The 105,494-nt window shown below is 43.8% G+C and overlaps 2 protein-coding genes and 1 non-coding gene across 3 annotated transcripts in view; 1 reads left to right on the forward strand and 2 right to left on the reverse strand.

Annotated features, from left to right (window-relative positions):
* DNAH10 (dynein axonemal heavy chain 10) overlaps positions 1-14,544 on the reverse strand; it is a 163,573-nt gene extending 149,029 nt beyond the window's left edge. The window contains 2 exon segments of the mRNA XM_020970246.2: positions 9,170-9,262; positions 13,633-14,544. Coding sequence (XP_020825905.1) covers positions 9,170-9,262; positions 13,633-13,846 — 307 coding nt within the window. The 5' untranslated portion in view covers positions 13,847-14,544.
* A 2,998-nt stretch (positions 14,545-17,542) lies between these two features.
* Positions 17,543-100,371, reverse strand: ATP6V0A2 (ATPase H+ transporting V0 subunit a2). Its single transcript, XM_078151835.1, has 41 exons — positions 100,132-100,371; positions 98,045-98,152; positions 97,692-97,768; positions 95,777-95,969; positions 91,097-91,197; positions 85,893-86,089; positions 85,496-85,622; positions 83,451-83,592; positions 82,374-82,439; positions 81,261-81,395; positions 80,462-80,539; positions 78,312-78,392; positions 76,869-76,980; positions 73,320-73,426; positions 69,064-69,220; positions 68,519-68,665; positions 67,794-67,882; positions 66,315-66,412; positions 61,959-62,012; positions 61,115-61,306; positions 60,802-60,958; positions 60,611-60,759; positions 56,194-56,272; positions 55,087-55,184; positions 49,757-49,894; positions 47,825-47,913; positions 46,634-46,760; positions 42,896-42,978; positions 40,423-40,516; positions 38,486-38,698; positions 37,007-37,157; positions 36,646-36,785; positions 32,393-32,574; positions 31,795-31,885; positions 30,181-30,299; positions 29,228-29,441; positions 27,311-27,430; positions 24,238-24,354; positions 23,127-23,244; positions 22,685-22,856; positions 17,543-21,504 (listed from the first exon to the last, which is right to left on the reverse strand). The coding sequence occupies exons 1-41, from the start codon at positions 100,226-100,228 to the stop codon at positions 21,402-21,404; spliced, it is 5,112 nt and encodes a 1,703-aa protein (XP_078007961.1). The 5' UTR covers positions 100,229-100,371; the 3' UTR covers positions 17,543-21,401.
* Positions 62,246-62,319, forward strand: TRNAI-AAU (transfer RNA isoleucine (anticodon AAU)). The gene has a single exon. It is a non-coding gene; the product is annotated as a tRNA-Ile (tRNA).
* Positions 100,372-105,494: the final 5,123 nt, after the last annotated feature.

A 105,494-nucleotide genomic window follows, 5' to 3' on the forward strand; every position in this document is an offset into this window, starting at 1 on the left:
TCCAATTACATGTAAAGATAGTTTTAAACATCCTTTTTTTATAAGATTTTTGAGCTCCAAATGTTCCTTACGCCCTCCCCTCCCTTCCCCATCCCCAATCTGATATAGGCTATACATGTACTATCATGTTAAACATATTTCCACATTAGTTATGGTATGAAAGAAGAATCAGAACAAAAAGAAAAAACCATGAGAAAGAAAAAAAAACAACAACAAACTGAAAATAGTATGTTTCAATCTGCATTCAGACTCCATAGATCTTTCTTTGGATGTGGATAGCATTTTCCATCATGAGACTTTTGGAGATGTCTTAGATCTTTGCATTGCTGAGAAGAGCTAAGTCAATCAAAGTTAGTCATTGCACAACGTGGCTATTACTGTATACAACGTTCTCCTGGTTCTGCTTACTTCACTCAGCATCAATTCATGTAAGTCTTTCCAGGTTTTTCTGAAATCTGCCTGCTCATCATTTCTTATAGCCCAATAGTAGCCCATTACATTCACATACCACAACTTATTCAGCCATTCCCCAGTTGATGGGCATCCCCTCAATTTCCAGTTCTTTGCCACCACCAAAAGAGCTGCTATAAATATTTTTGTACATGTGGGTCCTTTTCCCATTTGTATGATCTCTTTGGGATACAGTCCTAGAAGTGCTATTGCTGGGTCAAAGGGTATGCACATTTTTATAGCCCTTTGGGCATAGTTCCAAATTGCTCTCCAAAATGGTTGGATCATTTCACAACTCCACCAACAATGCATTAGTGTTCCAATTTTCCCATACCTTCTCCAACATTTATCATTTTTCTTATCTGTCATATTAGCCAATCTGATAGGTGTGATGTGGTAACTCAGAGTTGTTTTGATTTGCATTTCTCTAATCAGTAGTGATTTAGAGCATTTTTTCATATGACTCTAGACACCTTTGATTTCTTCATCTGAAAACTGCCTGTTCATATCCTTTGACCATTTATCAACTCGAGGATGACTTATATTCTTATACATTTGACTCAGTTCTCTCTATATTTTAGAAATGAGGCCCTTATTAGAAACACTGGTTGTAATAATTGTTTCCCAGCTTTCTGCTTCCATTCTAATTTTGGTTGCATTGGCTTTGTTTGTGCAAAACCTTTTTAATTTAATGTAATCAGAATTATCCATTTTGCATTTCATAAAATTCTCTATCTCTTATTTGGTCATAAAGTCTTCTCTTCTCCCCAGATCTGCCAGATAAACTATTTCTTGTTCTCTTAATATGCTTATAGTCTCACACTTTATGTCCAAATCATGTACCCATTTTCACCTTATCTTGGTATACAGTGTAAGATGTTAGTCTATGCCTAGTTTCTGCCATACTCTTTTCCAGTTTTCCCAGCAGTTTTTGTCAAATAGTGAGTTCTTATCCCAGAAGCTGGGATCTTTGGGTATATCAAACAGTAGATTACGATAGTCATTGACTATCATGTCTTGTGTACCTAACCTATTCCAGATCTGCCATTCTATTTCTTAGCCAGTATACCAAATAGTTTTGATGATTGTTGCTTTATAATATAGTTTTAGGTCTAGTATGGCTAAGCCACCTTCCTTTGCATTTTTTTTGCATTAATTCCCTTGATATTCTTGACTTTTTGTTCTTCCAGATGAATTTTGTTATTATTTTTTCTAGCTCTATAAGATAATGTTTCGGTAGTTGTATTGGTATGGCACTTAATAAGTAAATTAATTTAGGTAGAATTGTCATTTTTATTATATTAGCTCAGCCTATCCATGAGCAGTTGATATTTTTACAATTATTTAGATCTGACTTTATTTGTGTGGAAAGTGTTTCATAATTGGGTCCATATAGTTCCTGGGTCTGTCTTGGCAGGTAAACTCCCAAATATTTTATATTGTCTGCAGTTATTTTAAATAGGATTTCTCTTTCTATCTGATGGTGGGAAGCTCTTTAAGTCTTGCAAAGTACTTTATATACATTTGGACCTCACAAGGGAGACTGAGTGGTACTGTGAACACAATACTGGCTTTGTAATCATTGGACTTGGGTTCAACTCTCCCTTTCTACCTGTGTGGCCATGGAGGTATTCTGTTAACTTCACTTAAGCTCTCTAGGCCAAATATTCCTCATCTATAAAAAGAGGGGGTTGGACTAAGATGATCTTTAAAATCCCTTGTAACTCGAAATCTATGATCATAGCTATGCTTCTATGATCCTGTGAAGTAGGCACTATAGATATCACTGTACCCATTTTAAAGACAAGAAAACTGAGGCAGGGAGGATTTTCTTACAAAGAAATGAATCCTTTTTATATTATAAATCAAGAGTTCAGTTACTTCAGTTGTGTCTGACTCTTCGTGACCCAATTTGGGATTTTCTTAGCAAAGATACTGGAATAGTTTGCCATTTTCTTCTCCAGCTCATTTGACATGAGGAAACTGAGGCAAGCAGGTTGAAGTGACTTGCCCAGGGTCACCCAGCTAGTACGTGTCTGAGGCTGGATGTGAACTCAGGTCTTCCTGATTCCAAATCCAGTGCTCTATCCACTGCACCACCCAGCTGCCCCTCAGGTCATCCTCAGAACAATCTGCTTCCAATGTCTGGTTGGTTTCCTTATAGTAGGATAATCAGGCGATGGGAAACAGGCTTCCCTTCTAAAGGCTTTTCCCTCTGGCTCTATCCTCAGTGCCCTTTTCTTTACTCCGTGCTCCCTTCCTCCACAACCCATCTCCTTTCCTCCCGTGGCTTCAGCTGTCATGGGACCGGCCCCTTTCTGTTCTGGACATGATTTTCTTCCCATTTATCCAGCTTCGCGACCTTGGAGTCGCCCTTGACTCTTTCCTCTGTCTCACTTCCCAGATTAGTCGCCAAAGCTCATCCGGACGGTGTTGTTATTCATTATACAATACTTCAGCAATGAGACAAAAGTTTCCTTTCATTTCTCATCTTCTCAGTCACCTATCAGGCACAGAATTAATCCACTGGCCTTCTTTGCTGTATTCATTGTCTAAAAGTCACGTTAATTTTCACTCCTAAAATTTCCTTTTACTGTTTCTTTGGACTCCTGACTGACTGTGATGTGGTTTTTTCTAATAATGCTCATACAGCACTTTAAGATTTGCAAAGTACTTTATACATATTATCTCATTTGAGCCTCACGATAATCCTGGGAGGTTATCTCCATTTTACAGGTGAAGAAACTGAGGCAGACGGAAGTTAAATGACTTGCCCAGGGTCACACACAACTAAGTGTCTGAGTCAAATCTGAACTCCTATCTTCCTGACTCTTAAGTCCAGTGCTCTATCCACCTGTTTTTAAAGAACTTAAACATTTTGGGGTGACTTACAAGTTCCAAAGTTGGACATTCTCTAGCTAATGTGCCCTGTCTCCTCGAATTAACCCTATATCCTAATCTGTTTACCTATTATGGGTCCCCTTCCCCCAAGAGAATTCAGGCTCCCTGAGAGTGAGTGCTATTCTTTCCGTTTTGTCTTAGTATCCCCAGTGCCTTCCTTGTACATCCCTTTGCACGCAGTAAGCACAATCCAACCCGCCATGTTGGATTGGATTGGATTGGATTGGATTGGACTTCAGGGAAGCTATTCTTCTAGCTCCATACTCCCGCCACTTAGTTTGGGGGAGGCAAGCTTAGCAACTCCTCCAAAAGCTGAGGATTTGCTGAAGGATGTTTTAAATTAGTTGGGGGAGGGGGGGCGCTTCCTATTCTAGGGAGCAGGATAAAGTGATAGCCATTCTTTTCTCGTGCATCTCTTCATCTGAGGGACGTGATAAAAGATCCCTGGCATCTTTTGAGCTAGGAATGTGGATGCTGACAACAGCAGCCAGTTTTCTCCTCTGAATGCAGCTCAGAAAAGTACACGTTTTTACTCATATCTCTGGGTCCTGTCATCACAGCCCGTGAGGTGCAGGTCACACCTCACTTTGGAAACAAAAATGTTTCTTTAAAAACATAAAGGTGAGAAAAATCATGGCTTTAAGCCCTCTTCTTTTCATGATGGGCATATAATCCATAACTTCTGCCTCTGAAATGGTCACTAGAATCCTAGACTGCCCGGGGCCATCTAAGGCCACTAGGCTCAGCTGGTTAGGTACCAGAATCTAATGAGGCTGAGGATGCTCTTCCCTTCCCTCTCCAGAGCAGTTAAATGGGTTGGGATGAGACAAATGAAGGAACAAGAGCTGCAAAGCTAATCTAACCCAGTAGGGCTACATCCAAGACAATTCTAATCCCAACTAGCCACCCCCAGTATGGAGGAACTGGACAAAAGAACAGACATGGACAACTCCAAATGCACCACACCCATTTGACCACTCCACCACCATTTCTAGAGAAACAGCTCAGCCCCATCACCTACCCTTTCTCGATTCTCCTCTTGTATCCTCTCTTCCTGACTATGGCTAATTCCTCCCTTCCTCTGCCCCTGACATGCTGCTATTTACAAACTGCTTAGGCCTCTCTGAGCTCAGTTTCCTCAGTTGTAAAATGAGGCTAGCCCTACTTGCACTACCTACATCATGTCCTCTGTGCACTTTAAATATGAGGTGATGATTATGGATTGCATCCTTTCCTGCTTCCTCAGTGACTCTTTAGTTTTTAGTTTAGTTTAGTTTAGACTCAATGAGCTTTAGTTTTTACCTTCCCATCTGACTGCACACATTCCAAGGACTCTCCAATCCCCCCCACAAAAAAACTCTTCCCTTGACCATCCCCAACCTGTCTGGCTACTTTCCCATCTCTCCCACCATTCGCTGCCAAACTTTTGGGAAGAGATGTCTACACCTGGTGCCTCTACTTCATCTTTCTTCAACATACCCTCTCAACAGCTTGTAACCTGGCAGGATCTATGGAAATTCTCTCTCAAAGGTCATCAGCATCCTTCTAATGACCTAATTTAATGACTGTTGCAGTCCTCAATCTCCTGGACCGGTTGAAGTGGAAAGAGGCTTTGGAATTCACTCCTTCAAAACCTACCCCCGACATATATTGGACTTTGACTTGAATGATCCTCGTCAGTCTTTCTGGGCTTCAGCTGACTGAGAAGATGCAGGCTCTGGATCTGTGACCCTGTGATACTATGGCCTCTCCCCACCCCACCCCAGCTGCTGCAGGCTTCCCTGTGTATGTGCTGCTTTGGCTCCAGTAGAATGCAAGCTTCTCAAGGACAGGGAATTTTACTTCAAATCTCCACTGCCTAGCACAATGCCTAGGGAGCCTGGGATAAATGCTTGCTGAACCGAAGCAAGCTCATGACTGAAGCCATCCCTGAAGACACTACATGCACCCAAACCCCAAGTCTTCTCTTCTCTGAATGATTCCCCAACCTTCATCTAAATCTAGCTCTCCAACCCTGAGCTCTCTCTCAGGATCCATGAATACAGCTTCAATTGCCAATCAAACATCCCCATCTAGATGCTCCACCAGCATTAATAATTCAATATGTCTAAAAATGAGTTTTACTATATAGTATTTCCCCCAAGAATCTACTCCTCCTCCTGGCTTCATATCAACAGAACTACCATTAATTGTCTGGCTGGAGCCCTGGTGTTATATATGACTATTCACAGAATCACCAAACTGGAAGGGGTCCTGGAGGTCATTTGGTCAACCCCTACCTAATAAAGAATGCCTTCTCCTCTATCTCTGGCAGGTGATCACAGAGATGCTCCAGTAAGGACTTAACACCTTCCAAGGCAGCCCATTATACTTTGGGAGGATTCTCCTTGTTAGAGAAGTCCTCCTTCCACAGAGCCAAAATCTGCTTCCTTGTCTCTTCTGCCTACCTTGCTCCTAATTCTGCAATATGGGACCAAAGTAGTCATCATCTCATCATTTCCCATTCTGGGCCTCAGTGTCCTCATCTGTTGAATGAGCAAACGGGAGATGACCGATAGGCTTCCTTCTAGCTTGAAGAGTCTATGCTGTACAATAAAGGATCCTCTGATCACATTCCCCAAGAGGTGGTGTGTTGAAACCCATGATCTGGGTACGGATCATGGTCCTGCATGACTTCAGAAAAATCACTCCATCTCTCTGGGCCTGAATTTCCTCCTCTATAAAATGAGAATGATGTCTCCGTTCCCCTTGAAACCCTCTAAGTCTCACTGCTTAACTGCATGCCTACGTGAACACAGAACCTTCACAGAATCTGAAAGGTGGAAGGAACATTCCATCTAAACCAACCCAAAGCGAAAAAAGAATCCCTTCCATAACATCTCTCTGTGCCTCAGTTTGCCCTTCTGGCCCTGAGGGCCTTGAAGGTCTCTCCCAGCTCTAGATCTATGACCTTCTGAAGACCTTATGCCACTTGGGATCTCTCCCCTTGTTGGTCAAGGTGTCTACCCAATATCAAGACCAAATGTGACTCTTTACAACTTCCACCTGGCTCTTCTCTTGGGGCCAAACAGATGGCTGTCTTCCCCACGACAATCCGTCACGTATTTGAGTATAAGTACTATGTCTCTTCTAACACTCCGGCGTCTTCTTTTCTCCAGCCCCAGAGCAACATAGACAAATAGCAGGATACAGACCTAAGCCCTGCTTTCTAGGCCCCTTCTCCTTCACCTCCCATGTTCATCTGGTTACCAAGTCCTACTCATTCTACTTTGGCAGTGCTTCTCATACTGAGGCCCTCTTCACCACCCACCTACATTACTGGGATAGACTCAGAACAGTCCTTTTTGCCCCTGCTCGGTACCTCTTCCAGCCCGTCCTTCCTACTGCTACCAGACTAGTCTCATTCCGTGGCACAGATCTATCCATGTCCCTTTTCTTCTCAAAATCCTTCAGCGGCTCTCTCGTGCCTGCGGGGCAAAGGTCACCCAATTTCAGAGCGAGGCAGAACCTCAGGCACCATCTGATATAACCTATATGTGAAGAAGACAGATCCTTCTAAAACGTCCGTGATGAGTGGCTGTCAGACCCCCACTGATGGCTCTTCCATTCCACCTTGGGGACAGCTCTTTGAACCTCCCACTTAGTGCTGTGTTCTGAAGATGAACAGATTCTGTATTCCTCCTTCAAAAACGCAAGCAGTCCTTGAAAAGCCTATCATGTACCTGAACCCCAAATCTTCTATTCTTTGAATTGCACAACCCAGGTTCCTTCAATTAATCTTCATGTAATATGATCTCCAATCCCCTCAGCAGCCTGATTGTCTGCATCTGAACACATTCCAGCTCGGCAATACCCTGCCTAAAATGGGGGCTCCAGACATGCTCTGACCAGGGCAGAAGATGACATAAGGATCACTCCCCTTGTCCTGGACACTATGCCTTAATCTAACCAAACTGAACTGCTCTCTGTCCCCAGAACCCACCTTCCCTGCGTTTCCCCACCTCTGTTCTTCTACTCAACCTGCCCCATATTTATGGAAGGCTTTCCCCTCCTACCCTCTACCTGGGGAGCTCTTGTTTATGCTCTAAAGCCCAATTCAAATATCCCCTCCTCCTGGAAGCCTTCCCTGATTTCCTTCAGTCAATAACAACCTTTCCTCCCCTCTCCTCATAATACACTTTGGTGACAGTCTAACACATTTTGTTTAAAATTACAGTTATCTGTCCATGTGTCATATCATCCTAACAGACTGAAATACCCTTAAGGACAGTCCGCACATTTTATCTAACTTCCATACCTCCCACAGAGCCTAGTACAGTGCTTTGCACACCGTAGGAGCTTAATAATGTTCACTGGCTGAGTTTTGCTCCAATCATTCTTTGTTACAAGGACAGATTCTACACTGGGAAATGATTCTCGTGTTTTCGAAAAGGCACAAATAAGAACTGAGAGGCAGCGTGGTATAGTTGATAGAGAACTGGCCTCTTGAGTCAGGAAGATCTGAGTTCAAGTCTGCCTTCTGACCCATCCTGGCCAAGTGACCTAATCTCCAGTGCCCCAGGTAGATCCCTACCACTCCGTGCAGTTAAGAAGCTGTCAACAAGCATTGGAAGAGGGAGTCTCCTCACCTGGAAGTTCCCTAGATCAATGGAATCCCACATCTGGCACTGCCCATATCAGTGAGTTACTGTTGTTGTTTGTCCTTCATTCTAGAAGAGGACCATGACATCAGGGAGGTGATGCCATGCCATGAAAGAGAACGGGATGTAAGTGTGGGAGGGCTGGGCAGAGTCACCAGCCTCACTCTCTCCTCCAGAGCCATCTGGGTCCAGTGGCCAGACATGGATCAGGACGACTGGAGACGGCCTCTGCAATGAGTTATTAATGGTAGCATGGAGGTAGAGTCAGCTGGGCAGAAAGGGGTCAAGTGGGTGCTCTTCCAGGAGAAAGCTCATATGAATGCAAGTGTCATTATCATTACTGAATTAAAACCCCTCCTAGGAAATTCTCTAGAAGAAAAGACGCCTCCAGGTGACTTAACAATGATCTGATGTCTCAGTACCCAAGGCAACTGTCCAAGATTATATGTTGTATCAAATTGCCTACCACTTTAGGGAGAGGGGAGGGGAAGGAGAGAGGGAGAAAAATGTGGAACTCTGTAATTCTATAAAATTCTGTAAAATTCTGTAATTCTGTAAAATTCTGTAAAAATGAATGCTAAAAATTGGCTTTACATGTAATTGGGGGGAAAATACTATTAAAAAAAGATGGAATCTTTAAAAAAAAAAAGCTTTATATTATAGAGAAAATGCTGACCAGAATAGGTAGAGTTTACTCTTTTAGGATTTCTCTATCTCCCCTTTCCTAAGGTTTGCAGAACCCTTCACGTGTGTTATCTCATTTAATCTTCACAACCATCCTAGGAGATGGGTGCTACTATTATCCCCATTTTACAGATGAGGTGACTGAGACTCAGAGAGGTTAAATAATTTACCTAGGGTCATGTAACTAGTAAGTGTCTGGGGCAGGATTTGAACTCAGGTCTTCTGGACTACAAATCTAGCACTACATCCCAACCTCTAGATAAAATTTCCCCTTTCCTGTGTTAGAATGCCCTTATATCACATTCCTTTTTCAATACATCCAGCATTTCCATGGCAGGGTGATTTAACTAGGAAAAAAGAGAAAGGCAAGGTCACTTGGTACAAAAATGCTTAGGTTTAGAATGTTTATAAATCAGAACCGAACAGGGATTCCCAGAGAACGGTCCGCACATTCAGATGCTGCTATTTATTTACTTATTCCTAGAGCACTGCACCTGTACTTCTGTCCGCTGATGTTATTCTGGAAGTCTGGCTGCCTAACTCTTCCTCCTCTTCTTCATCTTCCAATGATGAATTTTCTGGAATATCTTCGTAGTCCAAATGAAAAGAGAAGAGATATTTTAAAACAATGTCACATGGCATGGAATGCCTAAAACTGTTCCTTTCCTTAGAGCAGGCGTTTTTTCTTACCCCTCTCATGTTATGGCCCCTTTGTGGCAGTCTACTGGGGCCTAGGGACAACTGCTCAGACATATAATCAATCAGCAAGAATTTATGAAGCACTCACTGCGCACGAGGAACTGTGCTAACTACTGAGGGTGCAAAGAGACTTCACAACAGGCCTTGCTCACAGGGAGAGACAACACAAAAACAACTACGTACAAACAAGATCTAGACAGGTAAATTAGCGACTGAGGCAAAGGCAAACAGGGTTAAGTGACTTGCCTAGGGTCACATAGCTAGTAAGTGTCTGAGGCTGGATTTGAACTCAGGTTTCCTGACTTTAAGCCAGGCTCTCTGTCCACTGTACCACCTAGCGGCCCACTGACTCTTGGGACTCTTAATCCTAGGGTTGTGGGTTCATGCCCTATGTTGGGCAATGTGTAAATTAACGACAATCTCCAAGGGAAGGTTCTAGAATTAAGGGGGACCAGGAAACACTTCTTGCAGAGGGTGGGATTTGAGCTGAGCCTTGAAGGAAGCCAGGAAGGAGAGGTAAGAAGGGTGAGCATTCCAGCATGTAAAAGTGTTTGAAGTCTGGAGACGTGGAGTGTTTTGTGCAAGGAAAGGTGAGGAGGCCAGTGTTACTAGATCACAGAGTACATGGAAGGGAGTAAGGTATAAGACGAGTGGAAAGAGGAGTGGAAAGGACTAGGTTCTAAAGAGCTTTAAAAGCCAAATCAAGGATTTTATGTTTGATGCTGGAGGTAGTACCAGGGAGCCACTAGAGTTTATCAGGCCAGGGAGGGGGATGGTTAGACCTTCACCTTGGGAAGAGTAACGTTGGTTGATGGTAAATGGAACACAATGGGGACAGATCTGAGACAGGAAGACCAACCAGGAGGCTACTGCAATAGTCCAAACATGAGGTAATAAGGGACCTGTACTAGAGTGGTGGCAGTGTCAGAGGAGAGATGTTATGAAGGCGGAATGCACAGGACTTGGCAATAAATTGGATATGAGGGTGAGAGACAGGCATAGCGTGTGGCACCTAGATGTCAAGCCTGAGGGACTAGGAGGATGGCGTTACCCTGGATAGCGACAGAGAAGTTGAGAAAAGAGGTTTGGGAGGCAAGATAATGGGGTCAGTTTGGGACATGTTGATTTAAGATGTCTCTAGGACATCCAGTTTGAGACGCTAAATAGACAGTTGGAGGCATAAAGTCGGGAGACCGGTTAGGACGAGGTTAAATAGATGTGAGAATCATCTGCATACAGATGACAAATGAATCCACAGGAGCTGATGAGATCACCAAGTGAAAAACTCTTGAGGGAGAAGAGAAAAGAGGCCTGGGGCCACTCCCAGTTAGCAGCCATGATCTGGAAGAAGATCCAGCAAAGGACACTGAGGATAGGAAACGAACCAGGAGAGACTGGTGTCTCAAGAGTATCGGGGAGAAGGAGACTGACAGTCTCGAAAGCTGTGGAGAGGTCAAGAAGAATGAGAATTGAAACCAGTAGACTTGATGATTAAGAGAACTTTGGTAACTGCGGAGAGAGTAATTTCCATTGAATGATGAGGTTAGCAGCCAGATTGCAGAAAGTTAAGAAAAGAGTGAGAAGAAAGGAAGTGGAAGACAGCTTTCTCAAGAAGTTTATCCAAGAAGAAGAGGAGAGATATGGGATGATAACTAGTGGAGTGGTTAAGGAACATTAAGTGATTTTTTTAAGAATGGAGAAGACTCGGGCATGTTTGTAGGCAGCAGGGAAGCAGGAGAACACTGAAGATTAGTGAGAGTGGGGATGATGGAGGGAGCTACCTGCTGAAGAAGATGGGATGGAATCACTTGAGCATGTGGAGGTGATTACCCTGGGAAGAAGAATGATCCCCTCTTCATGTGAGACAGGAACAAAGGAGGAAATAGTGGGTGGAAGGCATGCAAGTGATGTGAATGCTGAGAGAGAAGGGAGCTCTTGGTGAATGGCCTCAGCTTTCTCAGTGATATATGAGAAAAGGTTCTCAGCTGAGAGCACAGGATAGGGGAGGAGCCATGGGCAGTTTGAGAAAGGGACAGGGATTATTCTTAGAATAATGGACATAAGATAGAATATGTAGGATGACAAAGGAAACCAATCATACTGAAACACAGTTACAAGAATTTTTTAAAACCAAGTTGTTCCGCGCAGCTAGATAGCGCAGTGGATAGAGCACCAGCCCTGAAGTCAGGAGGACCTGAGTTCAAATCCAGCCTCAGACCAAACACTTGATGCATACTAGCTGTGTGACCCTGGCAAGTCACTTAACGCCAATTGCCTAAGATAAATAAAAATCCTTATTTTAAAAAAAAAGTTGTTCACAGACCCCAGGTTAAGAAGCTGTGCCTTCCTGTCATAGGATTATGGTTATAATATTTCCTGTCCCCATCTCTCTCTTCTTCTCTTTGTCTCTCTCTCTCTCTTTCGGTGGTTTCCTTCAAGATTCAGCTCAAGCATTACTTTCTACCTGAGGCCTTTCCTGATACCCCCCAGTTGCTAGTGTCTTCCCTCCTCAAACTCCCTTGTATTCATTCTGAGTATATTATTTGTTGTTGTTTACTCATGTCTGACTCTTCATGAGTTCAGCTTGGGGTTTTCTTGGCAAAGATACTGGAGTGATCTGGCCATTTCCTTCTTCAGCTCCTTCTACAGATGAGGAAACTCAGGCATACAAGGTTAAGTGACTTGCTCAGGGTCACACAGATAGTTAAGTGTCTGAGGCCAGTTTTAAACTCAGGGAGATGAGTCTTCCTGACTCCAGGATCCACAGTCCATCCACTGTGCCACCTTGCTGCTCCCATTATATAAGTATATGCATAATATATTCAGGGCAGCAAAGTGGCACAGACAGTACCCGTGCTTTCTCACACTAAGTAGATTTTATACATGTAAATCCTGCACAGGGAACCTACTATCCAGGGTGCTGAGGGTGTCTTCCTCCAGATGACAGAGCATGGATAATAATAACAATAACTGCCAACCATTTAATGATTTTTATGCTTTTAGGTTTGCAAAGGTACACTTTTTTTTATTTTTGCTAGGCAATGGGGTTAAGTGACTTGCCCAGGGTCACACAGCTGGTGTCAAGTGTCTGAGGTGGGATTTGAACTCAGGTCCTCCTGACTCCAGGGCCAGTGCTCTATCCACTGCCCCACCTAGCTGCCCCTACATACTATCTATTTTGATGAGTAAAGGAATGACACAATGTTGGACCTCGAGGATACAACACAAGCTCCTGGCCCCAATCTACCTTTCCTGCCTTATTACCCATTTCACCCCTTCCTGCATTCTACAAGGGCTCTGTTGCTGATCTTCACGCATGACAAGCCATCTCCCACACTTGCATGAGCTATCTCAGCACACCCTCTTTTCATCTATTTTAGAATCCCTAGTTTGTGTCAAGATCCAGCTCAAATACCACCTTCCACGTGAAGCCTTTCAACCTTCCCCAGGGGGGCTGCTCTCCCCACTCCCACCTCCACCCAAGTCATATAGCATCTATTTTGCCTGTAGAGACACAGACTTTTTTACTGTTACCTTTGTAAACCCTATACCTAGCACAGTGTGAGGCACACAATAAGCATTTAATGAATATTTGTTGATTAAGTGACTGACACCATTGGTGCCACAAGAGACAAAGGTGATAGAGGAAACACCCGGGGCCCACAAAGTACAGTATGGACTAGTAAGCAGACGGTGTACGGTCACGCGAGACACAGATAGAAAAGGGGCCCGGGAGGCCTAAACGTAGAGACAGGGTTCATACTCAGAAGGGCATAAAGCACAAGGGCACACACTGCTGAGGGCCAATTTCCTCTGGGATAAAATCCAAGGTCCTCAGCGCGGCATTTAGAGCCCCCAGCGATCTGGCTCCTACCTACATTTACACCACTCCCCTGCACACATACACTCCCTATTCTAAGTGTCCTCCAGTCCCCTAACATCCCCAGCTTCCTGCAAAGCACGCCCAGGCCCAGGCAGCCTTTTCTGATACGCTTAGAACTCTCTTCTTCTTAAAATTACTTTGTATCACTCGGCAGACACTTTGTATTTTCTTTTCTGGACACACGCTGTATCTCCTTACAAGAATATAAGGTTCTTGAGGGGAGGAACTGGGACTGCTCGTTTTGTTTCCCTGTAGCCTCGGCTCTCAGTGCCTGGGAGTGCCCATTGACTTTCACGCGTAAGATGGCCGTGCAGAGGGAGGGCTGCGGGAAGGGGGGGGCAGGGAGCAGGGGGCAGGCGAGGGTCCGGCCCTCACCTATCTCCACCTCCACCTCCTCGGGCACCAAGAGGCGGTAGAAGAAGACCGCCGCGGCGCCCTCCTCCTCCGTGCTCTGGTTCAAGAAGTGCAGAATCCCTTCCTCGGCCTCGCCGTCGTTCCGGTTCATCAGCTCGAGGAAATACTCCGGTTCGGTGATTTGAAAGGCGAGGTACACCCGGTCCCGCATCCATTCCACCCGCAGGTCGTCCATGTCGCCACCAGGCTCACCTCCACACCTTCCCAAGGACTCTCGGCCAGAGCGCCGACTGTGGCCGCGGCGTCCCTAGCAACCGCCCCCTCCGCCCCGGCAACCGCGCCGGCAGACGCTGAGGCGGCCGGACCTACTTCTCCAAGCGGGTCTCTGTCCAGAGAGCAAGGAGATCCACGATGCCTCAGCATTAAAGGAACAGTCCCTCCTCTCGGAAGGGGCTGTTGAGGAAGGCGTCATTGCCTGGTCATGTTTTGAGGCCTCTCAAAAGTTGCCCGAGTCCAGGTTTGCCATTCCGGACCATGAGGGACAGCTTGTACTACCCGTATGTTCCTCCAGGCTGCAGTGATGTTCTGGCATCTCCTTACATCCGTGCTTAAAGGCACCGTACCCGGTCAGGAAGGCAGTAAGTAGTTCAGCGTTTGCTATGTGCCATGCATTGTGCTAAGCGCTGGGACGCAAGAACGGGCCGAGAACAGTTCCTGCTCTCAAAGAGCTCACAGTCTGATGGAGGAGACAACAAACGAAAAAAATATGTACAGCCCAGCTATACAGACAGGAAAACTAGGAAATCGTGAACAGAGGGAGGGCACCAGAATTAAGAGGGACTGGGGAAGACTTCCCGTAGGAGGCGGGATTTTAGCTGGGACTTCCTTCTGGGAAGCCAAGGAGGTCAGTAGGCAGAACTGAGGAGAGAAAACACTCCAGGCATGGGGGGACAGCCAGTGCAAATGCCTGGAGTGGAGAGAGTGGAACAGCCAGGAGGACTGTGTCGTGGCTAGGGTACATGGAGGGGAGAAAGGTCTAAGATTGGAAAGGTGGGGGTGGGGGTTATGAAGGCCTTTGAACACTAGAAATTTTTGTATTTGATCCGTGGAGGTGAGGAGCCACTGAAGTTTATGGAGTAGGAGGATTTCCTGCACTCTAGGAAGATCATCTAAGTGGTTGAATGAAGGATGGATCCGGGATGGGGGGGGGAGACTTGAGGCAGGCAGACCACCCCACCCCCTAACAGCTATTACAGCATCCAGGTGTGAGGGATGAGGGCCTGCACCAGAGGAATGGCACAGTCAGAGGAGAGGAGGCGAATCTGAGAGGTGTTATAATGGTAAAAGCACCTAGGCAGCAAGCCTGGGGGACAGTAATAAGGGAAGTTAGGAAGAGGGGAGAGTTTAGGGGAAAAGACAACTCGTTCATTCATGAACATGTTAAGTTTAGGATGTCTAATAGGTAGTTGGAAACGTGATGAGAATCATTAGCAGAAAGATGATGATTAAATCTCCAGAGTTCATGAGATCACCAAGTGAAATAGTCTAGAGGGGGGAAAAGAGCCAGGACTGAGTCCTGTGGGACACCTACGGTTAGAGGGCATGTCCTGGATGCGGATCCAGCAAAGGACACTGAGTTAGAGAGGAGGACAACCACCAGAGCGGTGTCCCAGAAAACTAGAGGAAAGAGTATCCAGAAGGTGATCAGCAGTGTCTGAAGCAGCACAGAGGTGGAGGAGAACAGGGATTGAGAAAAGGTTGCTGGATTTGGCAATGAAGAGATCACTGCTAACTCAGAAGTCAGATCAGAGGTTAAGAGTGAGAGGAGAGAAAGTGGAGATCCCTATTGTAGCTGGCTTTCTCTAGGAGCCTAGCCACAAAGGGCGCATAATAGGTGCTTAATAATGTTCCCTGGCATACACACAGTCCTGTAAGATTTGAGGGTGGGGCCCTGGAGGTCCTGAGTCCAACCCTCTCGTTTAACAGAGAAGGACACACATGCCAGGGGGGATGGGGGGTGGAGCGACTTACCCAAAAGGTCACACAGGTAGCTGGGAATCAGAATTCAAACCTGCCTCTTCTGGCTACAAACGCATCATTCTTTCTACAATACCTGACAACCACCCTCTACCCGACACTACAAAGAGAATTAAATGTCCAGATCTGGGAATGTGAGTGCATCAGGACGATGTTGAACTAAGCCATCCTGGAAAGAGACAAAGGTTTTAATATATTCTCCAAAGTGAACGATTCTCTCTCAAACTGCCAAATCCAATGTCCTTTTTTCAGTCGTCATCCTTTGATACTGTTGATCACCTTCCTCCTCTTTTCCTTGGTATTCTAGGTTTCAGTGACATTGGCTCTCTCCCGGTTTTCCTCCTACTTCTCTGACCATTCCTCAGTCTTCCTTTAACGTTCCTTTCCTTCCAGTTTGGTCCTGCCTGATAACTGTGTCTCTATCCAAGGCCCTCTTCTCTTCTCCCTCTATACAGGCTTGATGACCTCATCAGCTCCTGGATTCAGCGATCACCAACATGCAGATCATTCTCAGATCTATCTATCCAGCCCTAACCTCTCTCCTGACCTCCAGTCTCATATTTCACATCTGTTCAGAGGGCGACCATCCTTCCACTCACCCAAGCTTCCAACTTAGGCATCGTGCTCGACTCTCCTCCCCCCACCTCAATATCCAGTTGCCGAGTCCTGTCGATTCTGCCTTTGCAGCACCTCTCAACATTTCCTTCTCTTCTGCTGCTCCCACCACCATGGCAGAAGGTAGAACCCGCATCCCCTCCTATCCGGGCTACTGCAATGGCCTACTGGTTGGTCCCCCTGCCTCAATCCTCTCCCTCTGATAGTCCACACACCAGGTATCTCCGTTCGTCCCAGGCCTGCCCGTTATTCTCTATTCAATAAATAGCAGTGTCCCCATTGCCTCCCAGATCAAATGCAACATCTACCTTTTAAAAGGCCTTCATCACTTGATCCTTTCCTGTCTTTCTAGTCGTCTTACACGTTACTCCCCTGTCCCCCTTATTCTTCCCCCCACGAGACCTCTTGCATCTGACTCTATGCCTTCTTACTGTCTTTCCTCCCCCCCAAAATACTTGGCACTTACTTCATGTTTTGTATATAGAGAGCACATACATGTTGTCTCCCCTGTAGAATATAAGCTCTTTGAGGGCAGGAATGTTTTCACTGTCTTTGTAGTCTCATTACCTAGCAGTGCCGGGGCACATAGTAGGGGTTTATTGAATTTTTGAATGACGCACGAACTATGCTTCTGTAATAGCAAATTACCGTTCCCCCAAACTCACTTTAATAACCAGCGAGGGGCTACATCAGCTATGGAAGGAGTAGCAGGCTTCTCAGTGGGCTACCTCTCTGAACCCCAAATTGCCTCCTGGGTTCCTCCTCATCCTATCAAACCCAACTCAACAGCCCTCCCCATGATTCCCTGCAGGAAGCAATCTTCCCTCCTTGGATGCACCAAGTAACCCCAATGTGAACCTAGCAAGTAGGGCTTAATGTAATGTAATGTAATGAAAGGACTGAGTTCTTATCCCAGTCAAAAACTGAATTCCTGAGACCGTACCTTTGTCATTCTTGGTATCTCAGGCCTCCCTCAACCCCAAAGCCTGCTCAGAACGTCACACACAAGAGTAACTCACCGTTGTTACTGCAGCTTTCAAACCACACACATACACGCACACATACACACACACATATACATACATACATACATACATACATACATACATATATACACACTTCCAGAGAAACAAGAAATCCAGAGGGGGCTGCTCAGGGGCCCTCCTGCCTTCTCACATATTCTCTCTAGTAAATGTTTAGTTACTTTTTTCCTTTTGGGAAGGGGGCCAAGATTTTTGGCTTTCCAAACATGTCAGGATACAACAAAGCAATACACCCACATTTTTAAAAAATATTTATTTTTGTTGAATAAAATCATGTTCAACATCCAGATACTGACAGGAAGATGCAACTTGTCAATTACTGCACATTTTAAGGAAGACGCCGGCTGAATTCTCCACTGTCTCTTCCCTTCACACAACTTTGTTTCTCCAGTCATTAAGCTGTCTCCAATAAAACTCTAGCCTTTCCTTTGGAGTTTACTGTCAAAATACTATTGTCCTCTTTTAATGCTTTAAAGATTTCTGGGCACGGCGTAACCTCCAATGGCTGACCCCAGTATGTGTCTACTGAATTCCTTTATTTTGGTCTCAGCACTGAAAGTGTGCCTCATTCCTAGCATGAAGCTCAATGCAATATCAAGGCATGCAAACTAGAAAATTTCCTTATTTTAAAATAAACTAGAATCTGAGAAATGAGTATTTATTTAATGCATACTTCAGTTTTAGATCCAAAATTAGTCAGGCATGATGAATAATTACATAGTTAAACTTCCTATTATAATACATGAGAGGCAGCATGGTGTAGTGGGTAGAAAGCTGGCCTTAAAGCCAGGAAGACCTGGATTCAAGTCCTACCTCCAATACATACTGGCTCTGAGCAAGTCACTTGACCAGTCAATGTTTCAGGCACCTTGCTAAGACTGTAAGGTACAAATAAGGTGCCAACCTGTATTGGTAGAGGAAGTTTCCTCACCTGGAAGCTCTCTATACCAATGAAATGACAGGTCCAGTCCTTTTCCTGTCGAAGACATACATACATGTGTGTGGACACATATGTATACATGTGCATGCATGTATTTATACATACTTATGTATACACACATATGCTGATTTTATAATGCCTTATTTTAGCCTTTGCAGCTCACTGAATTTAAAAGGAGACACTGGAGTAATATTCCAAACGCTCCTAGAAATTAAGACCAAACACCATTCATTAAAACTTGAAGCAATCATAAATACAAAATGGAGGTCCAACAACTTAGTCTATCACACCCACCTCTAACCCTCTGAATGAACCACCCAATTTTGCCAGGGCCGGGTTCTAAGTCTGGTTTTCTGGCTGATGGCAGTAAATTTCTATTTTCTGATTATCTTCTCTGAAGAAGAAATGCCTTGGCATTTTAAGGTTTTCGTTCATCAAAAATTGAAATTTTTGTCTACATCTGAGATATCAAACTGCAAAGCCATCCAGTGCTGTACAAACCAGATTAAAATGTAAATGAAAAATGATCAACAAAATAAAAATACAATACCACACAGATAAACGTTAATTTGTGATTTTCTAAGTCTGTATGCATCTGGCAGGGATCCATTTCTATTTGAGTTTGACACTACGGGTCTACACAATACCAGACATCCATATTTAGAATCACCTAGCTGGCTCATCGTTTTTCACATTTCTCATAACGCAGACAAAGTTTACATTTTAAAATGTATACAAGACTATCAACTAGCTTAAATAACAAAGAAAGCTACCTCTCTGGCCACATGGCAAGAACCTGTCAAGTCATAAAACTGAATTCCTGGAATCTTCAAGACCCTGAAACAATTACATTTGCCAAAGTGGAGATCTAAAACATGCACTGTTCATATAATTAAATTCTGCACACCTTGATATTCTCTTTGATTCTAATTTGACAAGTATCTTTCCCTTCCTATTCTAGAGAGCTGTTTAAGAGACCATGAGGTGCAGGTAGAAAGTCACTGCAATGAGGCAGTGAATGGATTCCAGCAGACACTGCAATTTACTTATCACTCTGAACCCAGCAGAGGCATTTTTCATTCAGCCACTGCAATCCCACCAACACTGAGTGGGACTGGTTTCACTGTGATTTCCTAGGGATGAATTAGGACTGATAATTTTAGAAATTCAATATTAAAGGATCAGAAACGGCAACTTTCTAGGGGGAACTCAGCCATAACAAAATCTGGAATTTCAACTGTATTACCATTCTGCATTTGTTGTTTTAGCACGTCAGGCAAGACATGAAAAAGAAATCCTAATTTAAATAGGATAATTTTCCATCAAATGGCAGCACAGAATTATTTCTTCCAGTTTTAAAGGGTCAAAGTCAGGGTAATGACTGCACCTCCCAGGGTCCACCTCTCAGCCCACTACTGTGGAATGCTCTTTGCTGACAACCTTTTGGGTACAGTGTTACCATAATCTTATTTAGCACATAAGACTGTTCAAGCTGGATCACAAATCTGGAGCTTCAAGTGGCATCAATAAAAATGTGCCAACTTCACTGTTAACTACAATTGTAGAGACAGTCTGGCACTTGGATAATCTCAAGGCTCTGCTGTTTCATCCACACATGTATTTCCTCTGCTGAAACAGATCGCAACCAAGTTGCAGTGGCCAAAAGCATTCATGGCGGGGGCAGAAATGGGGGAAGGGTGCCAGGCCAGCCCCTGTACTCAGAGGGGCTGGTCTGCAAGTGACAAGCTTGGTGCCTGGGACCTGGGCTTTGGAATCTGGACTCCACTTAACACCGCCTTCAAAAAGCCTAGGGCCATCTACATGCCACAAGGAGGCACTGCAGTAGGACTTTAGGAATTTAGTACAAAAACCAAAACTTCCTAAACTTTAAGAAAGTGTATACATTCCAGATGGCTACTTTTAAAGGTTATGATCCAGAACATTAAAACAGCATGACGATGAATGTAATTTAAACAAAAACTCCATATGGAAGAGGATCACAATTTTCAATGGATAGGGGAGAAATGTTCATTCAAAGCTAAAAAGACGAATGGATGAATTAGCTGGTTTTACATTAAGGATCACCAATCAACAGCTTCATACGGGTTAGTTCTAAATAAATACAAACAGAATGACTGAAAATCAATTTAAAATACTAAATCTATGTGGGAATTAGACCTTTATTCAGAATTAATCTGAAAGGAAAAAATATAATTAGGATGCTTCCATGGCACAAATGTATATCTACCAGTGGTAAAATATTTTAATATACATTTTGTTATAAAAATATACAAAAGACTACTTTGTACCTTTCCTTCGCTCAAGATAAACTTTGGTTGAGTAACATCAGACAAAAGCTGGTCATTACAGTCCAATCATATCCACAATAGCTTCTAATTCCACACTTGGCAAGAAGGCTCAGCCCCACAACACAACTTTCACAGCGTGCAGTCACCATCAAGAGTTTACGCAAGAAGAAAAGGACAAAATTCTTTACCAGTTTTTCAGCAATGGAACAAACTATTTGTTGGATGCAACTTTATCCCATTTTTCCTCAATTAAAACACTGAAGAATAAATAGGGAAAAGCTTGGTTTCTCAGTAATATCACCGCTATTGTAAGATCAAACATTTTGTCATATTTAAAACTGGCAAAAACTGAACACTACCAGTGCTAATCATTTTGGAATTGCTCATTAATTATAGTTGGATTTTTTTTTAAATGGCTTAATTTCAGCTGTTCCAAAATTATATAAACTAGTTACCTTTAGTGAGGGAGTGCTGGATATTTGTCAGATGAACAGAAATAAAGACTATTATGACAACTTCAATCATAAGAAGTAAACCTCCCTCCACCTCTGCCTAAAAAGCAACAATTATTTTTTTAGAATAAACATTAACATAAAACATAACAAATGACTTACATTTGATCATCATGAAAACAGTCAAAAGAAATTTAAATCTCTAAGACTGATAAGCTTTACAAAACATCCTACACGAGGCCACAATCTAAATGACAGAATTATTTGGCTGTATTATACAAGGCAATGGGGAGGGGGGAAAACAACATGTTTCTATTATAAATTCTACTTCAGTGAAATTTAATAACATGATAATTCACCATCATGCTGACAGCACATGGTTACAGCAGATGAATTATGCCATGTCATCTTTATTACACTGTGACGAGAGTAGTTTAAATGAAAAAGGAGCAAATTTGGTGCCTGCACCAATGTAGAACTTGTTCTGAAATTCCACCCTGCAGAGAAAAAGAAACGACACATTAATTCAAGAAGACAACCTCTAATCAGGTGGCAGGCAAGGAAGTATGTAGCAAAGCCACAACTTTTAAAACACGACACATCAGAATATAAAGGAATATAAAGGAAAATAACCCTTAAAGCATCAGAATTCAGAATGATTCTAGGGGTGGTGAGGAGCCAGTCACACTCTCATTAACACAGGACTGGTGGTACCCAAAGACATTGCTCCAGCCTGCTCAGTGCTTCAGCTAGGGAGAAGAGAGTTTCACTGGCCAGGCGCTTTGGGGAGAGAATATTTGGAAAACAATAGCAATGTGTAAAAAAAAAACTATAAAATGTTTTTTAAAACATAATAGCTGCTATGTGGAAAGATTTCATTCTACATATGTGTGTATGTGTACGTATATGTGTGTATTTACATATTTATGTGTCTGTATGTGTGTATACAAATTACTACCAGTCTGCCTAATACAGAATAGAAACTACTAGCGTTTTAGTAAAAGAGCATAGTAGTGTTTACATATTTATAATACCTACCACACTGCTGAGTGCTAATTGGACATTGGGTTTAAATACCCCCTAAATGTACACAGTGTCATTTAATACTCTCAAAAAAGCCCTGTACACATGACTTTACGGCAAATCTACCTGCTAGCCATGGTCATCTCATCTAGCACCTAACCTATGTGCTTAGAGGCCCTTAAAAATGCTTGCTGAAGGGGCAGCTAGGTGGCACAGTGGGTAGAGCACCGGCCCTGGATTCGGGAGGGCTGAGTTCAAATCCGGCCTCAGACACTTAACACTTACTAGCTGTGTGACCCTGGGCAAGTCACTTAACCCCGCTGCCTAACCAAAAAAAAAAATGCTTGCTGAATGAAGGGCTAAAAGCTGAAGCAGGGGCGAAAGCATTCCAACAATGTTTACATTTATACTACATCATTTTTCAAAAGAGAATAACTAGTTTTCCTTTTAGTTTAATTCCAAGTTGTGAACCTCGAGTTTAACCATAAAAACCAACTTAAGTCATCTGACTTAGGTTTGAATAAAATATATATTATGAAAAAAAAACACTAAAAGGTGACTAGCATCACTATTATTTTCTGATTCTTTGATCAGATACACCTAAAAATTCTAATGAAAAAAAAAAAAACAACCAAACCTAATAGAAAAACTCACCAATGCAGCCGTATAGCATGAAGAAATGCAGAAAGGCCTTCCATGACCAAGAGAATGAAGACTGTTAAGACAGCAAAGAATGCTACCAACGGAATCAGCAGCAACACTCCGTAAGTTTTGTCCACCCGGAGTCCTACACGCATTATCATTGCCCACAGGACCTCCGATAACTCTAAAAAAAAGAAATGATTTTTCACAATTAACTCGGGTTTTGATCACTGAGATGGCTTGTAGACTTGAGTTTCCTGGAAAGAATCAGTCAGCCATGGAGATAAATGTACCAATAAGAAGTTCCCAAGCAATAAAAAATGTATTCAGCCTCCTTCACCTTCTGACTGGGACAGATCTTCTTTGAAGAGCAGTTGTTTCTGAAGATCCAGTAAAAGTTAAACACAACAGGGGAAATGCCAGTCAAAGGATAAGATGCCTGCGGAAGACTTACGTGCATGAGCCAAACTGAGCGCCCAGAGCCTCAGGTATGATGCAGTGTTAGAGATGCAGCCCAGACAATATTCAATCGCATGGATTGCTTGAGCCATGAAGAGCTCTCCAAAATTAAACTAGAAGAGACGATGCATATAGAGACATGAGGTTAATTCATCAAAGTCCACCAAAGTACTACTCACTCATTTCACATGCCAAGAATTTTTGCCGGTGCTTCTTAATATGGGGTTCCTGAACTTTTTTTCTTAATATTTTGATAACTGTATTTCTTTGTCATCCTATATATTTTATTTGATGCATTTTAAAACATTATTCTGAGAAGGCTTCTCCAAGCTGCCAAAGGTATATATAATACAAACAGGCTAAAAAACCCCTAGATTTATGCTATTTTCAAAATTAAATTGAAAATATTTAACTTTTCCCCCCCAATAAATAGTAAAAGAGAGTCCTTACTCAATAAATTAGCAAATTTAAAAATAAATTTCAGGGTAATTGTTAAAGGAATTCTTTGAAATGACTTTACCAATTACTAAATAACATCATATTTCTGAGAAAATCCGAGGCCAATACATCTTCTGAAAACAGTGTTCATGGCTTAATCAAGGAGCCCCTTTAATACTAAAACCAGCAACATTCAAGAACATGTACAGATCCCAACCCCTCTAGACCCCAATAGGTGATCTGCATTAGGTACTAGACTTGAAAAGACCCATCACGTACTGGCCCAGCCGCTCACACTGAGCCTCCTCTCTTTCTCTAGATGACAGGCAGAAGAGCCCGTGGCCCAAGCCATGATTAAAGCTTTTCTAGGTGTACAGGACCCAGTGAGATGGGTTTGAGAGTACAGAGGATCCTCATCCCCTCCGAAAAAAAAATGCATAGCACTTAACTAGAGGTTCATTATAATAAACAGGAAAGAAACTTTTTAAAAATAATAAAAATTCTAAAATTCTTAGGACACTGATTTGACTACCATAACATTATTAAGAGAGTATTAAAGAATACACTTTCTTCTATAGAGTACCAAACAGTTACTTTTGTCAACATCATCATTGTTAATCTTACACAGTTATAAAAGCAAATTATGCACACTAGCTAAAAAAGATTACCTCCTCTTCTTCTTTACGTCCGTCACCTTCCAAGTGGCTAATTCCCTCCTCCACATTTTGAGACCCCAGCAAACAAACATCTTCCTCACTGTCTTTACGAACCAGTGTGTAACCACTCTAACAAAAAAAAAGAAAAAAGTCCAGTTTAAGTATCATTATAATCCTAAGAACAAGGGAAAAGTTACGTTCCCTTTGAAGGATCAATTTGGCACTTGGTAGATTAAAAAGAGTCATTAAAAATTATGAAAAGAAAACGGAGAGACAAGAATAAAAATAAACATCACAAAATCTCAGAATCAGAAGGCAACAATACAGCAAAGGAGACTGAGATAGTGACCAGACAGATACAACAAACCCAAGGCCAATCTCCTGAAAACCTGGGGAGGAAAGCATTTCCAAGAGGAGGGAGGATTAAGAGTCTTAACACCCCAGAAATGTCAACAAGGATAAGGATTTTAAAAAAGGGTAATGGATTTGTCAATATCCTTTTGGTGTAGAAAGAAATATAAAAATGCTGATACAGTGAAAGAGAACACCCTTTAAATCAGTTAGTACTGATTAATTTAGTTTTAGTCTGATTGCAGGATCCAACTTGCTTCTTTTGGAAAAGTTAGCCTTGATGGCTAAGCCAAACTCAAAGAGATATTCTCTTCAGTCTAGGTTACCTACAGATTTAGGGACTAGATAGATGGATAAGACTTTATCATTTAGGAGCAGATAATTTAGAGTAAGACCTGTATCTTTCTAGGAATAAAATAATCCTAGCATTATAAGGCTCTTTTCAGAGGCTCAGTTTCCCTTTTCAGCAGCTGGACCAAGGTGGGTTGACTAAAGGGTAAGTTCCTCTTTCCAGTCTCAGTAGATAAACTCCCTGTCTTCCTGAGCTAGAGGATAAGTCTAAATTAAGTAGGGTAATCTTCTAATGTTGAGTTTCCCTTTCGACAGCTGGAAGGGAGAGGAGGCAGGTGCAGTGTGTGATTGCTACTACAAATCACAAGTTCCTCTTTCTTCCCCTTAAAGAAAGATTTCTGCTAACAAAATGTTTCAGGTGCAGGGCAGAGATTCCTAAGGCAATCCCACTTTTGCAGACACAGGATGAATTTGGGTTAAGGAAGCCTGGGAGAAGCAAACTAATCAGATGGACCTGCCTTGTCTAACTGAATTATGTTCAAAACAAGTTTCCTAAAGTTGCTGTAATTTTTTTTATTTCTCTTCTCCGTTATAAAAATAAGTGCTGTAAATCACTCCTTTGTCACTAATTAGTGACGGATGAGCTGACCTGACTTAACTGTAACATGGCAACCATTACCATTAAATCATTACTTATTCAGAAACTGTACTTCAGATTTGTTTTCTGCTTCAGATAAAATCTTAACAACAGAGAAAACATAGGATGGGAATTTAAGGCAAACACTGTAGGGTCAAAATGTGAGAAAAAGTGGTAAAGATTTCAGTTGACTGAACCTTTTGTGCAGTGAACATTCCACCATGACCCCACCCTTGAAAACCATAACAACAACAGGGAACAAATCCCAGCAGTTAGTTGTGAAGGGCAAAAAGAATTGAACAGTGACAGTAACACTATACTTGTATTTCTTTCAGCACCAAGTAATAACATAAGCACATAGTCATAGAATCAGGCTAGTCTCTCTAGTAGGAGAAGGAGAAAGGTGAAAATGATGGGATGCCACCTCCCTAATCTCCAAGTTATCTGGAATTAATTATACCCTGAAAGAACAGAAAAGCTTCAAAGGGAAAAAACGAAGATGCAAGTACTAAGGGAGAAGAAGGTGAGCCAGGGAAGGAGGACCACTGCATCCTCAGGGTGGGGCTGGACCCTGAAGGGCTGCTCAATCCAAAATCACAAAACCATGTGACTAGGTTAGTTACAAAATGTATGTCTCACTATCTCCACTGATTAGTACCCTCAAGGATTTTAGCCACAACAGGAGAAGAGATATGAGACAACAGCTAGGGATTTCTGCAGATGGGACATGTTTGTAGGCAGGAGGGAAGCAGCCAGTAGACATGGAGAAAGTGGAGATATGGGACAGAGTGGGCTGACAGAGGTAGCAAATCTGCTAGAGCAGACGGATGATCCCCTGTGCATGTGTGAGGCTTTGCCTTAGCAAGAAGGGTCACCTCTTCCTGTGAGACAAGGGTGAAGGAGGAGAGAGTGGCAGAAGGCATGTGGGTGATGGGACAAAAGGTGGATAGTGTGGAATGGCCTAGGCAAGCTTGTCAGCTGAGAGGGCTGGGGGAAGGGGGACCATGGGAAGTCTGAGGAGTGATGGAATGATCTGGAGTCATTACATGGTGAGTGGGACAGTGAATCAATCAGAGGCAACACTGGCAATCCTGCTAACTACTACTCACTTCTGGTAGTGCAATTAACTGCCATGGGGACAAATGACCCTGCTAGAACTCATCCAGAAAGCATCTGTCAGGACTGTGAAATCTTTGGCCAGAAACTGAAAACCTCCGGGGCACAAGAGGCATTTCCTCGCTGCTATACACTGATCCCAGCCCTGCTACTTATTACCTTTATAAAAGTGCACAAACCTCCATTCCCTCATCTGGACCAGCTGGTTGCTAAGACTGTCCGACTCCAAAGCTAAAACACGTAGGACCTCCTAATTTCAAAGATCAATGTAGCTCTGTTGGGTCTTTCCTGACTCGGCTGAGGTTCTTGGCCCTGCTGACCAGCCCACCCCTCCTGCATGCTGTCTCCTCTGGCTTCAGAAGCACGATGCTCCCTGGTTCTCCTCTTAACCTCCAACCATCCCAATCCCTTCAAAGTGATGCTACCCAGGACTCTGCTTTTACCTCATTCTCTTGTTTCATCTTTTTCCTTGGACGCCACGACCACGCTAATCTTCCACTACCGCCTCTATGCAGATGACTTCCAAGTCTATCTCACAGGTACAGCACTAAGTGCCTTCTGAGCTCAACCCATATCCCCAAGCTCCTTCAGAACATCCCCACTTGGATAATTCATCAAAACCCTAAGCAATAAAACTGACTGGAAGCCAGCAGGCACCATATGCAGTGATAAAATCTAACAGCCACATACCTTGTGTATTCCAAATAATCGACGTCCATTGTGTACCCAAAGCAGATAAAGAGGTTTTCCCAAGAATAGTACAGGAACAGAAACTGCTGCCACAACTAATAAAAACCTCTGGACGTGACTCTATCAAGGCAAGAGGTAAAGTGAAGGAAAAAAAAAATCAAAGCAAGGCTAGAACGGGCTAAAAAAATTAATGTTTTGCAAAACTGTGAGTAAAATAGCCACTTTCCTCCTTTAATCTGTTCACTTAAAATAGTAACTTATAGTGCATTCACTTATTCAACTAGAACATTCAAGAAGAGCAATATATTGCAAAATATATTCAAATGAGCTAGCTTTTTCTTTTCCAAAATTCATAATATTTATTATTTAGATACAACCACCTGGTCTAATGAACTAACTCTCTTCCTGCTTTGTTATAGAGACTTGGACTTAAGAATGATTGTACATCTCAAGCTTCTTCCTCTTTAATACAGAATCAGACCAGTCCAAGGAAAATGTAACCAAGATGAAATACCATGCTGCAATGGGCTTGGGAAAAATGTAATTCTAATTAAAATCAGACCGTGAAACAGTAATTTCTGGCAACAGGTAGGGTAAAGAGGAAGAATTACATCATCAATAAAAATTTTTTTTAAAATAACTTCTTAAGAATGTACAGAAAAGGTTTAGTGTGAAAATCTGTGTGGTACAGGAAACACTTATGTATCATTGACTCAGACCTTAAAAAAAATATAATCATTACATTTAGAAGATGTCAAATAATAATATATTAATTGAATTTTACATCTATACAGTTAAGAAAATGAAAAACTTTTCAAGGCTAAAAGAAAACCATAAGGACAAGAAGCTGGATTCTCAGATGCTAAAACAATATTACTCCACTACTTCAAGGATCTGTGATTTCATCAGGTTAGGTAATGCCCTCCCCTGATGCAGAAAGCAAATCATTAGCAGATGGTCTTCATGAATTGCTGTGATCAAGAAATGTGTCCCAAAAAATAAAATTTTAAATAAAAAAATTTAAAAATTATAAAAAATTTTTAAAAAATTTTTTTTAAACTATAGAAAAAAAAAAGAAATGTGTCCCTCTGGGTAACTGGGTACTGAGTCTCTCCACATTAGCCAACCTGGGTTTGTCTACAGATCATAAACACACAATTTGTCAGGCTCAGGCTTGAAGCCTTCCCATCCCAAAGGCAGCTAAGCTAGCAAAGCTTATGCTCTGCTGGCAAAGCCTTAGAGAATCCAGGGCCACTCCAATGCAGGTTAAGAGGCATTAGAGTATGATACAGATAAAATACTGGAAAAAAAACTCAAGAAAAAATATTCGTGCTTATTAACTTCAATGATCAGTTCCCTTTTTAAAAACTCAAAGAATTAAAGCTAGTGATTCTGCTCAACAGTATCTTACGGTGACTGGTATTTTTAAAGCTCTCCAATGATTCTCATTGTCTGGGTTCCACCAGTGCACAGTATTTCTTAAATGTCACACTGCAGCATTACAACCCCCACATGCCTGTCTTCTCAGGCCTCACGCAGCATTCTGTTCCTCTCTTATGCTCTTACCACATTCTATTCTGAATTAAATCTATATACCTGTGCGTGTAGCTTATCTACTGCTGCACTGTACCGTTTTCCCCCTTCTCCACCTAGACAATAAACTCTATGAAGAGAAGGGCCATGTCTTAATTATCTATGTCTGTCTCTGTTGGTACCCAAAATGGCACTTCATACAAAAAGAGGTTTTATCTTTCTCTGGAACCACATCTGAGTGCGAAACCTCTGCTGGTTCCACTTTCAACGTGTGCAGTTTGTTAGTTCAGTCTGTGGTTATACATAAAACACTGGTGCGACTGTCTGAGGAGGAGAAAAGCAATTTCTGTGACGGCCAAAAGTACTCAAAGAATGGTTTCCCACCTGTCCTTGATAAAGTCCACTTGCTGCCCCACCAGATGGGAATAAAAACATGTTGATAAATTCAATTAAAATGCTGGGTGCGAGCTTAGAATTTGCTGCTGAATAAGTGAGCCACTTGTAGACAATCATGAATATCAGGTATCCAAAGATGCAGAGCATGAACAGGAGTTCCGGGAGGCAGACCAAGTAAATATTGAACTTCTTCTTGAAATGCCTAAAAAAAAGGAGCCTCCAATTACCAATAAGAACAACTAAAGACGAGATAGAATTACAAGACAACAGAGAGAAAATCAAGTCCGTGTCTTTTAAATTCTTTGTAGCTGGAGAGGAAAAAAAAAACTCAACACATTCGGTTAATGTCACATGTCTCAGACAGTGATGCCAATGCTCTAAGTACAACCACAAACTGAACTAACAAGCTATTCGTGCTGAGAGCGGAACCAGTGGAGGTCTCACTATCAGATACGATTCAAGAGGAAGATAAATCCTCGCATGTTAAGTAAGAATAATGGACCAGGGGATATAGAGCAGAGATAGCAAACTCCCAGTCAGCAAGCTGCCAGCCAACCAGATCAAAATACAATTGGGAAATACTTAACAAAATAAGTAAAAATTCAATACCACACAGACAACATCGTTTTATAAGTCAACATGCCACCCATCAGGCTCCATTTCTATTTGAATTTGATACCCATGATAAAGAGCTATTTCATCAAGTTACCTTGCTTGGCATGTGAATTTCTTGAAAACCAACAAAACTATTTTTAAAATTACTTCCTTTAAAAAGAACAAGCAAACTATAAGACAATCATCTTATCTTTGAAGTCATTCCTAAGGAAAGCACAGAATGCTTACAATACACCTGGCCGCCTTTTGTCCAATACACCCCTTGAGAAGCAAAGACAAGTCACAGACAACAACTTCCAAATGCATCTTTTACATTTTATACTTACAAGTGATTAAAGATTCCAAGAACAACTCCAAAAGTCATGTGGGTAACTCCGAAAATCACAGACATTTTCATTTTGAAAGAGTTTAAAAAACTGAGACGATTTGTAGCCAAGTTCCAAATCTGAAACCAAGATAAAAACAAACACTCAATTCTTTTCCCTGCCAAGAGCAGACAAATGAAACCAAAGTGGGGGAAACAAAAAAACCCCACATAACTTTGTAGCTGAAAAGTTCAGGGTTTACACCTTAATTCCTTCACTCTTTTCCTTGAAAAAGGTTACAGATTTGGGGGGCAGCTAGGTGGCACAGTGGATAGAGCACTGGCCCTGGATTCAGGAGGACCTGAGCTCAAATCCGGCCTCAGACCCTTAACACTTACTAGCTGTGTGACCATGGACAAGTCACTTAACCCCATTGCCCAGCAAAAAAAAAAAAAAGAAAGAAAAAGGTTACAGATCATTAATCACGCTGGCTCCTAAAATGCTATGATGAGGAGCATGCTAATATCTTAATAGGAGAATGAAGGAAAAAGTATTTTCAAGCTTCATCATTATAGTCACAATTTTTGCTAAAACACTGTATTATATATATATATATATTATTATTATATATATATATATATATATATAAAATATATATATATTATTATATATATATATATATTTTATATATATATATATATATATATATATATATATATATTATATATATATACAGAATGTTGAAGAGGTAAGGCTGAGTAAACCCATTATCATATGAGTGATGAGCTTAGAAACTGAGACTGGGTATTTTCTCCCTCAGTTAGTCTACGTGCACCCATATCCTTCCTAACTATTTTGATTTGTTTCCCTCCTTTTAAAGTGTAAACTCATTCCTCAGCTGCTAAAAGTCTTAAATCCCTAGGAAAAGACTGAATGACAATAGAATGAGCCTTTATACACAGTCGGTACTGAATAAATGCTTAACTAAATGAGTCTAATTTCTACTAGGAAGCCATGCCATTAAAAGATTCAGTTCTCCATAAGGAAAAAAACAAAACTTTGAGGCATTTTATACCTACCCATTAAATAACATTTTCAAAGTTCTCCTACCTAAAATGACTACCTAAATAAGCATTATGTTCATCTCTAATGTCTCTTCCAGCTCTGAAATTCTAGGATTTCTTTCAAGGTCGGGGATAGAAGGTAATTCACATCTACAGAAGAACAAATGGTTAAAAAAAACAACAACATATATTTTGCTGTTGCCAATCTGAAAGTATGTTGTTTTCTGACCATTAAGTGAGAAAAAAACCTGACCTCATAGAGCTGGTTTTCTCTTCTAAACCATCCCCTAGGCTCAAAAATTTCATATGCTACAGTATTCCATGGCACTTAAATGGAAAGCTTAGTGATTCACAGCTTCATCCATAAATCCGCTTGACTCACTAGTATAAGGAGCGCCAAATCTTAGTAAAATGAGGCAGACAGAACAGTTTTCTTTCCCCAAAAAATAATTATTTTCCCCACCTTATAAGAAATTCTTAAAATTTAACAGAAAATAGTATTAACATTGCAAGTTGGTGGCCATTCCATGGGATAATACAATACAAAAAAGAGGGGGGGAAAGGCACTAACCGGATCTATGCCAAAAGGATAAGCACCTTGGAACACACCAGGAGTATCTGGATCCAACTGAAGAAACCCACTGGCCTTGATATCATTGTCACTGCAGCAAAACAAACACAGCAATAAAGCTTAAAACAAAAAAACAAAACCAAAATAAACCCAGAGGCAGAGGGCCTCATCACCTTCCTTCCCGTAAGGAAGACAGCTGTCTTCAGGCCTCAGAAGCAAGCTGGAATGGGAAGATGCAGATAAATTTAGGCAAAGGAAATCTGACTTTGGAAATGGGGGGGGGTCAACAGAGACGAAGGGGGGAAGGGTGGAGAAAAGGAAGAGGGGGCTCCCTGAGCAGGCTCGGGGACGGTATTTCACATTGCACAGGTCCCTGTAAGGAGGGTCCAAGTTGTCTAGGTCTGATGCGCTACCTTCTATGAACCACACATCAGGTGGGGAATACAAGTCTGCCAACAGCTTGCATTCTGAAATGTCTGAATTAGGCTGCAGCCCCAGGGAAAGGAACAAGGATGTTTTGAGGGAGGTAACTGAAATAGGCAGCCTGCAGGTTTCTCAAAATTTAACAGCCATTTGATAATAAAACCAAGGCACTTACTCCCAGAGAACCGAAGTATTGGTGTCATCTTGTGTAGATCTAAACATCGCTGACACGTTCCATCCGGAGCCAAACAGGTTAACTGATTTTGAAAAACAATCATTATAGATGAGGCCTGTGTATACTGAGAACAATCCCATCAGCAAAATGACATAGCGACCATCAAAGAACATCTTCATGATCTGTGAACAGGTAAAACTTAGCTGTAAATTGTATAAAGGCAAAATTATTATTATTGTGATTCTTATGAATCCTACTTTTCTCATCTTTTTGAACTTGAATAGCACTCAGATAGAAGTGGTGCCACTATTAATCTTTTCTATTGAATGCTGTTCAGACAATTGCCCAGTGGATAAAAACCCTGCTTTTTCTCCTTGAATTCATGGAAGCTGATTGTCTATGGGCCCAGCGAAAGCACACTCAGTACAACTCCAGATGCCTGTTCCCACGTGCTTTTTATTTGCTTTTTTAGGTTCCTAAACTTTGAGAGCTTTTCAATAAACGAAACCTGGTGATTATGAGTCTGTTTGATGAAATAGCCAAAATGTTGCTTTCAAATTTTTATGGATCACTGTTCTAAGTAATTGTGCTGATAGTTTTTTCTGCAGGATATTTTGAGATCTATCTCTGCAGTATGAAGATCTGTCATCTGTTTGTTTAGGCAAGACAATGATCCAGGAACCAACTGCAAAAATGTTATAGCCTAGAGTAATGTGTTCTACAATTTCTACTGTTTTCTTGCATAATCTCAAGTTATTTGAGATTCAAATTCCTCATGAGGACAGCTAAGTAGTGCAGCAGATAGAGCAGCAGGCCTACAGTCAGGCAGATCTGAGTTCAAATCTTGCCTCAAATACTTCAGTGATCTTAGGCCAGTCATTTAACCTTGTTTGCCTCAGCTTCCTTATCTGTAAAACGAGCCGGAAAAGGAAACGGCAAACCACTCCAGTATCTTTGCCAAGAAAACCCCAAATGGGTCACAAAGGGTCAGACATGACTGAAATGACTGAACAACAACAAAAATTCCTCATGCGTTTCGGAAATGTCACTTATGCAAGAAAAACAAATATTCTACAAGTAGTCGAATTTCTAAGCTCTCTTGGAAATATAAGTTTATCTTCATGAGATAGTGCAAAGAACACCAGGCCTGCTGTCAGAAAGTCCAGCTAGGAGTCTGGGTTTCACACTTCCTAGTCTCAAGTCCTTGGTCAAATCTTCTAATCTATGATTCAATTTAGAAGAATACCTGCACTATAAAATAAGATAATGAATAAAAGTCACTTTAGAAACTTAAAGTACCATATAAATGTCAATTATTATTATGACTTTTTATCAGTTAAACAGGTTGCTGATGTTTCATAATCCCTATTGTGCTAATAAATGTAAGCTACTGTAATTAAGCAAGCAGTATCCAAGCAATGAAAATCTATTCCAATTACCTCTGTCCACCAAGACAGTAAGTGCTGGGATTTTTAACTGCTGTCAGCAATGCCATACCATGGCATGGAGGGGAACCTGAGGTTTTCAAAGGCTATGCCTATAAAGCATGAGCTCTGCCGGGTTCTACCAATCTAGAAGGCACTGGGGAACCTGGCAACAGAACTCTGTCCAAGAATGTTGGCCAATCATGATGGAAAATGCTATCCATGTCCAAAGAACGAACTATGGAGTTTGAATGCAGATCAAAGCATACTATTTGCTATTTTTTTTCTTCTGTTGCGTTTTGTTTCCTCTTTCTGGTGGTTCCTCCTATTGGTTCTAATTCTTACTTACAACATCACTAATGTGAAAATGTGCTTAATAGGAATGTATATGTATAGCCTATATCAGATTGTGTGCCATCTTGGGGAGGGAGGTGGGGAAAAATTTAAAACTCAAAAGCTTATGGAAGTGACTGTTGATAATTCGAAATAAATTAATTTTTTAAAAAAAGAAGGTTGGACAACAAGTCATGAATTCTGGGACCATCTCATGAAATGATCTACCAAGGTGTCCAAGAGTTGCAATCTCCATGAAGAGAATACTTACACTGATGAAAATATAGAGAATCTGAAGCACCCAAGTCAGAAGCACTACCAGACTTTAGAAGAGGGTAAGCAACCTATGCTCCAGGATCTAGAGAACAGCCAAGAGTCTACCACAAGGTTCAGCCTGTGATCCTGATGGCAGGGATCAGATGTGGCTTCTAACTCAGGCATAAGTTACACCCTAAGAAAAGACCCAAACTTTGGAACCAGGGAGAAAGATGTAATAGCGTTGAGTCCTAAGAAGATGGATCTAACTCAGAGAGCACTAAAGTCAAAGCTACAAACTCTCGTGGGCCCCGGCAGCAGCACATACCAGCCAGCCTCTGTAGCTCTGGGGGTGACACAAGTGACTTGATCTGAATAACAGAGAACATTTAAAGTCTGCAAAGCCCTCATCTGAACCTTCCAACAAGACTGTGATGTCAAGTGCTGCTGTTATCTCCATTTTACAGAGGAGGAAAATGAGGCTAAGAGATGTCACGTGACTTGTCCTCCACTACAGAGCTACTAAGTATGTGAGGCAGGACAAAAACCTAGGGAGGTCTACCAGCCTCCAGGTGCAGCCATGATGTTGACTCACTGTCTCAATGCCCCACATTCAGTCAGTAAGTGACCGCAGAGAGCAAAGCACTTTTAGGCATCTAGGTAATTGTGAGCAAGAAAGCAGTCTGGCAGCAACGAGGCAGAGACCATCATCTCATACCACATACCAAGATAAATTTAAAATGGGCACTTGAGGGGCAGCTAAAGGGCATGGTCGATAGAGCACCGGCTCTGGATTCAGGAAGACCTGAGATAAAATCTGGCCTCAGACACTTGACATGTACTAGCTGTGTGACCTTGGGCAAGTCACTTCACCCCACTGCCTTGCAAAAAAAAAATAAAAATAAAATGGGCACTTGATTTAGCCCTAATGAGTTGTACCATCAGCAAATTAGGGGAGCATAAATTACCTGTCAGATCTACAGAGAGGGGAAGAGTTTATGACCAAGTAAGTGATAGAGATATTCACAGACAGTAAAATGGATAATTTTGATTATGTAAAACTTAAAAGTTTTTATACAAGTAAAAGTAACATAGTTTAAAATTAGAAGAAAAGCAGAAAACTGGGGGAAATCTTTGTAGTAAGTATCTCTGCTAAAGATCTCATTATTAAAACATACAGGGTACTGAGTCAAATTTACAAGAATAAGAGACTTTCTCCAAAAGTTAATGTTTAAAGGAAATGAACAGGCAGTTTTCAAAGAAAGAAATCCAAGCTACCAAAAGCCACATGAAAAAATGCTCTAAGTCATTAAAAATTAGAGAAATACAAATTAAAATAATTGTGAGGTACACCCTACACCCACTACACTGAGAAAAGACGACAAAAAAACAAAACAACAGGCTAGAGGGCATGTGGGAGAACAGGTACATTAACGCTCTGTTAGTGGAGATGTGGACTAACTCAATCATTCTAGAAAGCAATTTGGAACTAAAAGTTATTAAACTGCACAAACTCTTTGACCAAGTGATACCACTAGCAGGTCTATACCCCAAAGAGATCAAAGAAAGAGGAAAAGATACAAAGACACAATAGATACAAAAATATTCATAGCGGTTCTTTTTGTCGTAGCAAAGAATTGGAAAATGAGAGAATGCCCATCTATTGGGGAGTGATTGAACAAGTTATGGTATATGAATGTGATGGAATACTATAAGAAATGCTGAAGAGGATGATTTCAGAGAAACCTGGGACTTGTATGAACTCATGCAAAATGAAGTGATCAGAGCCAGGAGAACAATTCACACAGTTTAAAGCAACATTGCAAAGTCAATCGACTTGGAAAAACTCGGTAACTTTGACCAACACAATGACTCACCCCAACTGCAAAGGACTCTTAATAAACCATGCTGCCCACCTCCCGAAAGCAAGCTGACAGACTCAAGAACGCAGAGTGAAGCAGACTTTCTTTTCTCTTGCTATCTCTTCCTCTTGCCCTGTTCCCTTCCTCTTCCTCTCTCTCTGATATGGCTAATGTGGAAATTTGTTTTGCATGACTATACATGTTTGTAATGGGTCCTGGGGTTTGCCTTCTCAATGGGTGGGGGAGAGGAAGAGAGAGAATTTGGAACTAAAAATAAAATAAAACTGAATAAAAAAAAAAGATCTGTCCCTCTGTATTTGTAACAAGCAGAATGCAATGACCCCTGTGTGTATCCCGATGGTCTTTCTTTTCTCTTTACCTCATCTTGCGAATGCTTCAGTCTGGGATGGTTTTCATTCAACACCAACAGAAGGGCAAACAAGAACATGAGAAAGCCGTGCCCAAAGTCTCCAAACATCACAGCAAATAAAAAGGGAAATGTGATGATGGTGTAGAGCGCTACAAAAGAAAGGAAACACATTTGTTTGATAACACCTGTTGCTGCTAGGGTCAAATTAACTAAGATTCTCCTTCTAATGTTACATGATGACTTCAACATTCTCCAAAACACTTAGAGAACTATGTAAGGCTGAAGTCTAAAAGATTGCCAAAAGGCAATTTAATTTTTAACACATTATGCTCTCATGTTGGAGAACAGCAATTCTACACGGATAACCGACCTGGATTTACTTCTCTGTAGCTCCCCACTCCATAGGCATCTACAATGTTCTGGAACCCCTCCGTGAATTTGTTGGTCCGTATTAGAGTTGGGGGTGTTTCAGTTGTTGGGATGGTGTTCATAAATGAAGGGATTGTCACTCCACTTTCTCTCTTTTCACAAAAAGAGAAAAGATAATTTTTAAAAAATGATTCTCTAAGAATGATGTGACATTTTCATAGACTCACAAACACAAAACATAAACACAATTCTTTTTCCTGGTTAAAAGCAATGGCAAAAGCCACAGCAGGATGCCATTATAAGAAAAAGCTTCTCCTAGCACAGAATTTGGATATCCTGAAGGTCAAAACCTAACAAGCAACTAAAATAAAACAGGTGAGCTGGATGTCAGCCCTGCACCTGAACAACTGCCATAAAACACAGAAAGTATAGAACAGTCCAAACCCTGGTTTTATCCTAGAAGTCTTAGAAATGTTACCATGAAATTGTTACTTCACTCTGAGTCAGTTTTTCCATCAGCAAACTGGGGACATGACGGCTCATGCTCCCTACTTCAGAGAGTCACCACAGAGTGAGTACTCTGTAAACCTCAGCGCATCCTGCAAATGTGGGCTATTAGGACTAATTATCTCAAGAGCCAATGTAAAAGTTTGCAAGGATCATTCTGTGTCTTTCAATCCTGGCCATTTTATCTTTGTGCCATAAGAGTTGTGCAAAATGACATGGCAGCTAAATGACATCTTTTCTATCAAGATTTCCTTTTCTTTCTCATCTTCTGTCCTGGGGTAAGTCACTTACTCCCTCCGGACCTGTTTCCTCATCAATTCAATGAGAGTTGGACTAGATCTCTGCTGAGCTCTTTCCAGGGCCGTGCGGATCAATCCACTGATCCTGAAACACCCTAGGCTCCTGGGGTTAAGGGTGCCTAGAGGGAAGGACTTGGGAGTTGGTAGGGGATCTAACATGTACAGCTAGATGGGACCTCAGATACCATCCAGTCCACTCCCACCATTTCGTAGATAAGGAAAGGGAGACTCACAGAAGGGCACAGATCCTCTAACTACAAATCCAGAATTCCTTTCTTCTAGAGCACACCACCTTCACCTGACACTTCCTCTGAGCCTCAGCAGTCTCACCTAAAATATGGGGATGATATGTATATAGTATCTACCCCATAGAGACTCTCATGAGATAAAGTTTATAAAGTGCTTTCCAAACTTTAAAGTGCTATTTAATTTTTATTATTATCACTTAGTGTTGCTGAGACAACCCCCAAGCAATGCTGCCCTCCCATTCTAGGCTCACTATCCATAGGAGGCCCTGAATAGCTACTTATGCAGGGATGGGCTGCTCCTTCCTAAAGTGGGAAGCAGACCTGGAGCTCTCATTTTGCCTTGGAATATTTCAGCTCTCTTCTCACTTTTCCTTTCCACCTTAATGATGAGGCGGCTTCCTGTATTTTAGCTGTGAGGCGACTTACGGATCCCTCCACCAGAGCCTGACGCAAGTTGTGTAGATCTGCCTCTGGACACCAGACTTCAGCAATGAGACACTTGTTTGTGACATCGAAGCTGCACATGTTCAGTGTGTGATAAATGGCCTTCATCTTCTGCACCTGGACAACTCGAGTACAGACCGACTCAGCAGCTTTGCTTAACACCTGCCGTAAATAGTCTTCAGTTTTGTGCAGCACCTTGGTGAAAATGAAGTCATTTATAAAATCAGACCCAGGTAACCTGGAACATCTCTCCCACCACCAGCCATTTAAAAAACTACCACCACGTAAAGGGAATGGTTTGTCTTTCAGTGATGAAAAACTGTAATCAAACTGACCAAAGATCGAGACTGAAACAAGGCATTTCCATGCCCTGTCGAGGTCTGAAAATGACCCACACGCCCTCCATAAAAGAAATGCACTCCCTGCATGTTACTGTCCACCAGAGGCTTTGAATTTCACTTCAATTCATACAAAATGGCTTATCACAAAATACATACCAACATACTAAGGAAGGTAGAATTGCCTAGCATTGAAATTATGCTTTAATTAAATATTATAATGTTACTTGAAAAAGTAACATTAAAAATAGTCCTTGTGATACACATGATTGCCTATCTTTCCTACCAATCTGAGCTCTGCCAAAGAATCCATTTTTTAAGCTCATATCACTCACTATTCCCTGGGTTTTCAATAAGGTCTGAGTCATATGACAATGAAAGGGAGAGAAAAACAGAAGGCACTTCTCCCCACATCACAAACATCTTGGTGTCTATCTTGTCACCAACCTTTTTAGTATCAACAAAAGAACCAAGCTATTTGAAATGCAAATCCAAACAACTCGGAGATTTCACCTGACACTCAGCCCATGGGCCAAAGACAAAAGAGTCGTTTTAGAGGGGTTGTGTGGAAAGACAGACACGCTGTGCATTAATGGCTGGTGGAGCTATGAATTGATTCAACCACTCTGGCTGAAATTAGGAGAAGAAAGTGATGACATTGTCTGTACTCTCTACTTCAGAGATTCCACTGAGTGGAATACACCCCAAGGAGTTCAATAATAAAAATAAAAGTCCTATACACTACAGAATATTTCAAGCAGCACTTTCTGTGATAGCAAAGACAGGGAGGCAAAGCAGATGCCTATTGATCAGGGAAGAGATAAACAAGTTGTTGCACATGAACAGAGTGGAATATTATAAAAAATTATTGATTATTAATGTCTACTGAAAAGCATGGAACAAAAAAGCATATATAAAACTAATACAAAGTGAAGTAAACAGGACACATAATGACTATAACAAAGTATATGGAAAGAACCAATCGGGGCAGCCAGGTGGCGCAGTGGATAGAGCTCTGGCCTTGGAGTCAGGAGGACTTCAGTTCAAATCCGCCCTCAGACACTTGACGCTAACTAGCTGTGTGACCCTGGACAACTCACTTAACCCTAATTGCCTCACCAAAAAAGCAAAAAAAAAAATGAACAAATCAAAACTGAATGCTGTGAAAGAAGTGGTATAAAATACACCCCCTTAGCTGCAATGCAGCAGGGGGAGACCACAGTCCATTGTCCTGTGAGCTCCTCCAGGGCAGGTACTGTCTTTTGCTTTTCTTTACATCTCCAGTGCTTAACATAGAGCCTGACACACAGCAGGTGCTTAATAAACGCTTACTGACTTGCTGCCTCGACCATGGTATGGAATACTAATATCAGATTTTTCTGATATGTAGCCAATATGTTTGCTTAGTTTTGCTAAACTTTTTTTCTTCCTCTTTTACAAAATTTCAGAGAATAGGAGGAAAGATACAATGGGAAACACAGATAATGTTAAAACCAAAGGTAACTCAAAAAGTTTCTAATTTTTTTTTAAACAAGAAGTGAACTCTGTTATGATCTACAGCCCAAGGAAGAGAATACTCACAGTATAAAGATCCTGTATTCGTGTATTTAGCCCCTCATGAACTTCTTTTCGCTCTTCAACAGTACTGGGGTATGGGTAAACATGGCAGTGATAACTAGGAAACACAATTAAAACACATTTTACACTTGCTAGAAGAAGAAACATCTAAAATTACGAGTAAATATCCCTTTACCACACTGATACAGGTCTTGCAAAATTTCTGAGGCCGCACCTCTTAGATGGATGGATAGATGGACAGAGCATTTCGTAAGAGCACTCGCTGTGTGCAAGGCACCATACGAAATGCTGGCAATACCAATACAGACAAAAAGGAAGCCAGTCCCTACCCTCCCTGTCCTCTTAGTCTAAATCCCCACGATCAATCTCAGTGGCTTCGAACTGTGTCACAGATCAGGAACTACAGCAGGTGTCCACTACTAGATACACACATTCCAAGGAGGGCAAAGGCAGAAAGAAACGTCTCATGTGTACAAAAATATTTAAAACAGCACTCTGTGTTGTAACAATGAACTAGAAACAAAGTGGATGCTCCGCCTTAGAGAAAGACTGAACCACTTTGTGGCCTGTAAAGATCACAGGAATAGAGTGCACCGTAAAAGACACACACACAACAAGTAAGTTCAAAGAAACCTGGGAAGATTTGTATGGACTGACAGAACGCTCAGAGTAAGCAAAAGCAGGCCAACAATGTGCATAATGACCACAATAACGCAGAAGAGAACCACACTGGGAGACTTGAGAACTCTGATCAATGCAATGAACAGCGACGGTGACTCTGGAGGACGGAGAGTGAATGAAGTGTGCCCACTACCTCTTGGGAGAGAGCCACCACAGGTGCAGAAATGAGACACATGCTCAGACACAGCCAGGTGTGGATCTACTTTGCTGAACTGTATTTATTTTTCACTAGGGAGGGAGGCGGGGAGGAAGGGGAGATCATTCAAAAGTAACAACTGATAAAAACATTTTTAACTATAGGAGAAGATAACAATAGAAACAACACTGCTACCATAAGAAACACGATTACTAAGGAACACCACCACCGAATACTGTGTAATGTGAATGACTGAGTTTGTGGCTCCCTCCCTCTCTTCATCGCAGAAGTGGGGGACTCCAGCTATGGAATGCTACACACACACTGCTCTAAATGTGTGGTATGTTTGGTTTTATTCAATTGCTTTCTGTCCTTTTTAAAACTTACATAACAAGGGAGAGCTCAGAATGGGGGTCAGGGAAGGGAATATATTTGGAAATGAATGAGATAAGATGAACAGAGACACTGCATTGAGGGGAAGAGAAGGAAGCTAAAGTACTTGACTCGGGAAGCTTCTGGTCCCAGGGGACTACAATAAAGTTCCTCCTCCTTCCTATCACTCTTCAGCCTCTTCCCGAGGACACCACACTTCACTATCTGCCAGAGCCACCCATCTAAAAAGAACCCAGGGGCAGCTAGGTGGCACAGTGGCTACAGCACTGGCCCTGGAGTCAGGAGGACCTGAATTCAAATCTGTGTGACCCTGGGCAAGTCACTTAACCCTGACCGCCTCCAAAAAATAAAATAAAAATAAAAAGAACCCAGGTTTATTATACTGAAGCCTTAGGAGGCACCATTATCAGTTTCCTAGATTTTTACTACAAACAATATAACGGCCAATATGATTCTCTCACTGAGAATCAGAACTGAATTTCAGAACTGGAACAAGGTTTGGAGATCCACAGCAGCCCCTTTAATTCAGAAAAGAACCTGAGACGTTCAAGCCCCTTTTGCAGACACCTGAGTATCAAACATCCGAAACAGTATTCTAATGGAGGCTCTCGAGCTCCAAAGAGCACAGGGCCAAGACCAGAACCTAGAACTTTTGGGCCCATGCTCTAGCTCTAGCTGTTGTCCTCAAGGTCCAGTCAGGCTATCTAGACTGCCCAGACTGGTCATCACCGGTCTGGGTGCCCAGCGCAACAGGAGAACTGAACACTTCCACAATTACAAAAAACGCCATTGTGGACTGAGGGTTTGGCTAGTTTCTCTAAGAATACTGCCAATTCCTCTTAGTGACAAGGTTCTTAGCAAAAAGACGAAAGTATCTGCCTAAAAACAACGAGTCAGGAGTGTCTGGACAAAGGCGGTGCTGCAGCACCAATGGCGTTTCTTCCTTCTGGCCCGTGATAACCTTCAATCTCAGTGTTTATAGCAGTCAATAAGCTTTGGTGCACAGTTCATACAGTCCCTACTTATCCATTTATAAATATTCAGAATTACCTAATGACACATGAGTACATAAAACCACCTACAGTAAGAGACTAAAGAATTCATCTGAAGTTAAAATGTGGAACAAGATCGTAGGGCAAAACTGCAGTGACCGCTTCTACCCAAAGACCCAGTGACAGCACGCTTTCAAAGAAAAGAACACTTTATGAAGAATTATGGATGTTACTGAATGTAGAATAAAGCAAGGGGAAAAAATTATTTTCTTACCAATCACATATCTTCTTAACTTTCTGGCCAATCTGATCACCCCAAAAGGATATTAGAAACACATACCATTTTGTGACGTCTCCCTAAAAAGAGAAAGGTTAACAGTTATTCCTACTTTTACTGTAACTTCTCAGATCATCGCAGTTCAAACATCACAACGTTCTTGCAGCTATTGTCAGAAATAAGCTTTGGAAGAAAAGGCCTTTGACCAACAGAAGAAATTCAGGAGTTTCACTCTGCCTTTAGCTGTTTGTACGCCATGGGAGGTTTCTCTCAGAATGTTGTAGTGTTTAACACAAGAAAATACAAAGAGAAATTTGCATTTCTGATGACATCATCTCGTCATTTCCTAAAGAGATCTCCCAAAGGGTCCAAGGAGCCACCAAAATAGGAGCTCCAAGATGCCTAGCATTCTGTCTTAAGATGCCATAGAGACTCTGAAGATCCAGTGACCTGAACCTCCAAGGTCAGGAGGATTAATCTAGAGAGGCAGCAGTCTACGCAGGAACTTAGCTGATTACAATGAGAAACTGAGCAAGCTAAACATTCTACCCAAAAAGTAAAGCAGGTGATGGAGACTGGCCCTGACACAGAGCCCTAGCCAAGGAACTAAAGCTGGAAAGATGAGTAAATCAAAGAAAACATCCACCAGCATAAAAAATTATCACAGACTCTACAGACGCCTCCAAAAGAAGGAAGGAGAAATTCCATAACTACAGGCAACTCTGAGGGGAAAAAAATGGATGTTTTTATAAAGATGACCTGAATGCCTAGATGAAATGAGAGACAGAAAATGAAATGAAAGTTCTGAAAACAAGAATTAGAAGGATAATAGCTTAGAAAAGAAATAATAACCTTAGCCAAGTAATGGGCTCCCTGAAAATGAAAACAGACCAAACAAAAATCAACGACTCCATGGACAAATATTAGCATAAAATCAAAAGATTGAAAAAATATAATAAAATTTAAGATATCTGATATCAAAAACAGCTAACATGGAAAACAGATCATGCAGCAATAAAACACTGAAATGCATGATAAAAAGAAAAGACTAGATACTCTATTTGAAGAAATCACAAATGAAAATTACCTCTATCTATTAGAATGAGAGGGCAAACTGAAGAGAGAAAGAAACCCCAAAAGGAAAACCCCTAGGGATTTTACAGCCAAATCCTGAGCTCCCATGTCAAAGAAAAAATATTTTAAACATCCAGAAAGAAGTATGTAAAGTACCAAGAGAGCATAATCAAGATCACACAAGACCTGCCAACTTCTAGTAAAAATGAAGAGCTCTTGGAAAACAATATTCCAAAAGTCAAAAAAAAAAACCAAAAAACAGACTGGTTTACAATCAAGAATAAGTTGAGTATCATCTCTTAGGGTTAAAAAATAGAGGACTTTCAAAGAATAGAGAATTTTCAAGCATTTCTGATGAAATGACCAGAGCTGAGTAGGAACTTTGAAATACAAATACAACATTCCACAGAAACCTAGAAGGGGAAATTTATATAAGCAGCTAGAAGGAGAAGATGATGAAGTGCTAACATTCTAATAGTGGGAGAAGATACAAATGTCCTTCTAGAACGTTAATGTCCTCAAAGGGCACTGAAGGAGTTAAATAAGAAAAATGTGGGAAGAGGAGAAAATGGTTCTGTTCTGAGAGTTTCAAGAGGGGAAAAGGAGGAAGAGTAAAAGGACTATATTAGTGTAAAAATAAGGAAGAAAGGAGTGGAATCTGATACTTTTCATAATTAGGGCAATGAAAAGAACAAATATATATGGATGAAAGGGATGGGGGAGCAGGCATCAAATTAGCCTCACTGTCACACGAAACCAACAAAAGAGGGTTGAACACACACAATGTGGTTTAGAAATACACCAAACTCAACAAGAGGACCAAGCACAGTTAGGGAAATGCGAGGGGGTTAAGAAGGAATATAATACAAGGAGGGCAAAGTCACAGTAAAAACAAATTTCCTGATGCTGAAAAATGTATTAAAAGGTTAAAAAAAAGAAAAGAGCTGTGATCTAAGAGGATGTCCATCAATTAGAGAATGGCTGAACAAACTGTGATATGAATGTAAAATTAAAAAAATTTTTTTCAGAGAACCCTGACTATTACAAACTGATGCAGAGTAAAATCAACACAACAAAAACAATCGATACAAAGACAACAACACTGTGACGAAAAGCAACTTTGAAAGACTTAAGAATGAAGGACTCTAAGCAACATGATGACCAATCACAGCCTCAGAGGACAAATGATGAAACACGTCACCCATGTGTGACTGAGACCAGACGGCCTCACGGTGCAAAAGAGGCGTAGTATGTCATCGCGTGTGTGCACGTGTCTGTCTGTCTGTGTCTCTCAAACATAAAACCCTCTCTTTGGCTTTGGAAGCCTTCCATAAACTAGCCCCATGCTGCTTTTTAATCTTCATACACATACTTTACTCCTTTGCACACACTTTGTGATCCGGTAGCGCTGCTCTCCTCTCTCCATCCAATTCTATCCCCTGCCTTGAGGCATTTTCACTGGCTGTGTTACATACCTACAATTTTCACCCTCCTCAATCTATGTGTCCTCAATTTTCTGTTTCCTCCAAGTCCCAGATTATATCCTACCTACTACAAGAAGTCTTTCCTAATCTCCCTCTGCATGGATTTATTCTCTTTGTTCAGTCATTTCCGTTGTGTCCCACTCTTTGTGACCCCATTTGGGGTTTTCTCAGCAAAGATACTGGAGTGGTTTTGCCATTTCCTTCTCCAGTCTCTGTTGATTATCTCCAATTTATTCTGTGTACATCTTATTTGTACACAGTTGTTCGCATGCTCTAGATTTCCATTAGACTGTCAACTCCTGACAAGCAAGGACTATTTTTAGCCTTTCTTTGTATTTCCAGTACTTCCCACAGTAACTGGCAGAGTAGGCACTTAATATATGCTTCTTCATTTGACTACAGATTTGTTTTGCTTAACTATGTTTATTTGTAACAGGGATGGTTTTTCTCTTCTCATCCTTTCTCTAAGTTTTAAACTAGGGACAGAGGGAGGCTGAGGTAGAGAGAGGAGTTAGCAACAGTGATACCAAAAAAGAAGGCCATGGTAACTTTTTTTTTTTGGCTAGGCAATGGGGTTAAGTGACATGCCCAGGGTCACACAGCTAGTAAGTGTTATGTGTCTGAGGCCAGATTTGAACTCGGGTCCTCCTGAGTCCAGGGCAGGTGCTCTATCCACTGTGCCACCTAGCTGCCCCTACATGGTAACATTTTTTAAATACACAGAACAGAAGGAAACACAGACAGGTAGGACAGTTATGAAGGCAATATATGGAATTCTATTCTTTTCTTTAAAAAAGCACGTGGTATGAAGTGGAAATTCAAGTTGTCATAGGTAAGCCTATTAATGCTCTGCTGCGTATAGGGCAATGCTATTTTTTTAGTGTTTAAGTTCAGAATAAAAATGTTTATGCCTCATAATAAAACACAGTTGGATTAATGGCCTCTAAGGACCCTTCTAGTTCTGGATCTCTGACCCTATGGGCTCCTGCACTGCAACTCTGAAAGCAGAAGATCAATAAACCGATAAGGGAGAGAGAGAGAAAAAAGCAGGCAAGCAGAAGCAAACCTTCTGTTTACATACAGCTCATGTGAGTCACCTCTCAGGAAATACGGCCATTCACATACTTAGATCTGAAAACTACAGACACGAAAGACAACAACTGCAACATTCACTCACTGTCTCGGGGTCCTCAAGGCACTCATCCAGCTCCGCGTGGGTCACAATGGTATACCCTTTACACACCCTCCACAACATCTTCTCAAATGCTTCCACTTTTGCTTGGTGAATTAAACCGGACACAAATCTAGGAAACGAAGTAGCACTCTTACTCAACACCACAGTCAAATCACTTAACAGCTGAAATACCAGGCATCATCAAATGGTCACAGAATAACTAATGACAACATCCCTAAACTACATAACACAACTTCAGCTCTGGCTGAGTGCTGTACGCCTACGGAACACTGATGAAAGGGGCCCCGCGTCTACTCTGCTAGCATAAAGAATCAATCACACAGGCTCATCTTGGAGGTTCACCCTTCACTAATGTTCTACTTTAGAACTTCATCATGGCTTGTTCAAGACCTAGCTGTCAAGTACAGGTCCAGTAACAGATTATACATATTTGTAATGCTAAATAAAATATTCATGAGATATTTCACTGAATAAGAAAGCAATAAAAAATTTACAGAAAAGAACAAAAATTATAAGAATTGTGAGACAAATTATGGGGGAAAGAGTGAAGGGGAATTTGTATTTCTAGATTCAAATTATACTATAATTATTGAAACTTAAGTAAAAAGTATGGGAAAAGGTCAGAGGAACAGATTCTATCACCCAGAATTAGAACAAAAGGCCTATAAGAAACTGGTATTTGATGAATCCAATAACAAGAAAGGAAGTTGTTATTCGATAAATAATGGTGGGAAAATTGGATGACAGTATGGCTAAAAATGGTATCAGAGCTGCAGTTCCTTACATATACCAAAATACATTCCACATAGGTCACTGATTTAAACATAAAAAAAAACATCTAAAAGTAAGAAAATACTGGAATGTGATATGTTACAGCTGTGGGGAAGAAAAAACCTCCTAGCAATTGAACAAACAGAAGAAAGTAAAGGAGACAAAACAGAATCTGGACATAAATATGTAAGGAAACTGATACCTTCTGATTTATTTTATTAAATGATTTAAAAAAGCAACAAAAGTTATTCAATTCAACACATGAAATAAATGCATAAAATATTGTAATGTTTTCTCAAATATATTCACTTCATTTAATTTACCATAGCTTTTAAATTGAGATTTAATATTACGTGACACCCATTTCGGCTTTCCAAGAAACTCATCCCAAACGTCACCTACCCCAATTTTGCACCCAGCCTCTGCATACAGTTGTAGTCCAACAAAGAATCTTTTTCTAAAGAAGGAAATTCTTCATAACTGGGTTCAAACTACAAAAAGACAGATAAAAATACCATTTGCAGACATTTTACTGATGATTTAAGTAAATAATAATAATGAAGGGGTGGGGACAACAGTTTTTTTTTATTTCATTGATAAGAACTATATGAAAAACTCCCTGTATAAAAATTCCTTTCATTGATGCAGATCAGCAATTATCAGCTAACTCATAGTCTTAGGGAGCCACCCTTTCTCCCCTAACTGTCCTGCATGGATTTTGTGTATGTCTTATACATATTACAGGTACAAACATTGTTTCCTCTGATGAAAAGTAAGCTCCCTGAGGGTAAGAATTGTTTCAACCATGTCTCTGTATCTCCAACACCGGTCCAGGGCCTGCTACACAGTAGGCACTTACTTAAAATGTTTGCCAATAGGGGCAGCTAGGTGGCGCAGTGCATAGAGCACCGGCCCTAAATTCAGGAGGACCTGAGTTCAAATCTAACCTCAGACATGTAACAGTTACTAGCTGTGTGACCCTGGGCAAGTCACTTAACCCTACCGCCTAGAAAAAAAAAAAAGAAAGAAAAAAAATGTTTGCCAACTGACCCTAAGAGATGATGTGACTTGCCCATACGCACACAACCAGTAAGTCATGGGCAGGACTTGAACCCTTCACTTTAAGGACTGCAAAGAGTCATACTTACATTAGCTCATTTGAGCTTCTCAATAACCCTATGAAGTAAGTGCCAGAGGTATTATCCACATTTTACAGATGAGGGAATTGAGACTTGGATCACTCCAAAGCTACATCCCCAATGGCCACATCTGAGGTCTGTTTGGGCTCGGCGCTCAGCATCCTATCTGTTATTACTCTGCTGCCTCACCATGAAGACTGTCTCTTGTCAGGCTATCAAACAAGTTTTTAGGACATCATAGACAACATTTTAGGTACAGCTGCAAGTATCAACCCATTTTTGAGGTACAACTCAGCAGGTGTCTGCTAAAAAAGCAAACACAGAGGCAGCGAGGTGGTTCAGTGGATAGAGCACCAGCCCTGAAGTCAGGAGGACCTGAGTTCAAATCCAGCCTCACACCAAACACTTGACTGGTACTAGCTGTGTGACCCTGGACAAGTTCCTTAATCCCAACTGCCTAAAAAAATAAAATAAAATAAAAATAAAAAAGCAAACATTAACCAATCTCTTATGTGTCAGCTCCACTAGGTCAACTGTAATAAAAAGATCAGATTTCATTTGTCCTAACAACCTATGCTGGAATTATTTTTACCATAAGTGACCAAACTATTCTTCAACGAAAACTAAATTAGTTTAGAATACACGAATCCCTTAATCAATAAGGTCTTTTTATTTGCTATAAAGGACATGCGACAAGTATACAAACATGCACAAGATAAACTTTTTGGTATGAAATGGGATTCAGTGTGGTGTTCGTCTTAGCAAAATTGAGAAGAAAGGATTTAATATCTGCCATGTACCATTTTTCTAATATCTAGAAATAGATTTTCTCAAATGATATTTTGTTCCTCCTTCATATCTAGCAAGTACACACTGGAAAACTAAATAAATCCCAACAGGAAAAAAAAAGTTCATTTCAAATTTCATTTTAAATGTTTACTAAGATCTCAATAACTATCTTAGTTAGTGACTACCCATCTCTTGCAAAATCTTGTTAACAGCTTTCATATTCTGAATTTGTATTCTAAAAAGACACATGCTACACTCAATAGAACCTGTGCCTGGTCCTGAAGGTAAGCTCCTTGAGGGCAGGCAGAAACTGCTTTATTCTTTGTCTTTGAAATCCCATCCCCTGGCCCAGGGCCTGGCACAAAGCAGGTGCTTAATACTTGTCATATGGAATTGAATTCAGTACCTCTAAGTTCCTTTTAACAAAGTTTTTGGTCACTCTTAACATGTGTGTATACTCAATCAGCTCAAGCAAGTTTTTCCTCAGTTTTTCTTTGTTTTTGGTGACTTCTCTCAATTCAACCTCCAGTTTCTGTAACTGTTCCTAGAAACAAAGATGAAAATTAAATTTAGATTTTTTTAATAGCACAGGCCTGACCATGTCACCCTATCCCGCCCCTACTTAACCTGGCCCCTTCCTACCTTTCTAATCTTCTTGTACTTTACTCCCCTCCACTCTGTGCTTAGCACAGTGCCTCCTACATACTAGGTGTTTGATTCAATGTTTGTTGACTGACTGACCATTTATGGAAATATTTCGAAGAGTCAATACTTACTTCCTATTCACGTAATTAATGAAACTACTTTTTATTCTCATGAAGTCAGTTCAGCTAACTGACTGCTATTCTTTGATATTCTGAATACCAGGAAGACTTGCCGTGCCCTGATCTCAAGCTTTCTAATCATTTGTGGGTGTTTTCTTTTCTTTCTACTGTTTCAAGTTATCAAACTTAGAACAAACTAGCTTCCTCTTTCAATTCTTCACTTTTCCTTTCATTTCAAATATAGAAAAAACAAAGACAAACCTATTTGTATTTCTTAGCCAATAGCTCAACTCAAAACTTCACCAGGGAGACTACAGGTTCTGAAAAACAAGCTTATTTCTGTCAGTACTCAGAAACACAGCAAGAATCCTTTGAAAACTGTTAAGCATTAAATTCTACAAGAACACTGCAAAACAAACTCCTGAACTTACCTCACATTCTTTTTGACTCTATCATTCCTAGGAAGTCTCCATAAACGTAATAAGCATTCAATTATTCCTAACATCACAGCCAGCCTATCCATAAGTTTGGTCAAGATACTCTTCCACATAATTACATAATCCCTAAGTCACAGGACCATAGATCTAGAGCCTGCAGAGAGTTCTGAGGCCAGCTAGTACCACTCTCTCACTTTAAAGACATGGAAATTGAGACACTGGGAGATAAAGTGCCTTGCCCCAAGTCAAACAGGTAGTCTGTATCAGAGGTTTGGCCTCAGAATCAGGCCGATCACAGGCTCTTTCCATTATCCTACAGGGTGGAGAACCTGTGGCTTTGAGGCCACATGTGGCCTTCTAGGTCCTTGGATACAGCCTTTTGACTGAGTCTAAGTTTTACAGAACAAATCCTTTTATTAAGGATTATTATTTTGTTCTGCATAACCCTGCCTGACACTCCTTATGCATTCATACTCTAAGGGCTCTAGTGATTTTCTGTAGCCAGGATAAAATAGCACAGTAATGGCAATTGGTTTCCAAGCAAATAAAGAACTGAAATCTAATTCCCAATCTAACAAATTCTAAAGTAATTAGAGCACAAACACAGCAGCTAACTGTGCTTTTGAATAAAGAAACACATCAGCCTTCCCTCCAAGTTTAACACTGAATCTCTAAGGCAGCCTAAGCAGAACTAAAGGACAGTGAATTCTCCTGAATTCCAACCTACAATCATTTATCATCCTCATCCTGGGCTCTAGAAAACTACTGAGATTTCCAAACCACTTGAGAAAAGAAGAAAGAACACTAGAGAGACCCTGAGGATGTTATCTGGTCCTCATGCTTGGAGAAGCTCTTCCCCTCACCACCTCTCGGGTTCCTTGGCTCTAAGTCGGCTCAAAATGCAAACTTCCTCTGCCACAGGCCTTTCCCAGGCCCTCCAGCTGCTCATGACTCCTCTCTGAGGCCATGTATGTACCTATGTAGGTACCTATATTTCTGTCCATGTTTCCTCCAAGCTCCCCAATGGAAGACAATGTTTTTGCTCTTTCTTTAAAATCTCTGCACTTAGCACAGTGCCTGGCATATAATAAGTGCTTAATAATGCTTGCGGGTTCACTGATAAATCTGCTTTAGTTATCTACACTAATGGAGGAATGCTGTGGTGTGGACGATCTAACATGAATTTTAGAATGTAATGACCGAATTCTCTTCGGATCACGTGAATATTAAAATCTGTAGGCACTACCTGAATACACGCCAGATGGTAAGTGGGAAAAGCAGTAGAACTAACAAGCAGAACTAGCAATATATCACAAAGATCATATACTATAACCAGGTGAGATTTACATCAGGAATTCAGGGCTGGTTCGATACTAGAAAAACCATCAGCACAACTGACCATATCAATAACAAAACCAACAGAAATCATGATTATCTCAACAGATGAAGAAACAGCTTCTGACCAAATGTAACACCCATTCCTATTACAAACACTAGAAAGCACAGGAATAAATGGAGCTTTCCTGAAAATTACAAGTAGTAACTATCTAAAACCATCAGCAAGTATTATGGGTAATGAGGACAAGCTGGAAGCCTTCCCAAGAAGATCACGCGTGAAGCAAGTATCAAGCCCTGGATCTCTGGGCCCCTCCCCTGCTCTGACCAGCAGTTTCTAACCACCCCAAGTCCCCCTCCTCCTGGGCAGAGAGAGCTCCAAGGCCATTTCTTTGACTTCTCTTTGTAATCCTTCCCTTCCTGTAGTTCTGTCTCTTGCCCTCTTTTTACTACCTTACAGGTGACCCCACCTCATGGCCAGGTCAGCAGCCTGCACTCTGTTGGCTAGAGGAGACTGAAATTGGTCCTACATTTTTTTTTCCAGAAAGATGCCACCACCCTGCACCTGCCTGCTGTTCCCTTTTGATAGTGGCTATGCGCCCCGAGCCTTACATTTGTTTCAACAACAGTATGGCTAAAGTAGTAAACAACTGGACACTTGCTGTTCCGTCTACCTACCTAGTCACCCCTCCTGACTATGTATAAGCCCTGTTGTAAGGCTCCCTTCTCTGGGCATCCGTGCCTGAAAAGGCAGTGCATTGTCCTGAATTGCAATTCCTCGACACTGAATAAATGCCTCATTTTATTTATTGATCACCTAGTTGGTCTGAGTTTTTGTACAGGTAGACAAAAGGATGCCTACTATCACCACTATTATTACTAGAAATGCTAGCTATAGCAATAACAGATGAAAAACAAACTGAAGGAATTAGAACAGGCAATGAGGAAATAAAACTATCAATTCTTTGCAGGTGATCTGATGATACACTTAGAGAATCAACTAAAAAACCAGTTGAGATATGAACAACTTTAGCAAAGCTGCAGAATATGAAATAAACCCACATAAATCATCAGCATTTCTAAATATTACCAACAAAATCCAATAGCGAGAGATAAAAAGAAAAATTCCACTTAAAATGGCTGCAGATAATAGAAAATAGCTGAGAGTCTAGTTGCCAAGACAAACACCGAAACTATATGAACACAGTCACAAAACACTTTTCACACAAATAGAGTCAGATGTAAACTGGAAAAATATTATTAATTGCTCATGGGTAGGCTGAGCCAATATAATAAAAATGACAATTTTATCTAAATTAATTTACTTATTCAGTGCCATACCAATCAAAGTCTGAAAAGGTTATTTTATAGAGCTAGAAAAAATAATGACAAAATTCACCTGGGAGAAGAAAAGGTCAAGAACATCAAAGGAATTATGAAAAAAAAAAGTGAAAGAAGGTGGCCTAGATCTCAAACTGTATTTTAAAGTGGTAATCATCAAAACAATCTGGTATTGGCTAAAAAATAGAGTGGTGGATAAGTGAAGTAGATAAGGTACACAATACACAGTAGTAAATGACCATAGTCATCGAGTGTTTGATAAACCCAAAGATCCAAGAACTCATTATTTGACAAAAACAGCCGGGGAGAACTAGAAAACAATTTAGCAGAAACTAGGTATAGGCCAACAATCTCACACCGTATACCAAGATAAGATCAAAAGAGATACATGATTTATAAATAAAGGGTGATACCATAAACAAATTAGGAGAGCATGGAATAGTTTACCTGTCAGATCTATGGATAAAGGAAGAATTTAGGACCAAACAAGAGATAGAGAGCATTACAAGATGTGCAATGGTTGATTCTGATTATATTAAATTAAAAAGGTTTTGCACAAACAAAACCAATATAGCCAAGATTAAAAAGAAAGCAGAAGCTGGGGGAAAAAATGGACAGCAAGTATCGCTGATAAAGGCCTCATTTCTCAAATATATAGAGAAATGAGTCAAATTCATAAGAATACAAGTCATTCCCCAATTGACAGTCAAAAGATATGAACAGGCAGTTTTCAGACGAAGAAATAAAGCTATCTATAGTTATATGAAAAAATGCTCTAAATCACTATTGATTAGAGAAATTCAAATGAAGACAACTCTGAGTTACCACCTCACATCAATCAGATTGGCTAACATGACAGAAAAAGAAACAGATAAATGTTGGAGAAGATGTGGGAAAACTGGAACACTAATTCATTGTTGGTGGAGTTGTAAACTGATCCAACCATCTGGGAGAGTAATTTGGAACTATGCCCAAAGGGCTATAAAACTGTGCCTCCCCTTTGATCCAGCAATACCACCATTAGGTCTGTATCCCAAAAAGATTATAACAGTGCTTTTTGCAGTGGCAAAGAACTGGAAATTGAGGGGATGTCCATCATTCAGGGAATGGTTGAACAAGCTGTGGTATATAATAAACAAATAACTAAATAATAAAAAGTTATGGAATACTATTGTGCTGCAAGAAATGATGAGGATGCTTTCAGAAAAACCTGATGCTGAGTGAAGTGAACAGAACCAAGAAAACACTGCATACAGTAAGAGCAATACTGTTCGATGACGAACTGTGAATGACTTAGCTATTCTAAGCAATACAATGATCCAAAACAATTCCAAAGGACTCATGATGAAAAATGCTATCCACTTCCAAAGAAAGAACTGATAAAAGTCTGAATGCAGACCAAGCACACCATTTTTTCACCTTCTTTACTTTTTTTCTTTTGGTCTGCATCTTTTTAACCACGTGACCAATACAGAAATATGTTTTGCACGATTGCGCATGTATAACCTATATCAAATTGCTTGTGTCTCAGGGAGGAAGTGGAGGAGAAAGGGAAGGAGAAAATTTGGAACTCAAAATTAAAAAACAAGAATGTCAAAAGTTGTTTTTACATGTAGTTGGAAATAAAATATTAGTCAAGAACCTATAAAAAGATAATACTTTGAAAAGGAAAAGAAAAGCAGCTGAAGTGCGCTTGGTGGCAAAGGGAAAACTGGTCTGTAACTACTATTTATCTTGGCTGACGTACTAAACAGATAAATACATGCAAATGAGTAAGAACTGCCTGTAATGTCGTTTTGTAATTTATTATGGGATATGAAAATGCGTTAAATTCAATAATTTTATTGGGCAAAACTTACCTGCATCTCCAAAACTTGTTTAAAAGGTGGGGCAGGAGGCCTGGTATCTCCGTCAGGAAGGGGAATATCAGCTCTTTTAATTTCTTGCACTAAATACGCTGGAGGGATCGAAGGAACAGTGTCAGACAAATTCAAGGTTTCAATTCACAAAATTCAACACTCACACACTTAAGTGGCAAATCAGAACATTTTCAAACCCGAGCCTTCTCTGTGGAGGTAAAAAAATCCAAATCCCCAAAGGATGAATACCTCTCATAGTCCCGTCAGACAGCTCGGTCCTATTGTTTAAGTCCAGAAAATAAGCATTTAACAGACATATCAGCACATATCAGTCACAGGGTGAGTCTGGTTCGAGTTAAATACCACCTTCTCCAAGGAAGGTTCCCCATCTCTTCCCTCCTCCCCTGCTATCCCCGGCCCCAGCAACCACCTGCCCCACCTCACACTTGGTTTTGTATTCATCTAAGGCACGTACTGTCTTCCATCAGACCTTTCTGTATCTCATCACAGTTATCTATTAGACTGTAAGTTTCATGAGGGCAGGAACACTGAATCCCACTCACCTCATCTGCCCGGCCCCTAGCACAGCAGGTGCTGAACTTCTCAGCTTATCAGTACCTCCCACATTCCAACCGAGGTCATCATACCCATCTAACATAATGGACAATTTAGGTGCCAAGCTACTACAGTGAAAACACATATCCTAGTTTCCGTTCACAGACCCTAAACACCACAAGTGGAAGGGATGTGCCACCAGTTGCAACAACTTTTCTAAATGATTTAACGTTTTCTGGGTAAAGTACTTTGGAGGAGAGGCCTGGTCTGTGTGATTGCTGGAATGTGTCAAAACAAAAATTGTAAGTTATCACTGTAAATATCATGGGTTCTTTGGCTCCACTGCAGCAAAACTGCCAGGAATTTCTCTGAACAAAGAACCAAAGGCAATGAATACTCACATCTGATCAGAACACTCTAAATGATGCCAGGATGGTAATATTTTAAAACTGCAAATAAACGCACATGACAGCAGACTCCCCAGTGCACCGTTCCCTCAGCCTCCTTCTCTTCCTTCATCAAATTCTGAAGTTAAATGAGATGAAAACTTACCCAGTATTCGTTCTAATTCTTCACACCGCTTCACCTCTCCAACAAATTTTCTCTGAAAGGCACTTACATTTTGGTTGAGCTGTGGGGAAGAAGGGAAAAAAAAGTCATTAAAATACCCAATAACTATTCACTGCCTAGACTGAAGGGAAGCTCACCCACTCCTCCAGCGCTAAACCATCAAAGCCTTTTAAGAAAAGTAATAGCAGGGGCAGCTAGATGGCACAGTGGATAGAGCATTGGTCTTGGAGTCAGGAGGACCTGCATTCAAATCCAGCCTCAGACACTTGACACTGACTACAGTGTGACCCTGGGCAAGTCACTATACCCCACTGCCTATCCAAAAAAAAAAGTAATAGCGGCCACTCATATTAATACTGTACCCTAGGGTTTGTGAAGCAGTTCCTTACAACCATCTTGTAAGAAAAGAAGTGCAAATGTTTAGACGTGGCCAGTGTGGGAATTTGTCTGGCTTGCCCATGCATATTTGTTAGGAGGTTCCCCTCCTCTCATCAATAAGATGAGGATGGGAAGAACAGAATAAATGCCTGTTATTTGAAAAAAAGTGATTTAAAAAAAAGAGTAAGAGGTAATATGGAGTGAAATGATCAGCGGGCTTAGAGTCAAGAGAAATCTGACCACTAAGCCGGCCCTCACATTCCACAGCTTTGTTGACAATCACAACTTGAGACCCTGAGTCTCAGTTTTCTCACCTATAAAATGAAGATAATACACTCAGAACCTGCCTCAAAGGGTCATTGTAAGAACTGAATGAAAAGAGATAATGCAAAATGCTTGCAAGGTTTATAGAGCTATAAACAGCTGTTTTGTTGTTTGGGGGTTTTGGGGGGGGGGCTGATTTTATCAGTGTGAGGAAGTTAAAAGTATGAAAAAATCCATCAGTTAAATCAGATCAACACCTCATACATAATGAGAAGGTTAAGTGACTTAGCCAGGGTTAGATCCATCAGACAGCCTTCTACCCACTACACCAGACATAATATCACCTATTATTTTCATTTCTGTTTTACAAATGAGAATGCTGGAGTTAAGGGACAAGTTATTTAACCCTTTCTGAGTCTCATCTAGAATGTTAACATTAATAATAATAGTAATAATAGCTAGTATTTATATAGCAAATTTACAAAATACTTTATAAATATCACCTTGATTTTCACAACCACCCTGGGAAGTAGAAGCTATTATTATGCCCATTTTGCAGATAAGGAAATTGAGGCTTCGAAACAGTGACTTTGCCCAGGGTTATTCAGCTAGTAAACATCCAAGGTCAGATCTGAACTCAGATCTTTCCAACTACAAGACCAACTCCACTGTCCACTTTGACACCGAACTGCATCCCTAAAATAAACAGGCTGAACTAAATGGTATTTACAGAACCTTCCACCTCTGAATCCATAATCATATAATTCGAAGTGATTTTTCCAAGATCACACCAAAATTAAAGTTTGGACTCAGGACTTCAATCAAAGCCTAACTCCCAAACCAGTGCTCTTCCCACTCTACCAATCACCCTGCCCTCTAACTAGACAATGACCATTCCGAGGAGAGGTGCTTTCTCAGAGCCATAAAGAAAATGTCTCCAGAAACCAAAGTCCAAAGAGAAAATGATCTCGCTTCAAGGTCCTGCGCTTTATCACTTTCAAAAGTAACTTTCAATTCCCCTTCTGCTATGATTCCTGGCTTCATGTTTGTTTCTTAAAATCACATATGTTTAGGCAACTATTTCAAATCTCTGAATTCCTAAGACAACTTATTCTTCCAGAAGCAAAAGAATAAGAGGTAGAGGAAATACAGTCAATGTTGGCTATCTAGAATGCTGCTTTTCACTAAGACAAACCTATACATCTTCAAATCCTATCTTGAAATCAGCAGACTTTAATGGGAAAGTATCATTCCTATTTTATGGGAAATCATAAAAAGGAATAATTGGTAAAAAATACTCCAACAAACTAAAGCTCAGTTATAGGATCACAGATTTAAGGCTGGAAGAGATCTCAGAGGTCACATAGACTTTTATCACCTCATCTCTGTCAAACGACAATTATAATTCTCACAGCCTAATGCTTACATGAAAGGCAAGCAGGCTGTAGAAGGAGCTTTGTATAGAACTATAAGCTAATATTTGTATCATTAACCACAACTATTCTAATATTGATATTGCTATGTTTATTTTCTGAGATATCACTTAAACACATAGGCCTTTTTGCAGCATTTACCAACGTCCATTCAGCCTTTGAGTTCATAGATAGAAATGATCTCTGACCCAAATCATATAATCTTGGGTTTGGTTCTCAAGCTAGTAATGCTTTTTCAAAAGCTATATCATTTTATTACCAAAACTGGAGTGAGCAGGAACAGTCTTTTGACAAATAAAATTCTAGTTCTAAAGAATATTAACAGCTGTCTCCTAGCCTCCACCTCTTATTAAATTCATATTTAAATAATTTTATAAAAAAAGAGATAAACTGGATATAAGCCCTTCAGGATTTATCAAATTCTACTTAATTTTATAAAATGAATAAAATCTTATAAATTCTATAAACATTTACAAAATTCAAAAATATTCAACTGTAGGTGTCATTTTATTACCAAGACCTCGTGAGTAGACATAAGCAGCAGCTTTTAAACTAAAACTAAAATTCTCCAACACTTAAAAGCATAATACTCAAAACTCTATGCCACTGATCAATTCATTCAATTACCTAGGGATACATTCTGCAGGCTACTCATCCTGGTAGGTCCACCAGGACACAGTACTACGAAAACATCTTGTTTCCCAAGGCCATTGTGGTTAACTCGTGACACGTGTCCCTAAAATGGTCTAAAATGGTCCCTAACTACTTGAAATCATGAAAACCCTTGTCCTAACTCGCAAAGGTTTCAAGATGACTCAAGTTTATAGACGGCATTAGGGCGAATTGGCACAAAGCAGGCGGCTACGAGCTATCAGACATTATTTAGTCCAACCTGCTGATCTTAGAGCTAGGATACAAAATGAAAACAGTGGGAAAACAGGCCTTGTGTTCAGTGTTGGTGCTGCCACTTACTGGGTATGTAGCCTTGAAGAGGAAAGAGAGGCTCAGAGAAAACTAACTTATCACCCGTCAGACAGGCGTCCTTCCTGTGGCTTATGTTCCTCTCTTGAAAAACGAAGATAACTCTATCTGCACTGCTATCACAGGGCTGCTGCTCCTCTCTGCAAAGCACAGTCTGAACACCGGCTGCTATTATTACAGACAGATTTTGGACAGATTATTAAATATCTAGTGCAGTGCCCTGTGCACAGAAAATCCTTGTAAATATCAGGACAGAAAAAAACAGTGGCATCCACACTGCAGCCACAAACATTATGGAATAAGACATAAGGCCAAGAAAGGGACGGCTAATCTAGTCTGCCCAACACCACCCAGCACCAATGGAGAGGGCACTAGACACCCCCTCAGAACATCACTTAACAGCAGGTCACTCCTTTCTATGAGCCTCTATTTCTTGATGTGTAAAATGAGGTAAATGGACTGGAGATGATCTCTGAGTTCCAGGGATACTGCTCATCAAAGTCTTAGAATTTGTCACTTCACCTCTGAGCCTCAATTTCCTCACTTGTAAAGTGAGAACAGTCACATGCTGCTTCTTGGGGTGTCTGTAAACAGCCTTCTCCAACTCTCAGCCCTTTCCATTTTCTGAGTCTGTTCCGTTCACCTGTAAAATGGGGATGATGATGACAAGGGCACCCCGCCCCCCACCACAGGGGTGAAGTGAGGCAGGGGCTTGGCAAGCTCCTGAAGTCCCCTGACCTGTGCCGCCCCTGTCCGAGTGTCCTCCCAGCTGACCTGAGCACTACAGAGGTGGGAGCCGCTGACTCCAGGCCCCCAGGTTTCCTGGCAATGGAGGGGATCGGCATCAGCTACCGAGCCCCCTCTGGGCTGCAGGTCGGGGGGAGCTGTCCAGCAGCGAAATGGGCTGCCTCGGGAGGTGAGGAGCTCCCCCTCGATGGAGGGCTGCCAGCAGAGGCCGGACCACGGCTTCCCGTCCACGAGTCACAGGATGTGGAGCAGGAAGGGAGCTCGGAGGCCGGCCCAGCCCAACAACCTCACTATCCAGAGGAGGGCACTGAGGGCCAGCAAGACCACACATCACTTTACAAAAGAGGAAACCGAGGCCCAGTCTCACAGGCACACCCCCATCTGCTCCCACCCCCATCCCCCACGTTGAAGAAGCAGACCCTGAAGCGCAGGGGGTCGCAGGATCTTGGCCTCTCCCCTCAGGGAGGAGGAGCCGGAGGCCCACGAAGACCCCAGCCTCACCGGGCCTCCTCTGACAGAGTCGTAAACTGAGGCCGAGGTCGGGGCGCTCGCCGGAACCCCTCCCCCTGCCCCGCCCCCCGGCCAGCGATACTCACGTCCCGAAACTGGGCCAGGCCCTTCTCTCCGAGGGCGCTCAGACACTCGTAGGCGGTGCCGGACTGCAGGAAGAGCTGAGCCAAGCACATGGCCTCGCTGCGGAACAGGGAGCCCATGGCCCGGCCCGGCCGGCCCGGCGGCGCTCGCTCTCAGCCCGGCGCTCCTCCCGCGGCGGCCTCGCACCATGGGCCCGCGGCTCGCTCTCCGCGCCCGGCCCGCCGCTCGTCCGTCAGGCCCTCAGCCCCCGCCGCCTCCTCCGCCTCCTCCGCCTCCTCTATCGGCAGCCTAGCCCCGCCTCCCGCGGCTACCGCCGGTTCCGCTTCCGGGTCCCCTCGGGGCCGGGCCGGCTGACGTCATGCCCGGAGTTGGCGTGCCCGCCCCCTTCCCTGCGGCGGGGAGGGGCTGGTTGGAGGAGGGCCCAGAGGCAGCCAACCCTGGGGAAGAACGGGCGGGAGAAGAGGGCCCCTCCCCCTCCTCCTCCCTTGCCTCTCCCCCTGCGGGACGCGGGTCCTGTGGTCCCATAAACACAGAGGGCGGTTCGAGGCTCCCGCGGCGCTCAAGTTCAAGGGCACGAGCCCCGGCACAGTCCGAAACAGAAACTGCTCGAGAGTTGTCCGGTCCGGCCCGTCAGCTACTAAGCGCCTACTGTGCGGGGGGAGGCAGAGGCAAACTGTCCTGCCCTCGGGGAGCTTCCCCTAAGTTATGGGGGAGGGGAGCCGCAGGTTGTTCCCCAACTCCTTTCTAGAACAATATCAATTAGACTTATTAATTCGGTGCCTAATAAATGTTTGATGGGCCGCAGAGGGAGACGAGACACGAGGACACAGACGAAAATGAAACAGTGCCTGCCCTCAGGGTGCTTACATTCCACGGTGGGGATGACGCAACCCAAGAGGATCACGAGGTGATTGACCCGGTGCCACCCGCACCCCGCGGTGAGAGGGGCACCCGCGGGGCAAAGAGCCAAAAGGAGTCCGGGCCTTCCGACAACCTGCACTTAATAAGCGCCTACTTTATGCCAAGCCCTAAGTCTCGGGCAGAGAATGCATTTGTTTTTAAAGCCCCTCCCTTCAAAAGGCACTTACATCACGGGGGGCGGGGGGAGGGAGATACAACATTCATTCATCGAGCCTTTATTAAGCGACCACTGTATACTGGGTAGTGGGGACACAAGCCCCCCCCCAAAAAAAGCGCTCCTGCCCTCCAGAAGCTTACCTTCTACCGAGGGGGTGCTACAGGCAGTAATACACTGATTCAACGGCATAGGCGTGTATTAAGCGCCTACGGTGTACAAGGCTCGTTTGCAAAAGCAGGAAGGCACTGGCGCCATGCCCTCGGAGAGCATACCTTCTGCTGCCGAAGTTTGGAATAAACTTTTAAAGTTGTTTTCTTAACAAACACCTAAGCGATCACAAGAGAGGAACGCGGATCCGGGAGAGCCGCGGGGCGGGGAGGGCGGCCCCCTCCCCCCAGGGGGCGGGCTCTGCGAGCCAGGCTGGATCCTGCCCAGCCCGGGCCCCCAGCCCAGCCCAGCCCCCGAGCACGCGGTGCCCAATGGGCTGCGGGCTCGTCCCCGCCCGCGGATTACCGAGGATCGACAGCTCTAAAGGACTTTGGCGAGCGAACTCCCTCAGGGCCGGTTAGCTCAGTTGGTTAGAGCGTGGTGCTAATAACGCCAAGGTCGCGGGTTCGATCCCCGTACGGGCCACACTGTTTTAGTGAAGTACCTTCCAAATTGGTAGATGGGGGTATTCCTTACTTAGTCCACTAAGCGATGAAAAGCAACAAAGTTTGAGTCTAATGGTACGAAGCCAAGTTGTAGATTCCAGAGCTGTTGTGCGCCGCCTGGGGACATGTTTTTCTTTGGAAAGTAGGAAAACTAAGTGAACTAAAGTTCGTAACAAATTAAACACATTCTAATACCGAGATCCTTTAACAACCCTTAGTTAATGTGAAAGATTGGTGTGTGCTGGGATAGGGTGGGATGAAGTGCCATAAAGTGTACTAATTCTGGGGTCTGGAGAACTGAATTTGAATCCTCGCTTCTGCTATTTCTATCTTCTGCCTTGGCCAAGTAACTTCCCTTCTCTGGGTTGCTTATTTGTAGGAAATGTAAAGGGTTGCAGCAAATTGCGTTCAAAAGGTGGGACTGTTCATTGTTGGAGGAGCTTTAGAAAAACAGGCGCACTGATACACTGTTGGTGGAGCTGTGAATTAGTCCAAACAATTCTAGGAAGAAATTTAGAATTTTGGGAAGAAAGTAACTAAAAATGTTAGAACTGACCCAGAGGTTCTTATACTATGCAAATACCCCCAAGGAGGTCAGATGAGAAAAACCAGATCCCACATACACCAAAATCTTCATAACAATGGTTTAGGGGATAGCAAAGAACTGAAATAAAGTAGAAAAGCTAAATAAATTTTCATATAAGAATGTAATAAAATATTACTATGTGCTTAGAAATGATGAAAATTAATTCAGTTAATTAAGAGTTGGAATTTGGCAGAATGAGGTAAGGGGGAAGATCACAACAACGTAAAAAGAAAGCACAAAAAAAAGAAACTTAATTGTGTAATCATAATAAACAAGATTGGTCCAGGAGAGACCGAATGAATGAATGAATGAATGAATGAATGAATGAATGAATGAATGAATGAATGAAAAAGGTATTTATTAAGCACTTGCTATGTTCCAGGCACTGTGCCAAGCAGTAGAGATGCAAACACTAGCAGGTAGGATAGTCCCTGCCCTTAATGATCTCACATTTGAACAGAAGACAACACATATGGGGAAGCGGCGGTCGGAGAGGAGTGTCCACTGATTGATCTGTCCTTCCCAAGGCAGGTAATATTGATCTCAATGTGCTTTCCATTCTTTGCCCAGGGCTGTGGGTAAAGCAGGTTCCCCACCCCTGCCTGGATCGCAGAACACTTGCATACACTGTTAGATCCAGCTGTGTTAATTTTGCTTTATTATTATTATTATTATTTTGTTACAAGAAATCTATGAGTAAGGGAAGAAGAAATATATTTGACAGTGAAAGTGATGTTAATTTTTTTTAAAAGGGGGTGGGGTGGGAATGATAGGGCTGGAATCTACAGTCTCTATGGTGCCTTAGAGTTTTAAATGTTATGGTCCTATGATTTTGCCAGCAATAACACAAATATTGGTTACCTCTGCAGATACAGATAACAACATAGACCACCCAAGTAGAACTAGGCAGTTGATAAGCCTTATTCTCATCAGGCCTCTGTGCAGAATGCAAAAGAAATCTCCACTCTTTGATGCCATTGTCCAACAAAGACTTTCTATGACAAGTGGTTTCTTTTGCTCATTTCATGTACTACAATAAATTCCACTCTCCATTGTCCAAACTGATAAATGAGATGTAGGCAGTGATTTTTAAATGCGCCCTCTACTAAGTTCATGTTTAGCACTAGAATGCGCTGACACACATACCCTCACCTCCACGGCCTACCATGCCCTGACCTAATTCAACCAGGCCACAAAAGGACCCAGAGAGGCACCACCCTAGCCCTACAATCTCTTTTAAGATAAACTGAGTTAATGTTGCTGGAAATGACAAACTCAAAAGCAATGATTTTTAAAGTTAATCTCCTATAAATTTCTCGTGATTAGAATGGACACTGGAAATTCCTTTGGTCTAGTCAACAAGCATTTATTAAGTGCCTTATATATGTCAGCCACTGTGCTAAGTAAGCATTAGGGAATACAAAGAAAGGTACAAAGAAAAGCAAAACCTGTCCCTGTTAGGAGGGAGGGAAGGAGGGAAGGAAAGAAAGAAGAAAGGAAGGAAGGAAAGAAGGGAGGGAGGGAGCAAGGAAGAAAGAAGGGTAGAGAGAAAGATAGGGAGGGAGGAGGGGAGAGAAGACATCCAGTATTTGTGAATCTGCATCTCCATAGCACCTACTATGCACCTACTGTAAGTACCTACTATGTGCTTCCTGGGATGATGACCGTGAGCACTGGGCTGGAAGCACTGGTCTTCCCAAGACTCTTGGATTCAGCATCCTGCGCTGTCTCCACCAGAATCTGAAGGGAGATGGCAGTCCTGGCGGTACTTTGACCTGCCTGGTCCATGCTGCTTCTGGCCTCTCCCTCAGGGGGTCATGCTACTTAGCAAGGCTGGCTTTCCTGCTCTGTGAGCTCAGTCTAGTGGCAGGCCCTTGTTCTGTATATACCTTTTACTTTACGGCAGGAGGCACATGGCCCTACAGAGATGATCACTTCAAGCAATAAACATTTATTAAGCCCTTACCATGTGCCAGGCACAGGGCTAGAGGCTACGGACACCAGGACAAGGAATGAGATAATCATTACCACCAAAGAGCTACCCCCTGAAGGGGAGAGACAAGGTGCGTATAGAGAGGATAAACAGAGAGGACGAGCATAAATAACTAGCAGGTAGAGAACCAGGTGTCTAGGGAGAGAGGGCAGCAGAGCAGGGAGAGGATGGGGATCTGAGGAGGAAGGGGATGCCACGGGGCAGAAAGGAGGCTCGGGGGAAGCCAGGGCAGAGGGCAGGGGGAGATGGAGCAGAAAGAAAGCCAGTGTAGCTAGATGGGTAGAGGGAAAGGAGGAGAGCCATGGCGGGGGCCAGGTGGGAAGGCCTTTAAAGGCTAAATGGTGTTGGGGCCAGAGGGAGCTCCCAGAGCTTGTTAAGGCAGTGACTTGGTGAGGCCTGTGAGGTCCTGAGAACAGGACTTGGGCAGTAGCATGGGTGGGTGGGTGGAGGCTACTGCAATATTCCAGATGAGGGGTGAGGAGGGCCTGAACTGAGGAGTCTGCGTAAGTAAAGAGAAGCTGTCAAGGAAGAAAGATGTTGTGGAAACAGGAAAGGCGACAGCTCAAGCCTATAATATATGATATATGATATCATAAAATAATATAACGTCATAAAAAATAGAATGAAATAACATGTGTACTGCCTGCCTGATAGGATCAATAAAAAGAAAGCATCTGGCAAACCTTAAAACACTGAATAAATGTCAACTATTTTTGCAGGACAAACAGGATATCAAATAAGGAGAAAAAAACTACTTAAAAGAAAAAATTTTATTCATAGTATGCAAAATCTATTTAAACCAAAGGTCATCTAGTACAGTGATATAAATCTACGTGTATTTTTGAAAAAAAATCATTCTTATTGACTGAAAAAAAAAGAGGTCCTTTAAGGAGATTGGTCATAAGCCTAAGTTTACAGTTTATGAATACATATTTAACTCTTTAAAAACTGATGCTTTTTTACACTTTATTTTAGGGGTTCTAGTCTCTGCTAATGACCAACTGTGTGGCCTTGGATAAGCCACTTTGAAGATGCCAAGGTTTCCATCAATGACCGCTCTACTGACTTTGGCCCTTCCAGGATCTGTGATTATGCTGCGGGGAGTATCACCACCACTGGGGCAGATCAAGCCCCCTCTCCAAGATGGGCCCCTCTTAGAAGACAGTCTCCAGGAGCTGCCACAGCTGAAAATAAAATCAACTAACCGGCTAGTGGCCAGCCTTTGGAGCAAGTGACCTTGAGAAGCAAACTGACTGATCACTGAATACCACCTGTTTATAGAAATAAATAGAAGTGTCACTAAGCAGAGTCTTCCATGATGGCCACAGGTCCTGACCACAGTGTTGCTGCTGCCTCTGAAGACTCCCAGAAGTCAGACGGAGATGAAATCCCACACCCTGATGATTTTCATCCAGATGCTGTTGAACAAGACCATCACTGTGAAGATGAAGGCCAGCACCAAGCTTTTAGCAACAGAGGAATCGTAAGACTCTCCTGGAAGAAAACAAACATTAGCCACACTTGAGCCACATCCTGGGGCTCCAGACAGGCAGCTGAAGTGTAAAGAAGCAGCAGCAGCATTGGGTAATGAGGAATAAGAAAAGAAACCCTCAAGGACAAAGCCGAAGGTGACAAGGCAAAGGAGCAGACATTCAGCCAAGCCCTTGCCATCCGGCGTTCCCCCGAGGAGTGGAGCTCAGCTGCCCCGTGCCTCCCTCACTGTCTCCAGGTAAGGGAGGTCTTTGTCTGGGCAGCAGGACACGAGTTAACACAAGCACGAGAAGACCAAAGGCACAAACAGAAGCCAGTTTCCATTGTGTTTACAGAGATCATTGTGCTAATTAACCCTTTTCATTCTGGGTGAGTGCTACAGCAAGATTTTTGTTAGCCCTGAAATCTGAGGTCTTGGAGTAAGGAAGCCTCCTCTCCCCGAGTTCAAATGCAGACTCAGACACTCACTAGCTGTGTGACCCTGGGCAAGCCACACTCAGTTAACTCTAGATAAATAAGGCAAAGGAGTAAACAAACACACAACCAAGCCCTTGTGGTCTGGGCACTTAGTACCTGGGACGGCCAGGCGGCAGGGGAGGCTCTGAGTACAACATGGAGCTGACATTCTATGGGGGAAAGTGACCTGCCCACAGAAATTACATTGTGTGTGTGTGTGTGTGTATATGATGTATACATATCTGGGAATATGTTTGATGCAGAATATCACGTATGTCATATGCACAATATAAAGTAGGGGGCTTTTTGGGGGGGGGTGGATCGCTGTCCAATCAAAAGGACACCTGAGCCCAGTCTTAAAGGTGAAGGGGGAGAGCAGCCTGGGTAAAGGCACACAGACGGGATGGAGCGTCTGCCTGGCAACTTTAAGGGATGAATGAATATTGTGTAGGACGCATGGCAGAGTAAACTGGAGCTAGATTGCAGAGGGATTCAAAAGCCAAATGGAGGAGTTGGCATTTTAATCTAGAAGTAATAAGGAGCCACAAGGGTGTCTTGAGCAAGTGAGTGACTAGAGGACGGATTCCTAAGAGCAGAGACTTGAGACGTGGAAACGGCCAAGGAGAGGGGCTGAGACCCCGAGCCAGGAGGGTGGGCCAGGGGCAGAGAGGAGGCAACCTGATCAGCGACTGCCTAGAGTTAAATGAGAAAACTTCAAACGCAAATTCAAATGAAATCCTCATCTTTTTATTTTAACCAAATATCTGCCTTTGCCAGCCCCTAAAAAAAGTGCCCTGTGGATCCCAAACCACAGTGGTCTTCTGAATACCCCGAGAATTGTTGATGACTTCCCTCCCCCACATGGAATCATTCAGCTAGTTAAAGACAGAAAGATAAGACCACATGGTGGCTTAGTGCTCCCCCCTACCTTGATAACTCCTGGTCAGGGGGAAAATGAGCTCTGGCCAGCAGACTTCATTGTTGGTGCAGTCATGGCTAGCGAGGCTGATCTGGAAGCTACAAGACACATTGGTAAGTGGCAAAGCCAAGACAATGCCGAGACAGAGTCAGCCACCACCAGAGGAAAGGACACCAAAAGGTCAGAGGACCCCAGAACTAGAGGGAGCTGATAAGACAGCAGGCCCAGAGTTCCTAGTCCAGCGCCGCCCCCACGCCCCTTTCCTGTAGGCACAGGAGGAAAATGAGGTCAAAAGCGAGGTCTCAGAGCCAGAAGTGTCAGAAGCAGGAAGGACTGGCATCTGGATTTTGGTGACTCTGATGCCACCATCCATCCACTATCCAGCACCTCCTAAACTGTGGGTTGCAACCCCTCACAGGGTCGCGGAAAATTTGGCAACAGTAAAAGGTTTCTGCACGGATAACTGCCAAAAATTAATTAAAAATCAAACAGGTGATGAATCTAAAGCGTTCGTGGCGCCCTTGCCAGTGTGGCATCACGCAGCTCCACGGCGGCCGTGGCTCTGCACACAAAGCATGTGCACATGCCGTACACATGCCCTCGGGCCACGCAACACCAATGAAACGGTGCCCAAACTCAAAGAGACATCTCAAGGGGAAGAAGTTCAAGTAACCCTGCTTATACCACCAGATCTCTCTTCTTTTGACGAGTGTGTATGATCTCACTAATATTTTCAAACACTAAAGTGGCAGTTACCTTGTGGTAGCTGGGGTGGTTGAGGAGGTATTTTAATAAACTGGACTGAGACACTGATAGGAAAAAGACTAGGCTTATCTTCACAGCTCATCCCGCACTGAAATTGCCAGGTGACAGAAGAAAAGCTGAAAAAAGAGATTCCAGGCATGAGGCTATAATCCACTGCTGGGGAGAACAGCAGGTAAACTTTCACAACAGGCAAACCAATACTGGGGCGATGGCTGGGGGCCCTGTCATTCAGTTTCTTAACTCGTCTATCTCAAACCAAGCTGGGCCTTGGTCAGAAGGAGCATTAAGTTCATCTGGATCTAGGAATCCCATGTGGATCACGCACCTGCACCAACCTGGAGTTAAATACAAACCAAATGGACTGGGTCCACTCAGGATGACCCATCATTGCAATAAAGAGGTCCATCCATCACACTGCTAAGTCTTTGTCTTCATAAGGGGCAGCCTTTGCAACTGTCACTGTGAGAGGACCTGAGGCTTCTCCTGCTCCATTAACACCACACCAATAGCTCACCTGACCTCTGTGCCAAGGATCATGTCCTGGGGAATCCCTTCCAAATTACCGCCGTTAGAAATAAGGAAGTGAACAGTCATTGTGGCCGGCACATCCGGGCAGATGCCTTTTATGTCTCCGAGATGGAGACCGTCCCCAGGAGAAGGTTCATCTCTCCCTGTAAGAACAATGACAAGTTATGCCTTTGTGGGGAAATGATGCAAAACATTCTCCCTACAATGCAGCTTGAACCTGATAATATTAAAAATTCAGAATCTCGAAAAAGACTGGCTAAAACCAAGACTAATCCATTAAAAAAAAAGATAACAGTAACTAACCATCCCCAAGGCTGCCAACAGTCTCTGATACACACCTCCTAGAAAACCGCGGAAAACCATAGGGTCACGTTTGTCTTTTCTTTTTTTTTCTTTAAAGGTTTGAAAAGTATTTAATGTGCATTATTACATGTGATCCTCTCAACAACCCTGTGAGCTATGAGCTATTTTTTAAAAATATTTTGTTTTAACCAGCCAAGGTCTACTTTCTCATCATCCCATCCCAACTACTCCCCATGTCCCTCCGCTGAGAATACAAGAAAAACAAAACCCACTACAAACGTGCATAGTCAATCAAAACAAATTTCCACATTGGCATATCCAAAAAGAAATTTGTCTCATTCTGAGTCCTTCACTTTTCTATCAGAAAGGTACTACATTTCATCACCAGTCCTCTGGAATCCTAATTGGTCACTACATTCAGAAGGAAGGGGAAAGCATTAAGCATTTATATAATGCCTACCATGTGCCGGGCACTATGCTAAGTACTTTTTTACAAATATTATCTCATTTTATTCTCACAACAACCTGGAATGTAGGTGCTATTATTATGCCCATTTTATGGTTGAGGAAACTGAAGCAATCAGAGGTGAAGTGACTTGCCCAGGGTCACAGAGCTAGTATGTGTCTGAGGCTAGATTTGAACTCAGGATTTCCTGACTCCGGCTGAGCACTCTCCACTGTGCCACCAGCTGCCTCGCATAATAGTATTCCATTATATTTATAAACCACAACTTATTCAATCATTCCCCAATTTGTGGGCACCCCCCTCAGGTTCCCATTCTTTGCCACCTCAAAAAGAGCTATAAATATTTTTGTACATCCTTACAATTAATTTTGCTTAGGACTAGATGAATCACTCTCTTAATCTACTCTCCCTCTAATTCCCCTTCCCTCTTTTCCCTTTCCTTCCTATATTACTATTAAGTGAAATTGTACCTAGCTCTCTATGTGTATACTCTTCCTTCTTTGACCAGTGCAGAAGAGAGAGGTTCAAGCTATCAGCTGCTCCCTCTCACCCCATCCTCATTTGTACAGACGTCTATTGTGCACCCTCATTATGTGAGATAATTTTCTCAACCTTCCTTTCCTTCCTCACCTCCCATGTCCCCTTGTGCTCCTCTTCCCCGCCCCATTCCTAAGATCAACATATAACAGAACCATTCCCTGGCCATGTCAAAAAGAACTCCCTCTATGAACCCTGATGATAACAGGGACCAGAGAGGACACATGTATCATTTCCCCAAATCTGAATGTAAGCAGTTTGTTTAGTCATTTGTCATTATTCATTTGTGTTTACCTTTCTATGCTTCTTTTCACTCCTATGTTTGCAGTTTAAAGTTTCTGCAGCTCTGGTCTTTTCGTCTGGAATGCTTAGAAGTCCTCTACTTCATTAAAGATCCTTTTGGATTTGGGGGGGGGGGTTGCCCTGTAGGATTATACTCAGTTTTGATCAGAAAGTTGTTCTTGGTTGTAAGCCCAGATCCTTGACCTTCTGACCTTCTGGAATAACATATTCCAAGATCTCTGCTCCTTTAGGAAGGTAGCTGCTAAATCTTGTGTGTTGAGCCATAAATTCCCTTTCTAATTCTTTCTTCCATAAACTCTCATTTCTTTTCCATTTTTTCCCTCAAGTGCTCTCATTCCATCTTTTTTTTTAAAAACTCTTGCTTCATCTCTTCTAGGAATTCTAGTCAAGTTTATGACTAACCTGTGTTTTTTCTGAGGTTCTGCTTATAGATGTTTTGGAGTCATTCTCTTCTGCATTTATTTCTTGACCATCTGTGCCACCATAATAGCTCATTATGGTGGAGTTCTTTTCTTGTCTGCTCATTCTTCCAGCCTACTTCCTGACTGCAGACTTGATGTTAGGGCTGGGTTCTGTGCACTTCTGGAGGGAAGGTCTGGAGTAGTTCTGTTGCTGTTTTCTTGAGGTACTGAGTACTGTGTTATTCTAGGATCTCAGGGATATCTCAGGCTAGAGAGCTGCAAGCTTTCAGTATTCTCCAAGTGGGTGGCCCAAAACAAAATCTGATTGCTACCCTGTGGACTGAGCTCTGCAAGCTTCTGACCTGCGTTTGGATCTGAGTAGTAGTGGACACTGCTGGACTCCATCCCTCTTAGCCACCTGGAAAGCTCTGCTGGCTCTGAGCAGTAAAATTCTAGGCTTCCCTTTGGTGTAGGATTCCTGCCTTGGCTATTCTTCTATATGCTTGACTAGATGCTGGAAACTCTGAGCTTTGGGGCTGAGCTGCAGCCCTGCTGCTGGTGGCTTTTCAACTTCCTCTTTTCTCTGTACATCACCCAGGGCCTCCCTACTGGGATCACTCCTAAAAGCAGGTTCCCTTCTCACTTCCCTTCTCACTCTGCCCTAGATCTGTGACCCAAGAGTGGAATATTACTATGTCAAGGTCACTGTACAATGTGTCCACCTGTGGCTGATCAGACCAACATGAGCTCAGAAGGCTCAGGTCACAGGGACGGGCACAGGGACATTTGGAGTAGATTTGCACATCTCACATTTCTTTTGAGCTGCTGCAATTCTGCTTTGCCCATAAAGCATGGCACTTCTTGGATGAGGGCAAACCACGCTGAACAGTCCTTTAACAGAGTCTCCCATGTCACACAATCAATACTAAAACTCTTCAGACAGACCTTGAGAGTGTCCTTGTATTGCTTCTTCTGACCTCCATATGACTACTTGCCTTGTGCAAGTTCTCTATAAAACGGTCTTTTAGGCAAATGTGCATTTGGCATTTGGGCTACATGGCCAGCCCATAAGAGCTGCACTCTCTGCATAGAGTTTGAATGGTTGGCAGCTCAGCTCAAGAAAGGACCTCCGTGTCTGGTACCTCATCTTGCCAGGTGATCTCCAGACAATTCAAATGGAAGGAACTCAGTTTCCTGGCATGGCTCTGGTAGGCTGTCCAGGTTTCATAGACATACAACAATGAGGTCAGCACAGCAGCTCTGTACACCTTCAGTTTGGTAGGCAGTCTAATACCTCTTCTCTCCCATACTTTCCTTCAGAGCTTCCCAAGTATTCAACTAGCTCTGGCAATGTGTGCATCAACCTTATCATCTATGTGCACAACCTTGGAAAGTAAGTGAACTTATGTATAGCACTCAGAACTTCTCCATTTGCTGTAACCAATGGTTCCATGTATGGGTGGTAGAGAACCTCTGTTTTCTTGGTGTCAATTATTAGGCCAAAATTAGCACAAGAATCCATCCATAGGGGCATAGGTGGCACAGTGGATAGAGCATTGCCCCTCGAGTCAGGAGGACCTGAGTTCAAATCCGGGCTCAGACACATAACCCTCACTAGCTGTGTGACTCTGGGCAAGCCACTTAACTCCGACTGCCTCACCAAAAACAAAAGAATCCATCCATACTCTGTTGCATCTCGGCCTCAGAGGCTGCCCTGAGTACGCAATCATCCAGGAACAAAATCTTTCACCAACTCTCTTTCACTTTCGTCTTGGCTTGTGGCCATCTTGTCCACCTCAACCAACTGGCTACACAAAGTATAAAGGAGGCATGATTCAAAAGCCACCGAGGGCAGTTCACGCATTTATGCTATTTCATAGTCTGACGTGTACTTCTTACACACCTGCTGTGTGCCAGGCACTATGCTAAGTGCCAAGGACACAAAAAGAGGTAAAAGCTAGTCGCTGCTTTCAGGGAGAGAAACAACATGCCAGCAGCAAAGCATCACAGACAGGATGCACTGGAGACAATTCGCAGGGGGAGGCACCGGGGGGACAGGGGCGGGCTTCTTGCAGAAGGTGGGATTTTAGCTGAGACCTGAAGGAGGCCAGGGAAACCAGGAGGCGGAGATGAGAGGGAGAACATTCCAGGTACAGGGGACAGCCAGAAAGAAGGTACAGTCTGCAGATGGAGTGTCTTATGCTAGAAACCGCCAGGAGGGCTTTCACTTACATATTATTTCCAGCCAGCCATCAAGACGGTTCTGATAATCTGAGTTGCCTCTCTTGGCCACATGAGTAGCTTGTACTAATGAATTAAGTCTGCTAGTAACCTCTGCCCTGCAAGAGAGATTAAGGCATTTATTATCTCGGAGCCAAGGGACCCTAGACTCCAGTCTTATTTGAGCAGTTTAAGTACTGGATTTAATCACTACTTGCATAAGTATCTTAAGTATTTTTCTTGGGGAGCAGCAACTTGGGTGGTTCCCCAGGAAGTCCCAAACTTCACCAGTTCACATGCCCTGTGGTTTTCAGTAAGCTTTCCACATACCCTTAGTCAATCTGAATGGAAACGGATTTTAGAGTTCACCTTGTATATATGCACATAAGGAGTAAAACAGACTAATTAATTTCAATAATGTAATGTTATTTACCAAATTTTTTCTGAAGTTCCTTCACAAGCTTTCATAACTAAGTTGGGAAACTCTGGTACAGTGGATAGAGTGCTGAACTTCTGAAGCTTGGAAGACCCTGATTCAGATTCTGCCTCTAATACTTGCTAGCCTCACGTCTGTGTGTCAAAAGGATATAGTAACACCTGAAGCACTTTATCTCACAAGATTATTTTGAGGTTCGAATGAAACAATGTATGTAAAGTGATTTGCAAAACTGAAAGCACCATATCCATGTCAGTTATTATGATAATGATTATGGGGATGATGATGGCATTACGAGCTGGCTGGGTTTCCCTACTGACAGACCTGGAGAAAATATGTATTCATGAAAATAACTCACATTTCTCAAGTGCTTTGTAAAGTACTTTCTTTAAAACAACCTGGTGAAGTAGGTATTATTTTCTCCACTTTACAGAAGAAAACTGAGGTAGGAGTCACACAGCAAGTAAGCCTCTTCAGGCAGAATTCAAACTCAGGGCTTGGTGATCCCAGGCATCTTCCTCTTTCCACTATACCAAGCTGCCTCTCTGCGTACCAGTTGTGTGGAGGCTCCCACTAGGCCCCAGAGCTACCAACAGTGTCTCTGCCCTTCCTTATTTTATACTCTAGAAAAGGAAATGAGGCTATACAAAGAACTGCAATACAAGTTAGAATGTGATTGTAACATTGATAAAATATATACTTTTATTCATATAAGTTCTGATATTTTATATCATTAAGAAGAAAGGAAAAGTCAATGAAAGATTTATGGAGGGAGGGTTCACTTTCAGCTGGGACCTGGCTGAGAGTGTTCAGGGCAGACATCCCAAAGCCAGGGGCCCTGGAGCTGGGCAAAGATAAAGGTAGGCCGAGAAAGTGGAGGGCAGCGTGAGCAGGCTGCTGCGGGAGCTAGGACTGGTGGGATGGTGGCTAATCCAGTTTGGCTTTGGCACGGGGTCATGAAATGGAGTGAGAGGAGTAATTAGAAGTCAGACCGTGGAGTGTCTTCAATGCCAGTCTGAGGAGTTGGCATTTTATCACAGAGACAACATTGAGTTACTGACGGCGCTTGCGCTAAAAAGTAGCATGACTAGACTCAGACATCCAGAAGATAACGTGGGCATCAGGGTGAATGAAGAATGGATTAATCAGAAAGCAGAAAGCCTGGAAGACAGGAGACTAATTTTTAAAAGGCTATTACTAACTCTTGGAAATAGTCCAAGGGAGAGATTATATACAGAGGAAAACGTGGTGGCAGCATTGTGAGTAGAAAGGAAGAAATGGGGAAGAAAAATATTCTTGAGCTGGTCAAGTTAGGCCCCAAAGCAGAGATGAGGAAACGCACCCGAGCACCTTTTCTGTGAAGGACACCAGGCACCATCGGATTCAGCTGATTCAGTTTTGTGAAACTGCTTGTGAAAGTTCTTTCACTTTTGTTTTTATTCCAAGGGATGGTCTGCTGGGGAGGGGAGGGGATAGACACTTGTAGTAGAACACGCTTGGATGTGGAGAGTGAGGGTGAGGGAGGAGTCAAAGGTAAAGGTGGAGTGACTGCCAATGCAGACTGTTGGAACACTGACCCAGAGAGGGAAGGCACCTTATGACACGGGATGCTAGAACTGAAAAAGACCTCTGAATATAGAATGCTCGAAAACAGAGATCTCACATTTTACATGTTACGAAGGAGGACACTGAGGCTACCAACAGAAATGGAGAAGCTGGGAAGAGGGGCAGATCTGGGGAGAAAGAGGATGCACAGTGTTGGACAATACATCTTTTGAAGGCGTTACGCTTCCTGGCATCTAAGCAAAAGACATGTCGTCAGTAAACGAACCAGAAGAAGCCAGCAGGAAGAGATGGGCCATTCCAGCTGTCACTTTGAGCTCCAAATGTAAGTTGTGGTGGTGCTGGTGGGGGTGGTAGCGGTGGGGGTGGGAGTGGGGGGAGCGGGGGAGGGGGGTGGGAGGTGGAGAGGGTGGGGGTGGGGAGGGTGGGGATGGGGGGTGCTGGTGGTGGTGGTGCTGCTGCTGGTGGGGGGGTGGGGGGTGCTGGTGGTGCTGCTGCTGCTGGTGGTAGTGGTGTCATTTCCCACTTTTAGTGACTCCATTTGGGGTTTTCTTGGCAAAGATACCAGAGTGCTTTGCCATTTCCTTCTCCAGACCATTTTACAGATGAGGAAACCGAGGCAAACAGGGCGAAATGATTTGCCCAGGGTCACACAGCTTCAAAGTGTCTGAAACCATGTTTGAACTCAGGTCCTCCTGACTCCAGACCTGGCTCTCTGTGCACTACGGCGCCACGTAGCTGCCCCAAGTGGTGACAGAGACCTCTTAATGTGCTCCTCCCTCCCTTCAGTACACCCAGGCGTAGTGAGTCTGCATCATTCACCCTGACGTGCCTTGGACTCTAGACTGACACAGCACACAGCCGCCTTTGCCCCAGCTCTCCTCCATTCAAAACCAATCTTCTCTTTCCCCACCCTCTTCTTTGGGCAACTCCCTGTAGCCTCAGCGCCAGCCTCTGGAAAAGGTGCTCACAGATAAAAGGCACACGGACAGTCTCCATTAGACATGGCACATGGCTAGGATTCTCTACACAGACCCCTGGATGCTGCTGGGCAGGGCACCAGCCGTGCCCCCGGGAGTGCCCCGGCAAGCCCAGCAGGAAGGCCGGCGCCACAGACGTGACCATTACCAAAAGGAGGCTTTGTCTGAAGATGGTTACAATGGCTGGCTTTATTCCCAGCAAACAGATCTGATTTATCTGAAGCCAGAAGCACCAAGAAACTGCTCTACCAATGTGTGTCTGCCTCGGAAGCCATGACTGCCTTCAGCTTGGCCACGTTTCAGACGGACTTTGGTTTTGTGACAGAGGCTTATAAACCTGGAGCCAGAAGGGACCTTGGATCTAGCACAATCTCTTCATTTTACAGATGAGGAAACTGAGGCCCAGAAAGGCACCCAAGGAGAACTAGGACTGAACTAGAACTGAGCTCCTCAGACTCCAAATCCAGCCTTGTTTCCACCCTACCGTGGCGGCCTGTCTTCTGTTATGAATGATGTTTCATGTCAATACTTCTGAACGACTCTTCAGCAAGCCAGCCAAAATGCACTGACTTCCCTTCTCACCTGAGCTGGGTACAGTTCTCTTCAATGCCAAGCTCCAAGAGGCATCCAGATACAGCATCTTCTCCAAATAAAACCGGGGTGGTTTCTGCTCCCGTGCACAGACCCCTGCCAACTACAAAACAAAGGCACTGGTGAGACAAAGAGATTCTATTTCACACAAGCTTTCGTTGGCATTTGTCTTAAGGAGAAACAAGGTTCCAAATTTTTCTAAAAACGGTGCCTCAGAAGGCCCCATGGAGCCAATGAACTCGTGCTTGGGCATATCAGCTGGGATGCCATGGAGCGCCTTCTCCAAGGATGCGGGCTCTGCCAGCAGAGGGCAGTAACCAGGACAGACAGAGCCGGGCCCCTCCTACCAGTGAGGGATGGCCCCAGCACAGGCGGCACCCACCAACGACGGACATGGCGTCAGAATCCAGGATGCCTCCTTCTGCCCCCTTCCGAACCAAATCTTGATAATCAATCGATCAATAAGCACCAATTAAGTGCCTTCCACTACGTGCCCAGCACTGTGTTCAATGCTGGGCATACAAAGAGAGAACTCGAACAACCCCTGCCCGAAGGACTCTGCATTCCACTGAAGGATGAACACATGTATACTGATAATCAGTCACTCAGTTAGCAAGCATTTATTCAATACTTACCATGTGCTAAGCATGGGGGACACAAATCCAAAAACCAAAACCGGTCCTACTCTAAAGGAAGGCCCATGTACCACTTTTACTACCTGCTTATATATTTGTATCTTTCACTAGAATGCAGGCTCCCTGAGGGCAGGGACTATCTCGGTTTTGTCTTTGTACGTCCCCAGCACCAACACGGTGCCTGGCATTTGATAAATACTTAAGAGTTGATTTATTCATTGACCAATTCTCTCCTCCAATAAACCCACTAACCACCACACAAATGGAATCGGGGAGTACCTGGGATGGTCCACAAGCATAGACCCCCACTTCTGCAAAGAAGGCAGGCGCGTAGATTTTCTCCTCTCTTCTTTGGGACCAAGCTCAACCATTTATAATTTTATTTCAAATATCCAAATAGACACTCACATCTCTCTAGCTTGGTATTTACAGAAAATCAAATTCAGGATGTATACAAAATCAGTTCACTGAGCCGAGGGGAGGTAGAGAAATGAAGGACGTGGCAGCTGGGCTGAACACTGAGAAGAGACAGGAGTCCTACAAGGTGTTGGTGAGGAAAGAGAGCACTCCCGGCATGAGGGGCTGTCTGTGCAGAAGCAGGGAGGTAGGAGATGAAATCGGGAGTGCCGAGCAGGCCAGCTTGGCTGGAGCAACCACCCCAGTAACTCCCTAAGGACGAAACTGCAGAAGCCAAAGTCAAAGGCAGATGGGTTTTATTGACCTGTCTGCATCAGAGACCAAGGCTGCCCCTAACTATACCCTGCAACTGACCCAACGATAACAAAGAAGTCACGCTTACCTGGCCGCCAAAGGTTTAAGGTGGTGATGTTATTAACACTTCTGAGATTGAGGGCTCTCACAGGCTTGCCAGGAAAGTAACCTAGACAGGCACACAAACAACAGAGGAGGCTTAACGCGCTTTTCTTCTAATAAGGTTATTCTGGAGTTAGAAGGGACTTCCGGGGGCATCTCGACCAAGCCGTCCTCGCAACTCCCTGACACAGAGCGCTGCCTCAAGCAAGAACGCAAAGGGAGCGTGCGAAACCGAAAGGGAAGAAGGGCCGACCAAGGATGTTCAAGGGTCAGAAGCATGAGAAGAACAGAGCAGCGAGACAGGCATCTGGCGAGTGGGCCGGATACCTGCTGGACGGACAAGCAGTGACGCTCATCGCCAGCAGGCTGGCCAACCAGTGAGGAGCTTTTTCAACCTCAGCAACTCAGGGGTTTCTCTCCTAAGGCTTCGAAGGGGACAGCCTGCATCAGAGGTACCCATGTGACAGACCAGGTAGAGAGACCACTGGATCTGGAGTCAGGACGACCTGAGTTCAAATCCAGCCTCCAACCCTTACTAGCTGTGTGACCTTGCACAAGTCACGTCACCTCTGCCTGCCTCAGTTTCCTCAATTGTAAAATGGCGATCATAACCACACTTTCCTGCCAGGGTTGTTGCGAGGACCCAGTGAGATAGTGTTTGTGAAGTACACTGGAGATGTGATTATTATTCAAGAATCTCTCATTTCATCTGGGCTGGGACTCGCGCCCCCGCTGCAAAACACAAGCCCTCCACGGCTTGGTCGATTCACAGGAGCACAGATTTAGAGCTGGAGGGATCTTAGAAGCCATTGAGTCTGGTGAAAACTGAGACCGAGAGAGATGAAGTGCGCTGCCCAGGGCCCCACGACGAGGAAGGGTCCTAGTCTGAGGAGGGATCTGAACCCGGGTCTTCCTGACTAAGGTCAGCACCTTTTCCCCTCTACAGTGCTCTCCACGTGTGGCTTGTATAAGGAGAGAGTCTGTGATCTTGGTGTATGCAGCACCCTGCCCTCCGCAGCCCGACACTCATGAATGTGGTCGCAGAATTCACACACTGTCATCGTCACCTGCTCAGGGCTGTCAATCCTTGGATCAGAGACACAATCCCTCCCCAGCTCCCACTTTCAGGCTTTCCAGCCTGGCGGCACCTGCCCCAGTTTGGGAATATTATTCTCTGCAATGCAAAATAAACCTCTTAGTGAACTGGATAGAGGGCCGTAGATCGAGTGAAAGGTTAGGGCTGGAAAGGGCATGAGAGACCATCAAGCCTAACCCCTCCATTTCAATAGACAGGAACTTGAGACCCAGAACGGACAGGTGACTTGCTCAAGGTCACACAGGTGACACGTGGCAGAACCAAGGGACCCCCTGACTATAAGTCCAATGGTCTTCCCACGGCTTTCAGAGTGAACATCAAACCCCACTCCCAGCTCTGAAAAAAAGCCGCCATTGTGAGGACTGTGGACGTGGATTTGAAAATAGTCAAGCAACAGATTGCGTATCATTTCACTAGCACGTAAAAAATATCCATCTACAGCTTGTTCCACTTCTTGAAAAGCTTATGTTTCCTAACAGGCAAGAACCACACTTTCTGTTCAAACATCGATCATTAAATAAAGAAGAAAGACTTGAATGCATTGATAGCACTCCAATAATGTAGATAGAATAGACAGACATATCATAGACATGCTATATAAAGTATACATTGTCTCAATGGAGAATTTTTTTAAAAATTTAAATATAAAAGCACAAAACAAAATGCTAACTATATCTGTCATATGTATTGGAGCAACCTGTGGCTTCTGTAGTGTTGTAAGTCCCCAGGAACGCATTCATCTCCCTGGGCAGATTGCACTTTCTCTGCCCCCTCTACCACAGGAGAATCCCCTGGGGCTCTGAGCCCTCATGTGACTTACCCAGGGTCACTGAGCCAGAACGTAGCCGCTACGCACTGCCAACCCGCCCCTCCCAGGCCAACTTTACAGAGCAGTCATATTTAACTTCTGGATTTCCATACTACATAGAAATGAAAGGGCTGGCTGATCTGCAGGCTTGAGGGGGAGAGGGATAGAAATTTTTTTAAAACATCAATTCTTGATTTTTTTTACCAGAGGAATTCAAGTATAACCACCCTACCTGGGTTTCCAGATCGTTCTGGGCTGTCTTTAGCATTAAAGCTTAAAAATGTTACTTTAAATCTCTGTGTCAATAATCCTAGAAATAAAACAGCAACAACAACAGATATAACAAGTACTGTTAATTCCCTCATGGGAAACAACGGATCTGTCCCATTTCTCAGACTTCTTGGAAATGCATTTTATCTTAAACATTTTTGTTGATTTCTGCTTTTCTTAATTTCCAAATATATCTTTCCCCTTCCCCCAAATTCATCCTGACCCTCCCCAGAGGTATCCCTGGAACAAAGAATAAAAAAGAAAAGAGGGGAGAAAAAGCAATCCGCAAAACTAACCAACACAGATGGGGCAGCGAGGTGGCGCAACGGACAGAGCACCAGCCCTGGAGCCAGGAGGACCCGAGTGCAAATCCGGCCTCACACACATAACACTCACTAGCTGGGCGACTCTGGGCAAGTCACTTAACCCTAAATGCCTCATCCCCAAAAACAAAACAAAAAAAACCCAACCAACACAGAAACCGAATCTAGGAATATACGGGACATTCCACACCCAAAGCCTCCACCTCCACAAAGAAGGCTGAGAAATAACAGACTTTCTCCTCTCTTCTTTAGGACCAAGGTCAACCACTTGTAATTATATTTGAAATATGCAAAACAGATGTTCATACCTCTCTATCTTGGATGAAGTCATAAGTACATGTAGGAAACAGTCCGGCCTGTTTTAATCAGAGGTGTCCCAAAGACAAGGGAAAAAACACTCCAAATAAAAACCCAAATTCTCTGCCTCTCCACGATTACCTTGCTGGTCTGCATGAATTTTTGCCCGGATGACTTTGACATTGAATTCAGTGATTGTTTTCTCATTCCACCTGAAAGTATAGTGCTCTTCCAAGTTCACATATTTGAATGATGGCCCAGGAGCAAGAAGTACGTCTGTGAACAAACCCACAGTCAGTCCTCTGGGCTGCACTCTCCTCTGAGCACACTCAGATCCAAGAGAAACAGAAAGAGCCTCTCTCTTCAAATCCAGTAATGCCACTGAAAGTCTAGGTGACTTAGCTGTCACCACGTTAAGTCACTATTTTAAATAGTGAAAATAAAAAGCAAAAAGGGTCAGTGAAAAGAACTGCAGCCAGCCCTAAGGGATGGTGATCTTCTCTGAAGAATGTGGGGGGTGATTTCAGAGGAGCAGAGAGGGAAAGTTGAAGGGCCCTCCACAGTCATCCTGTTACAGATATGGAAACAAGGCCCGTGGAGGTCCGAGCCACACACATCATGGAGCCGGAGGGCCCCTGGAGGTCTCAGGTGCAGCCCCTCATTTTACAGATGAGGGAACAGGGGAGGGATTGGAACAGGGACAGGATTGGCCAAAAGTTATCCAAACAGCAAATCACTGCTAGTATTTGTACCCAGGCCCTCTAACCCTAAATCTGCATCCGTCTATTTATTTCACGTATAACTGACACCTTCTGTTTTTTCCACAAGTCACTCCCCAGGAAAGCCTTCCTAGCAAACCTTTCCTTATGATAGAGAAAACTAGTTAAGCCAAACTTACACCAGAAGGTGTAGGCCACATTCTACCCTCATATTCCCACATCTCCTTCATGGGGCAAGAGTTTATAGCTTTTCACCAAACACCATATTCAATGAAGTTCTAAAAAGTTATATTTTTATCAATCAATGCATCAACGAGCATTTATTAAATACCTACTATGTGCCAGGCACTGGGTTAGGTGCTGAGGAGACGGACAACATGAAAATGTTCCTGCCCTCAAGGAGTTTATATTCTATCTGGAAAAAGAGACGTTTCCAAAAGTCTCCCATCCATTCTTTTCATCTTCTGGCAGAACTTTCGGGTGGATGGAACCATTGTGTTTCTATGAGCGTACAGAAAGCATCACAATAAGGTACCTGTGCCACGGATGAACTTGTCTAAGGCAGTTGACTCCTTATAGACCACTTGGGGTACGACAAAGCCTAGGAAGACAAAAACAGTCACTTTCTGCATTGCACAATCATGTTTTCTCTCTTCCAAGAGAAAGCCTGTCTCTGTTTTACTAACTAGGGCACCTGAGGCGGCTCTCCACGCCACCCTCTCCTCTCTGCCCACCTGAACCCATCAGACACGAGCACATGGGCATTCCGGGAGATTAGCACTCATCCACACCCGTGACAAAATAGACACCAGAGTTAGGACCGGCACAAGATAGTGAGCTTCCAGGGAAGAACTACAGCCCATGCTGCTTGGTCGTGAAAAAGAATCTATCTCCGTACATTTACATCTTTATCCTATGCTTATTACACTGTTATTCATTTCTACTGGCAGAACCCTTGGCAACTGGCAACTCTCTTCCAGGTCAATCCTCTCATATGACCCTCTTCTCGGCCCTCTGAGGTCACTGTGGCAGCTACTACAGTTATATAGCACCAGGAGGAGGAAGGTGATGAAGATGATGACAACAGCTCACACTGAGTGTGCTGGTCTCAGGCAGTTCAAATCCAGCCTCAGGCACTTAACCTCTGTCTCCTTTGTGCCTCACCTATAGCTGTGGAGTCAAGAGGACCTGAGTTCAAATCCAGTCTCAGACCAGACACTTAACACTGACTAGCTATGTGTTGCTGGGCAAGTCACTTAACCCCAACTGCCTTGCCAAAAAAACCAAAAAACAAAACATAAAATGAAATAAATGTAAAATGGGGCTAATAACAGCATCTATCTCAGAGAGTTGTTGTTAAAATCAAGTAAGATAATATTTGGAAAGCACTTTGCAAATCTTAAGCCCTACATAAATGCTAATAAAGTTAAATTAATTAAAATTATGAAAGAGCAAAAGCCCTTTTAAGTATTTCTAAAAATAAAATGCTTCCCCAACAGATAACGAAGACGTTCTGACCGAAGTGTTGAAAGGGTAATATTTCCTAATATCACGGGGTCACAACGGAGCAGGGGCTTTTTCAGTTCCTCCCCCGACAACAAGTACAACTTACCTCCAATGGTACCATTTTTTATCTTCACTGAACTAATATTCTCCCGCTCTGGACGTGTTGCCAAGTCAGTAACACAGATGACATCAAAATTCTGAAGGAAGGCCACAGGGGCCTCTTGAATACACTGCCCCACTAAGGACATCTAGGAACAAGACAGACACAAGATTAATGCTTGCTCTCCCTGCCCCCACAAGACCATGGTCGCCAGCCTCCTGGGCATCTCTCTGTGGCCTGCTTCCTTTGTTAGCAGAGGTTCACCAAAGGCCGGCCGGTAGACCTGGGCAGTGAAGGTGAAGAACTGGCTCAGGAAGAGGCCTCATCTTCAAGCCCATGGCGCTCCACATAATAACAGCAAACATTCCCAATGCTCTGTCTGGTCTACAAAGCACTTCTCCTACATATTTTCATTCAGGGCTACACAAAGGCAGGTGCCATTCTCACCATTTAAAAAATGAGCCAACGGGGACACAGACAGATTTGGTGACTTGACCAGGATAACCCAGAAAACAAGCGCCCAAGGTAGAATTCACTCCAGGGTCTTCCTTCTGCTTCCCACTACACCACGCTGCCCCCTCCAATCCAGCCTTCTCACTAAGACCCACATGCTGACTGCATTCATCCTCACTGGCTCTTTCCTACCACAGGAGAAGTCTTAAAATTAACACAGGAAAGGCATCAGAAAGCACTTCGAGGATAGGCTTGGGTAAAAAAACCTCCCAACATCATTTGAGCTGTTTAAGAACGTGGATCGCATGGAAGGCAGAAACATTCTACTAAAGTAAGACATCAGGAATTGACTTTGTTTCTAAGAGTAATGGAGCTGGCAGAGGGCTAGCTCTCGCAAGGGCGTCAGGATTTCAGTCCAGCAGCCCTCTACCAAACTGAGAGCAAGCAGGAGTCGTGAGACTGCTGGTCTGATCCTTCAGACACATGAAGAGATGTCAAGAGAAGCTTAGTGTAAGGCCAGCCTACCAGAGGACGGCTGAGCCGATCATGCCCGTAGACTTATGGTCAGGAAGATCTGGGCTCAAGTCGTCCCTCAGACACTCAGTAGCAGTCACACTTGAGAAGTCATTTGACTTTTCTAAGCCTCAGTTTCCTCATCTGTAAATGAGGCAACTGGACTCACAAAAGAGTCAGACACAACCGAATGACTGAATGACAAAAAAAGTAAAATAAACTCACTCGACCCTCATGGCAACTCTGAGAAGTAGATGCTATGATATCTCCATTTTACAAATGAGGAAACTGTGACTCTGTCATAAGGTGAAATGCCTTGCCCAAGGTCACCCAGCTAGGAAGTGTCTGAGGCCAGATTTGAACTCAGGTCTTCCTGAGTCCTAGGGGCAGCTAGGTGGTGCAGCGGATACAGCACCCGGCCTGGAGTAAGGAAGACCTGAGTTCAGATCTGACCTCAGACACTTCCAAGCTGGGTGACCCCGGGCAAGTCACTTAACCCCTATTTGCCTCCGTTCCTCATCTGTAAAATGGGGACGCACTGGAGAAGGACGTGGCAATCCATTCCAATATCTCTGCCAAGAAAACCCCACAGATGAATGCATGGAGTCACAAAGAGTCGGACACAATTGGACAATAACAACAAACTCCTGACTCTAGGCCAAGGACTCTCACTACCATATGCCATCTCTAAGTGTAGCTGTCGTGACAAGTCTCACTCGAGAACAGGAAATACATGGAGAAAAAAAAGAAAAAGGACATCTGTGGAAGACAGATTAAGCAGAAAGGAAGGAAGGCTTCCAGGACCTCTAGAGGACCTCTTAGGGGGAAAATTAAGGGAGGGCACGGCCAAAAGTCCTCCAGGCTGAGCTAGAGGACCCGCTGACATCACTGAAATCACACATCCTCCCACGTGAGTGTTTGTGACAAAATAAAAACAAGGAGAAATGTAGAACATGGCAGCTCCTCCTGGCTGGGGACTGTTTTCTGTTTGTCGGCTCCTCAGGGCCTGGCCCAGCACTGCACACAGAACGAGTTAAACCAGCGAGACTGACTGACTGGCCACATTCTGAAACTGAAGTCCTGACCTGGGGGATGGTGAAAAGTTCTTTTTCCACTGTCATAAGGGGACTGTCTTGCTGGTAGCCAAAATCCGACCAGTCTTCTACTTCATCGTATATAGGTAATTTGAAGCTGAGCTCTTCTCTAGGAGAACTATAAGTTAAAGAAAAAGAATTGTTGTTCACATTTTTAACTGCTAGCTGTTCAGCCAAATGCCATTAGTTTGACATCATTCTTTTAAATGCACAGCGCAAGATAAACTCAGAAAAACTAAAACACAGAAGAAAACGTTTTTAAGTCAGTGAATTTCAGAAAGGAATTGTGCCTCACAGAAATCCTGCAGAGTCTGTGAGCAATCAGAAAAGTAGCTTCGTTGGCATTCAGGCACAAGAACCTTTCATGGTCTCTCGTGTCTCTACTTACGTGAAGCCATGGTAGAAATAACCAAGGAAAGGAGTGTTGTCCAGGGAGGACTGAACACATAAGAAGGGGAACCAGTCCGACACCTCTTCTCTTGCTGGGTTAGAGCACAGGTGGCTGAAAGGTGGATTTACATTACCACCAAAAACTCCTGTAAAACAGTCTTCTTTGAACAGCTCTATCAAATGGGGCATACATTCCTGGGAAGAAGACACAAAAGAGCAGTCAGTGCACATGCCAGGGCCTCCACTACTCCCATCCGCCATGGTCTTTCAAAACAAAGGGATGTTTTTATAATCCCTTCATCAGGGTCAGATATGACTGCTAAAACCACAGAGTGGGAGAAAGGATCAGCCCTGCAAGCCAGATGGTGTCTGTGCTGAGACAAGGAGACAGCAGAAATGAGTACAATCCACATTGAACACATTATAGGGGCCAGCAAAAGTAAAGGGGCCCACGAAGACCTAGGGCCACTGAGGGGACTCTTGCGATCAAAGGATACGTGTCAAGTCAATTAGACACAGAAACAGCCCCTGCCACACAGCCTTGACTCAAAGAACACAAGGGCAAAGCACCTCAAATGTTGCAGGAACCCTAAAACGCAGCACCGTCTTACAGCCAAGGAGACTAACTGATCTTCATTATGATGACCCCAAGAAATCCAGAAAAATTCAATTGTTTCAGAGACTTTCTCTACCAAGGTAAAGAAATAATCTGATCACGAGAGTTAATTTTTTCTTAAAGTTAACTCTCCATGTTTCAAGGATCTATAATTTGTGATTTTGTTGACCGGGGACCCCAGGGGAATGCCTTATGTGGCAATTTTCTCTGCTAGTCAGTCAAACAACAAGCATTTACTAAGCAGCTACTGCGAAGCAGTGTGCTAAGAGCTGGGGATAAAAAGGCAAAAGCCAGTCTCTGCTCTCAACGAGTTCCTAGTCTAATTGATGAGGATGGGATCTAGACCCCGAAAAGGAAAAACCTTGGCCTTTCCCACAAGGCCAAATCTCTGGCATTAGCCTGAGAACATAATCCCATCCACTGACCTTTCATTGTGGCTCCGCCCAATCTCCCAATTCTCTGTTACCCTTAACTTAGGCTAGCCCTCCATTGTGTTACCTCCCTATGCCCCCCTCTTCCCACCCTTAATCCTAGCTAGGCTCCTTTCTTCCTTGGCCACGTGGTCCAGGTCCCAGGGAGTCTGTTCACCCCAGTTTACTGGCCACTCCCATCCAGATCTTCCTTAGACCCCTCCTCCAGTCATTCCAAGCTACTTGGCCGCTCCTGGATCTCTCCCATAGTTTTTCTGTATACAAGGTCCACCTTGTTTCCATTAAGATGCTCAGATTCTTAGAATCTAGCCGCTGCTCAGATTTTTACAATCTAGCCAATAACTCACAGGTGCTGATTCCTTAAGAGTCTGGCTAGTATGTCGGATCTTTAATAAACCTTGTCTTTAGCTGAAAGAAGGCTTGAGTCGAGTCAAATTCTTTTAGACGGGACCCATGTGTCATGATCTCGGGGTCCCAGCACCCCTAAACCTCTAGACCTCATCATAACCAAATATACAGCATGGAACTAGTGATGCACAAACATAATGTAGGTAAATTAGAAGTAATCTCAAGAAGAAAGGCACCATGGGGGAAGGGAGGGAGATGGCATGGGGGGGAGGGCAGGCCTGGGAGGGGGATGGGAGGGAGGCTTTTTCCTGCAGAAGGGAGGATCTGAGCTGAGTCCTGAAGGGGTCCAGGGAAGCTAGAAGGCCAAGGGGAGAAGGAAGAGCAGCCCAGCCATGAGGCCTGTGTGTAAGAAACTACAAGTGGAGCAGTGTGGCCAGACAGTAGAGGGTGGTGAAGAATGGGGAGCTGTGAGGCAGAAGGCCGGAGTCTAGGGAAAGGGGATAAGAACCTGAACCCAGCCTGTGTGAACAGAGAGGAGGGGATGTACAGGAAGAGTGGAATATGTGCAGGGCATGCCAATGGAAGCTGGGCACGACCCCCCAACGACCACGCCGAGGCAACTGGAAGGGGGTAGTGCCTTGGATAATAAAGGAAAGTTGGGAAGAAGGGAGGGTTTGGGCTAGTGAAGGAGAGATCTGAACATCTAATCTGAGATGCCCAATGAACAGGGCAGCTAGGGGTACATGACTGGCTCAGCAGAGAGATCCAGAGCTGTGGAATCATCTGCATGGAGATGACCCAGAAGCCCATGGGAACACAGGAGATCTCCACGTGAGGCTGTAGAAGAGAAGAAGGCCCAGGCCTATAGTTAGTGTACACAGCCCTGGTAAAGATCCAGCAGGAGACAGGGCAGCAGTGGTCAGGTAGACAGAAGAGGGGGTCACCAGGAGAGAAGGAAGTCACAAAAACCTAGAGAGGGGAAGATCCAGGAGGAGAAGCTGATCCACCACGGCCCAAAAGGACGAGGACTGAGAGAAGACCATTTCATCTGGCAAGGAGGAGACCACTGGTCACTCTGGAGAGAGCAGCTACATTGCAACAGTGAGCTCAGAAGCATGTGAAAAAAGAGGAGGCTCCTCCTGGGCTGTGACTTGGATACATCCTGGGGAAGGCCCTCCCTCCAGCCCTCCCACCCTGCCTTGTACTGAAATCACTTGTGTATGTGTGTGTGTACATATACTTACACACGCGTGTATTTATGCACACATATAATCACGTGTGCACATATGTAGAGATGTGTGGGCGTGTGTTTGTAGACGCTGTACCTAGACAGAGTCCTTGTTCTCTCCCCTCTTACGAGACAAGCTTTCTTGTTCTTCTGGCCGCGGCACCTGGCCCAGTGCTTGGCACATAGTCAGCCCTTAATAAACACTTTTGATTGATGGAATTGACGCGCTGGTGGTTAAGAGAATTCCAGTTATTTTCCCAGGGTCACACAGCCAGTAAATATTACGAGGAGGCTCGGCTTCCCAGCTCTAAGCTCGGTACTCTACCCATGGTGCCTCGGCTTAAAGACATAAGCTTCAGCCTCCTAACAAAGTCATTTATCCAAAATATTCCCCTTGCCAAGGATGTCACCTATCAGTGGTATTTGCAGCAGCATTTTAGTAAGAAAGTTCTGTGGCCCACAGTGGGGAACCTGCAGCTTCAAAGCCACAGCGGCCCTCCACGTCCTCAAGCACGGCCCTCTGAACAAACCCCCTTAATAAAAGGATTTGTTCTGTAAAACTGGGACTCAGTCAGAAGGCCGCACCCGAGGACCTAGAAGGCCTTGAGGCCACCCGTTCCCCACCCCTGGCCCACACAGTCAGCTCCTTAAGTGTTCAGAGAGGGGATGGATCAGCAGCCCCAGGAGGGCAGCCCAGACTCTTATTCTAGGCTGCTTAAACAAGAGACCCACCTCTGAAAAGGAAATAAAAAACAGGCTTCTTCGAACATTACAACAAAACCATGTGCCCAGACCTTACACCTCACACTGTGGAAGCTTAACAGGGATGTACAAATAGCTCTTCTGAAAATGGGCCAGTACAAAGGACAGAGAAGCTATCTGTTGTAGCTGTGAAATTCCATAATAACAAACAGACACAGTTGTGTCAATCAAGAGAAGGCCAGGCCAGGCCTAGGGGGACACCAGTCAGCCTGCCTCTCTAGACTGCCTCATCTTTTTTCAAATGAATTCTAGCTTGGACTGGATCAACCTTGGTTCACTGATGACTTCAAAAACCGTGAAAGCTTTCAGGCATGCTACGTATGGGCCTTACCATGTCACTTGTGGCCCTTTTTACTGAAACATAGCTCATTCTTACTGGGCCTGGTCACCCTCCTCCTTCTCTGGCCTCCTGGCCTCCTTTCCATCACCTTTCTTCCCCTCAACCCTTCCCCCCAGCCCTGGGGGAGGTAAGTTTAAAAAGAAACAAAGCACATGAAAAATTCATCTCCTTCCTTACCATTCCAGATCCTGCCAAGGAGAGTAGGGTCTGCTTTCTTTTTAGCTCCTGGCCCAGGGCCTTGAAATTCAACTGTCAAGCTCCTATTATGCTCTGGGCAGTTCAGTGACACAGTGGACAGAGAGCTGGACCTGGAGTCAGGAAGACCTGAGTTCAAATCTGGCCTCAGACACTTCCTAGCTGGGTGACCCTGGGCAAGTCACTGCACCCTATATACCTCAGTTTCCTCATCTGTAAAAATGAGCTGGAGAAGGAAATGGCAAACCAAGTCCACTTTCTTGGCCAGGAAAACCCCAAATAGGGTCACAAAAAGTCAGACATGACTGATGGCATTATGTGCTCAGCTGGGTGGAACAGCAAATTGACAGCTGGCCTTAGAGCCCAAAGTCCTAGGTTCAAGTCTAGCTGTGTGACCTAAGCAAGTCTCCCAGAGCCCAGACAACTCTCTCAGACTGCAAGGTACTTTACTCACTTCAGTAGGGAATTTCCTCTCTGGGGAGCGCTCTCTACCAATTAAATCACAGGTGTAGTCCCAATGAGGCGCAGGCAAGATGCAGGGGAAACCATGAAAAGAACCCTGCCCCCACGGCACCTGCATTCTCTGGGGAGGACCAGCCCCGATAATAACTGACACTCACAGTGACCTTCTCCTCCCCCCCAAGCTCGGGCTGCTCTTCCTCTTCTCCACTGTACTACCTCCTGGGTGCTATCATCAGCTCCCATGGGGTCTATCTCATTGGGGCCTCCCTGGTGAGGTAAGGACGACAGGTGTTATTATCCCCATTTTAGAAACCGAGGCTCAGAGAGGGGGGATGCCTAACCCAGAGCAACACAGCTAGTCAGTGGCAGAGAAACCAGGCCTTCTGAGCCCAAGGCCAGAACTCTTTCCACTATAACAAAGTCTCTCCTTGCACACTAAGTGCTTAATAAATCTTTGCTGGATCGAATTCAATCAAAAGGATTTCAGAAAAACATAATAAAAACCATGACCACAGTAGAAGCCATCACCATCAAGGCAGAACGTGAATAGAAGGTCCTTCTCAGGGCTCCTCGTGGGTCTGGGGCTAGAAGCAGATCTAGAACCGTCCAGCCCAGCCCGTTTCTCTCCTTCAGTAAAACTAACCTGAGAGCTCCAAAATGTAAGAGATTTTTGTTTGAAATAATACATGCAGTTCTTATCAAGGCTGCTTGATCACAGAAGGCTGCTCGTTGGCATAGTGCCCCTGGACTCAGGCGAGGCCCTGGCAGACCGGCTGCTGCACCAACTTCTGCACCCACACCTGATGAGTGGAGTCTATACCTTGTCACAGCAGCACCGGACGTCACACATCCCGGCGACCAAGTCACAGGGACAGGGGCCAAAGGGCTGATACATCTGGTTAACGAAGCCGATGTTATTCTCTGAAAAGACATAAGACAGAAAAGTGAAACTTTTAAAGGACAGGCAGAGAAACAGAGGTTGCCACATCTTAGGGGCCCAAAGGCCCTTACCAGTCACCGTTCCCAAAGACTGCCTACGAATGAATCTCCAAGCAGTCTGGCACCCACTCGAGTATGCTACAAACATCCCGTGGATCCCCGGGGCAGAGGTGATACAAGCACTGGTTACCAAGGCCCATCTGACCACCAGGAAAACACAATTCACTTTTGAAAGAGAAACATTTGGCTCAACTTCGCAGGGGAGGAAATTCTAACACATGTGTCGCCATCATTTTTCCAGCAAATTAGATGCTCTTTCTTCAAACTTCCCAGGCCTTTGTATTCCCCCAAACCAAAAATCCTGGGCCGTCTACAACAAAAATGGTTCATCTTAATCCTTCAAGATAATTACTTTTCTGCCGAATCAGATAAAAGTGTAGATGTAAAATTTCAGGTGGGTTATTTAGAATTTATTCTACTATGGTTCATAGTTAATAATGCTATATTCCATGCTATATTCCAACACTGAATCCCTACCACCCAGAAAGTCTTGATAATGTGAGCTGTGTCAAATTCAGTGGTTGATGGTCTGACAAATATTTGGGTCAGTAATGAGACAGCGGGTTAAAATTTGGTTTATGATCAATCCAACCTCCTCAGGAGCCACTGAGAAATTACCAAATGTTGTGATCTTCTAGAGGTCAGTCAGGCACCTATTAAATTCCCACCATGTACCAGGCACTCTATCAGGCACGAGGGGTTCCAAACCAAAATGGAGGCCATCCCTGCCTTTGAGGAGCTTACATTCTCCTTGGGGACACAACACACTCACAGATAAGTAAACACAAGCTGTATGCCAAACAAACACAAAGTGATTTGGGGTGTGGAGGAAAGGTGTACTAATAACTGGGAGAATCATAAAGGTTCCTTGGAGGAGGCAGCATTTGGGCTAAGCCTCAAAGGGAGCTAGGAATTCCAAGAGACCAAGGTGAAAGAGGGCACTCCAGGCACGAGGAACTGAGAAATGCAATGTCATACACACGGAATAGTGGGTTGGACAGTTTAGCTGAAATAGAGTAAGTGAAGAAAAGAAGTGGGGGATAGGAGCCTATGGCAATGGAAAGCTGCTTGTTTCTTGGGCGGGGGAGGGATGTACTCAGTCCTGTGCTTTAGAAACATCAATTGGGCAGCTGTGCAGAGGACAGATTAGAGAAGGGGCAGCCTGGGGACAAGCAGACCAATTAGCAGGCTGCTCCAAAAGCCAGGTGAGAAGTGACGGGTGCCTGAGCTAGTGGGGCTCTGGCGTGAGTGGAAAGAAGGGGATGGATTCAAGAGGTTTTTGAAAGGTACAATCAACAAGACTTGGTAACTGATGGTATACGAGGTGTGGATGAGAATGAGAAGTGAAGAATGATTCCAAGTTGGCAGATCTGGTAACTGCAAGAAGAGCAGAACTCTGGACTGAAATAGGGAAGGTAGAAAGGAGGGTTTCGAAGGGAAAGAGCATGAGTTCTGTTCTAGACGGGTTGAGTTTAAGATGCCTATGGGACAAACAGGTGGAGCCGTCCTGCAGACGCAGGTAGAAATACGGGAGTGGACCTCAGGAGAGGGGAGAGGGCTGGTGATTTGGGAGCCATCTGCTTCACACTAATAGTCAAACCCCTGGGTGCTAAGGAGAGTGCACCTAGACCCTAGGGCAGGGATGGGGAACCTGCAGCCTCGAGGCCACATGTGAGTCCAAGTTTTACAGAACAAATCCTTTTATTAAGGGGATTTGCTCTGTAAAGTTTGGATTCAGTCAAAGGGCTGCCCTTTGAATCCAAACTTCACAGAGAAGAGAAAAGAAGGGAGGAGACAATAGGATTCCAAGCACTTCACACTATTCAGGCTGTTTTTCTCCTTTTGGGAGAAGCAGGCAATCTCCTTAGCAAGTGGTTTTCCTCCTAATTAACTATCCTTTTCCTACCCCACTTCCCATAACTCCCAGGGATCAGTTTCTGAACTCTTTAATTGAAAGCTCTTTCTTCCTAAGGAATTCAGACACCATGTCCCACTTAGTGAAGATTTTGAATCTGTCGGCAGGCATTATGTAGTCACCCTCGTGTGGGCCTCGTTGACAAAACTAGGTTTAGAGATTTGTACAAAGTGGGCAGCTGCTCAGGGCACAATATCCCCAAGCTGGAGGGGGCCAAGCCACAAGAGATGCTTTTCAACATGACTGTTTAATGCACATTTTTTCTGATGCCAGACAATCTCATTCTCTGTAACGTGGAGGAAGAGTCAAAGCCTCCTGTGGACAATGACCTCCCAGAGGGCACACTTTTCTGACACGAGAGGCCTAGGGCATGTAGCCACACGGTCTCAGCTTGGACCACTGGTGTCCAAAACCCAGACGTGCACGCTGTTCAAGGCTCAGCTGTGTTCTTGGCCCCAGTTCCAAAGGTTCCACTTTCAGGGAAGAACCAGAACATAACTACTCCCCCAGCCAGAAGCACTGGCACCTATTGGCGCCACCAAGCTTGGTGTCGAGACAAAAGTACGTATATCTCAAGGAACTTCTCATTTCCTAACAAGCTTTATGATGGGGAAGGAAGCAGGCTGAAAATGAGGGGCCTGTGGACTAACTTAATTGTAGGACCGACCACATCTGCTCTCCTCCCTAGGGAGGAACTGAGGCAGATTTTCCCAGCGTGGGCTCCCCCAGCTCCTGATTTGACGGAAGGTCAGAGGGGGCAGCCCAACCTAAGAAAGCAGGGGGCTTCTTAAGCTTTAGCAGCCTCTGTTTTGGAAGGTTCTTACCAGTTTTCTAGGACTTCTGTCCAGACTTCTAGGACTTAATGCCCAAATGCAGGGACTGTCAGCACCATGGAGCAGAGCATTTGACATTTGAGGGCCTGGGTTCAAATCCTGTTTCATTCCTTTATTGTACATGGGATCCTAGGCATTCTACCTTGTTGGGCCTCAGCTTCCTCCTCTACGAAATGAGGGAGTTAAGACTCGATGGCCTGGGAGGTCTCTGCCAGCTCTTGACTAGTAGGATACTATGAGCTAAATGCTTGCTTCCCCTGAACTGCTTTTAACACCACAATATTTAAAACATACTATAAAAACAGCAACTACTTTTAGTCTGTAATATACATGACACGATATAGTAGAAGCTGATTATATCAATGACGTGGTGGGGAGAGGTGGGAGAGAGACCCGGAGGTCGGCATCTGGCCCAGGACACCTCTCATTTCAGCCTAAGCCATCTGCAGCCACACAGGGTCCTTGGGAGTGAGGTTTTACTGTGTCTTACTGGTGACTGTCTCCTGAGACAGCAGGAGCAGCTGCACGTGGCCTTCGTGGCCTGCTGGGCTTAGCCTCACCAGGACACGTGTGAGAGCTGGAAACGTTTAGAAACAAAGGGGTGTTTAGAATTCTGTATCTCAATTCAGTTCCATAAACCCTTGTTACGGGCCCACTACCTGCCAGGCACCATGTGCTTAGAACACCCTGAGCCTATAAAAAGAGGAAAGCAGGGTCTGGTTCCTTACATCAGCTCTGGATATCCACACAGTTCAGAGCCAAACAACAAACATTTATTAAGCACCTACTATGTACCAGGCACTGTACTAAATTCTGGGGAGACAAAATAAAAAATAAAAAAACCAGATCCTGTTATTAACCAGGGCTGTGCTCATTTCACAACCGGCTTGGGGAAGAGGAGGTGGGGATAGGGGGCAGTGGCAGAGCGCAGAGTGGGGTTTACCCAACCTATTTAAGTTTAATCTACATTATTAACATTTTCTACATCATTTTCTTAAGTCTATCAATCAGTAAAACAACAAATCAAACTGATTTGTAGCATTTACTGATTTCCAAGGTAAAAATGTGCACATTGGACAATTTAACAATCAGCTTTCTGGCTGGCATAAGCTGGCTCCAACCCATCACTGGCTACAACGAACCTCTTAGCCAAATTAAAGTATTTATAAATCAATCAATAAGCATTTACTAAGAGTCTACTATGTGTCAGGCACATTCATGTTGGGAAGTCACAAAATAGGAAGGACATCAGAGTAATGAAGATTTCTGGTCCAGACCAGTGATTTCATCCACGTATAGAGCGCCTGATGAGAAGCAATGCAGATCGATACACGTGAGACAGCTCAGAGGCTTACACAGCTGTCTGGGCCATGGAGGAAATGATGGCGAAGACAGCATTGGCCCCTTGGTCCTCCCGACGCCACGAATGCCATGCTGCTTCCCAAGACTAACATATTTTTACCTCCTTCACCTATGACATTAAAGACAACAATGGTGTCTCTAAAATCGCCCCAATGCTTCTTAGAAAGGGGTCTTAAATCAGTACTCATTCTGACTGGTACCACTGGCCCTTATTTATGAGCTCCAAGCCCAGGCTCTGTCCTCAGGTGCACATGAAAAATTGGCTTATTTTCTGATGAGATCTTGTGTGAGTCTTGTAAACTTTTTTTTAATTCACAAAGCAAATGACCAACAAAATATAATGCTGAGAAAGCTTTCTCTGCTGCTCTGGGCACGTGATTGCAATACTCACCTGATACATTCTGGGCAAGGGAAGCATTAGGGTAGATTTCAACCTGAATGAGTAAGTGCGCCAAACAGGATGAGTCTCGAGATGCAGAGACCAGAAGAGTTTCAACGACACAGGGACAGTCAGAGAAGAAGTCTGTCTCAGAGACGCAGGGCTGTAAATCGCCATTCAATCTTACGGTCACTTCGGAGCCCATCTGGGGGGAAAATCCTTGCCTTAGTTCTCATCGCACTGTGGAAATACACTTCTAATCACAAACATCTGACGCACTAAGGGACAAGAAAACCTCTAGACGCCCCAGCTGATATTACTGCCATGTTCATTTCATCACTGAGGGAATTCCCTCCACCAATACAGATGACAACCTGGATCTAATAGCGAAGTCCCAGGAAGCTGCTCAAGGCTCAGAGACCTAAATGACTTGCCCAGGGCAAGACTGGCCTCATGCTCTGGCCAGTGACTTGCCCAAGGTCTCCCAGGCAATCTTAGCCTACACAAAACCATCTTAATTTTACAGATGAAGAAAGAGGCTCCAAATCCCCCAGACACTAAGCACCAGAGTGAAGACTCAAGTCCTGCCCCCTGGTGACTTCCCTGGGCTTCAATTTCTTCATCTGAAAAACGGGAGGGTGGGACTCGCTGGTCTCAGAGGTCCCTTCCAGCCCTCAATCTGATGGTCCACAGGAGCCTAGGACCTCCCCAACTCCCTGCCCAACCATCCTCTACACTTGGCCAAGCTGCCCCCAGAAGAGAAATCCTCAGGAGGAAACCAGCCTGAGACAGCGCCCAACAGGAGGTACCTCACAGACCCCGACCCAAACCAGTCAGCCCACTTCTCCACACCTTTCTAGCTGTCAAGTCACTACCTTCATTTGTCTGGGCCTTAGGCCAGAAATGAAGCAGGAAGAGCTAAGCATCTCAAACTCTCTTTTTCAGCCTTAAAATTCTATAACTGACAGCACAGGCCTTTATCCTGGAAGCAACTCTAGGGACAGATCATCTAACTCAACCCACCCATTTTACAGATAAGAAAGCTGAAGCCCCAAGCAGTGATGTGACTTGCCCAAGGTCATACAGGTAATTCTAGCAAGGGGAGGGAGCACCAGGATTGGCCCCATTTTCAAAGGGAGGAAAGAGGTCTTTTCAGAGGTCTTTTCCAATTCGAGCATCCTGTGTCATAAGGTGCCCTCCCTCTCTGGGTCAGTGTTCTAACATTCTACACTTATTAACTAACAACAAAGCAGGAGGCTACAATCTACTGGCGGGGTGGTAAGAAAGTGAATGCCAAGCACAGTCAAAGTCAAGGCAGAGTGACCTGGGAGGAGGACAGTAGGAATGGGCAGGAGGCGGCCAGACCAGGAAGGGCCCCATGGAGAGGTGGAAATTGGCCTGAGCCTTAAAGGAAGCTGAGGGTCCTGGGAGAGGGAGGTGACTCACATCATAGGAGGCCAGGCTGGCTGGAACACAGAATGTGTAAAGAGAAGTCACCGGCGCGGAAAGAGGCCAGAGCCGGAAGAGGAAGGGCTTTAAATGGCAAACAGAGGAGTCCGGAGTCTATCCTACAGGCAAGAGGGAGCCTCAGGAGCATCTTGAGCAGAGGCTGACAGATGCTTTAGGAATATCAATATGACACTAAATGGAAAGTGAAGAGCAGCTGGGTTGTGCAGTACTGGGCCTGGAGTCAAGAAAACCTGAGCTCAAATCTGGACTCAGACACTTCTTTGCTGTGTGACCCTGGGCAAGTCACTTCACCCTGTTTGCCTCAGTTTCCTTGTCTGGACAATGAGCTGGAGAAGGAAATGGCAAACCACTGCAGTACCTTTGCCAAGAAAACCCCAAATGGGGCCACAAAGAGTTGGACACAACTAAAACAACTGAACAACAAATGGAAAATGAAGAGATTTAGTGTTGAACATACCACATCAGAAGTCACAGTCAGACTCCAATTGCCAGTTCCATTACTCTGCAATCCACAATCAGGAATGGGCAAAATCCCTAAGCGAAAGGAGGTAAGAACAGAGAAGGTTTTCAAGGGTTTTTCACTACCTTTATGCCCGCAGAAGGTTTCAGGAAGTTCTCCTTTTCAAAGAGCATAATCTTTCCTTGCAACTGTCTCTGAAGCAGAAAGCAGCCCCCCTTCCCCTTCTCCCACCCTCCAGACTGCTAGCTCTGGGAGCCGCAGGGTCAGAGACCAGAGAGCATTCCCCTCTTGGCCTCCAGTCCTCTGTGTTTTCAGCGGGTTTTTCAGAACCTGCTGCTTAGCCTGCTTACCTAGCTCACCATCCCATACGGTGAGGCTCACATTGACGTCCTCTGTCTCTCCAACCAAGGCTGCACTAACGGAAGTGTCAAACATTCGAATGAAAGGAGGGAGGAAGACTGGCAAAGAGAAGAGTTGGGCATTAATACCATACACAGTAGGACCACGAGGAGCCCCAGAAGATGAGATGTAGAGCTTTAAGGAGCGTCAGAATCAAGCAAGCCCCTCCTGAGTGTGTGCACGGAAGCTGCAGGGTCAGGGTCAATAACAAGGATAACAAGTATTTATTAAGCACCTACTGTGTGTGAGGCGCTGGACTAAGGGAAGGGAGGGAATACAAAGAAAGGCAAAAGACAGAGCCTGCCCTCAAGGAGCTCACAGTCTAATGGGGAAAACTGCAGGCAAACTACTCTGACATGTAAGCTGCAGAGTGAATCTCAGAGGGAAGGTCCTGGGGGACGGTCACTGTCAGTCATGGCTGCCATTTTCCTTTGCTCCAATGCTGGCGGGAGAGGTGGGGCTGGCTCTGTTGGTAATAAAACTGCCCCTTGCTGGGAATGGTCTGGCCCTGGGATTGTACTGGCACAGGAAACTCCCTTTCCCATGTCCAGTCTCTTCAAGCTAGAAGGATAATCTCAGGGTCCCACAGCCAGGAGATGTCTGCCCTGGAATCGAACACAGGTCTTCAGAGAATTTTAGATGTGGAGCTGGAGGGGACCTTAGGAGCTATCCAACTCTCACATTACTTTCCTTTGCAATCCCAAGTATCTTATTCCATGCATTTAAAAACATGATTTTGCCAAAGGAGTCCCAGACAGAGAAGAGGTCAAACCTCCCACGTTGAGCAGGCATTCTTTCCTCTACACTCTGGCTGCCAAGGGCCACTCACTCTCCGGATGCAGGCTGCCTGGTACAGAGCGGCCACCTCGTTCGTGGTGACTGGCTGCCCAAGGTCACCCAGGTGACCAACCTGGGATCTGCACTGAGACGCTCTTGTTCCAAAAACAGAAAAGACTTCAGCAGCTGCAGCTGCTGTTGCTGCTACAAAGGCCACCCACTGCCTCACGAGAGACGGTAACAATAACATAGGGCACCAAGTTTTACAAAGGGTTTTGTGGGCATTATCTCACTGAATCCTAAAACTAGCATTTCTATAATGCTATGAGGTTTAAAAGCGCTTTACAGATGTTTCATTCCACCTCATCTGGGCCGCCTGGGGGTGTCACAGTGCACAGAGCACTCGACCTGTCTTCAGGATGACTCATCTTCCTGAGTTCAAATCTAGCCCCAGACACTTCCCTGGGCGAGTCACTTCACCCTGTTTGCCTCAATTTCCTCATCTGTAAAATGAGCAGGAGAAGGAAATCGCAAATCACTCCAGTATCTTTGCCAAGAAAACCCCAAATGGGGTCACGATTGAAAACATCTGAATAACACCGATAATATCTCATCTCTCAAGGTTAGTAATAATTACCATTAATTCTAAAGTTAGAAGTTATGCTAAAGTTAGAACTTTATGTTATCTCATTTTAATAATAATGATGGCTAGCATGTATGTAGTGCTTTAAGGTTTGCAAAGCACTTTACAAATGATATCTCTCAAGGTGAATAATTATTGTCATTAATAAAAGCTAGTATATAGCGAGCAGTTACATAGGTTTGCAAAATGCTCTACATATATTATCACTTCTAAAAAATAATAATAACAGCTAGCATTTATATAACACCTTGAGGTTTGCGACGCGCTTTACAAATATTATCTCATCCATACAAAAACCTGAGAGGTAGGTGCACCTATTATTTTCATTTTACAAATGAGGAAATTGAGGCATAAAGGTTAAGTGATTTGCTCACGGTCACACAGCTAGTAAATGTCTAAGGCAGGATTTCTGCGCACTACGGCGCCCCGTCGCTGCTCCCATACCTACAGGGTAACAATAGATGTATCAGATATCGTGGTTCCCATTTTGCAGATTAAGCATCAGAGGCTCAGAGGTGAAGCAACCTACCCAGGGTCACACAGCACAGAGCTTGTCAGAAGCAGGCCCCGCCCCCACGCCCAAGCCCCGCCCTCGCTCGAAGCCCCGCCCCTACCCACCAACGTCTCCCCACAGGGCCCTTGGGAAGCAGAGCGGGAACAGGAGCCGCAGCAGGAGCTGCGGGGCCGGTGGCGAGCAGGGCCTGGCCGGGCCCATGGCTCCGGGCTCGCCTCCCCGCGCTGCCCCACCGCGGCCGGCCCCGGCTCTGCGATCCCCGGCAGGCGGCACGAGCTAGGGGCAGAAAGGAAAAGCCGTCAGCAGCGCCGCCGCCATCTTGTCAACGGAATGCCCAGACTATGGCAACCGCCAATCGGCTGCAGGCAAAGCGAGGGCGCGCCCCAGGATTGGTCTAAAGCGACAGAAAGAACCCGCCTTCGTTCCTCGCCCGTTAGCGCCACTTCGTGGCACCGCCCACCCCCTCTTGGGAGGCCCTGAGTGGTTGCGTGGCCTGATGGACAGTGCCTCGGGCTTGCCTCTAGCTTCATTTTTTTTTTTTAAGTGAGGCAATCAGGTTAAGTGACTTGCCCAGCGTCACACAGCTAGTAAGTGTCAAGTGTTTGGTCTGAGGCCGGATTTGAACTCACGTCCTCCTGACGTCTGGGCCAGCGCTCTATCCACTGCACCACTGAGCTGCCCCTTTAGATAGTGTTTGTAAAAATAAGATAGAAACAAGATAACATTTCCAAAAAGTGCATAGCATTTGAAAAAAAATTGTAAAAAAAAAAAGCTGCATAAATGCTGATTCTCTCCCTCAGATTCCCTGATCTTTCCCAAGACTCAGCTCCTGCAACACTTTGTTGTACACCATGTGTTTCCTGAACCCGTCCCTCTCAGTCACCTTGTGTTTATGATTGTGTGTGTTCTCTTCCCCAGCTAGACTGTAAGCGTTTCTGCTTTTTTTGCATCCCTAGCACTAGTATCTAGTAGGTGCTTAATAGGTACTTGTATCCACAGTCAACAATTCTGTTGACTTTTTATTCTCATAAAGGATAATGAACCTGGCATTTCATTGATATAGGGAAGTCCCAGGTGAGGGGATTCCTCTCTACGTCTCCACAACATATAGTCTAAGAAAGTTGCCTAGAGTTCAGAGAGGTTAAATGACTTGGCCAGAGTCATACAGCCTGTGTCATTGGCAGGTCTTGAACCCAGGTCTTCCTAGCTCTAAGACCAGTTCTCTTTCCTCTCTGTCACTTATTACAAGACAGAGCCTAATAATGCCTTGGATTTAGGCAAGTCAATATGCATTTGTTAAGTACCTACCATGTGCTTAATTGTGCTAAGTGCTGCGGGTACAAAGAAAAACAAAAAATGGAAAAGCTCTTGTCTGAGATAGTAACAAATGATCAACAAACCCCTATGAGCTGTGAATTGTGACTCTACAAGGCCTTGGGTTGGGAGTTGAACATCTCTTTCAATATTAGGCAAAGATGTGACCACATTAGAATGCAACTCCTTGGGGCAGCTAGATGGCTCAATGGATAGAGCGCTGGCCCTGGAGTCAGGAGGACCTGAGTTCAAATTCGGATTCAGATACTTGACACTTCCTAGCTGTGTGACCCTGGGCAAGTCACTTAACCCCAAGTGCCCCTCCCCAAAAAAACAAAAATGCAACTCCTCCCTGCCCAGCTGTCATTTAGGTGGGTAACTGGAGAGTTGCTCCAGTTTGAGGAGGCATCAGGAGATACAGTCTTTAAGACAAGCTGTGGGCAGCCATACTTGGCTCCACCCATCCCCGCCACTGTCTTTTCTCTCATATAAAGAACCCCTCATTCTTGGACGTGGCCAAAACCAGAGAGCTTAGTTACAAGAAAAACCTAACAAAAGAAGCCAGTCCCACACATCAGTGACACCTTCCCAGAGCAGATTTTTCCTCTAAGCACATTGGTTGGTAAGGGGAATTTGGCCTGTGACTGCTCTAGAATTATGAGTGACTGGCTCGGCCTTTTGTGATTGAGGCAACGTTTAGTTCCAAGGGGGAGCATTCTCCAACCAGAGTCAACCAAGCAGGAGGTTGGTACCCTCTGAATGCTCATGGTTTGCTCAGCTGGCTGTGACAGCCTGACCCCAGGGCAAGTGCCTTGTGAAGTAGAAAAAGTGAAACCCTAGGAACAAGTCTAGAACCAGCAATAGATGCCGAGCCAGGGATCCCTGCCTCTTTTTATACAGAAATGATCCGTTTTCTCCTTTGTCTTTCTGATCTGATGGAAGCATTAAAGGTAGTAGCCAACACTTTTCTCAAGGAACAGAAAACCTTCTCTGGGTAAATCGGAATCTTGGTTGTATCTTGATAACAGAGACTGGGTATTAAGAGACAGAATGACCCATGAGGACTAATATAGTCTATGGTGCAAGTCTCGGAAATTCCCCAGAGGAGGAGGCAAAGTCTTAAAAAACTCTTTTAGAGGACTGGACCTGTGATGTCATTGATTTTGGAACTCCCAGTAGGAAATTCCCTCTCCCATATAGTCTTGGAGAATTGCCTAGAATACTGATAAGTTAAATGACTTAGCCAGGGTCATACAGCCTGTATGCGTCTCAGACTACAGTAGTGCCTTATGGCACCGAAATGACTTGCCAGGAGTCAGAGTCAGTAAGGTCTTTCTGCCTCCAAGGCTGACTCTCTCTACCATCTCCATGCTGGCCCTCAAAACTCCTTTAGCAATCATTCAATCAATAAACATCTACGAAGCACCTACTACATGCCAGGGACTGTGCTAAGCACCGAGGATACAAAGGGGCAAAAGAAAATCCTTGCCCTCAAACTTGCAATCTAATGCAGTTTAAAAAAAAAATAGGTGTTTAATAATGTCTTTTGCTTATACACGTTTCCAGGAATCCTACTATATTCCTCCTCCTTGTCATTCCCAAAGAGCCATTCCTTAGAGAATTTTTAAGACAAGAAAAGAAAAATAAGCAAAACTGACAAATTGGAAAAAAAAAGTGATATTATATGCAATATTCCACACCCATGGACCCCCACCTCTGCTGGGGTGGAGGGAAAGATCATCATCTCTTCTCTCTTCTTTGGAGCTAAGAATTACCAAATTCTTCATAATTTTGCAATATTGTTTCAATTGTTTTCTGGATATTATCCTTTCCATTTACAATGTAGTTTTCTGGCTCTGTTTACAGCATTTCATGTTGCTTATTTCATCACATCTACGCTTCTCTGTATTCCTCTCGTCATTTCTTCCAGCATAGTAATTACCATGTTATATTCATGTACCAGGTAGTTTAGCCAGGCCCCCACCAATGGTGTTCTATTTTATTTCCAGTCTATGCTAACACAAAAAGGGATACTAGAAATATTTTGCTGTGATGGACGCTTTCTTTTCATCAATGACTTCCTTGGGTCTGTGACTAGCAGTGGAATCTCTGGGTCAAAGAATATGGACATTTTAGTCACTTTGTTTGCATAATTCTTTTATTTTTTTGCTTTCTGGTGAGGCAATCAGGGTTAAGTGACTTGCCCAAGGTCACCCTGCAGGTGTCAAGCATCTGAGGCCACATTTGAACTCAGGTCCTCCTGACTTCAGGGGTGGTGCTCTACCCACTTCGCCGCCTAGCTGCCCCTAAAGACTGACTAGACTACAACAATTGAATGAGGAGAAAAAGCAATTTGCTCTGCTAATAAAAAGAAAGTTAGCTCTGCAAATCACCAGTTAGGGTTCATGTCTTCCTGGAGCTGAGACAAACCAGAAATCTTTCTCCAGTACTAGAACTCTCACTTCTGGAAAGAACAGCCTAAAGAGTTCAAATGTGGGCTGTGACGTGAAGGTGATCACTAGCATTCCATCAAGCGTGAAAGATTCTCTGGGAATCAAATCTGTTGAGATTTTTTTTTTTGCTTTTTTTTGGGAGGCAATCAGGGTTAAGTGACTTGCTCAGGGTCATACAGCTAGTAAGTGTCAAGTGTCTGAGGCCAGATTTGAATTCTGGTCCTCCTATCTCCAAAGCCAGAGTTCTATCTACTGCGCCAACTAGCTGCCCCCTTGAGATTTTGAAAGTAAGTTAAAACGCTTAATTTGATGGCAGTGTGTCCTCTAGCATTTTTGACAAAGCAAGCGTTCAACAAATATCTGTGAAAGGAAGTTGGTTAACAAGCTGTCATTCTACATGCCAGGCACTGTGCTCAGCACAGTGAATACAAAGAAGGGCTCAAACAGGGTCCCTGCCCTCCTCTAATGGAGGAGATAACATACAAATAACCACGTGCATATAAGACTGGTTGGAGTTCTTCCTTCTCAAAGAGGACCAAAACGACATCATGTCCAGTTACAACATGTCTGACTGTGGCTGATCAGACCAATAGGAGCCCAGAAGGCTCCACCACAGGTCAGGCACAAATAGTCCACGTGAACGTTTGGGGTGGATTCGGTAAATCCGCCCATCTCTATCCTGAGCTGCTGCGAAATTCTGCTTTGCTCATAGAACACAACACCTCATAAGCCACGTTCAGTGTAAAGGGAAGGTAATCCCAGAGGAAGGTGAAATTTGCAGTGAATCTTGAAACAAACCAGCATAGGTAGAAAGCAAAAGTGAGGAGAGACGGCATTCTGGACATAGGAATCAGCCAGGACTAAGGCAACACGTTAGGGGATGGAGTGTTGTGTGGGAGGAACAGCGTGAGAATGTGTAGAGGAGAACAAGGTTTAAGAAAACTGCAAAGATAGCGAGGGACGAGGTTGATAAAGAAAGGAACGAGCATAGATGGTACACACATTTGAATTATAAGTGACAGCAATAAACATTTTGTAGTTTGTCTAAATACACAGTCAATTGATAGTAGCTGATAAACACACTCAAGGGATGAAAATTCTCAACACAGCCTTTTTAAATATAGGTACCACCATCACCTTTAAGAACTCCAGGTCCAAGACATACGTGTAAACGTGTGCACAACCAGAAACTGTTGATGAGAAGTGCAAGTGACTCACCAACTCTTTGATTACAATCGGCTATCCACAAACTATTACAGGACTCTGGCTTCATGGAGGGAATTTTAAAAGGGGATGGTTTGAATTAGATTCTTTCTATACTACTGTACATTTAAGGGTTAAAATATTTAACCAAAAGGTTTAAGGAACTAGTGTGTCTAGCAAATGACAGTTAGTAAGCAATTATGAGAATAAAAGAATGCATTTTAAAAATACAATGATGTAGGTGGCAACCAACCATCAGAAGAAAACACAAACGATTGATGGCCACCTGAAATTTGTTCTGATTCTCTAATAACAAGAAAAATTCAATTTAGAACATCCTATTAAGTTGGGAAATGTGGTTTAAAAACAACTGAATGTTGGCAGGGCTGTGGATAAACAGGCACACCATCACTCTAGTGGTGGAGCTGTCAACAGGCACAATCTCCTTGGAAAGCAACGTGGTAACACACAAGACAAGCAATAAAACTACTAAGGCT

The sequence above is a fragment of the Phascolarctos cinereus genome, unplaced genomic scaffold (assembly GCF_003287225.1).
Source record: "Phascolarctos cinereus isolate Bilbo 61053 unplaced genomic scaffold, phaCin_HiC Scaffold_4;HRSCAF=312, whole genome shotgun sequence".
NCBI classification, from domain to species: domain Eukaryota; kingdom Metazoa; phylum Chordata; class Mammalia; order Diprotodontia; family Phascolarctidae; genus Phascolarctos; species Phascolarctos cinereus.

Excerpts from the sequence above, each read along its gene's own strand:
- ATP6V0A2 (XM_078151835.1), bottom strand. The coding sequence starts at position 100,228 with ATGGGCCCGGCCAGGCCCTGCTCGCCACCGGCCCCGCAGCTCCTGCTG. Across the intron at positions 55,185-56,193 it reads AGAATTAGAACGAATACTGG|CGTATTTAGTGCAAGAAATT; the intron begins GTAAGTTTTCAT and ends CGATCCCTCCAG. Across the intron at positions 24,355-27,310 it reads GATTATTTGGAATACACAAG|AGTGGTTACACACTGGTTCG; the intron begins GTATGTGGCTGT and ends TTTTTTTGTTAG.